General features: G+C 35.0%; 6 protein-coding genes and 1 long non-coding RNA gene across 9 annotated transcripts; 4 read left to right on the top strand and 3 right to left on the bottom strand.

Moving 5' to 3' along the window:
• Positions 1-9,176: 9,176 nt before the first annotated feature.
• LOC139430305 (uncharacterized) lies at positions 9,177-10,259 on the top strand. Of its 2 annotated transcripts, XR_011640776.1 has the most exons (3): positions 9,177-9,421; positions 9,479-9,712; positions 9,780-10,259. It is a non-coding gene; the product is annotated as an uncharacterized lncRNA (long non-coding RNA). The 2 variants fall into 2 exon arrangements; XR_011640775.1 differs by having other exon boundaries at positions 9,177-9,712.
• A 30,804-nt stretch (positions 10,260-41,063) lies between these two features.
• Positions 41,064-45,071, top strand: LOC139430113 (uncharacterized). Its single transcript, XM_071196764.1, has 2 exons — positions 41,064-41,393; positions 41,439-45,071. Exons 1-2 carry the CDS (start codon positions 41,064-41,066, stop codon positions 45,069-45,071), a joined length of 3,963 nt encoding a protein of 1,320 aa, XP_071052865.1.
• A 16,577-nt stretch (positions 45,072-61,648) lies between these two features.
• On the bottom strand, positions 61,649-89,930 carry LOC111415546 (phospholipid-transporting ATPase ABCA3-like). The gene is made up of 17 exons (XM_071196763.1): positions 89,718-89,930; positions 88,057-88,291; positions 87,747-87,977; positions 87,105-87,235; positions 86,547-87,050; positions 86,316-86,495; positions 85,834-86,040; positions 85,312-85,763; positions 73,761-74,302; positions 73,613-73,701; positions 72,318-72,691; positions 72,065-72,280; positions 67,398-67,674; positions 63,314-63,439; positions 63,050-63,262; positions 61,820-62,997; positions 61,649-61,767 (listed from the first exon to the last, which is right to left on the bottom strand). The coding sequence occupies exons 2-17, from the start codon at positions 88,278-88,280 to the stop codon at positions 61,729-61,731; spliced, it is 4,983 nt and encodes a 1,660-aa protein (XP_071052864.1). The 5' UTR covers positions 88,281-88,291; positions 89,718-89,930; the 3' UTR covers positions 61,649-61,728.
• Positions 89,931-97,116: 7,186 nt separating this feature from the next.
• LOC139430112 (uncharacterized) lies at positions 97,117-97,767 on the bottom strand. Its single transcript, XM_071196762.1, has one exon. It carries the CDS (start codon positions 97,765-97,767, stop codon positions 97,117-97,119), a length of 651 nt encoding a protein of 216 aa, XP_071052863.1.
• Positions 97,768-99,419: 1,652 nt separating this feature from the next.
• On the top strand, positions 99,420-101,258 carry LOC139430111 (uncharacterized). The gene has a single exon (XM_071196761.1). It carries the CDS (start codon positions 99,420-99,422, stop codon positions 101,256-101,258), a length of 1,839 nt encoding a protein of 612 aa, XP_071052862.1.
• A 15,269-nt stretch (positions 101,259-116,527) lies between these two features.
• LOC139430110 (uncharacterized) lies at positions 116,528-117,280 on the top strand. The gene has a single exon (XM_071196760.1). It carries the CDS (start codon positions 116,528-116,530, stop codon positions 117,278-117,280), a length of 753 nt encoding a protein of 250 aa, XP_071052861.1.
• Positions 117,281-118,594: 1,314 nt separating this feature from the next.
• Positions 118,595-139,720, bottom strand: LOC111415547 (Tetratricopeptide repeat protein 2). 2 transcript variants are annotated; one of them, XM_023047279.2, is made up of 3 exons: positions 139,487-139,720; positions 123,431-124,740; positions 118,595-119,140 (listed from the first exon to the last, which is right to left on the bottom strand). In XM_023047279.2, the coding sequence occupies exons 1-3, from the start codon at positions 139,555-139,557 to the stop codon at positions 119,028-119,030; spliced, it is 1,494 nt and encodes a 497-aa protein (XP_022903047.2). In that variant the 5' UTR covers positions 139,558-139,720; the 3' UTR covers positions 118,595-119,027. The 2 variants fall into 2 exon arrangements, with proteins under 2 accessions (XP_022903047.2, XP_022903048.2); XM_023047280.2 differs by lacking the exon at positions 139,487-139,720 and adding an exon at positions 124,813-124,965.
• Positions 139,721-144,179: the final 4,459 nt, after the last annotated feature.

The following is a 144,179-nucleotide window of genomic DNA, read 5'->3' as shown; positions in this document are numbered from 1 at the left end:
GATAATTGGGCAGCCGCGGCCTGTCGCCCGCTCGCAGATGAGTTTCGCAGATGAGTATCGCGTCAAGGTCGTACCTTTCGACGAACTCGCGAAGCTCATTCTGTTTACAGACAAGGCCGTTGGCATTCCAATAAGCCAACTCAAGCGAATGAGGTACTCTCGGTCTTCGATGAGTCATCATAAGAGTTTCATCATCTCGGACATGATTTGGAGGCACAACTTAACTCGTGCGTCCCTATCGGATGACCTCGCTCATCATCGCCAGTATGTTGACGAGGGGGTCGGTTGGGGATTCAACCGCCGCCTGTTCCGCAACATTGACCGGTGATGGTGTTTCAGCCACCGCGATCGACCCGCTTTTACGAAGCCTCCTATTGCGACGCCTCCTCTGCGACCTCGACAGCTTCGGAGGGTCGTCGGTCGCCTTTTGCTTCGGCTCGTTGAGCTTAGCTTTGGGCGCCGCGACCTCTTTCCGAACTACCTTGGTAGCTGGAGCGTTCGCTTTGGGGGCGACGTTAGCGTTGCCTTTGGGCTTTTTCGTCTGACTACTAACCGCTTTCACGGGTTTCGCCGCGACTACTGGAGCCTTTTTATCCCCCTTTTGCGCCTGAGTAGGTGCTTTCGGGAGAACGGTCGCTTTGACCTTTGGGGCTGCCGCCGGCGCCCTCGTTTCCGCCGCCTTCGGGTGTTTTGGGCACCCTTTGTAGTTGGCGGTATGAGGGCCACCGCAAAGGACGCACTTGGCGGGCGCATCCTTTGCTTTGGAGCAGGAAGCCGTCGAGTGATCACCGGCGCACTTAACGCAACGAGGTGCACCATTGCACATTCGTTGGGAGTGGCCGTAACGCTGACAGCGATGACACTGACCAACTTCCGTCTTCTTTTTAGCGCTCTCGACGGTAATGGTTAATCCCTTTACCGTCTTGAGGTCGAAAATCCTCTTGGCGTCCGCGGTCTTTTTCAAGACGCACAGAACCAGGGGAATTGGCCTCCGTTCAGAGCCCTGGCGCAACCGCTTCACGGTTTCAGGCCAGAATCCCTGTTTTCTCAGGTCGGCAGCAATGCTGTCCTCCCCAATACTGGTAGGGACGCCTCTAAAGACAACCTTTAACGGCTTATCATCGGGGAGGGCAAATGTATGGTACTGGTGTTTACCAGCCATCAACATTTTCACCAGAGCGCGGTAGGCTTCCACGGTGGGGAGCTCTATCTTGATTCCTTGCGGAACCGCTCTGGCTTTCGAAAAGGCGATCCTAAGTCTCGCCATCTCCGCCGAAATCGAATCCCAGTTCTCCTTAGCGTGAAGGATTACCGGGGGGATCCGCTTGGAAACTGGTTCCATGCGGGGACGCACCGCCTCCGAAGATTCTTCCTCCAAGTCGCTGCTCGCCTTCCTTTTCCCTGCGGATTTGGATGGGTCGACTGCTACATCGACGTCCATTTCACCCGTTGGGACGGAAGTCAGCGCCTCAGCGAAGGACCTCGGTAGTGTGGTGGTCGCCGCCTCCACGAAGGAGGCGTTGCGGCCTGCCGCGCTGGTCGTCGCCTCCACGGGGGAGACCGTACGGCCTGACGTTTTGGTCGCCGCCTTCAACGAGGAAGGCAGACGGCCTGATTTTTTGGCTGCCGCCTCCGCGAGGGAGGCGGAACTGACCGGACGTGGCAGTTTTGTCGCCGCCTTCAACGTGGAAGGCGGGCGGCATGACGTTTTGGCTGCCGCCTCCGCGAGGGAGGCGGAACTGACCAAGCGTGAAGATTTGGTCGCCGCCTTCAACGAGGAAGGCAGACGGCCTGATTTTTTGGCTGCCGCCTCCGCGAGGGAGGCGGAACTGACCGGACGTGGCAGCTTTGTCGCCGCCTTCAACGTGGAAGGCGGGCGGCATGACGTTTTGGCTGCCGCCTCCGCGAGGGAGGCGGAACTGACCAAGCGTGAAGATTTGGTCGCCGCCTTCAACGGGGAAGGCGGACGACTTGGCGATTCGGTTGCCACCTCCATGGGGGAGGCGGAACTTACCGAGCGTGGAGGTTTCGTCGCCGCCTCCAGCGGGGAAGGCGGACGGCTGGAAAGAACAGGAACCAACTTCCCGTTGTTGTCAACGATGTGTGTGTCGACCAAGCTTGCTAGCAAGCTAAAGTCTTCACACGATACGGATGTGCCTTTTCCAAATTTAAAAGGCATTTCTGCCGATTAAAAATGAGGCAACAACTCACTTTCCCTTGCAGGAACAAACCCTAAAAAGGGCGCTCTTAGTTTCGAAAGAAACTTACCTACTCCGGATTACGCTTTGACGAGGTCACCCAAGTAGAATATGAACCTTCCCCCTTCCTTTGCTTTCGCAGCAGGTCGGACGAATTCTTCAACTTCTCTTCAGGCGATGTTGCACTCCTCAAGGCACTACACGGACTCATTTTTTTCCGCTGATGTAAACCCGGCCGCCTTAAATAGACGCCCTTGGGTAAAACCCTATCAACCGGGCGTTGTGGTTGGTTGGCGACCGTCCGATCCGTAGGTAGGGTTGACGACCAATGGCCAAGCAGATCGAACGGCGCTCAATTCGTACTTGGTGACAACAGGATGTCCACAATGATAAAATGTGGTTAACCGTGGAAAAAAACAACTACCATTGACTATATATATATGACGTCCATGCTATGCACACACATTAGTTACCATCATGACATTCAGACGTACGGCAGTTGTAGATATTCAAGGTGTTCAAGTCGATTCAGAATTTGAAGCCAGAGAAGTCACTCTCATAGATTTAGACACATCCCACACGTTACATTTACATCTTCAGTCAAGCAAACCATTCCGAGCGCTGAACGAAAAGGACCAGAAGTCTTGTAGATATTTAGAACGGCATCATCATCCATTGGGTTTTAACGATGGCTGGATCAGTCAAGGTATGGGTTTGAAGCTGCTTAATGATACCATTTCAAATTATGATCTCATCTATGTGAAGGGGAACCAGAAGGCACATTTTTTGAAAAATCGTCCATGCCATCCAAATCGATGTTGTAGGAATTTAAAGATTATCGACCTATCGCTAGAAAAATGTAATGTAGCCGAAGAGATTAAATTAAATGTTTCGTTAGATGTGTGTTGGTGTCATAACGGGTTCCCAGCCGTATGTTCGCAAAACAACGCATTAATATTAAAAAATTATATAAACCAATCGAAATTTATGCTGTAAACCAATCAAAATGTATTGTACTATAAAAAATAAATATATATATTTTGTAAACTATTGAACTTTCATTCATTCAGTCCTTAACATACAACAAGTTAAGATGTACCCCCATATTAATTTTAAATCTATTTACCTGTTGATATATATATTGAAATATATATCTGGAATGTTAAACGACGATACTGATGATATTTATAACCTTCGTGTTAAGTATGGACATATTTCGGCGGTGGACTTTGACGAACAACCCAATTTACATTTAGATCGTCAGGAAATGTTAGCTGAAGGTCTATCTCACTTTCAAAATTACTATCATCTCCCTATAACAGGGGAGGCTGATAATGATACATTAAAGCTACTGTTAAAACCCCGATGTGGTAATTTGGATGTTTATACAAATTTAAACTATAAACATATAACGCGTAAGTGGAACTTTACTAAAATTAAATGGGGTTTGTTCCAACCATATCATCTACAGTCCGTAGAGCTATTTAGAAAGGCGTTTAACGTTTGGTCTGAGCATATAAATTTACAGTTTCAAAAAACTTATCGAGATATTAACATTTTAATCGGGTTCTGAAGTGTGAATCATACACTTATCCAAAATCCTAGGATAAATTGCCCCGCTAAATTTGATTGTAAAGGAGGTGTGCTAGCTCACGCAGAGTATCCGAGTATACATAAAGTTAAAGTTGAAATTCATATAGACATAGACGAGAATTGGAATTTCACTAATAATAACGAAAATGAAGTCAATTTATTACCTGTTATTATACATGAAATTGGTCACTCTTTAGGATTAGATCATAATAATCGAAATGATTCCGTAATGTATGCATATTATGGTGGAGTTGAAACCTTAAGTCAGCATGACATTGATAATATACAGAGAATCTATGGACGTAAATCACTTGATAAACCTAGTATCTCTACAACAACCTCAATTCCCACTACAAATAGAACTCAAACTTCGACTACAACAAGAACAACAACAGTAAGGCCATCACCATCAACAACAACAATAAGGTCAACATCAGTCTCAACTGTAAACGTCTCCCATATATGTGATGTGGATGAAAAGTTCACAGCATTTTTAATTTACGATAAAATAGTCTACGTTTTCTTTAAGCAGTGGGTTTGGTTAATTGATCTAAAGACTAAAAAACCGATTCAATCCGAAGCTGTAAACATTTTAGATTGGATACACCCCTTGAGAGGGGTTTTAGACAATAGCGACTATGACTATGTAGTGTCAGTAGATTCAAATGGCCTATTCACATTTATTATCAAAAATGAAATATATATAATTGAATTTAAGAGTTTAACTGTAAGGTATAAATATAGATTTTCTGAAACGGAATTAGGTTTAACTGATGTAAGTAAAATTAGAGGTGTGGTTACCAGTAATTACGGTTTGACATACATTTTTTTCGATAAACATTACATCATCCAGGTAGATGAGTACTTTTACAGAAGAAAAAAGATTATAATGTCTGCAGATGAATTCTTTCCGGGAATTCTAAACAACTTCAGTGGTGTATATAAAACGTCTGATGGTTTATTAAATTTCTTTGTTGGGGATATAATTATCCGTTACAATGAATATTTAAAAGAGGTTGTGAGTAGTTCGGAAAAGAACCTATCTTTATTGGGTATATCTTGTCCCTATAAATCTTTAATTGATCAACTCAAATATATATTGTCTACAATAATTTCATCAAATATCACAATTCCAGCGGAAAATTAAATATGTTATGTATCAAATGTGATTTAATCTATGTAACGACAAACTTATTTGGGTTCTATGTAAATAAAAATTTTTCCACTTGTTTATACATTTGTGGTTTTTTGTTTTTTGAAGTAGAATTAATTATCTTGTCCAACTGTCATCCGTTTGTGGTTTTTTGTTTTCTTTTGAAACTACTATCTGTTTTTCACCGCAATTATCTACAACTTGTTTTATTATTTAAAGACAATAGATATATAAAGGATGTTCTGGTTACCGAAAAGTTAATAGCATTTGTTCGTGATCGCGTAGACACCGTGTTATTTTTTATTTCCGAAAGTGAAAAGAAAAAACTCTAAACATGTTTATTTGTGAGTTCTGTCAAGTGTCTTTTACGGCGAAACATAATCTTGACAGGCATATGCGAGGTAAACATGGTCAAACTAATTTCGATTGTACCGTGTGTGGAGGAAAATTTTCAAGACGAGATAACTTGAACGTACATCTGAAACGATCTCATGGGTTATCTATGAAACGTAAAGCACCACCACCACCATTACCATCAACCATCGAACATCGATCAAATCTAGAGATGGAAGTTCCCGGTACATCTACTAAACATCAATCAAATTTGGAGATGGTAGTACCAACACCATTAACATCCCCACCACCACCACTAGGTAATAAACGTCATCGATATTCAGCACGTCTAGAGTCCATGATCGAAAACGATGGAAGGGTATGTCAAGTTTGTGGCGATTTACTACCATCACTTATCTCGCTTGAATGCCATCTTAGAACTGAGCATGTTGAAATAATCGATGATAATGTTAAAAAATTTAAGTCTTGCTATAAAAATAGGGTAGTTTGCTATAGAATTGATGGAGCTCAACCTGATGATGATATACCGTCATATCTATTGAAATGTTGTGAAACAGTTAATCGACTGATTGAACAACATCTCAATAGGAATGGTTCGGTAAAAGCTCAGATTGAGTTATTAGCAAATTATATTAAGTCCGGATTTGATGATGATGACGGGAATGAGGAAATTATTATGTCGGAGAAAAATTTTAATACAAAATTTAGAATTATCACTGCCGCCACTGTGTTGAATGAGGTTTATGATGAGATGACTCGGGATATTCTAACTCAAAGCGAAGAGTTTCAGGAGCGTGGGTCGGGGTGGGCTTTCCACTCTATATCTCACCTGCTCCTGAACATCAATAAATTTGAGCCCATACCCGGGTCATCATATATTCGTTTACCTCATGATATCGAAAAGAAAAAGGCATGCATCAATATTATGAATTATGAAGACGATGCATGTCTAGCGTGGTGTTTGATGGCAGCTCTTTATCCCGCAAAACTTCATCAAGACCGGACTTCAAGCTACCCTCACTATAGTGAAACACTTAATTTACAAGGTATTAGATTCCCCATTACTTTTAAAGACATTGTTAAAGTGGAAAAGTTAAATAATTTAAGCATTAATGTGTATGAGTTAGTTAGGAATTCGAATAAGTATACGGTGGAAGGACCAATTTATTTTACCAAACAAAGACGCGAAATTCATATAAATTTACTCTATTTATATGAAACCGGCGGGAAAAGTCATTTTGTATTAATTAAGAACCTATCCAGGCTTATATCACGTCAGTTTTCACGCCATGAGCATTCTATACACCTTTGTGATGGATGTTTAACCCGATTTCCATCTGCTGAAAAATTAATTACACATCAGAATCGCGATTGTAATCATATAAAAACAATTGTTCCCACGATAAATTTAAAATCAAAACCTAATTATTTTGGCTTACACACTCCCGAAAATATTTTATCATTTAATAACTATAAATTCACACAGATGGTCCCGTTCGTTATATATGCAGACTTCGAATCGATTCTACAACCCATCGATTTTTGTGAGCCCAATTCATCTAAATCTTTTACCGAAAAAGTTGAGATGCATCAACCCTATAGTTTCGCTTATTATATCGTTTCCACGATTGATAGTAGTTTTAATAAATTTGAAACGTATACAGGACTTGATGCATCTCACGTTTTTATCACAAAATTAATCGATGATGTTAAATCTATTTATAATAAATACTTGAAAACCGTAAAACCAATGATACCTTTAACAACCGATGAGCAACGCAATTTCGATTCAGCTGAAAATTGTTATATTTGTCAAAATCCTTTCACATCTGACCAGGTTAAGGTACGCGATCATTGTCATATTGGTGGTAAATACCGGGGACCCGCCCATGCAAATTGCAATCTAAATTTCAAACTTCCAAATTCTATTCCAATATTCTTTCATAATTTTAGCGGTTATGATTGCCATTTATTTATTAAAGAAATGGCTGATGCTGATGAATATGGACTTGATGTATTGCCGAACAATAAAGAAAAATATATCAGTTTCAGTAAAAGAGTGTTTGTCGATAAATTAATCAATGAAGATAAAACTGTTGAAAATATTTTGTTAAAATTAAGATTTGTTGATTCGTTTAGATTTATGGCATCTTCATTAGACTCTTTAGCCGGTAACCTCGAAATAAATGACTTTATCAATATACGTAAATTCTTTCCACACCCGGAACATTTTAAATTGTTAACGAAAAAGGGTGTATTTCCATACAATTATATAGCCTCTTTCGACAAACTAAATGATACATCACTACCATCTAAAAGCATGTTTTACAACAAATTAAATTTAGAAGACATAAGCGATGAGCAATATTCGCACGCTCAATGTGTGTGGAAAGAATTTAATTGTCAAAATTTGAAACAATATTCCGACTTGTATTTAAAGACAGATGTTCTTTTATTGACTGATGTATTTGAAAAATTCAGGCAAGTTTGTTTTAAAACTTACGATTTAGATCCCGCGCATTATTATACGGCACCGGGGCTATCTTGGGATGCCATGTTAAAATTCACCAAAATTAAATTAGAATTATTGACGGATATAGATCAAGTTCATTTTATTAAGAAAGGTGTCCGTGGAGGTATTTCTCAATGCTCCCTACGGTACGCTAAAGCTAATAATAAATATATGGATAATTATAACCCCAATTTACCATCATCGCATTTAATGTATTGGGACGCGAATAATTTGTATGGATGGGCGATGTCGCAATATTTACCGGTTTCCAGTTTCAAGTGGTTAGATGATACCCAAATTCTAAATTTTAATTTTAATAATATATCCGATACTTCAGATTACGGTTACATTTTAGATGTAGATATCGAATATCCCGAGTATTTGCATGATACGCATAATGATTTAGCTTTTTTATGTGAAAATATTTTACCACCTAACGGTAGATGTGAAAGCGATAAAAGATTGATTCCAAATTTATTTAATAAAACAAATTATGTTGTGCATTATAGAAATTTAAAGCAGGCCGTTGCTAACGGTCTTAAAGTTTCTAAAATTAATAGAGTTTTATCGTTCAGACAGTCTATCTGGTTGAAATCTTACATCGATAAGAATACAGCATTACGCCAATCCGCTAATAATTCTTTTGAAAAAGATTTTTTCAAGTTAATGAATAATGCGGTTTTTGGTAAAACCATGGAAAATGTAGATAAGCGAGTCGATGTAAGATTAGTGACCAGTTGGGATGATGTTCATACTAGCGAAATCTCCGGTCGTCCTCGTTTAGGAGCTCGGAGTTTAATTGCGAAATTAAATTTTAAAAGCATAAGCATATTCACAGAAACGTTTTCGGCAATTCAAATGGATCGTCTCCATGTCGTTTACGATAAACCTCTATATGTTGGTTTTACGGTTTTAGAATTGTCTAAATTGTTAATGTATAATTTTTATTATGATTTCTTAAAACCAAAGTACGGTGAATCTATTCGCTTATGTTACATGGATACCGATAGCTTCACCGTACTAATTGATTCCGATGATGTTTATAGAGACGTGAAATTGAATTTAGATAAATTTGACACATCGAACTACAGTCCTGATAATCAGTTTGACATACCGTTACATAATAAAGCTGTTTTGGGTAAAATGAAAGACGAGAATTGCGGAAACATAATGGTTGAATTTATCGGTTTGAGGTCTAAAGTGTATGCGAATAGGGTCGCTGATGGTCGGGTTACAAAGAAATCTAAAGATGTTAAGAAAGCTATTGTTAAACATAACATATCTTTTCAAAATTATTTAGATTGTTTAAATTCAAAATCGGTTTTATTTAAAAAACAAACGTTATTTAGAAGGTTCAATCATAACATATTTACAGCATTACAAAATAAATTGGTTCTATCACCAAATGATTCCAAGCGATATATTTGTAATAATGGAATTAATACATTCGCTTGGGGTCATTATAGTATTAATGACGATAGTACATAGTTTAATTTTAAGTTAATTTATTCGTATTTATTGTAATTTATTGAAAAGTTCTCGATGGTTTAATTGTTTATTCGCTTTACTTTCTGTTTACATCACACTTTAGCTATGGTTCAAATCTCATTGGTAAGTATGTTAATTTACACCATCGAGATTTTTTTTATTGTTTTAATTCAATTGCAGGATTTTAAAGTCTATATACCTAAACGTTATGAAAATGAGATTTTAAAGGACGATACGTTTGCAATTTTAAAATCTTCAATCAATTCTTTGTGAATTTAAGACTAAAAAAAGAATTCATGTATTTGAGCTTTACGGGATGTTGCCCATCGAAATCATATTGAGATTGTGGAGAACATGGTTTACCAACCATTGGGATGTGTTGGGAACACTTAGGATCGATTTATTTTTTATACTGTGAGTAATTTCTATTGTTTCTCGAATTTTCCTTTTGAAATTTTGTTTTTTTTAATTTTATCAACAGTTGTTATTGGAAATTTGTTTATCTAGAGAGATGTTATTGCGTCTAACCACATTATTTTTTTTTGCGGTTACATTATCTCTACCGCCTGGTGCGAAATTTATTCATTCCGAACTTACACTCCAAACTGTTCACTTGAAGTTTATACACCGCTTATTGAAAAGATGGAACATCTAAATCGTTTAGGACAGTCTGAATTTTTACCTAAGAAAAAAGTGAGTGATTTACATTTACATACACCGTATCCAATTGTAGCAGCTAAACGTATTCCAAGCCGAGCTTGGCCTATGGTAATTGTTGAACTGGAAGCTAGATTTATTGTGTTTCTACCTAAACGTATTGCTGAAGTGATTTCCGATGCTGAAATTGTTGAACTACGTGAAATGTGTTTGGTATATCTTGGAGAACTTGAACTTAACAAGACATGTACTGTGCAAAAGATTGAATTTATAAAGAAGAAGAATATTGGTTCAAATGATGAAATTCCATCGGCATCTATTTCTTAAATGTAGTCATTTCAAGTTAATCACAGATTACATTATATATTGGTTTTTTTATATATTATGCTAATATAATTTATTGTTAATTTGAAATGTAATGATTTTTTTTTTATTTTTAATCCTATATTCCCACCACCACCACCATTTAATTTTTCAGCTCAAGTTACGCTAATTTACAGTTAAATTCTCAATCATAGCTAGCGTCATTATATTTAAATTTTTCTGTTTAATTTTATAAAAAATTCCTAAATCTAGTACTTACACCACTCAATCATAGGTGGCGCCATTGTATTTAAATTTTTCTATTTAATTTTCTAAAAATCCCTAGATCTCTAGTTACTTTTAATACCAACCTAATTTTTTTCCCCCCAAACTTTGGTTGGTATCCCCCCCTATAAATAATACATTGAGGCGTGACGTCACCGCAGGATTGGCAGGATTAACTTCCGGTCTAGAACCGGCATTCTTACACTACTGAAACCAAAAGTGATAGAAAGTTCAAACATGGCTCAGAACGGCGTATAACGTCATAATATCACGTTTTGGGCACATTTTGTTTTTTATCTCCAACATGCTCCAACATGTCATTTGGCGCCTGAATATCACAAATATGGTCAGCAGAATTATCGGAACCAAAAGTGATAGAAAGTTCAAACATGGCTCAGAACGGCGTATAACGTCATAATATCACGTTTTGGACACATTTTGTTTTTTATCTCCAACATGCTCCAACATGTCATTTGGCGCCTGAATATCACATATATGATGAGCAGAATTATCGGAACCAAAAGTGATAGAAAGTTCAAACATGGCTCAGAACGGCGTATAACGTCATAATATCACGTTTTGGGCACATTTTGTATTTATCTCCAACATGCTCTAACATATCATTTGGCGCCTGAATATCACATATATGGTCGATAGAATTATCGGATCCAAAAGTGATAGAAAGTTCAAACATGGCTCAGAACGGCGTATAACGTCATAATATCACGTTTTGGGCACATTTTGTTTTTATCTCCAACATGGTCCAACATGTCATTTGGCGCCTGAATATCACAAATATGATCAACAGAATTATCGGAACCAAAAGTGATAGGAAGTTCAAACATGGCTCAGAACGGCGTATAACGTCATAATATCACGTTTTGGGCACATTTTGTTTTTTATCTCCAATATGCTCCAACATGTCATTTGGTGCCTGAATATCACATATATGGTCGATAGAATTATCGGATCCAAAAGTGATAGAAAGTTCAAACATGGCTCAGAACGGCGTATAACGTCATAATATCACATTTTGGGCACATTTTGTTTTTTATCTCCAACATGCTCCAACATGTCATTTGGCCCCTGAATATCACATATATGCTCGACAGAATTATCGGAACCAAAAGTGATAGAAAGTTCAAACAAGGCTCAGAACGGCGTATAACGTCATAATATCATGTTTTGGGCACATTTTGTTTTTTATCTCCAACATGCTCCAACATGTCATTTGGCGCCTGAATATCACAAATATGATCAACAGAATTATCGGAACCAAAAGTGATAGGAAGTTTAAACATGGCTCAGAACGGCGTATAACGTCATAATATCACGTTTTGGGCACATTTTGTTTTTTATCTCCAACATGCTCCAATATGACGTTTGGCCCCTGAATATCACATATATGGTCGACAGAATTATCGGACCCAAAAGTGATAGAAAGTTCAAACATGGCTCATAACGGAGTATAACGTCATAATATCACGTTTTGGGCACATTTTGTTTTTATCTCCAACATGCTCTAACATGTCATTTGGCGCCTGAATATCACAAATATGGTCAGCAGAATTATCGGAACCAAAAGTGATAGAAAGTTCAAACATGGCTCAGAACGGCGTATAACGTCATAATATCACGTTTTGCGCACATTTTGTTTTTTATCTCCAACTTGCTCCAACATGTCATTTGGCGCCTGAATATCACAAATATGGTCGGCAGAATTATCGGAACCAAAAGTGATAGAAAGTTCAAACATGGCTCAGAACGGCGTATAACGTCATAATATCACGTTTTGGGCACATTTTGTTTTTTATCTCCAACATGCTCCAACATGTCATTTGGCGCCTGAATATCACAAATATGGTCAGCAGAATTATCGGAACCAAAAGTGATAGAAAGTTCAAACATGGCTCAGAACGGCGTATAACGTCATAATATCACGTTTTGCGCACATTTTGTTTTTTATCTCCAACTTGCTCCAACATGTCATTTGGCGCCTGAATATCACAAATATGGTCGGCAGAATTATCGGAACCAAAAGTGATAGAAAGTTCAAACATGGCTCAGAACGGCGTATAACGTCATAATATCACGTTTTGGGCACATTTTGTTTTTTATCTCCAACATGCTCCAACATGTCATTTGGCGCCTGAATATCACAAATATGGTCAGCAGAATTATCGGAACCAAAAGTGATAGAAAGTTCAAACATGGCTCAGAACGGCGTATAACGTCATCATATCACGTTTTGGGCACATTTTGTTTTTTATCTCCAACATGCTCCAGCATGTCATTTGGCGCCTGAATATCACAAATATGGTCGGCAGAATTATCGGAACTAAAAGTGATAGAAAGTTCAAACATAGCTGAGAACGGCGTATAACGTCATAATATTACGTTTTGGGTACATCTTGTTTTTTATCTCCAACATGCTCCAATATGACATTTCGCCCCTGAATATCACATATATGGTCGACAGAATTATCGGAGCCAAACGTGATAGGAAGTTCAAACATGGTTCAGAACGGCGTATAACGTCATAATATCATGTTTTGGGCACATTTGGTTTTTATCTGCAACATGCTCCAACATGTCATTTGGCGCCTGAATATCACAAATATGGTCAGCAGAATTATCGGAACCAAAAGTGATTGGAAGTTCAAACATGTCTCAGAACGGCGTATAACGTCATAATATCACGTTTTGGGCACATTTTGTTTTTTATCTCCAACATGCTCCAACATGTCATTTGGCGCCTGAATATCACAAATATGATCTACAGAATTATCGGAGCCAAAAGTGATAGGAAGTTCAAACATGGTTCAGAACGGCGTATAACGTCATAATATCATGTTTTGGGCACATTTGGTTTTTATCTGCAACATGCTCCAACATGTCATTTGGCGCCTGAATATCACAAATATGGTCAGCAGAATTATCGGAACCAAAAGTGATTGGAAGTTCAAACATGTCTCAGAACGGCGTATAACGTCATAATATCACGTTTTGGGCACATTTTGTTTTTTATCTCCAACATGCTCCAACATGTCATTTGGCGCCTGAATATCACAAATATGGTCGGCAGAATTATCGGAACCAAAAGTGATAGAAAGTTCAAACATGGCTCAGAACGGCGTATAACGTCATAATATCACGTTTTGGGCACATTTTGTTTTTTATCTCCAACATGCTCCAACATGTCATTTGGCGCCTGAATATCACATATATGATGGGCAGAATTATCGGAACCAAAAGTGATAGAAAGTTCAAACATGGCTCAGAACGGCGTATAACGTCATAATATCACGTTTTGGGCACATTTTGTTTTTTATCTCCAACATACTCCAATACGACATTTGGCCCCTGAATATCATATACCGGGTGTCCCTCAAAAGTGGCTCACCCCCATATTTCTCTTTATTATTGGTAATATAAGAAAACCATTTGGAATGCATAGTTAGGTCGCTAAAACGGATTATTACGACATGAAATCATTCTTGTTGTACTTCCGTTTATACCGGATATGAGTACTAAATTCGCTATTTTTTTAAATCTATATTTTTTTTTTCTTCAGTTGGGTTGATAGTATAATTTCACACAACTTTTACTTAAAAAAATTTTCACGATCGCTTATAATTTTTGAAAAAAAAATATTAAATATTTTCGTTATTTTATAACGTTTTAGTACCTTCGGAAAATGTATTACAACTTTTGACGCATAGTAGCTAGGTTAATATTATAAACTACGTTATGTCCCTCTTGATTTGCTATTTCTCGAGCAGTGATCACTGCTATGCTTTCGTCAGTGGTCCTTTTTTAATAATGGTGTAAATTAACAGTTGTATTAAATTAGTTTTAAAAGAAAAAGGCGATCAAACAATTAAGTTTAATTCAATTATTTTTCATTTTTTATTTTTTTCTTTATTTTTTGTTCTTTTACACTAAATGTTCTGTAGCTGATAGTTACTTACAATGTCCATTGTACATTATAATTTGGATTGTTTACTTTATTTTGGTTAAAACCTCTCAGATCACCTGACCTCACACCTTTAGATTCTTTTTATGGGGCAAAATCAAAAATGAGCTGTATAATACACCAGTAAGGTCTCGTGAGGTACTTATTAGAAAATAAATCGAGTTAGAAATTGTATTACCTAAATATCTCCGCAGGAGTAACGTCGGGTCGTTAGATCGACAATACGCAAGATACAATTATGTCAAAATCGAGGCGGGAGCATTTTGAAAATTTAGAAAATTAGGTTTTTTGAACTTACAATTGAATTAAATTTAATTGTTGGAAAGCGTTTTTCTTTTAAAACTAATCTAATACAACTGTTAATTTACACCATTATTAAAAAAGAACCACTAACTAAAGCATAGCAGTGATCACTGCTCGAGGAATAGCAAATCAAGAGGGACATAACATAGTTCGTACTATTAACCTAGCTACTATGTGTCAAAAGTTGTAATACATTTTCCGAAGATACTAAAACGTTAAAAAATAACGAAAATAATTTTTTTTTTTTCAAAAATTATAAGCGATTGTGAAAATCTTTTCAAGTAAAAGTTATGTGAAATTATACTGTCTACCCAACTGAAGAAAAGAAAATTATAGATTTAAAAAAATAGCGAAATTAGTACTCACATCCGGTGTAACCGGAAGTACAAAAAGAATGATTTCATGTCGTAATAATCCGTTTTAGCGACCTAACTATGCATTCCAAATGGTTTTCTTATATCACTAATAATAAAAAAAATATGGGGGTGAGCCACTTTTGAGGGACACCCGGTATATGATGGGCAGAATTATCGGAACCAAAAGTGATAGAAAGTTCAAACATGGCTCAGAACGGCGTATGACGTCATAATATCACGTTTTGGGCACATTTTGTTTTTTATCTCCAACATGCTCCAACATGTCATTTGGCGCCTGAATATCACAAATATGGTCGGCAGAATTATCGGAACCAAAAGTGATAGAAAGTTCAAACATGGCTCATAACGGAGTATAACGTCATAATATCACGTTTTGGACACATTTTGTTTTTTATCTCCAACATGGTCCAAAATGTCATTTGGCGCCTGAATAACACAAATATGGTCAACAGAATTATCGGAACCAAAAGTGATAGAAAGTTCAAACATGGCTCAGAACGGCGTATAACATCATAATATCACGTTTTGGGCACATTTTGTTTTTTATCTCCAACATGCTCCAACATGTCATTTGGCGCCTGAATATCACAAATATGGTCGGCAGAATTATCGGAACCAAAAGTGATAGAAAGTTCAAACATGGCTCAGAACGGCGTATAACGTCATAATATCACGTTTTGGGCACATTTTGTTTTTTATCTCCAACATGCTCCAACATGTCATTTGGCGCCTGAATATCACAAATATGGTCGGCAGAATTATCGGAACCAAAAGTGATAGAAAGTTCAAACATGGCTCAGAACGGCGTATAACATCATAATATCACGTTTTGGGCACATTTTGTTTTTTATCTCCAGCATGCTCCAACATGTCATTTGGAGCCTGAATATCACAAATATGGTCGGCAAAATTATCGGAACCAAAAGTGATAGAAAGTTCAAACGTGGCTCAGAACGGCGTATAACGTCATAATATCACGTTTTGGGCACATTTTGTTTTTTATCTCCAATATGCTCCAACATGTCATTTGGCGCCTGAATATCACAAATATGGTCAACAGAATTATCGGAATCAAAAGTGATAGAAAGTTCAAACATGGCTCAAAACGGCGTATAGCGTCATAATATCACGTTTTAGGCACATTTTGTTTTTTATCTCCAATATGCTCCAATATGACATTTGGCCAATGAATATCACATATATGGTCGACAGAATTATCGGACCCAAAAGTGATAGAAAGTTCAAACATGGCTCAGAACGGCGTATAACGTCATAATATCACGTTTTGGGCACATTTTGTTTTTTATCTCCAACATGCTCCAACATGTCATTTGGAGCCTGAATATCACAAATATGGTCGGCAAAATTATCGGAACCAAAAGTGATAGAAAGTTCAAACGTGGCTCAGAACGGCGTATAACGTCATAATATCACGTTTTGGGCACATTTTGTTTTTTATCTCCAATATGCTCCAACATGTCATTTGGCGCCTGAATATCACATATATGGTCGACAGAATTATCGGTTCCAAAAGTGATAGAAAGTTCAAACATGGCTCAGAACGGCGTATAACGTCATAATATCACGTTTTGGGAACATTTTGTTTTTTATCTCCAACTTGCTCCAATACGACATTTGGCCACTGAATATCATATATATGATGGGCAGAATTATCGGAACCAAAAGTGATAGAAAGTTCAAACATGGCTCAGAACGGCGTATGACGTCATAATATCACGTTTTGGGCACATTTTGTTTTTTATCTCCAACATGCTCTAACATGTTATTTGGCGCCTGAATATCACATATATGGTCGATAGAATCATCGGAACCAAAAGTGATAGAAAGTTCAAACATGGCTCATAACGGAGTATAACGTCATAATATCACGTTTTGGACACATTTTGTTTTTTATCTCCAACATGGTCCAAAATGTCATTTGGCGCCTGAATAACACAAATATGGTCAACAGAATTATCGGAACCAAAAGTGATAGAAAGTTCAAACATGGCTCAGAACGGCGTATAACATCATAATATCACGTTTTGGGCACATTTTGTTTTTTATCTCCAGCATGCTCCAACATGTCATTTGGAGCCTGAATATCACAAATATGGTCGGCAAAATTATCGGAACCAAAAGTGATAGAAAGTTCAAACGTGGCTCAGAACGGCGTATAACGTCATAATATCACGTTTTGGGCACATTTTGTTTTTTATCTCCAATATGCTCCAACATGTCATTTGGCGCCTGAATATCACAAATATGGTCAACAGAATTATCGGAATCAAAAGTGATAGAAAGTTCAAACATGGCTCAAAACGGCGTATAGCGTCATAATATCACGTTTTAGGCACATTTTGTTTTTTATCTCCAATATGCTCCAATATGACATTTGGCCCCTGAATATCACATATATGGTCGACAGAATTATCGGACCCAAAAGTGATAGAAAGTTCAAACATGGCTCAGAACGGCGTATAACGTCATAATATCACGTTTTGGGCACATTTTGTTTTTTATCACCAACATGCTCCAACATGTCATTTGGCGCCTGAATATCACAAATATGGTCGGCAGAATTATCGGAACCAAAAGTGATAGAAAGTTCAAACATGGCTCAGAACGGCGTATAACGTCATAATATCACGTTTTGGGCACATTTTGTTTTTTATCTCCAACATGCTCCAACATGTCATTTGGCGCCTGAATATCACATATATGATGGGCAGAATTATCGGAACCAAAAGTGATAGAAAGTTCAAACATGGCTCAGAACGGCGTATAACGTCATAATATCACGTTTTGGGCACATTTTGTTTTTTATCTCCAACATACTCCAATACGACATTTGGGCCCTGAATATCACATATATGATGGGCAGAATTATCGGAACCAAAAGTGATAGAAAGTTCAAACATGGCTCAGAACGGCGTATGACGTCATAATATCATGTTTTGGGCACATTTTGTTTTTTATCTCCAACATGCTCTAACATGTTATTTGGCGCCTGAATATCACATATATGGTCGATAGAATTATCGAAACCAAAAGTGATAGAAAGTTCAAACATGGCTCATAACGGAGTATAACGTCATAATATCACGTTTTGGACACATTTTGTTTTTTATCTCCAACATGCTCCAAAATGTCATTTGGCGCCTGAATAACACAAATATGGTCAACAGAATTATCGGAACCAAAAGTGATAGAAAGTTCAAACATGGCTCAGAACGGCGTATAACGTCAAAATATCACGTTTTGGGCACATTTTGCTTTTTATCTCCAACATGCTCCAACATGTCATTTGGCCCCTGAATATCATATATATGGTCGACAGAATTATCGGAACCAAAAGTGATAGAAAGTCCAAACATGGCTCAGAACGGCGTATAACGTCATAATATCACGTTTTGGGCACATTTTGTTTTTTATCTCCAACATGCTCCAACGTGTCATTTGGAGCCTGAATATCACAAATATGGTCGGCAAAATTATCGGAACCAAAAGTGATAGAAAGTTCAAACGTGGCTCAGAACGGCGTATAACGTCATAATATCACGTTTTGGGCACATTTTGTTTTTTATCTCCAACATGCTCCAACATGTCATTTGGCCCCTGAATATCACATATATGGTCGACAGAATTATCGGAACCAAAAGTGATAGAAAGTCCAAACATGGCTCAGAACGGCGTATAACGTCATAATATCACGTTTTGGGCACATTTTGTTTTTTATCTCCAACATGCTCCAACATGTCATTTGGCGCCTGAATATCACATATATGGTCGACAGAATTATCGGAACCAAAAGTGATAGAAAGTTCAAACATGGCTCAGAACGGCGTATAACATCATAATATCACGTTTTGGGCACATTTTGTTTTTTATCTCCAACATGCTCCAACATGTCATTTGGAGCCTGAATATCACAAATATGGTCGGCAAAATTATCGGAACCAAAAGTGATAGAAAGTTCAAACGTGGCTCAGAACGGCGTATAACGTCATAATATCACGTTTTGGGCACATTTTGTTTTTTATCTCCAATATGCTCCAACATGTCATTTGGCGCCTGAATATCACAAATATGGTCAACAGAATTATCGGAACCAAAAGTGATAGAAAGTTCAAACATGGCTCAAAACGGCGTATAACGTCATAATATCACGTTTTAGGCACATTTTGTTTTTTATCTCCAATATGCTCCAATATGACATTTGGCCCCTGAATATCACATATATGGTCGACAGAATTATCGGACCCAAAAGTGATAGAAAGTTCAAACATGGCTCAGAACGGCGTATAACGTCATAATATCACGTTTTGGGCACATTTTGTTTTTTATCTCCAACATGCTCCAACATGTCATTTGGCGCCTGAATATCACAAATATGGTCGGCAGAATTATCGGAACCAAAAGTGATAGAAAGTTCAAACATGGCTCAGAACGGCGTATAACGTCATAATATCCCGTTTTGGGCACAGTTTGTTTTTTATCTCCAACATGCTCCAACATGTCATTTGGAGCCTGAATATCACAAATATGGTCGGCAAAATTATCGGAACCAAAAGTGATAGAAAGTTCAAACGTGGCTCAGAACGGCGTATAACGTCATAATATCACGTTTTGGGCACATTTTGGTTTTTACCTCCAATATGCTCCAACATGTCATTTGGCGCCTGAATATCACAAATATGGTCAACAGAATTATCGGAACCAAAAGTGATAGAAAGTTCAAACATGGCTCAAAACGGCGTATAACGTCATAATATCACGTTTTAGGCACATTTTGTTTTTTATCTCCAATATGCTCCAATATGACATTTGGCCCCTGAATATCACATATATGGTCGACAGAATTATCGGACCCAAAAGTGATAGAAAGTTCAAACGTGGCTCAGAACGGCGTATAACGTCATAATATCACGTTTTGGGCACATTTTGTTTTTTATCTCCAATATGCTCCAACATGTCATTTGGCGCCTGAATATCACATAAATGGTCGACAGAATTATCGGTTCCAAAAGTGATAGAAAGTTCAAACATGGCTCAGAACGGCGTATAACGTCATAATATCACGTTTTGGGCACATTTTGTTTTTTATCTCCAATATGCTCCAACATGTCATTTGGCGCCTGAATATCACAAATATGGTCAACAGAATTATCGGAACCAAAAGTGATAGAAAGTTCAAACATGGCTCAAAACGGCGTATAACGTCATAATATCACGTTTTAGGCACATTTTGTTTTTTATCTCCAATATGCTCCAATATGACATTTGGCCCCTGAATATCACATATATGGTCGACAGAATTATCGGACCCAAAAGTGATAGAAAGTTCAAACATGGCTCAGAACGGCGTATAACGTCATAATATCACGTTTTGGGCACATTTTGTTTTTTATCTCCAACATGCTCCAACATGTCATTTGGCGCCTGAATATCACAAATATGGTCGGCAGAATTATCGGAACCAAAAGTGATAGAAAGTTCAAACATGGCTCAGAACGGCGTATAACGTCATAATATCACGTTTTGGGCACATTTTGTTTTTTATCTCCAACATGCTCCAACATGTCATTTGGAGCCTGAATATCACAAATATGGTCGGCAAAATTATCGGAACCAAAAGTGATAGAAAGTTCAAACATGGCTCAGAACGGCGTATAACGTCATAATATCACGTTTTGGGAACATTTTGTTTTTTATCTCCAACTTGCTCCAATACGACATTTGGCCACTGTATATCATATATATGATGGGCAGAATTATCGGAACCAAAAGAGATAGAAAGTTCAAACATGGCTCAGAACGGCGTATGACGTCATAATATCACGTTTTGGGCACATTTTGTTTTTTATCTCCAACATGCTCTAACATGTTATTTGGCGCCTGAATATCACATATATGGTCGATAGAATCATCGGAACCAAAAGTGATAGAAAGTTCAAACATGGCTCATAACGGAGTATAACGTCATAATATCACGTTTTGGACACATTTTGTTTTTTATCTCCAACATGGTCCAAAATGTCATTTGGCGCCTGAATAACACAAATATGGTCAACAGAATTATCTGAACCAAAAGTGATAGAAAGTTCAAACATGGCTCAGAACGGCGTATAACATCATAATATCACGTTTTGGGCACATTTTGTTTTTTATCTCCAGCATGCTCCAACATGTCATTTGGAGCCTGAATATCACAAATATGGTCGGCAAAATTATCGGAACCAAAAGTGATAGAAAGTTCAAACATGGCTCAAAACGGCGTATAGCGTCATAATATCACGTTTTAGGCACATTTTGTTTTTTATCTCCAATATGCTCCAATATGACATTTGGCCCCTGAATATCACAAATATGGTCGGCAGAATTATCGGAACCAAAAGTGATAGAAAGTTCAAACATGGCTCAGAACGGCGTATAACGTCATAATATCACGTTTTGGGCACATTTTGTTTTTTATCTCCAACATGCTCCAACATGTCATTTGGCGCCTGAATATCACATATATGATGGGCAGAATTATCGGAACCAAAAGTGATAGAAAGTTCAAACATGGCTCAGAACGGCGTATAACGTCATAATATCACGTTTTGGGCACATTTTGTTTTTTATCTCCAACATACTCCAATACGACATTTGGGCCCTGAATATCACATATATGATGGGCAGAATTATCGGAACCAAAAGTGATAGAAAGTTCAAACATGGCTCAGAACGGCGTATGACGTCATAATATCAGGTTTTGGGCACATTTTGTTTTTTATCTCCAACATGCTCTAACATGTTATTTGGCGCCTGAATATCACATATATGGTCGATAGAATTATCGAAACCAAAAGTGATAGAAAGTTCAAACATGGCTCATAACGGAGTATAACGTCATAATATCACGTTTTGGACACATTTTGTTTTTTATCTCCAACATGCTCCAAAATGTCATTTGGCGCCTGAATAACACAAATATGGTCAACAGAATTATCGGAACCAAAAGTGATAGAAAGTTCAAACATGGCTCAGAACGGCGTATAACGTCAAAATATCACGTTTTGGGCACATTTTGTTTTTTATCTCCAACATGCTCCAACATGTCATTTGGCCCCTGAATATCATATATATGGTCGACAGAATTATAGGAACCAAAAGTGATAGAAAGTCCAAACATGGCTCAGAACGGCGTATAACGTCATAATATCACGTTTTGGGCACATTTTGTTTTTTATCTCCAACATACTCCAATACGACATTTGGGCCCTGAATATCACATATATGATGGGCAGAATTATCGGAACCAAAAGTGATAGAAAGTTCAAACATGGCTCAGAACGGGGTATAACGTCATAATATCACGTTTTGGGCACATTTTGTTTTTTATCTCCAACATGCTCCAACATGTCATTTGGCGCCTGAATATCACATATATGATGGGCAGAATTATCGGAACCAAAAGTGATAGAAAGTTCAAACATGGCTCAGAACGGCGTATGACGTCATAATATCATGTTTTGGGCACATTTTGTTTTTTATCTCCAACATGCTCTAACATGTTATTTGGCGCCTGAATATCACATATATGGTCAACAGAATTATCGGAACCAAAAGTGATAGAAAGTTCAAACATGGCTCAGAACGGCGTATAACGTCATAATATCACGTTTTGGGCACATTTTGTTTTTTATCTCCAACATGCTCCAACATGTCATTTGGCCCCTGAATATCACATATATGGTCGACAGAATTATCGGAATCAAAAGTGATAGAAAGTCCAAACATGGCTCAGAACGGCGTATAACGTCATAATATCACGTTTTGGGCACATTTTGTTTTTTATCTCCAACATGCTCCAACGTGTCATTTGGAGCCTGAATATCACAAATATGGTCGGCAAAATTATCGGAACCAAATGTGATAGAAAGTTCAAACGTGGCTCAGAACGGCGTATAACGTCATAATATCACGTTTTGGGCACATTTTGTTTTTTATCTCCAATATGCTCCAACATGTCATTTGGCGCCTGAATATCACATATATGGTCGACAGAATTATCGGTTCCAAAAATGATAGAAAGTTCAAACATGTCTCAGAACGGCGTATAACGTCATAATATCACGTTTTGGGAACATTTTGTTTTTTATCTCCAACTTGCTCCAACATGTCATTTGGCGCCTGAATATCACAAATATGGTCAACAGAATTATCGGAATCAAAAGTGATAGAAAGTTCAAACATGGCTCAAAACGGCGTATAACGTCATAATATCACGTTTTAGGCACATTTTGTTTTTTATCTCCAATATGCTCCAATATGACATTTGGCCCCTGAATATCACATATATGGTCGACAGAATTATCGGACCCAAAAGTGATAGAAAGTTCAAACATGGCTCAGAACGGCGTATAACGTCATAATATCACGTTTTGCGCACATTTTGTTTTTTATCTCCAACTTGCTCCAACATGTCATTTGGCGCCTGAATATCACAAATATGGTCAGCAGAATTATCGGAACCAAAAGTGATAGAAAGTTCAAACATGGCTCAGAACGGCGTATAACGTCATAATATCACGATTTGGGCACATTTTGTTTTTTATCTCCAACATGCTCCAACATGTCATTTGGCCCCTGAATATCACATATATGGTCGACAGAATTATCGGAACCAAAAGTGATAGAAAGTCCAAACATGGCTCAGAACGGCGTATAACGTCATAATATCACGTTTTGGGCACATTTTGTTTTTTATCTCCAACATGCTCCAACATGTCATTTGGCGCCTGAATATCACATATATGGTCGGCAGAATTATCGGAACCAAAAGTGATAGAAAGTTCAAACATGGCTCAGAACGGGGTATAACGTCATAATATCACGTTTTGGGCACATTTTGTTTTTTATCTCCAACATGCTCCAACATGTCATTTGGCGCCTGAATATCACATATATGATGGGCAGAATTATCGGAACCAAAAGTGATAGAAAGTTCAAACATGGCTCAGAACGGCGTATGACGTCATAATATCATGTTTTGGGCACATTTTGTTTTTTATCTCCAACATGCTCTAACATGTTATTTGGCGCCTGAATATCACATATATGGTCAACAGAATTATCGGAACCAAAAGTGATAGAAAGTTCAAACATGGCTCAGAACGGCGTATAACGTCATAATATCACGTTTTGGGCACATTTTGTTTTTTATCTCCAACATGCTCCAACATGTCATTTGGCCCCTGAATATCACATATATGGTCGACAGAATTATCGGAATCAAAAGTGATAGAAAGTCCAAACATGGCTCAGAACGGCGTATAACGTCATAATATCACGTTTTGGGCACATTTTGTTTTTTATCTCCAACATGCTCCAACGTGTCATTTGGAGCCTGAATATCACAAATATGGTCGGCAAAATTATCGGAACCAAATGTGATAGAAAGTTCAAACGTGGCTCAGAACGGCGTATAACGTCATAATATCACGTTTTGGGCACATTTTGTTTTTTATCTCCAATATGCTCCAACATGTCATTTGGCGCCTGAATATCACATATATGGTCGACAGAATTATCGGTTCCAAAAATGATAGAAAGTTCAAACATGTCTCAGAACGGCGTATAACGTCATAATATCACGTTTTGGGAACATTTTGTTTTTTATCTCCAACTTGCTCCAACATGTCATTTGGCGCCTGAATATCACAAATATGGTCAACAGAATTATCGGAATCAAAAGTGATAGAAAGTTCAAACATGGCTCAAAACGGCGTATAACGTCATAATATCACGTTTTAGGCACATTTTGTTTTTTATCTCCAATATGCTCCAATATGACATTTGGCCCCTGAATATCACATATATGGTCGACAGAATTATCGGACCCAAAAGTGATAGAAAGTTCAAACATGGCTCAGAACGGCGTATAACGTCATAATATCACGTTTTGCGCACATTTTGTTTTTTATCTCCAACTTGCTCCAACATGTCATTTGGCGCCTGAATATCACAAATATGGTCAGCAGAATTATCGGAACCAAAAGTGATAGAAAGTTCAAACATGGCTCAGAACGGCGTATAACGTCATAATATCACGATTTGGGCACATTTTGTTTTTTATCTCCAACATGCTCCAACATGTCATTTGGCCCCTGAATATCACATATATGGTCGACAGAATTATCGGAACCAAAAGTGATAGAAAGTCCAAACATGGCTCAGAACGGCGTATAACGTCATAATATCACGTTTTGGGCACATTTTGTTTTTTATCTCCAACATGCTCCAACATGTCATTTGGCGCCTGAATATCACATATATGGTCGACAGAATTATCGGAACCAAAAGTGATAGAAAGTTCAAACATGGCTCAGAACGGCGTATAACATCATAATATCACGTTTTGGGCACATTTTGTTTTTTATCTCCAACATGCTCCAACGTGTCATTTGGAGCCTGAATATCACAAATATGGTCGGCAAAATTATCGGAACCAAATGTGATAGAAAGTTCAAACGTGGCTCAGAACGGCGTATAACGTCATAATATCACGTTTTGGGCACATTTTGTTTTTTATCTCCAATATGCTCCAACATGTCATTTGGCGCCTGAATATCACAAATATGGTCGGCAAAATTATCGGAACCAAATGTGATAGAAAGTTCAAACGTGGCTCAGAACGGCGTATAACGTCATAATATCACGTTTTGGGCACATTTTGTTTTTTATCTCCAATATGCTCCAACATGTCATTTGGCGCCTGAATATCACAAATATGGTCAACAGAATTATCGGAACCAAAAGTGATAGAAAGTTCAAACATGGCTCAAAACGGCGTATAACGTCATAATATCACGTTTTAGGCACATTTTGTTTTTTATCTCCAATATGGTCCAATATGACATTTGGCCCCTGAATATCACATATATGGTCGACAGAATTATGGGACCCAAAAGTGATAGAAAGTTCAAACATGGCTCAGAACGGCGTATAACGTCATAATATCACGTTTTGGGCACATTTTGTTTTTTATCTCCAACATGCTCCAACATGTCATTTGGCGCCTGAATATCACAAATATGGTCGGCAGAATTATCGGAACCAAAAGTGATAGAAAGTTCAAACATGGCTCAGAACGGCGTATAACGTCATAATATCACGTTTTGGGCACATTTTGTTTTTTATCTCCAACATGCTCCAACATGTCATTTGGCGCCTGAATATCACATATATGATGGGCAGAATTATCGGAACCAAAAGTGATAGAAAGTTCAAACATGGCTCAGAACGGCGTATAACGTCATAATATCACGTTTTGGGCACATTTTGTTTTTTATCTCCAACATACTCCAATACGACATTTGGGCCCTGAATATCACATATATGATGGGCAGAATTATCGGAACCAAAAGTGATAGAAAGTTCAAACATGGCTCAGAACGGCGTATGACGTCATAATATCTTGTTTTGGGCACATTTTGTTTTTTATCTCCAACATGCTCTAACATGTTATTTGGCGCCTGAATATCACATATATGGTCGATAGAATTATCGAAACCAAAAGTGATAGAAAGTTCAAACATGGCTCATAACGGAGTACAACGTCATAATATCACGTTTTGGACACATTTTGTTTTTTATCTCCAACATGCTCCAAAATGTCATTTGGCGCCTGAATAACACAAATATGGTCAACAGAATTATCGGAACCAAAAGTGATAGAAAGTTCAAACATGGCTCAGAACGGCGTATAACGTCATAATATCACGTTTTGGGCACATTTTGTTTTTTATCTCCAACATGCTCCAACATGTCATTTGGCCCCTGAATATCACATATATGGTCGACAGAATTATCGGAACCAAAAGTGATAGAAAGTCCAAACATGGCTCAGAACGGCGTATAACGTCATAATATCACGTTTTGGGCACATTTTGTTTTTTATCTCCAACATGCTCCAACGTGTCATTTGGAGCCTGAATATCACAAATATGGTCGGCAAAATTATCGGAACCAAAAGTGATAGAAAGTTCAAACGTGGCTCAGAACGGCGTATAACGTCATAATATCACGTTTTGGGCACATTTTGTTTTTTATCTCCAATATGCTCCAACATGTCATTTGGCGCCTGAATATCACATATATGGTCGACAGAATTATCGGTTCCAAAAATGATAGAAAGTTCAAACATGGCTCAGAACGGCGTATAACGTCATAATATCACGTTTTGGGAACATTTTGTTTTTTATCTCCAACTTGCTCCAACATGTCATTTGGCGCCTGAATATCACAAATATGGTCGACAGAATTATCGGAACCAAAAGTGATAGAAAGTTCAAACATGGCTCAGAACGGCGTATAACGTCATAATATCACGTTTTGGGCACATTTTGTTTTTTATCTCCAACATGCTCCAACATGTCATTTGGCGCCTGAGTAGATAATAAACGCCGGTTCTGGAGCGGAAGTCAATCCCCATCCCCCTAATCCCCCATGACGTCACTTCCGGTGTCATCCCACTTCCGGTGTCACCCCACTTCCGGTATCTTGTCACTTCCGGTATCTTGTCACTTCCGGTGTCATCTTCAACCCCATGTTAGTGCCCTATTGGCCCCTTCAACCCCCATCCCCCCTTCAACCCCCATCCCCCCTCCAACCCCATGTGAGTGCCCTATTGGCCCCTTCAACCCCCATCCCCCCTTCAACCCCATGTGAGTGCCCTAATGGACCCTTCAACCCCATGTTAGTGCCCTATTGGCCCCTTCAACGACGACGACGATGACGTCGACGATCGTATGCTTATTAGCGGAAGCTAATCCCCCGCGGAGCGATGACTAAATTGAAATAATACTCACCTTAAAATAGGTTATTTATTATTATTATTGATTGATTGATTGACTGATTGATGGTAGGAGGAGGAGGAAGAGAAAATCACAAAAAATTAAAGTTAATACATATATTAAAAATTTAAATTTAAATTAAACATGCCCAAAATGATAAACATATACAGACAGCGCTTGTGATAACATCGATCAAAGTGCAGAGAATTTCGGCGACAAAAGATAGTAAACTATTTAAACATTTACAAATTGTGTAGCAGTTTAATTACAAAAGTATAAATTTCAATCGTTCGGTAGCAGGTGTATATCCTTCATAGATTAATCCAAGCTTAATCGAATCGAGTGCTCTTGTCCGTGTATGATATCTTTCCAAATGCGCTCAGCGTAAAGGGGCGGCAAATATACCCTAACGTGCTCCAATTCTGCCAGAAGGTCTTGATACGAATCTGGGTCTTGCGTGAAACGTATCACCCGATACACCCTATTCTTCTCTAACGACGAAATTGGAACTTTAGGTTTGTTCGCGCTTATACTTAAGGCGTTTAAACCTTGTATCGCAACAATCAAATCGCGTTGGGACATATCGTAACGCTAGACGTCGACTGAAATATAAAACGGTAGCGATATATAATATATATTTGGGGGGGGAGATAAAAATTACATAAGCGCCATCTATATTACAATAGGTCGCACATAAATTTCAGATAACGCTCAATGGGAGACGACGTCGACGATCGTATGCTTATCAGCGGAAGTTAATCCCCCGCGGAGCGATGACTTAAAATATGTTCTTTATTATTATTATTATTGATTGAGGGTAGGAGGAGGAAGAGAAAATCGCAAAAAATTAAAGTTAATACATATATTGAAAATTTAAATTTCAATTAAACATAATTAACGGATAAGATTAGTCAGTACCGTTCACGACATCGGTCGCTAAATTGTAATAGAAACCGCCTTGGTTACGTTCATGAAGGGGGGTCCGTGATGTCCCATGATATCGTCTGCTGACGGGTGTGGACACTTCCGGAACAGTATGGGCCACCACCAAATTTTCAGCGACGTCCGCTACCGGAGAAGGAATCGTATAAATTTTCTGATCGAATCGGATTAAATTCACAGGATTCTGTTTCCCAAAATCCCTCTTTCCGAGATATACTAAAGACATCCTATCGAGGGACCGTAACTCTTCATCAGTTATAGCTTCGGCAATTCTCAACGGTAAATATACCGCAAAACCATCTTCCAACTCAACAATAACGGAGGGCCATTTGTTCAAAACCCAAAAGATTTAGACGAGACATCTTATCAGTATGAACGGCTACCTCGGACTACATTTAAATTACGGTAGGGGTAGTAATTACCCTAAGCCAAAAAGATGCGCGCGCATCAGTGAATCCACCAATTAGAAAATCTAAAAACCGCAAAATACCCTTGAAGCAAGGGAGTAGCTCCCTCATTATTGCATAATCCCTATCGCTGTCGTAAATCAAATTAGATTGATGTAAATTATAAAGATTTAATTTAAAATAAATAAAATAATTTAACGTAATTATCACTAGAATAAAAATCTCGCAACCGTTAAATGGGGTTAATGTGGTTAGATAAAGATTACGAATTCTCGACTTTTCGCTTAAATACAATAGTTTTAAATTAAGGAGTTTAGTATCATTTAACTTGTTTTACGTTAACATATACTACAATGGCTTTGATCAACGCACCTTCACTGAAAGATTTGGCTCAAGCGAAAATCAATTTAAACATATCGAATCGTCTACATGTACTATCACTCAAAGAATACTTGCCGTGGAAAGTAGTGTTAGACTTATGGAACACGTGGTTCCAGGATAATTGGTTCGAGCTTGGAACGCATAAAAAATGTTCCGATGATGTGGACGTGAGGTGCATTACAATGGAGGTGTCTAATTATAAACTGAATCATAAGTTACAATGCGCCATCTTTAGAAATGTTGAAATTTTCAGGTAAATTAGAAATTAAAATATAGTCTTTAAAGATAATTGAGATGTTAATAATAATACTTTAGTGATGAAATTTTCAATCAAATAAATGGGGATGGAGTAGTATACAAGAGCATATTTTTCGGTCAAACTAAACACGGGCGTGTATGCGGCCATTGTTGGGATATGTTCGATTTGGAGCTTAGATTTGGTTCTTTACGAAATAAAGAAGGATTTCAACTCAAACCACAAAACAGCAGAATTCGGGGGTTTCAAATTGTAAATAAAAGTGAATCCATTCTTGGGGGGTTTCAAATTATAAATAAGAGTGAATTCATTGAGCTAGTGGAAAGCGAGAAAATGTGGTGCGCGTTCTGCTTGAAGAAACCAAATTTTAAAGTAAGTTTAAGAGTAGAATGTTCCGAAGTTGTATACCAATTTTTAATGATAGAAGTAGCTCGCTATTAAATCAATAGAAAAGGATATTGTAATAGTGTATAAAAATATCATTAAGAGCACGTTTTACTGGAAATAGACTAATTTCAAATTAAATTTAAAGTTTTAAATAATGTAGGTATATTATTTTTAAAAAAAGCTTGTAAGTTAAATATAAAAGATAAGTTAGTTTATTATAAATAAGGTATACTTTTTTAAATAAATAATTTTTTATAATTTAAGAAATTATTGTTTGATATTTTTAAATAATCCAAACGCATTGAGGAATTAATATTAAATAACTCTTTAAAGATATATGTATGGGGGATGGGGATTTGATAAAGAAAACAAATTAAATTCAGGTCAGCGCATTTTAATCTAAATAAATTAAAAAATGAAAGTTAATATAAATATAATAACAATTTAAAATGAATAAACTCACTCTCTAATTTATATAATATGGAGACATAAGTCCCCATATCTCGGTAAAAGAGACCTGATCCGAGGGGCGTGAAACCCCTTGGGCATTTATATCGAGGCACCAGCCTCGATATAAAAATTGATAACGGCACCCTCTAAATTTAAAGATATAAATTAAAATAATGAAATTAAACCTCTGTATTGAGACTTACTTTTAAATGGGGAGGCAGGAGCCTCCCCGCCAAATCCTCAACAATTATTTTCACTGAAAAAATATGAATTTTAAACTCAAAACTTAAACTAAACTTTAACAATTTAGAGCTCACCTCTTTGATTATACATGGTGAAAGAAAATGCGGTAAAACGGTATTGCATAAGACTTTATACCCTTTACAATATACCCTTCAAGTGTGTGGTTTCCTAAGGAAACAACTTGAGTGCAACGTTCTTATGCTGCAAACCCTTATCAAATGTGGTTTCTTAAGGAAAAAGAAACTCGAGTAAAATTCCATAAAATAGACGTTTAAAAAATTAAATTTTATTTAAAAAAATAATTCACATCGATATAAAAAATTTTTATGATATATCTTTATTTGATATCCAAGAATTATGGGATGAATCGAATCCTAACCATTTTACGTACAACTTATCCTTCTTCCTCTTCAACACCTTTTCAACGAGGTAAACGTTGGGTTGAGCGGTCCTTTGAAGTTCGAATTCGTAAAAAGCGCCTTTAATCGGCTGGCCACGCACATCCTCCAATAAATATGAAATTGGATTTGTGATATTCACTTTAACGATTTTAAACAATTCGGCGGTCCAGTTGGGCAGATATCCTTTATCAAACATATGTTTATATTTACTGATACGAACAGCGTCTCCAACTCTAAACATTCCTCTGCCGGCAATTTTAATATGATTGTACACTGTATCGAGAAGTTTATTCTCTACCGATTTCGAATTTATTTCAGACGGTTTCATTTTCGTAGTCGAATGTTTCGTACTGTTATATCGAGATGTTATATCCTCCAATAGGTGCACCCATTTATGATTTCCATATAGACTGAAGTACTTGTAGATTCTTTGTTTAACGGTTCGAATTACACGTTCAGCCATCGACGCTTTCATAACGCTATACGATGAAAAATGATTAATTTTAAAATCCGACATCAACCGTTTAAATTGACTGTTGTAGAACTCTTTGCCCTGATCGGTTTGTAGATTTCGAGGCGCGCGACCGTCGTCTGTGAGAATTGAGCGTAGCGCTGCGGTGACGTCCGTAGAATTTTTACTTTTTAACGGACGCGTCCAAAGAAAGTTGGAGAAACAGTCTATAACCACTAATATATATTTATATCCGGAATTCAATCTGGCAAACTCAATCATTTCAATTAGATCCGCCTGCCATAGATCATCGATCCCCTTCAGGATGGTTCTTCGTCTAGCGAAAATACGTCTAGCGGGGCGATGGAGCTCCTCCACAATGACACGTTTCGCATCTGACACCTTCTCCATTGTGACAATTAAGGTTTGAGACCAACCTTTTTCTCTAATATATCAAGTCGGGAAAATATAGCGGAATCCATGAGGTTAACTCGCGACTTTTGCGCACCGATCGACTGTCGTATATTCGATATGAGCGTATCAATCACCGATAGACGATTTGTAATGCGATTTAGATTCAAAGGTATATCGGTGTTTACCGTTTTAATTAGCGATGCGATCTGTCCGGTCTTAGATGGGTCTAATAAATTCGATACATCTTCGATATTCGATTTGTTAAGCTTTACTTGATTTAATAAATTAGTGAATTCCGTTTTAATTGCGTCCCCCAACTTTGTTAATCGATCGGAAAGTTGAGTTAAATCACCAGAGACGTCCGAGTAATTTCGATTAATAACATCTGTGAACTTTGTCGCCGTATCAGTTAATTCGTTGGAAATTTCGGTAATTTTTACGTCGCTAACATCAATTTTAGCATGCAGATTTTTAATATCGGATACCCAATGCGATTTTAAATTTAAAATCTGATCCTCGATCGCTTCGATTGAAGGCTTTAAATTTCCGGAAACTTGAAGATCAATATATTTCTTGCTGGCATCAATTTCATCACGTAGGGTTTCAATCACCGACGTAACTTGTCTGGATTTATCTCGCAAATCCTCAACCACCGATTTTAAATTGGAATGATAATCCCTACTGGTTCGCAATCTCTTAATTATTGAATCGAACATACGTTTATACTCCGTATCGTTTGTCTTAAACATCTCATCTACATACACTTTTATAACGCAATCGTTTTCTAACGATGGACTTTGTACATTACTAAGTTTACGTCCCTGCATATCATAATCCCCAGATGAGGTTAACGGTAATCCAACCGCCCGCTGAGACGTTCCGGCTTCATCAATTATTCTACCCCATGAAGATGCGTGCAACGTACGTCCGAATTTATCGATACTGATAATAGCACCAACACCACCTCCAAACATGTCCGTAGTAAATTATTTGATAACGTTGATTTCTTTAAGCTCCTCCACAATATACGCAATCTCGTTTCTATGCGAATTGTTTCCGGCCGCATACGATGCATGCAACAATCGCAATCGATCAACCAATTCGTTAACATCATCCCAGTATTTATACTGAATCCGATTGGAATTAACCTCTAGACCTGACCCTGCGGTTTCACCCGCGTTGCTAAATAGCGGTTTAATTATTTTAATATATTTTTCAGAACGATTACTCGCTATGGGACCGGTATAGTTCTGTTTATGAGCTCCCGTATACGTTAAAATCTCTTTATACTTGCGAAGATCCTCTTCCGTAAAATTTTTAGGTGCTTTCAATTGTATGAGCTCGTATAAACCCGAGCTGGTTGGAATATTTAATTTACCACCGTCTAGTGATATGTGAGCGTCGGTAAATTCGACAGGTTTTGAACCAATCTTCCATCCATCTGTTTTAGAATCGTACCTTATACCCATTCTGAGATCAATTGAATCCCGTTTGCCGTACATATAATATAAATTTCTAATTCCGACGGGTAGCCTTCCAATTTTGCCCTCTAATTTTGCATCGGGTTTCGTCAACGTTGACGTTGAAGGGGATTTTGATACATCAGCTCCCAAATTTTCAATCATTTGCGAACCCTTGGGAATTACGGTCGGACTTTTAACCTCAAATTTATCAACATCTTCATCACTAAACTTTATCTCTTTAATTTCACCCTTAACTGTTTTCTGTTGAGTCTTTCGATGCAATTTTATCGATACCTTTACGTCATCCAATTTTTTCGATATATCCTTCAAAGTATCGCTTAACGGTCGGTGGAGTTTAGCTATAAGCGCGTCATCGCGTTCCTGGCCTAGTCTAATCGCCAGGCGTTTACGCTTTATCGCATTCGTGATGTTTACTATAGCTCTATCACGTTCGGCGTTTGACCGCTTGCCTACTTTATTTTGTTTACTACTATAAGTGGCCATCGATGATAATGGTGATGATGACCTCACACAAACGCATGTAAAATAGCAATGCGTCTTTTCAATCTGGGTAGATGTATTTATCCATGCCTATACGATATCTACCATCCTTAATTTCAAAGTCTTTCATTATAATTAATGGGTTATATTTACCGTCGTTCCAACAGCGTCTACACATCTCTTTAAATTCTTCAAACCTCATATCGGTATTTACATGTTCGTCGTATACATGTTTCAAATTCACCTCATCCTGCTTGAAAAGCACTAACACGTTAGCGTTATCCCGAATTAGATGTTTAGGTATACGCGTATAGGTCTGTGTAAGGTAGAAAGAGTCTACGTTTCTATGTCTACCCATAGAAAAATACGCTCGAATTTTCTAATGCTTATCGCACGCCACATCATCGAATATAAAAATTGAATTCTCCTTAGCTTCATTCGGATCCACTACGGCGTCATTATCGCTGAATCGATAGAATCGAATTTCCGGAAGTCGATTCAAAACTAAACTTAAAAGTTCATATTTCGGTTGCCCCAGTGACTTTGAGTAAATGTAGATATTTTCGAATGTCAGACCATTTTCATCAAATATTAGATTCAAAATTAAATTTGTCTTCCCACAGCCAGAAGGTCCGCAGACAATTGCGCGTAAACTGTTGGGTATTAAATCGCTATGTCTACGCTTCGTCTCCGTTGCTGATACCAGTCGATCGAGATCAGTCAATGGCATAGTTAGAGAAGGGTGTTTCACTACACGCATGTTGTCAAAAATTGACTGAGACTCTAACGTACCTGCACGCATATATAAAGGGCCCGGTTATGTTTGAAATCGCATCACTTGAGAGTAATGCTCGCTCAAGGTAACACATCAACAGTAGCTTCAATTCGAGGTGGAGGAATTTTAAATTCAATTATCAACAAACTCCCCGTAGAGTTACACATTCCCGGATATCAATTTTGCGGGCCCGGAACAAAGTTGGATAAACGCTTGGCACGAGGTGAAAAAGGCATAAATCCGCTAGATCGCGCCTGTAGAGAACACGATATAGCCTATAGGGATAATAAAACATTAGATCAACGTCACGAGGCCGATAGGCGTTTAGAGGATACCGCTTGGGACAGGGTGAAGGCGAAAGACTCATCACTTGGTGAAAAGACTGCGGCGTGGTTAGTTACAAACGCTATGAAAGCGAAACGTAAATTAGGCATGGGGCATAAGCGTAAAGGTGGTAAAAGCCGGCGAAAACGTCGAGGTGGATCATTGAAGTCGAAAAGTGGCGGTAAACAGGTGACCTTTCAAAAGGGGATAGTTAAGCGTATAGCAAATGATTTACCGAAAAACACCGATAGTTTACGAGAAGCGGCGCGATTGGCGTTGAAAGGTGCTCGCATAGCCGTAAAGTCTGTAGGCGGAAAGCGAAAAGTTAATATTCCACGAACAATCCCAATTCCAGTTAAACGAGGAGGAATATTACCACTTTTACCTGCGATATTCGCCGGACTGTCAGCTCTCAGCGCACTATCCGGAGGCGCGGCCGGAGTCTATAGAGTAGTAAAGAAAACTCAAGAGGCGAAGGATAAAATGAAAGAAGCTGAGCGGCACAATAAAGCAATGGAGTACATTGCGATCGGAAAGACGGGGAGTGGTATTTACATTAAAAGGTATAAAAAGGGATTGGGTATATATTTAACGAAGAAGAAGACTCAAAAAAACTTTTAAGGCTGCTACCCAAGAGACCTCTAACCAACTTTGATATACTACGTTACGCTAAATCTCTAAATATCCCAAAATTTCGCGGCGTCTATATGCGAAACGCATTACCAAAAGGGGACCCTAAAACGGACGAAGCGGCGGTGGTGAATTTAGATGTACAAAGCGGAGATGGAACGCATTGGGTAGCCTATAGAAAATCCGGTAATAGAGTGTTCTATTTTGATAGTTATGGGGATATCAAACCCCCCAAAGAACTTTTAAAGTACTTTAAAGACACTCAAATTATATACAACCACGATAATTATCAAAAGGACAATCAGTACAATTGCGAGCATTTATGTATAAAATTCCTACTTCAAACAGGAAACGGGTCATATGTATAACGATGTCGCAGAAGTTCACACTGGTTGGTACGAAGAGCGAAATTTCTGAGGAATACTTTCCACCTATACAATTGGATCCCAACTTTAACTATTCATTGCGACTGATTGGTCTGTACACATATAACAGCATACCCAACATTGAAGAGGGAGTTAACGATAAATTCCACTTTACAATAGTAAATCCCATCAATAAACAGCAGCAGGGGCCTAAGAATACTTCAAAAGAGGTAATCGGAATTCCTACGGGCGTATACGAAATTTCAGATATTGAAAAATATTTGCAAAAGGAGATTCTACGGTTGGTCGGATTGGATAAGATAGATAGACCTGAGACCCTATTGTCCCTCAAGGCTAATAACAATACGTTACAGTGCGAGATTAGCAGCGACTACTTGGAGATTGATTTCACAGAATCCGATTCGATTGCTTCGATTTTAGGATTCTCCCAACGTACACTGAAACCCGAACAATCACACAGATCCGATCTTCCTGTAAATATAATACGCGTGACGTCCATTCGCGTGGAGTGTAATATAATTTCTGGATCATATTACAACAATAAGCAGTCACATACGCTATTCGAATTTGCACCGGCGGTAGATCCTGGCTTCAGTATAAATATAGAGCCTAGGAACCCAATATATTTTGCAGTCGACACCGATCGACCGATAACGAACATTACCCTTAGACTCCTGGATCAGCGCGGTAGATTGGTAAACTTTCGAGGAGAAGAAATCGTAATTAGGTTAGAGTTGAAACGTATTGCATTATAATGGGATTTATGTTTGAAACGCCTGGTGGTGATGGTGAAACCTATCGCCCACCACCATCACAGCCTACCTTGAAAAAGGGTAAAGGGTATAAATGTAAACGTAAGAGAACGTCTAGATCAGTCTGCAGAAAGACTTCGTTGCGACCTGACAACGTTCGTTTCCTTCAAGATTTGGCCTGTTACATCAACTACTAACAGGGGTAGACCGCAATATGTCATAGTGGCATTCCAAACCAATCGAAAGGATCAGCCGAAATCTGATTGTACGCTGTTTGACCACTTGAACATTATAGATCTTAAAGTCTATTTAAATTCATATTCCTACCCATTCGAGTCTATGAATTTGGATTTTACGAAGGAAAACTACGTTGAACTATATAAAATGTATACGGAATTTCAATCATACATTTGGGAATCTAACCGAAAACAACCGACAATGGATTTCAACAGTTTCAAGAAAAGACCTCTATTCGTAATTGATACGACAAAGAATAATGATGAGGAGGCAGCGCCATCTGCATCATGTGAAGTGCGGCTTGAAATTCAGAGTGATAAAGATTTTCCCGCCAACACGAAGGCATACTGTATCCTAATACAGGAATCTATGTATACCTATAAGCCGCTGAGTGGGGAGGTCTCAATCGTTATTAATTGAATCAATTTCGATTGCGCATCATAGTCAGAGTTATGGAGTTGCGTAGAGCGGTAGTTGATATTCAGGGGTTCTATACAGACTCTGAATTCATAGTTAAAGAATTCACACTTCTGGACCTTATCACCGACTATGCCGTACATCTCCACTTCAAGGCTGACAGACCCTTTCGATGCTTATCGGTTCAAGATCAACGATCCGCCAAGTATTTAGAGCGAAATCACCATAAACTATCGTATATTGGAGGATGGATGGATCTGTCGATGGGGTTAAATTTACTGGATGATATACTGTCGTTCTATGATGAGGTGTATGTGAAGGGTAGCCAGAAGAGGGAGTTTTTGGAAAGCAGACCCTATTATCGGTTCCGATGTCATCGGAATTTGACGGCCAGGGATATTGCCTCGGAGTTTTCTGAGAAGGCGGTTGAAGAAGATACTAAATTGACGGCAACTTCCAATCCATGCTGGTTCCACAACAATGCTCCCGCAGTTTGCTCGCAAAATAACGCCATAATTTTAAAGAATTTTTTATGTAATTTGCATAGACGTGTTATATAAGAAGTTGTTAAATTTTTTTTTTAATACATATATTAACTTTTATTTATTGTATTTATTTTTGAATCCTTCATGCATTCAGTGTCTGACCTCCATCACGCAAACATGTACATTGCGAGAGTTATTTTAGTATATACGCTCTGGGCGCTTCCAATACGAATTTTAATGGAAGATTTGATGTACGATAGGGATATGGAAATCTATAAATATCTCAAAGCATTTGGATATTTAAATGGGAATGTGAGCGGTTTACATCATCATCATCAGATGGGATATACAACAACAATGACGGAAGGGCTACGTAAATTGCAGGAATATTTTCACCTGCCAGTATCGGGTGAAGTTGATTTTAAAACTGTGGATTTTATTGGTAAACCAAGATGTGGGAATAAAGACTTGGAAGACATATCAGTAGACGCTAAACGTACGATACATCGAAAGTGGGGGATCCCAATAGTTAAATGGGCCATCTATAATAAATATCCAGATGGCTTTCCCAATATCGTTGAAAGGGCATTTGCAGTTTGGGCTAAGCATATAGATTTAAAGTTTCAGAGCTCGTTTACCGACGTCAACATTCTAATCGGGTTTAAAGGTTACAACCATACGTGCATAAGGAACGTTGGATCAATGTGTGGTAGTACATTCAAAAATGGAATTTTAGCTCACGCATACTATCCTTATATTAATGGACGTAATGTTGAAATCCACATAAATTCAGATTTAGAGTTTGATTTATCCAACTCTACAGTAGATGGGAAATATAACCTATTTTTGGTAATGGTGCATGAAATTGGACATTCCTTAGGTTTAATGCATCGAGTTGAACTCGATTCCATCATGCATCCCAACTATGGTAACATGAGAATTGAGGATTTCAAGTTGAATAGCAGAGATATTGTGGCAATTCAAGCTATATATGGTAGACCCAAATTGTATACATCATCGACTGTTTCAAGTCACGTTACATCATCATATAGGACCACGACGAGTCGGTCTACGACAAATCCTGCCGTTCAACCCTCACCCTTTAGAGACGTTTGTGATGTGGATTCAAAGTTTTCCGGTTTTTTGATTCACTATCAAACCATGTACGTGTTTCACAAACAATGGGTTTGGTTAATAGATTTAAAGTCTAAACGACCTAAACAACCCAATCCTATAGACATAAATGATTGGCTGCCGACTTTGAGGAATGTTTTTCGTACTGTAGACTATAGTTATAAAGTGTCTATCTCGCCTATAGGTGACCTTATACTTATAATGGAAAATGCAATATACAGAATTGATTTTAAGAGTATGAATGTGCGGTCTATGTGGCCGTTCACTTCGACCGAGTTAGGGTTTAATAATTTTACTCGAGTTAACGGGATAGTTACAAGCAATTACGATTTACCTTACATATTTTTCGATGATATGTACGCAATTCAAGTGGATTTTAATTACTTTAGAAAGGAGAGAGTTATAGTTTCGATTGGTGAACTTTTTCCGGGAATCCCAACTTCTTTCAATGGGATTTACAAAGGTTCCGACGGCATATTTAATTTCTTTGTTGGCGATCGAATCCTCCAATACGATGAATATTTAAAGGAGGTTGTAGGCACCTCTGACAAGAGTCTATCGATATTAGGGATAACTTGCCGCTATATATCAATTTTTTTAGATCAATTGAAATCTCTCCTCTCAACAATCATTTCAACCAATCTCTCAATTCCCATAAATTATTGAGATGGTGGGGGGAGGGGGTAATTAATTATATTCACCCGTCGCGTGCATTTAAATTCAGTTCTCCATTGGAAATGGATATCGAGGGAGGAGTGAGCGACGTCTGTGAAGAGATGGGCTTGGATTATTGGAATTCAATCGGCGCGCAGTGGAAACGGTATCGTGAATTGATAAAAAAGGAGACTAAATTTATCGGGGAAACGCAATTTTCAACCGAATCTTTCAGCATTAAAGTTGGAATTAGCGTCGCTAGAGGGGGTACAACCTGTGTAAAGTTCGTAGTTAGAACATGTAAAGGTTTGGAATCCCAGTCGCATCAAATTACGTTTTCACGTCAAGATTGGGAACATCTAATATCTACCCTTAAACTGATACGTTTCAATGTAGAAGTTTCCTCGCAGACGCTACCATTAGCCGAAGGTAACCTAAAGGTCGAATTTGACGATGATGATGATTACCTGTATCTAACGTATGTGATTGAGGATTCCGAAAGTGGTGTATTCATACCGATTTTACTTCATTCAACGGATATCGATAAGATTTTCGCAATGGAGAAGCTAATTACCTATATAATGAACCTTTTGGATAGCCTAAATTTTATGGAATACATTAAATCTCTACAGCTTGTTGACGACGACGACGACGATGATATGTATAACACGACGTCCATTGAAGAATTCTGTTTAAATAATTTATCGGAAATTAATTTTTATGTGATGGAATACTTGGAAATAATAAACTCCACTACAACAGTTTCTATTTGATCACCTGATCACCGCGTAATATTGTCCGCCGCGCCTATCGGATCACGTGATCACCTCGTGATAGTGTCGACCGACCGTCATAACTCTAATCACACGTCTAGCTGCTTATCAGTTCAGCGTTAGCGGTCATCGCGTACATTTATTCAATTTCGTAATAAAATGTTTCTTTGCAAAGTGTGTAACGGTGCGTTTACCTTAAAACACAATCTTACCCGACATATACGTTTGAAACACGGTGATGTGCGGGAATCGAACTTTAAATGCAGTATCTGCGAAAAAAGTTATTCAAGATCCGACAAATTGAAACACCATCAAAGAAGCGTACATGGACCAGATGTTCCACGTTATGTTGCGCCGCCGCCGCCGCCGCCGCCACCACTACCACCATCTTTACAAAGTACATCGGCCGGTCCGGTTGAACAGACATCATTGCGTCATCCGCCTAAACAACAACCCTCCAACCCTTCATCAAGTACGTCAGCGGAGCCTGTTTGACATGTGTCATCAACATCATCACGTCCTTCACCTAAGCAGCGGCAACCCTCCAACTTATGTCCAATTTGCGGTGTTGACTTTATATCTACCACTCACCTACGGACTCATCTAAGATTGGAACATGCGACCCCGGTCGAAGGTGAAGATAACGTCGATAGATTGGAATCATGTTTTAAAGGTAGAGTTTGCACCTATAGAGTCGCAGACGTGTTGGTCGATGATGATATACCATCGTTCCTAACAAGATCAGAAGGAGCTGTTAAACGAATGATTGAGGTTAGTTTAGATCGCTGTGGTCCCTCTATAAAGGTTCAGATTGAGTTTTTTGCGAATTATGTTAAAGCCGCGTATGATGAAAATGGGGATGAAGACGTATTAATGTCCGAGAAAAATTTTAATTGTAAATTTCAAGTTGTTTCGGTGGGTACGGATTTGCATGAGGTGTATGTTGGGATGTGTAGGGAAATTTTAGCTCAAAGCGAAGAATTTCAAGAACGCGACTCTGGGTGGGCCTTCTTCTCCGTATCTCACCTCCTGCTTAATATTAATAAATTTGAACCTATACCCGGAGCATCGTATATACGTTTACCACAGGTAATTGCTGAAAAACATGCGTGCGTAAATATTAAAAACTATACGGACGATGCTTGTTTAGCGTGGTGTTTGACGGCGGCTCTTCATCCTGCAAATCATAGTCACGATCGAACTACAAGCTACCCTCATTATAGTCAAGTACTTAATTTGCGCGGGATTACATTTCCCATTACATTAAAAGATATAATTAATGTAGAAAAATTAAATAATTTAAGTATTAATGTTTACGAATTGATAAGTAGTAGTAGTAGTAGTAGTAGTGGTAAATACACGGTGGAAGGGCCAATTTATTTTACCAAACAAAGACGCGATATTCATATAAATTTGCTTTATCTATACGTAAACGGGAAGGGACATTTCGTTTTAATTAAAAATCTTTCAAGACTAATATCGAGTCAAGTCACGCGCCGCGAACATTCTATACACCTTTGTGATGGATGTTTAACGCGGTTTTCATCCGCAGGCAAGTTACTCACACATCAGACTTATGATTGTAATCATGTGATGACCGTTTTACCTACAACCGATTTAAAATCTAAACCAAACAATTATAAATTCACTCAGATGGCACCATTTGTCATCTACGCCGACTTTAAATCGCTTTTAAAACCGATCGATTATTGTAAGCAGAGTAGCGCTAAATCTTTTACGGAAAAAATTGAGGAACATCAACCTTACAGTTTTGCTTATTACATTGTTTCCAATATTGATAGCAGTTTAAATAAATTTGAAACGTATACGGGGCCGGATGCGCCTAAAATTTTTATCTCTAAATTAATTGATGATGTTAAATTACTTTACAGCAAATACTTTAAAACTATAAAACCAATGATACCTTTAACGGCCGATGAGCAACGGCATTTCGATTCGGCCGAAAATTGTATTATTTGTCAAAATCCTTTTACTTCAAACCAGGTTAAGGTTCGTGATCATTGTCATATTAGCGGCAAATACCGAGGTCCCACCCATTCAAATTGTAATCTAAATTTCAAACTTCAAAATTTTATTCCGATATTTTTTCATAACTTTAGTGGGTATGATTGTCATTTATTTATTAAAGAAATGGCTGATGCAGACAAAGATGGACTTGATGTGTTACCTAATAATAAAGAGAGATACATTAGTTTTAGTAAAAGAGTGTTGGTTGATAAGGTAATTAGCGAAGACAAATCTGTTGAAAATGTTTTCTTTAAATTAAGATTTGTTGATTCATTTCGGTTCATGGCATCTTCATTAGATTCTTTAGCAGGTAACCTTAATGAGTTTGATTTTATTCACGTGCGTAAATTTTACCCACACAATGATTATTTTAAATTGTTGACCAAAAAGGGAATCTTTCCCTACACCTTTATGTCATCATTTGATAGGCTTAATGCCACATCCTTACCCCCTAAAGAGGCATTTTTTAATAATTTAAATTTAGAGGGAATATCTGATGAGCAATATACCCATGCCCAAACTGTTTGGAAGAAATTTAATTGTCATACTTTTAAGGATTATTCCGATTTATACTTAAAGACCGATGTTCTTCTATTAGCTGATGTATTTGAGAAATTTAGACGAGTATGTTTCAAAACGTACGGTTTAGATCCCGCGCATTATTATACGGCACCGGGGTTATCTTGGGATGCTATGCTAAAATTTACGAAAATTAAATTGGAATTGTTGACGGATATTGATCAAGTTCATTTCGTTAAAAAAGGTATCCGTGGGGGCATTTCACAATGCTCTCTACGTCATGCTAAAGCAAACAATAAATATATGGAAAATTATGATGCTAATTCACCTTCAAAATTTTTAATGTATTGGGACGCTAATAATTTGTATGGGTGGGCAATGTCTCAATTTATCCCCGTTTCCGACTTTAAATGGATGACTGAAAACGAAATTCAAAATTTAGATTTTAATAATACAGCCGATGATTACGATTTCGGATATATTTTAGACGCGGATATTGCGTATCCCGAACACTTGCACAACCTGCATAATGATCTACCTTTCTTAGCCGAAAATTTAATCTCCCCTAACTGTAAATGTGAGAGCGATAAACGATTAATTCCAAATTTATTTGATAAGACAAATTATGTAATTCATTACAGAAATTTAAAACAAGCCGTTGCACACGGATTAATTATAAGTAAAGTAAATAGAGTTTTATCGTTTAAACAATCCCCTTGGTTAAAGTCATATATAGATAAAAATACAGAGTTACGCCAATCGGCTAAAAATGATTTTGAAAAGGATTTTTTTAAATTAATGAACAACGCAGTTTTCGGTAAAACCATGGAAAATGTTGATAAGCGAGTCGACGTCCGCTTAGTAACCAGTTGGGACGATATCAGGTTTGGCGAAACCGGAGGTCGACCTAGACTTGGAGCTCGGAGTTTAATCGCTAAATTAAATTTTAAAAGTGTTAAAGTATTCACAGAAACGTTTTCGGCAATTCAAATGAAGCGTCTTCATATCGTTTACGATAAACCTCTATACGTTGGTTTTACAGTTTTAGAACTCTCAAAATTATTAATGTACGATTTTTATTATGATTTTTTAAAACCTAAATACGGCGAGGACGTTCAGTTGTGTTACATGGATACCGACAGTTTCACCGTACTAATTAAGTCTGACGATGTGTATAACGATGTTAAATTAAATTTAGATAAATTTGATACATCTAACTACTGTCCCGATAATCGGTTTGACATCCCCTTGCAAAATAAAGCGGTTTTAGGTAAGATGAAGGATGAAAATTGCGGAAACATAATGGTCGAATTTATTGGCTTAAGATCGAAGGTGTACGCAAATCGGGTTGCTGATGGGCGGGTTACTAAAAAATCTAAAGGTATTAGGAAAGCTGTGGTTAAACAAAAGCTTTCATTTCAAAATTATTTCGACTGTTTACATTCAAATTCCATCGTGTCTAGAAAACAGTTATTATTTAGAAGTTTTAACCACACGGTTTTTACCGTTTTACAAAACAAATTGGCCCTTTCCCCACATGATTCAAAGCGATGTATCGATGCTGATGGCATTAAAACATTGGCTTGGGGTCATTTTACAACTATTTCCAATAACGTTTAAATATATTTAAGTAGGTTAAGTAGAAAATAGTATCATTTTATTCGAGTATGTTTAATTGAAATTTAAATTTTTAATATATGTATTAACTTTAATTTTTTGTGATTTTCTCTTCCTCCTCCTCCTACCATCAATCAGTCAATCAATCAATCAATAATAATAATAAATAACCTATTTTAAGGTGAGTATTATTTCAATTCAGTCATCGCTCCGCGGGGGATTAGCTTCCGCTGATAAGCATACGATCGTCGACGTCATCGTCGTCGTCGCCGTCGTCGTTGTCGTCATCGCTCCGCGGGGGATTAACTTCCGCTGATAAACGTATGAGCGCCGTCGTCATCTCTACTTGAACGTTATTTAAACGCTTTTAACTCATTTCCTTCGGTAGCCTAGCGGGCAGGACGCCCGACTCTCAACCCCGCTCAGACAGCCCGGGTTCGATCCTGAGCGTTGGCAAAAAAAAAAAAAAAAATTTTAACCGACCATTAGGGCGCTAGAGCGTTATCCCCTATCGTAGGGGGAGGCTTGGGGTTGAAGCGGGGTAGTAGGAAGCCATTAGGGCGCTAGCATGGGGTTGAAGGGGACCAATAGGGCACTAATAGGGGGTGATGGGGTTGATGGGGTGAAGGAGGCCAATAGGGCACTAACATGGGGTTGAAGGGTCCATTAGGGCATTAACATGGGGTTGAAGGGGCCAATAGGGCACTAACATGGGGTTGAAGATGACACCGGAAGTGACAAGATACCGGAAGTGACGTCATGGGGGATTAGGGGGATGGGGATTGACTTCCGCTCCAGAACCGGCGTTTATTATCTACTCGCCTGAATATCACATATATGATAGGCAGAATTATCGGAACCAAAAGTGATAGAAAGTTCAAACATGGCTCCGAACGGCGTATAACGTCATCATATCACGTTTTGGGCACATTTTGTTTTTTATCTCCAACATGCTCCAACATGTCATTTGGCGCCTGAATATCACATATATGATGGGCAGAATTATCGGAACCAAAAGTGATAGAAAGCTCAAACATGGCTCAGAACGGCGTATAACGTTATAATATCACGTTTTGCGCACATTTTGTTTTTATCTCCAACATGCTCTAACATGTCATTTGGCGCCTGAATATCACATATATGGTCGATAGAATTATCGGAACCAAAAGTGATAGAAAGTTCAAACATGGCTCAGAACGGCGTATAACGTCATAATATCACGTTTTGGGCACATTTTGTTTTTTATCTCCAACATGCTCCAACATGTCATTTGGCGCCTGAATATCACAACTATGGTCAGGAGAATTATCGAAACCAAAAGTGATAGAAAGTTCAAACATGGCTCAGAACGGCGTATAACGTCATAATATCACGTTTTGGGCACATTTTGTTTTTTATCTCCAACATGCTCCAACATATCATTTGGCGCCTGAATATCACAAATATGGTCAGCAGAATTATCGGAACCAAAAGTGATAGAAAGTTCAAACATGGCTCAGAACGGCGTATAACGTCATAATATCACGTTTTGGGCATATTTTGTTTTTTATCTCCAACATGTCATTTGGCGCCTGAATATCACATATATGATGGGCAGAATTATCGGAACCAAAAGTGATAGAAAGTTCAAACATGGCTCAGAACGGCGTGTAACGTCATAATATCACGTTTTGGGCACATTTTGTTTTTATCTCCAACATGCTCTAACATATCATTTGGCGCCTGAATATCACATATATGGTCGATAGAATTATCGGATCCAAAAGTGATAGAAAGTTCAAACATGGCTCAGAACGGCGTATAACGTCATAATATCACGTTTTGGGCACATTTTGTTTTTATGTCCAACATGCTCTAACATGTCATTTGGCGCCTGAATATCACATATATGATGGGCAGAATTATCGGAACCAAAAGTGATAGAAAGTTCAAACATGGCTCAGAACGGCGTGTAACGTCATAATATCACGTTTTGGGCACATTTTGTTTTTATCTCCAACATGCTCTAACATGTCATTTGGCGCCTGAATATCACATATATGGTCGATAGAATTATCGGATCCAAAAGTGATAGAAAGTTCAAACATGGCTCAGAACGGCGTATAACGTCATAATATCACGTTTTGGGCACATTTTGTTTTTTATCTCCAACATGCTCCAACATGTCATGTGGCGCCTGAATAACACAAATATGGTCAACAGAATTATCGGAACCAATAGTGATAGAAAGTTCAAACATGGCTCAAAACGGCGTATAACGTCATAATATCACGTTTTGGGCACATTTTGTTTTTTATCTCCAACATGCTCCAACATGTCATTTGGCGCCTGAATATCACAAATATGATCAACAGAATTATCGGAACCAAAAGTGATAGGAAGTTCAAACATGGCTCAGAACGGCGTATAACGTCATAATATCACGTTTTGGGCACATTTTGTTTTTTATCTCCAACATGCTCCAACATGTCATTTGGAACCTGAATATCACAAATATGGTCGGCAAAATTATCGGAACCAAAAGTGATAGAAAGTTCAAACGTGGCTCAGAACGACGTATAACGTCATAATATCACGTTTTGGGCACATTTTGTTTTTTATCTCCAACATGCTCCAACATGTCATTTGGCGCCTGAATATCACATATATGATGGGCAGAATTATTGGAACCAAAAGTGATAGAAAGTTCAAACATGGCTCAGAACGGCGTATAACGTCATAATATCACGTTTTGGGCACATTTTGTTTTTTATCTCCAACATGCTCCAATATGACATTTGGCGCCTGAATATCACATATATGGTTGACAGAATTATCGGAACCAAAAGTGATAGAAAGTTCAAACATGTCTCAAAACGGCGTATAACGTCATAATATCACATTTTGAGCACATTTTGTTTTTTATCTCCAACATGCTCCAATATGACATTTGGCGCCAGAATATCACATATAAGAGTAATATACAAACGTGATATTAGAAACATAAATTTTGATCAGTTCTATACGGATTTAAAAAGATTGCCACTACATTTACTTTACTATATGAACGATATTAACAATGATCTTATTAACAGTGATTAACAGTGATCTTCTTGAATGACTCTTTACTTTCCCTTTTTGATGCGCATGCACCAATAAAAGTGTGGAAAATTTCTAAGGTTCGTCCTGCGTGGCTAACGGACAATCTCCGTCTGCTAATATCGCTTAGGGATGAGGCCAACGAGAGATATAGGCGTACGCGGGTCTGCTCATTGGGACTATTATAAGTCACTGAGGAACTTCACATCTCGTGCAGTTTTGTCCGAGAAGAGAGCTTATTTCAAGTATGTTTCTCAGTTGAGTGATGGTAGAGAGAGATGGCGTGTACTTAATGACATGAAAATCCGTAAGAGCAAGAGCATGAACATACCGGATCATTTGAAAAATGTTGAGGACATTAATAATTACTTTATTCACAGTATATCAGAAATTGTGGATGATTTCGCCCCTTCTAGTGACGCTGCTCTTGATATATTATATGACATGAATATCAGTGATAATAACTCTAGGTTTAAGTTTAGTGTCGTTGAGCCAGTCGTGTTAGTCAATGTTATTAAATCGATGAAATCTGCTTCAACAGGAACTGATAAAATTAGTCCTGAGATTGTAAAACTTTGTTGTCCCTATACAGCGTGTCCCGTATCTTCCGCATCAGAGCATTATACGGTTGTAGAATACATTATTCTGAAGCGATCTTTCTAATAAAATTTTTTCGAAATGTTTATAATAACCGCACGGGAACTGTTTAACGACGACCAATAACGGACAACTTTGATTCATCGAAAACGTTTATTTCTCTTTCCATGACGAATTTATTGGTGAGTACACGTGGGAAACGAGTTATCATCGGCGTAGCGGACCGGCCGAGGGTGGCACCGATTACCTGAGTCTGATTTGCGATCTGCTGATTGGACGAAAAACAGTTCCTTTAAACAGTTCCCGTGCGGTTATTATAAACATTTCGAAAAAATTTTATTAGAAAGATCGCTTCAGAATAATGTATCCTACAACCGTATAATGCTCTGATGCGGAAGATACGGGACACGCTGTATAGTACCTTTTATTACACATATTATAAATTCCTGCATTCTGGAAAGTGTATTTCCTGATTGCTGGAAGGAAGCCTTAATTAAGCCTATACCTAAATGTAGTGACCCAAAAGCTTTGAAGGACCTGAGACCCATTAGTATTCTGCCAATGTTATCAAAGGTTCTTGAAAGAGTACTGAAAGTTCAATTAACGGAATTTATTACGGATACTGACTTGTTGGTTAAACTGATTGGTTAAAGTTTACATTCAGGGATCTGAGGTGCCGATTGTGAGTGAGGCAAGGAGTCTTGGTTTGATTGTAGATAACAGTTTTAGATACCATAGTCAAGTTAATAACTACATCAAGAAAGCGTATCACTCGTTAAGGCTTGTATATCCCCATAGAAGCTATTTACATATCATGTTGAAAAAAACTTTATGTGACTCCTTGGTTCTTTCTCAGTTTAACTATATAATTCCCTTATATCATCCGGCTGTGTGCTCATATGACTCGGGGAGGATTCAGAGAGTTCAGAATAGCTGTCTTCGTTTTATTTATGGAATCCGGAAGTTCGATCACATTTCCCACTGGCTTATTGAATCAGGCTGGTTGTCGATGCGCTCAAGAAGAGAACTTCATACTCTAACTTATTACCATAAATTGATTACTACTAAAACCCCTATATATTTGTACAATAAGATTTTTTTCAGGTGCGATATTCACAATCGTGAAACTAGATTTAGGTGCTGCACAGACCCGCCTCGACACAGAACGTCACTTTTCCAAAGATCTTTTTCTTTTCATATATATAAGTCATACGGGAGCATTGGTGACGAGTTGAGGAATCTCAGTGTTAATTGTTTTAAAAAACATTTGAGGGCACGGTTACTTGGAGAGCAGGTGACTACTATTTCTGGCAGAGACCGGTGAGTTACAGTTTTGCTGCGAATATTTCTTTACTTTATTTAAGATATTGTTTTCTTTCTTTTTTTTTATTTTTGTAGAGTTAATGATTATGATGTATTTCATATCTCTCTAATAATTGTCAAGGCTTGGATTGAAAATCAGTTGGTATACAACTGAATCTTTGCCTCGTGATTGCACTATTTCTTTTTCTCTTGTTATTTTATATATTATTATATTCTAGAACCTCCTCCTCGAACCTGCGTTCTAGGAGGAGGTTCTTGAATCGGCAATTTTTTTGGGGGTCAGAGGAAGTTCGATGAGGAGAGGAGGTTCTTGAATCGGCGATTCTTTTAGGGGTCGGAGGAGATTCGATGAGGAGAGGAGGAGGTCATTAACTTGAGAAGGTCATGTTATTTTGACGAAATTATAAAAGTTTATTTTTATTTATGAAGGTCATGTTATTTTGACGAAATTATTAAAAATTTATCAACCTGTTTACCTAGATGAAAACAATTACTATGTTTATCCTTCGACGCTTCTCAATGAACTGTTAATGTCTTCGATATACCTCTTAATTTATTATACACAAAGGTATACGGTTTTGAGACATGTAGGTATACAAATAAGTGAGTCATGACTTACCTGCGAGATATTTTTTTTTAATTTATTATGTAAAGGTATACGGGTATTTAAAAATATGCGAGGAGGTTCTTCAATCGGCAATTTTTTTGGGGAGATAGGTAAGGTGCCCTAGGTAGTACCGGCGATGGTGCTGCCGCTATTGCAAGAACTATAAACAACGCTAAAACAGCTAGAGAGCAATTAGATGAAGAACGAAGACATAACAAGGCTATGGAAGCAAAGGTCATAGGTAGCGGATTTTATATAAAACCATATAAGAAAGGTTGCGGTTTGTTTATTGAAGGAAAGAGGAATAATTTTGCCGGAACAGGTTACTTCAATAAACTCTATAAGAAAGGTTGCGGTGTTGTAACCACTAGTTCAAAAAACTAGTTCGAATACCTCGTCATGCGTTAACTAACGTCGAGTTGGAAAAGTTTGCGAAAGTACTAAAAATTCCACATTTCCGGGTGTTAAGAAAATACACAAAAAAAATGTTAAGAAAATATTAGAAACGCAAACGGGAAAATTTGAAACACTTATAAATGTCAATTAAAGTTCGAGTGAAAAACTGTCAAATAAAGAAAATGAAATATAAACGTCTTACAGTTCTTGTAGAATCTTTTAGTGGTTTCAAACAGAAAATAAAAGTCGAAACACTTTTAACGAACATCTATTTGAAATAACACGGAAATACTTTAAGCACAGAAAATTGACGCGTGGTCTCTTGCACGTGAACGTCAACTCTTATAGAAAAAACAACTGAATAACAAAACTTAAAAAATACGGAACGGCCGACTAATTAAATTATAATTAAAGAAAATAACAGAAACTATTAACTTTTAAACACCGGGGTATATTTATGAGAGACAATCTCCCGAGTAAGATTAAAAAGAAGGAAAGAGGTATCGTTAACTTGGACAACTTGAAAGGACGAGGAACGCATTAGGTCGCCTATAAGAAAGACGACAAGGACATATACTATTTCGACAGTTACGGTGATTTAAGACCGCCATCAGAAATCGAATAATATTTGCTGTCAGACGGTAGGGGTGGTAGAATAAAGTATAATTACTGTCGATATCAAAGAGAAATAGATCAAAATTGCGGACAGTTGTGTCTGCAGTTTCTAAGTAATAAAAGGACTTATTAGAGTGTAGAGACGTTTAGTTTCAGAAGTAATGGAGAAAGAAGCAATACACGCGACATATACATTTACGTTGACTGGAAAGTCATCCGAATTGACTTGTAATTTTAATCCTCCGATCTATTTGAACGGATTTGATAGTTACGAGTTGGCTCTTTTGAATTTCGAAACGTTTAATAGTTTAGCAAACGTTGATAAAAGCAGCAACGTAATCCAATACGAAGATAAGACAGGACATTTTAAAAACATTATAATAGTACCTGTTGGAACGTACGATATTGATGATATTGCCGAGTTCGTGAATGAACAGCTAGAGATAAGACACGCTAAAGGAGTCGTAATAAGGATTAAGGGGAATAATAACACACAACATTCTTTAATAAAAAGTACCCGTCGAATTAATTTTGCATGCGATAATTCTATAGGGCCGTTACTTGGCTTCAAGCCTCAAATATTACCTAGAGATACGGAAGTGGAATCCGATTTCGTAGTAAACATAAATAAAACGAACGCCTTACAAATTTATTGTAATTTAGTGACGGGATCGTATAATAACGGAGTTCCCGTGCATGTTTTATATCATTTTTTTCCCAAACGTTCCGGCAGGTTTTAAAATAATCGAATCACCACAACTGCCTATTTATTTACCGGTTTTACCGAACGTGATTAGTAGCTTAACAGTACGTATACTTGATCAGGACGGAAACTTGGTAGACTTCAGAGAAGAAGAAATAACAGTGAGAGTTCACCTGAGATCGATAAATTGAATTATTTAAATTGAAATATTTAAATTTGACTAACGTTATGACAGTGTTATATCAAAACAAAAGAATGCGGTGGTCAAGAAGAGACAGAGCGAGAAAATTGTTTAATGGAGAAAACTATAAAGCGCGCGTCATCAGTCAACGTAGCGGCAGTAGAAGACGATCCATTCATCGATTATCACCAGTCAATCGAAGGTATTTAGTTCAGTTAGGATACGAAGTGTTAAAGTAATGGATATTTTAAAAGTAACCGATAAGATAAAAACACATCACTCTATCGTAAGTTATGAATTCCATTCGCATCAACCGTTTGGATCGACCACATTCGATAACAATGACGAAATTAGAATTTCAATTCCGGAAATAGATAATTATACTTTACCGAGCGAGAGTTATCTATACGTCGAGGGTAACGTTCGTAAGTTAGCCGCGGACGGAAGTATAACAAAAGATGCCAGCGCAACGGGGCAATTGGTTAACAATCCCGTTGCATTTATGTTTAGCGATATTCGATATCTTATTAACTTATTAAGTACATGTTGATGGTGTGCGCAACGTCGGTATAAGCTCATGCATGAAGGGTTATTTCTCATCTACACAGAACGAGGTGGTGAAATTAGAGAACGCCGATTGGCACATAAAACCTTGGAAAGATGACGTAGCGGGTGTTTCAAAGGCTTTAGACAAAAATGGAAATTTCGGTCTTAGCGTTCCGCTGAAAACGTTGCTAGGATTCGCAGAAGATTTCAGAAAGATCATGATGAACGTTCGACAGGAACTTGTGCTAATTCGCGGACACGATGATACCGACGTCATCTTTCAACCGGCAGCCGCTCCGAACGACGAAAAATTGAAATTGATCATTAATAAAATTATATGGAGAGTTCCTCACGTGGCGGTTGGATTACGCGAACAGTTGGCATTAACAAAACTATCGGAAAGAAACGTAGACATTCACGTTTCTAGATAATAAAATTAGTGTTCTCTCTTATTTGTTTCTTAAGGTAACTTGATCCGATTAAGATATACGAATTTTTAACATTTTCTTTTATAATTCGAGAATGGATGGAGATATCGAGATTCGGTTTTCGCTAATATTTAGCAAATTTTATGATGATTAACGATCTGTGAAGTAAATAGTACCGTTCCATTTAACTTTTTTTCAAAAATCACAAAAATATGTAACCGCTGCAGATAACGCCCTCTAGCTTATTTGTTTTAAACCAAGCGGTCTTTCTGAAAATATCTTTTAAAAGAGCATGAAATGCTCTTTCAAACAAGACCAAAAATATTTAAATCGGTTGAATGGTCCAGGAGATATTAAAATGTAAACATTTGAAAACGCATTGGCCTCCCTTTCCCTTATTATGACAGATATGAAAAATATTGCAAAACAAAAGCGATGCGGTATTATCCAAGCTACTAAATGATGTTGTCAAAGTTATAGCTCATCGTCTAACTTTCTGAGATAGCGGGAATTTTATGTTTCTCTATGGCAGTTACGCCCCCTAGCGGTCGAATTACGAACTTCAAAACAATTTCCAGCTATTTCTCTTGCCCACTTTGCTTATAAGGATTTTGTTCCCAAACCTCTAGGCCTTACCGTTATTGAGATACAGCCGCTCCGTACGCTTAACGGGACACCCTGTACAAAAGAACCCGCTAATTTAGAATCAGCGATGGCTATAGTTTTAGAAAGACAAAATTGGCTTTACTTATGTAAACAAAAAACCCATTTAAATATAAATAATTCACCAAAATTAAAACCAGTACCTCCAGGTAAAAATTTATTTTCAGAAAAATCAAAAGAAAATTCAAAAGTAGTTTATAAACCAATATATTTAACTAACCCAAATCAAAATTTTAAAAGTAATAATTTTAATATACCGCGAAATCCATACCATAATTGGAATATGCCAGCTCCATTACAAAAACCACAATTTAAAACTGTTAATAATCCTTTTTCAATTTCACAACACAAAACAATTACCTAATAACAGTACTTATTTTCAAAATCAAAATTTATTTAAACAAAATCAAAATTTATTCAAACAAAATCAAAATAATAACGTACAACCTATGGAAGTAGATAGATCATTCAGTTCAATTCGTATACCAGCTAAAAGACCCAGACAAGACCTTCATAATTTAAATATAAATGATGAAAATGTAATTTATAATGAGAATGAGAGAAACTATTACATACAAATAATACCCTCAGAAGAAGAAGAAACTATTCCTTTTGAACAATTAGGACACGATTCTAATACACCCGAAATCGAAGAAATCGCGAATGAGGATTTTTGCGAAACAGCCTCGGAAACTCAAAATTAAAAATTATAAACATCAATAATATTCAAGACAATACTAGACTACCATATATAATATTACCAGAATTAGACAATACCAAAATTTTAATAGATAGTGGAGCATCCGTATCAACAATATCTAATAAGCTAGTGGAAAATTATTTTAAAAATTACATATTTTTTGAACCATATTTAATAAGAACAATGCATGGCATTACTAAAAATAATTATAAAATCGAAATTCCAAGTTTACAAACATTTAACGATCCAGATCATACATATGTATTTAACATAATAGATGTATCTGAAAAATATGATGGCATAATCGGAAATGATATTTTAGAAATGTTAAATGCAAATTTGAACTATAAAAATAAATTATTAGAAACACCGTATGCATCCATACCATTTTATACAAATAACCCGACATTAGGATTACAATCAAGATCAAGACAAATATTTAAAATACCTATTCAAAATAACAAAGGAGAGTTCGTTATAAATCATAAAGAAACTATGAAAGGTGTAGAAATACCCAATTCGATAATCACCGTAAATCAAAACGAAGCCTTAGTTGAAATTGCAAACTTTAATGAGTATCCTATTAAAATAAACATAGAGCCTATAGAAGTTGAAAATATTAATGAATATAATCAAAATCAAGAAAATATAATAACATCAAAATTATCGTCGAAAGATATTAAAATTATTCAAATGAATACAATTAAGGAAAAATTAAGAATAGATCATCTAAATAAAGAAGAGAAAAACATGATTAAAAATTTAGTTTATAAATACCACGAAATCATACATAATGATGACATACCCCTTACATTTCATTCAAAAATAAAACATGAAGTAAATTTGAATAATAATGTCCCAGTATATCAGAAACCGTATAGAAAGCCGTATAACCAAAAGATGGAAATAAATAAGCAAATCAATAAAATGTTAGATCAAGATATAATAAGAGAAAGCTCATCACCATGGTCATCCCCAATTTCGTTAGTACCGAAAAAGCTAGATACTTCAGGAATACAGAAATATCGATTAGTAATTGACTATCGAAGACTTAACGAGAAAACTATCAAAGACAAATATCCGTTACCAAACATCAACGATATATTAGACAAACTAGGCAGAGCAAATTACTTCACCAGTTTAGATTTAGCATCGGGATATCATCAGATAGAAATGAAAGAACAGGATAAGGAAAAGACAGCTTTCATAACAGATCAAGGACTATTTGAATTTAACAGAATGCCATTTGGATTATGTAATGCACCATCGACATTCCAAAGGACAATGGACAACATCTTAAGAGGATTAACCGACGACATATGTCATGTATATCTAGATGACATCATAATATTTTCAACATCCTTACAAGAACACAAGGATAGATTGGAAAAAGTATTTCAAAGATTAAAAGAAAATGGAATGAAAATATCACTTAATAAATGTGAATTTCTACGCAAAGAATTAAAATACCTAGGACATCTAATTACCAACGAAGGAGTAAACCCAGATCCATCTAAAATAGAAGCTATAAAGAAGTATCCTATACCAAAGACGAAAACAGAAATTAAATCATTCACAGGATTGATAGGATATTACAGAAAATTTATAAAGAATTACGCGAAAATCATCAAACCAATGACTAAATATTTAGCGAAGGATCAACAAATTAAAATCGACGATGAATATAAACAATGCTTTCAAAAATGTAAAACCCTTCCATGTAATGATCCAATATTGAAATACCCAAACTTCAAAGAACCATTTATCATAACGACAGATGCAATCAACTTTGCAATTGGAGCTATATTAAGTCAAGGAAAAATAGGGAGCGATAAACCAATAGCATATGCTTCAAGAACATTATCCAAAACAGAAACAAGATATTCAACTGTAGAAAAAGAACTACTGGCAGTAGTTTACGTATGCAAACAATTTCGACCGTACATTTATGGAACAAAATTTACATTAGTAACAGATCATAAACCATTATTATGGATACATAATCTGAAAGATAACAACCTAAAATTACAACGATGGAAAATCTACCTACAAGAGTATGATTATGAAATCATCTATAAAAAGGGAAAGTTAAACTCAAATGCAGATGCATTAAGCAGAATAGAAATAAATGCGATACAAGAAGATCAATTGTCAACAGAAGTGCAAATAGATCCCGAAGAAACAAATGAAGAAGATTTACAAAGCTTAAATAGCAACCAAATATCAGAACACGAAGATTCAATAAAGATAACAGAAGAACCAATTGACGTAAAATCACATCAATTCTTTTTTTATTACCACAATTTACCAACAGCAATGGATATAACATTGGGAAATAAGAAAATATATAAATGCCATTTAAATAAGGAAAATGCATATAATGATTTATTTCAAACATTAAAAGATTACGGAACAGAGAAAACTTTTTACATATATTGTAATGACGAAATTTATAAATTAGCATGCAGAGTATTCTTAGATAAATTTATAAAAAAGGGTATGAATGGATGGAGATATCGAGATTCGGTTTTCACTAATATTTAGCAAATTTTATGGTGATTAACGATCTGTGAAGTAAATAGTACCGTTCCATTTAACTTTTTTTCAAAAATCACAAAAATATGTAACCGCTGCAGATAACGCCCTCCAGCTTATTTGTTTTAAACCAAGCGGTCTTTCTGAAAATATCTTTTAAAAGAGCATGAAATGCTCTTTCAAACAAGACCAAAAATATTTAAATCGGTTGAATGGTCCAGGAGATATTAAAATGTAAACATTTGAAAACGCATTGGCCTCCCTTTCCCTTATTATGACAGATATGAAAAATATTGCAAAACAAAAGCGATGCGGTATTATCCAAGCTACTAAATGATGTTGTCAAAGTTATAGCTCATCGTCTAACTTTCTGAGTATCTTTTCATCGTATGAAACTAATACGATGTTTAAAAAGAGTAGAAGTTATAAAAGATCACGAAAAACAGATAGAAATAATACAAAAATGCCATGATGGTAAACAAAATCACCGCGGAATAATCGAAACAATTAATGAAATAAAAAGAAACTACTCGTGGAAAAATTTACAACAAATGACAAGTAAATACATAGGAATTTGTGAAATATGTCAGAAAACAAAATATGAACGACACCCAATTAAAACACCACTATTACTAACAGAAACACCAGCAAAACCAATGCAAATTATGCATATAGATTTATTCAAAATTGATAATGCAATGTTTCTCACTATAATAGATAACTTTTCAAAATACGCACAAGCATATTATATTAGAGACAAAAATGCTATAACAATTGCGGATAATATGATAGATTATTTTGGAAAATTCGGAATACCAAATAAAGTAATATGTGACAACGGTACAGAATTTAAGAATAAAGTAATACAAGAGTTAATGAAATTATATAAAATAGATGTTCATTTTACAACAATCGGACATCATGAAGGAAACTCACCCGTAGAAAGACTACATTCAACCCTAATAGAACACATAAGAATAATTAAATTAATGAAACCCGAAATTTTAATTCAAACAGCTATGAATAGAGCAATATTAGCCTATAATTCGAGCATAAACCCAATAACTAAACATACACCATTTGAAATATTATTCGGTAGAACAAATAATACAGATCCAATCAACATAGCTTATGAACAAAAATATTACGAAGATTATATAGAAAATCATAAAAATTTAACAAAAATATTATACGAGAACGTAAATGAAAAACAAAGAATAATTAAGGAAAAAGTAATTAATAAAAGAAACGAAAAATTACAAGCACCAAAAATCACTTTAGGAACTGAAGTTTATTGGAAAACACAACAAAAGGGTAGAAAATCAGATAAAACGTATCAAGGCCCATACATAATTAATGAAATGCTAGAAAACAATCGAGTAAAACTAAAACCGTGCCCAAATACAAAATTAAAAGAAAAGACGGCACATATAAATGAACTAAAAATTCGAAATATTCCAGGTTCTTCATCACAGAATGCAGAACAGAGCTAAAAGAAATAACGGAATCAATAGGAATACTACCGATACGACTAGGTGTAGCATATAATAGTAAATTATATTTTGAAATAATGACCCAATTAGATCTAAATAATATAATGAAATTATATAACAATTATAAGAAATCATATTATAATACTTTAAGTGAAAATAATAACTTTACTGAAACAGAATTGTTAAAGGAATTAGATAATGAAATTTCTTATAAAATCAATGCTTTAAATTTAAAAACCAGACATAAAAGAGGATTAATAAATCTATTAGGAAACGCTATAAAGTTTGTCACAGGAAATCTAGATCAAACTGATGCTGAACATTATGACCAAATAATTACTAAAATCGGTGATTCACAAAATCATATTTCAAACAATTATATGAATACTATCAGATATCTGAATGAAACAACCTATAAAATTAATAATAACTTTATGCAAATAAGTCAAGAAATCAATAATTTAAATAAAAGAAAATCAAAACAAGATAAATTACATGCTCAAATATCATATTTACATGAATTTAACGTAAAATTAAGTGATTTAATTGAAATCATAAATTTGGCAAAAAGAAATATTTTACATTCACTATTAATACCGCCAGAAAAATTAATTGAAGAAATGAAAAATATTAATTTCGAAAATAATCATAAATTTCCTTTTGAAGTATTAATTGAAAATGAGTATTTAATTGAAAGTATGTTAAACGTAAAAGCATACCAAAAACGAAACGTTTACGTTTTTATCATTCAGGTACCTATAATTGATAATAATGAGTATCAATATTATGAATTGTATCCATTACCAACACTGATTAATGATACATATGTTCAAATCGAACCAGAATTACGATTTATAGCCGCTAATGACGATACGTACATTTTAATGAACGAACCATGTAAAAGTTTAAAACAAAACGAATTCTTATGTTTCAATCAAATTAATCGATACAATAAAGAAAATTGTGAATTAAATATTGTAACACATGGTAGTATAAAATATTGCAAATTATATGAAGTAAATATCAAATCCATTAATATACTAGAACATCCAGATATAACAATTCTAATTTTAAAAGAAAATGTAGAAATTAAGGAAACATGTGGAAAATTAACTAGAATCCTAAAATTAAAAGGTACATATCAAATTGTAAACAATAATAAATATCAGTATAACATTAACGGAACCGTAATACAAAATTATTTTAAGATTAACAAAAATTTAAAAAATGTTGTGACCAAAATAAAATTTGAAAACATTAAAATTGAAAAACATCCTCAAATAATGTTAAAAAATATTACTGGTATAATAGAAAATAATATACCATATTTAAATTTAAACGCAAACAAAAATAATGTATTAATTTACGTAACAATAATAATGATTGTAATTGTTATAATATGCGTCATTTATAAGTCTATTATCTACACAGAAGATATCTACGTTATAAAACAACAAGAAAAGAAGACATCCAGGAGAATGTCCAATTTAGAGAGGGAGGAGTTATGTGTCACCATATCTAAGAAGAACTATGAATCATCCTAGAATCCCCAGAAACTTGCATAAAAAGCCCTTATTCAGCATAAATCTTCTCAAAATAGTATAAAAGGCCACAAAAATCTTAATAATTAATTCATTTCACTCGACGTCGTTATAGTGTTAGTTTGAACTTTGTAATTAATTCTAAAATAAAAATAACTTAATTTTTTAAAGAGTTTTTAAAAATAAAACTTCTAACTTCAAAAACAAAAGTTATATATTTTTAAACTCCGTATACCTTTGCATAATAAATTAAAAAAAATATATATCTCGCAGGTAGATCATGACTCACTTACTAGTATCAAGTTAATTGACCTCCTCCTCGAACGTATCCCCCAAAAAAATTTGCCGATTTAAGAACCTCCTCGCATATTTTAAAGCCCCGTATACCTTTACATAATAAAATAAAAAATTATCCCGCAGGTAGGTCATGACCCACTTATTTGTATACCTACATGTCTCAAAACCGTATACCTTTTTGTGTATAATAAGTTAAAAGATATATCGAAGACATGTTCTAACAGTTCATTGAGAAACGTCGAAGGATAAACATAGTCATTGTTTTCATCTAGGTAAACAGGTTTACATATAAAGATAAATTTTTAATAACTTTCTCAAAATAACATGACCTAAATAAATAAATAAAGATAAATTTTTAATAATTTCGTCAAAATAACATGACCTTCTCAAGTTAATTAACCTCCTCCTCACCTCATCGAATCTCCTCCGACCCCTAAAAGAATCGTCTATTCAAGAACCTCCTCTCCTCATCGAACCTCCTCTGACCCCCAAAAAATTTGCCGATTCAAGAACCTCTTCCTAGAACGCAGATTCGAGGAGGAGGTTCTAGAATCGGCGAATCTATACTACTCACGCGAATTCATTACCCAAAAATTATAAAAAAACTTGCTTTCAAAACGCGCGATAACAAAATTTCAAAAACTACTCCGTTCCCCTATAATTGAAAAGAAGAAATAATAAAAATGTAAATAAAAATGAAAATATAATAAGGAAAAGGTTTAGGAATTGTGGGATAAGGATTTCGTGTTTCCAAACTCGTTTGCTGAAAGCAAAAAAAGCAAAGCAAAACGATTAATAAAGTATTAAAAAAACAAAAAAAAATGTATATAATTTTTGACTTCCTAACAAATACACATATCACAACAAAAAGGAAAACTGGACGTTACAATTTTTTTTAAAATATATTTATCTTCTTTTTGTTACATTTTTTATGAGAATTTGAATCATTTCGCAACATTACTCTTGACGTTGGAATTTCGTGAAAGATAAAAACACCTAAAAAATATTAATTAATTTAGACGTTGAATAAAAATAAAAAACAACGTACTTGTTCTAAACTCGATTGACCTAAAGTGTAGTCCGAAATATTCAATGATTCCTTTGCTTTCTCCATTTTTCCAAACATTTCCGACCACTTTAAACCTTTCGTATCAGGGATGTAATAAGTCATTAACTCTTGATGACTTTCACTTAAAACGGCCGAAGGAAAATTGCTCTTTACAAACTCCCCCACCCGCCGCATTTCTGTCTCTTTGAGCTCAACTGTCGCATCGGTCTTTTGAACCTTTATAATTAAAGTGTAACCTTGCGAAAATTTATTCTTTAAATGTTGACTGGTACCAAGACATTTAAACGATCCGTTTACCATAATGGCCAATCTTGTGCATAAAGCTTCACACTCTTCCATGCTATGTGTGGTTAATATTAAGCAATTTCCACCATCTCGGGTACGACATAGTGCGTTCCAGACGTTGCGTCTTGTTGCAGGATCCATACCAGTGGTTGGTTCGTCCAAAAATACAATCGGAGGATTTCCTATCAAAGCAATGGCCGCGCTTAATTTTCTTTTATTACCACCGCTATATTCTCGGATTTGCTTATTGAGGTGTTTATAAAAATCGTAGTCTTTAGCTAAGTTTTCTATAACATTTTTGCTGTCTTTAAAGGTGATTCCTCTCAATAAACAGTATATAATAAGAGTTTGCTTGCCCGTGAAATTTTCTAATAAAGCATCAAATTGGGGACAGTACCCAATATGTTTCTGAACCTTTTTCATATTGATTTTAACGTTTTCCCCATAAATCCAAGCATCTCCGTGAGTTATTGGAATATCACCGGTCATCATTTTAAACGTAGTTGTTTTACCAGCACCGTTAACTCCGAGTAACCCAAAACATTCACCTCCTTTAATACCCAAACACAGCTGGTTAACAACAAAAATCCGTCCGTAGCATTTTGAAACATCTTTTAAAACAACGCTGTAATCCTGCTTATCAATCTCCCCATTTCTTACTTTTCTCCTTTCTTCTAAAACATCAGCGTCCTCTGCCTCATCAGACTGAAGAATTCGTGTCCAACTTTTATTCACCTTACTTGATAATTTTTGAAATAATTTATATTCAATTAACATCAATATAAAAATTAGAACAATTGCTGTTATTGATAAGTAAGTAAGGTGCCTTCCAATTCCTTTTTTATCCCATCCCAAATAGTGTTCGTCATTATCTATTTTTAAATAATTAATATATGTATATGAAGTACAAGAAGAAAAACAAACCACAACACATATTCGGAGCAATACTACAACTCAAACCTTTCTTCATCTCATCCCATCGAGTACAAACTGCATTAATGGAATATTTGCTATGCATATCATTAATACCACTTATAATACCGTAAGTAGGTAGAAAAAGTAAAATCCAATGCAAATTTTGAACTTTCTCCTCATAATGCATCATCACCATCTGCATAATCAATGCTGCGAGATAACCTATATTCCGGATAATATATTAAAAATTCAAAATCTTTCTCATTTTTTTACCCGTCAATAAGTAAAGGAAAACTGCATAACTATATCCCACTGAAGAAGTGTTAAATAGTAACGACAACAAATAAGTTAGCGGTAGCACCGCCAAACCAAAACATATTAAAAGTAAAAACAGTCTCCCTAAAATTAAAACGTTAACCCTAGGATGCATAAACCGGCGAGGTTTTAGTTACTCATAATTTTCTTAAAATAATTACACGTCTTTATTCAATACACACTTGATTCAAAAACATTCAAGTGTAATAAGCAATCGAAAAAGAAAATCGTTTCCATTAGCACCCCGCATTTGCATAAACCGGGCCTCCGAAGCCCGTGTACTACTAGTTACTATAGAACAAGTTTCAACTTGGTTATTATATTGGTTACAACTTCAAGGTTGAGGGTTATTATAATTTAGCGCAGCAGTGTCTGCGCGGAATTGTGCGTGTCTGTGCAAGTTAAAACGTGCATTACTGTTGGATGTATAAAAGTAGGTGCAGGTGTTTTTCATTCAGTTGGAATAGAAGTTGGATTGAGTGAACTTGTGAGATACATATGATAATGGCGTCAAAAAGGAATGTGAAAAGCGTGAGATTTGGTGACCCCGGTTATGAAGAAATATTGGTGCAGTATTATTGGCAGCTGAATGTGATGATCTGCCTTCCGAAGAAGATAATGTGTCAGAAACAGAAAATGATGACACAGAAGATAGAAATTTCGAATTGGTTCCTGACGAGTATTCTAGATCCAGTTCTGATCATAGTGACGATAATTCAGAGGATGATGTTGATGATATTGGTAAGCCTTCAACGAGCGGTTACATTGCTCCAAGTGGTCTGGTATGGAGTTTAGAACCTCCAGCAAGAAATAAAATGTAACCACACAACATTATTCGCGTGCGCCAGGACTAGCAAGGAAACATATGGCTGCAACATCAAAAGAAGCGTTTCAGTTATTTGTGTCTCCAGTTATTGTACAAGAAATTGTGAACTGTACTAATTTAGAGCGCAAACGTATTTATGGATCAAAAGGAAAACCGTGGAAAGATGTAACTGTTGATGAATTTCTTGCATTCTGTGGTTTACTTATTCATGCGGGAGTTGACAGAAGCTGGGATGTTCCTGCGAGAGAATTATTTTGTGATGAATTTGCCGATCCTGTTCGTCAGATTTGACGACAAGAGAACCCGGAATGCGCGTTTGGAAACCGATAAGTTAACAATAGTGTCCTACATTTGGGATTTATTCATTCAGCAATGCAAAACCTGCGTCATACCTGATACTAATGTAACTATTGATGAACAACTCGTTGGATTTAGAGGTAGATGCACATTCGTTCAATATATGCCAAGTAAACCGGCAAAATATGGACTTAAAATATTTTGGATGTGTGAATCTACGTCTGGTTGTTACAAGTTTAACTTGTAATTGAGTATAGAGTTATAGTTTTTGGTTTTCTTCAAATTTTGGTTAGAATTCGTCACGTCATCTGTTGTTCGTTGTTGAGTATTCTTTTGATAAAGATCTCTACCCTATCTTTACCACCACTAATGGTTCGGTTAGTACGCGTGCGTCGATACATTTATGTTAAGCGTAATTTCAATTTCCGCTCTCTTCTGTCGTTACACCTGTTGCTGTATAGACGTGTTTTGATCTAACCCTATTGACACCTTAGTTTGGCCACATTGTGAGTTGAGCGAAAATTTTGTATAACTTCAGCTCGTGGTTCGTTTATTTCCGGATATATTAAGGCCGATTACTTATTCGATCGTTGATCGAACCGATATTTTCGGATTTGAGAGTTAACTTCACGCTTCGTCCATAACAACTTTTAGTAAGGTTTTTTTGTTTATTTAGCACGCGAGTCTAATGTTCGTATATTTTATTCTCTAGACTTCTTGTGACAGAAGAAGGGGTTACCGCGAGATTTCGTAAGGACTTTTTTTTTCCTTTGGATATCATTTCTTAATTAGTCCCTTCGTTGGATTTTCTGGTTGACCTTGAATGTCCTGTATCAAAGGTCGCCTTGCGTCGTGGTTCGAAGAACAATCTGGTACAGTCAGCTGATGTCGCTACCCTAACCTAACCTTTTAATTGGTTTTCTACAACGGACTACCTTTCATCGTGAGATAAGTGTTCCTTTTAAGTGGTTCTATTTCGATAATTTTCTTTTTTTATAAATATCAATTATTAATATCATTTTTTTATATAAGTATCAACTATTAATATCAATTTTTTTTATATGAATATCAGTTATCAATATTATTATTAATATACACCATCTGAATTATTGAAATAACTAATGATAATGAGTTTGTGTTAAATATTCAAATTAAATATCAGAGAGAGATAATCGTAACTAAGTCTGTTAATTTTTGAGGTTATTTAATTTTATTTGTGATCTTGACTCGCAAGATTTTGGTTGTTTTTGTGGACCAATAGAGTCCCTGATTGAAGTCAAAGATAGCTATCTATGTCTTACGTTCACTCTTAAATATCATTCATTTTAAACTTTGAAATTTATTAATATCATTATCTTTATTTTTTTTGCGAGAATAGAAGTAAGACACTCTTTACCCATGTTCATAACCCTCACGTTACTTGAAGTTAAGTTTTAATCAACGTTCGATTTAATTTTTCTCTCTCTATTTGAGATATTGTGTCTCAAAAGGAGTTACATAAATTTTATTATAATTTTGAATGTATTTTTTTTTTCTTTGAACTGGTTTATTATATTGAATTATCACCATATTCTTTTTTTGTATTATTGCAGTAGTTCTCCACATGGTTCTCCCCATTTTCTCCCCATTTCAATTGCTCGTTGCTCATATTACCTGTTTAAATATTTTATATTTCCAAGTTCAACATATTAGATTTACTATTTTAGAAGTGAAAAGGATAGAGCTTGGAGGCGCCCTTTTACTATCAATACTTATTGTTTTCTCACTCTTTTTGGATTGTTCCCCCACGACCCAATCTATAAGACTGAGCTATCGAGTCTTAGCTTCTAATTTTGTCACACCGAAGGTTTTCGGCGCGTGACAAATTTTTGGCTGTTGGTCGCCAGCCCGGAAAACCTCCACATAAAAACCTGGGGCATGAAGTAGTACAAACTCTTGTGCGTGGCATTCATAATTCTGGTCGCAATCTCACGATAGACAATTTCTTCACCGCTAGCAACTTATCTGTTGGATAAAAATATTATCCATTATCCATTAAATATTATCCATTATATAATGACTGTTGTGGGTACACTACGTCAGAATAAGCGTGACATTCAGAAAGAAATGAAAGCCTCAAAAGATCGTCTACTCTTCATTGTTTTGTTTTCAAAATAATGTATCCATGGTAAGTTACGCACGTAAAAAGAACAAATGCGTAATTTTACTAAGCACCATGCACCACGACGCATCTATCAATAACGACGCTATGAGGAAGCCTGAAATCATCTCTAATTATAATAAAACAAAGGGCGGTGTTGACATCATGGATCAAATTGTGTCGACATACACGTGCAAGAGACAAAGTAAACGATGGTCCATGACATTTTTCTTCAACATCATTGATGTTGCAGCACTCAATGCATATATAGTCTTTACGAAGGAACATCCAACTACAACATAGGAGTGAAGCACAAACGCAGAATGTTTTTGAAAGATTTAGCGAAGGAACTAGTGATACCACATATGCAGAGAAGATCTACTAACCCTAACCTACGGCGTACTGAATTAAGAGAAAAAGATGCTCAGTATGTCCCGCAAGTATTGATCCTAAAAGCACAATGATATGTATTACTTGTAAAAATAATATCTGTAATGAGCATAGTATTAGAATGTGCACTAAATGCTTCTCCAATCCCTAAAAACAATAAACAATAATGTTTTTTAACAATAATGTTCACTTTCATATTTAACCTCACGTTTGTAACGTACATATGTATAATTAAATAAAGTTTTACATCAATAACATTGTTTCTGTTCTGACCACACGTGATTTTATATAACGGGTCTCAGAAGCCCGGATTATGTAAATGACGATATTTTATTGGTTAAGTATCCTAGGGTTAAAAATGTTACAAAATCATTTTTTATATCACATACCTAATTCTTTAAATGTAGCATACCCGGGTTCTTGTAAATATGCCAACACTCCAATCAAACAGATACAAGCAAACAAAAACGTTAAAAGGTCCCAGACGTACGCTGTTGCCCAATATATGATTATACTTGTACCACAAACAAATTGGAGATGTTTAAATTTTGAAACACGTTCTCTTATGTAGAAAAATATGTAAAATGGTATTGATAAAGCCAAACTGAAGCCAAGAATATAAGCCAACTGGGAGCCGATTGAATTTACACTACGCAACCGTTCACTCTAGAAAGATAACGAAAAATAACTAAAAGTAAGGAAAAAAAAGTTGAAATCATTTTCACAAATAGGTACTACAAGAAAAATTATGATAAAATGATAAAAGTTAACTAGACTTTAGTCCTTTTCTGACCAAGATGCAGTAAATAATCTTGGTCAGAAACGAATTCAGGAGGGGTTACCGAAGTTGGAGTACTGCTTATAATCGACATTTTTCAGCTAGATGGGTCATATTTGTCACTAATAACCGGCAATAAGATATTGGAAGAAGCGTTGAAGAAACCAAAGAAGAGGCTGGTAAAACGGAACAAAAAGACAAAATAACACACGGAAGTTTCTATTTTTAATTTTATTTCTATTACGACCGGCCATGGAAGCCTACGGACGATATCATGAGCGAACTTAACGCTATCGGAATATAGCTAAAAACAAACTGTCGAAATAAGTTAAGTATTACGTTGGCCAAACTGGACGTAACATCACTAATAATTTTATATTTCTAGGACAGTATAAAAATGTCATAAATACGACATTGTTAATAACAGTGCTCAATAATATTTGGATTATCTTTGCGTTAATTAATATGATGACAGAGAAGTCCGAATAGTGACATAACTCAGTTTTCGTAAAAATATTACTTGGATCACTTCTGTTCTTATCTAGCCAATTGGAGCTCAAAAGAAAACCAACATTCCTTCACGCTATAATTGGGGTTCAAAAGAAAACGACATTCCTTCACACTGTAATTGGGGTTTTAAAAGAAAACTACATCTCCTAAGATTCCTTCACGCTATAATTGGGGTTTCAAAAGAACACTGACCTATCTTAACATTTCTTCACGCTATAATTGGGGTTCCAAAGAAAACGACATTCCTTCACGCTATAATTGTTTGTATTAAAAAAAATAAAGTTACTAATAAAATATAGAAAATAAAACATGAGAAAAATATTCTACCTATGCCACTACATAACGGCAGTCCTGGATGGAAAACGAAAATTCTCTGGTTCAAGCAGATATTTGCATGTTCACAGATGGAAAAACGCCGGAAGAGGTTGGGGCAGGAGTATACTACCAGACACCTCGAATTAAGCAAGCTTACAGTCTAGGTAAGTACTGTACAGGGTCTGTCACGACGAGGTACAAAACTGAAACTTACAGTTGTTGTGATATCGGACAGGTTTTGTTGAATCAGTGAACCCAATCTGTAATATAATAATAGTTTTAAAAAACTAAAAAAATATGGAATAATCTGACCATCCTAATTTTGTAAAAATCACAAGTTTCACCTTTCTCTTTAAACTTATAATTTTAAACTAAAGCAATCTGTGCAAACATTCTCAACACGATTTCTAAATGGTGTGTACGGGCAAATGCTAAACTATGAAATATACTGTCGAATCCGCAAGTATTTTGAACAATATATTTTTTATTGTAATAGATATTAATGAAACTTACTTATGAACTTATGAAAGAATTACTAACTGAAACTTCCAAAAATTTTTATTTTTAAAAAGTAAAGTGTTCTTTATAGAGTTGTTCTAGTGAAAATATTAGCTGTTCCAGATTGCTTAGGTATAATAAGTACCTAGAACAACAAGAACAATTTAGAGCAACAAAAAATATGTGATTTTGCAAAATTAATGTCCGTGTTAAACGTAAAACACATCTACAACAATTTGAATCGGAAAAGTTTGAGTTATTTTAGATTGTTCTATGTTTTTTAATTCTTATTGTGTAATATAAAACCGCTGACACAAGAATTACTGACTGAAACTTCCAAAAACTTTAATTTTCAAAGAGTAAAGTGTAGACAGTTGTTCTTTCCCTGTTGTTCCCTTTAGACAGTTGTTCTAGTAAAAATAATAGCTGTTCCAGATTGCATTAGCTATAATAAGTATATATTTGTAATATGGAATTGATAATAGAACAACTATGGTCACAGCAATCAACTAGACATTTCGGCGGCCAAACCTATTTTTAGTTATAACTTCGTAATGCTGTATCCCATAATTTTGATTTTCTAGAACAATAACTAGAACAACTAGAATAACCCAGAACAACAAAGAAAATCTGATTTTTCCAAAAATGGGGGGCTAGCCAAAAAACCCGTTTTTTCGGTTTTCTCGCGGAGTTCTTATTTTTTCGATTTGCCGCTTTGGAACAATGTAGAACAACTCTAGAACAATCTAGAACAACAATAAAAAATTTAAAAATCAAAAAATGGGGGGCTAACTTCCCGCACTCGAAAAGAGTTGGGTTTCGAGATAGGGAAATTCGCAAATTTGCAAATTCGAAATTGCAAATTTCTGACCACCTGTATAACTTTTAAAACAAATTTTTAAAGATTATGTAAGCTATGGGTCATCTCTGTGCAAGCCCTGAGAATGTTTGGCCTGACTCGAATATAATTTCGAAAAATTATTTTTATTGTCAAGGGTTTACCACTAAAAAATGGTGCACTCTACACATATGGTAACTTATAAGTACGAAGGCTTTCACGGCCGATGTTAATTAAACTAAAACTAGAAAAGTTCAAGTTCGAAGTGTTTCTGAAAAAGGTTGCAACATGGCATCCGGAACGTCAAAGATTTTTTCAAAAAACTAGTGATAATGCTAGTGTTAATACTAGTTTTAGTTTAATATGGTAACTTGTATCAAATTACATACAGGGTGCCCATTATGTATGGAATATGGTATATATCTCGGTAAATGTTGGCTTTATAAAAAAACATTTTATACAAAAGTTGTTTAATATTTTATTTGCCATAATAAGACTGCATTCAATTGTTTTTAGTTCAAAAAACAAATGAGTAACGAATAACACTTAAATTTTTTTAAATGGCAATGTACCCTTTCTTTAGGCTCATTTGATAGAGATTACTTTTCTCTTTACGATGACGGAAAATTTTTGTAGCCTTATATCAGAAAATTTTTGAAATAAATGTAAACATTTTTTATTAATAAAAATTAATCAATGACATTAATCTAGATATCCGAGATCGTCAAATACCTCGAATTATTACCGTAAATTAAATTTACATACAAAATGAAACAAATAAACGAAAAATTAGTGTACATTTCCAATACTTGGAGGTACTACGAGGTATTTGACGATCTCGGATATCTAGATTAATGTTATTAGTTAAAATTTCTTAATAAACAATTTTTACATTTCTTTCAAAAATTTTCTGATATAAGGGTACTAAAATTTTACGTCATATAATAAATAAAATATTAAACAATTTGCACCTCGGATAAAGCCTGTATACAAATTTTCATAAAAATAGTGCTAGTAGTTTACCATATACATATAGACTCAGCTTGTGGTGACAGACCCTGTACTGTATTCCAGGTGGAAGTATTGATATGGGTGCTAAAATCCTAAAAGATTTTTCTCAGACAGTCACGCCGCTCTCCAGGCGCTGCACAGCGTGGGAACGGTGTCGGCTCTGGTTAATGACTCCTGGATCCCAGGTCCCTCTGGGGTTGCTGGCAGTCAAGCGGCATTTGAGCTAGCACGAGAGGGCAGCGCTAAAGCGTTTGTGAGGCCAGAACCAGCAGTTGGTCTATCCTTTGCGATGGCCAAACAGGATTGAACTGTGGGCTGAAGAGAGACTTCGCCTACTGTGGACCAGTTCTCCTAGAATGAGACATCGCCACTGTCAAACCCGCGAAAATTTTATGACTTGTTCGTAGCAGCAATAAAGTTTTAATGAGTGACTTTACTGGGCACTGCCGATTAAAAACACACCTCAACTTGATGAGTCTAGCCGACGATGTTGAATGCTACTATGTACTATGCGACTATGTGTGGAGGACGAGGAGACGGTTGAGCATGTTTTATGGCACTACGCTGCTGTTAATCGTATCAGATTCTCGATTTTTGGGTCGCAGTTTATTTCCCCAAAGGATCTCAATGACGTTTCACCGAGCAAGGTATTAATGTTCGTTAAGAGCATTGGACTGCACGATGAAATTTGATAACGTTATATATCGGGGTACAATAGATCCTTAGGGTCGCGGTGCAAGGTTGGTTGGTCCGCCTACCCGATATGTAATTTATGAAATACCCTACATTCTTCGTAAAAAGTTGCCCCTACAATGTTTTAATTGTAGCTCTATCTTTGGTAGTAATTGAGATATTCGCGTTTGTAAATGGAGATTCAAACAACGACCTAATTCTCTTGCAAATAGATGAAAAATCTCATGAAATAGAGCTACACTAGAATCATTCGAATCTAGTTTCTAGTCTTTGAACAAACAAAGGTCTTCTGCAAACAATGTCGGGTTTTTTGCACAGAGCCATAAATTATTGGTAAAATCCTTCTAATTTTCCTTGTAATATTATAATAAATTTAAAAAAAAATCCAGATCAGTTTACATAGTTTAAATTACCTGAGTTAAAGGATTATATGGAATAGGATGATTACTGATCCTAATATTGTATTTATCCGAATTCATAACGTCCTGTAAAATTGAGTTCACAATGTATTGTAAAGCAAGTGGAGGTGAATGATATGGCTGATTATTAAAAAGGACTATAATTTTATCACCCTGAAAAATGGCTCCTATGATATACTGCACTCTTATGGTTGTAATTATCGTCTCCCCCTAAAATTTTAATTTAAATACCTTCTAACCAAATATTAATAGTATAACTCGCCAGTTTTAATAAGTTTGCATTGAAATTTTCTTCGCCCCAATCTAGTATGTGTCGGCCCTCTTTCTCCAAAATATTTTTATATCTTTTGTAAAAGGGGTCATTTATATCCTTAGTAGCAACAGGAGTTGTAGAATTATCATACGCATCTAATGATAAGTCTAATCTTGCTGGATGTAGATAGCTAGCCTTACTTACCGTTGTTACAATATAAATTACGAAGGGAGCTAACAGAATAAAATATTGAAGTATAAACATAAACCAAGCTCTACATGTTGCGTAAAATTTCTTCATTATCATAGCTCTCGTTTGATTTATTTTTAATCGAAACCCAGTTACCATGTGTATATCACTTACATCCCCTAAAAATTAAAATGTTAATTAACCTTTCGACAGGCGCGTCTATTTTTACTACGCGTAGTGTACAATGTACACACATGAAAATTTCTTCTTTTGGGGAAAATTTACATCTTATTGCAGGAAAAAAAAACAATACAGAGAATACACGACACGTTATATGTTATGTGTTTACACTATAGAGTATAAAATAATGGACAACTAATAAATCAGTTATGAGTCAGAGCCTGAATGCACTTCGCAATTCGTGCAAATTATCATTGTTTTTAAGTGTTTTTTACATATGAATTGAAATTTTCACACTCAACAAATTTTCAACCGTATCCCTCAAAAGACAAGTTAACTCTAAAGTAATACCTACTAAAGAAAAGTTTATTTATCCGGAAATTACGTCATTCTACCCCCTAAACACAATTGTGTGTACTTTGTACACAAGCGCGCCTGCCGGAAGGCTAATAATATAAAAATATTATGGTTGTATATGTAATTAAAATGCACATAATCGAAACTCATAGATATATGTTGGCTAGACAACATTAAGTGTATCACCGAGAAATCCCTACAAATAACATTGAGTAAAGCTGAAGACCGATTCAGGTGAAAAGAAATTTTTGAGATCGAAATATGAAGAGACCAACTTAGCGAGGGAATGAGATAATGTAATTGAAAAGGGCTTATATTTTGTATCTGAAGAGTATGTTAATTGTTTCTTTTTTTCGTACGACACGCTTGAGTGACTTGCGGAGTGAACAATTGAATCACAAATAGCATCCACGATCTAAGCTTTGATAAAATTTTGCGCATCATAGCTTTTAACTGAAAACCAGTAGCACGGTTAGTATTTATGTTAGCTAAAAGTGATTATAAAATAAGTGGGGTTTCGTTAATATTTTTCGTTAAGATAATATTAATTAAAATTTAGTTACCGGTGGTATTCGAGGTCTGTTTCATTTCATCAGTATCGTCATTAATATTTTCGGTTGTATCTTCTTGAAGTTTATGCTCGATACCAGTTCTGTAAAATATTAAATATATAATTTAATATGATCCTTTTTCTTAATTTGTGGGGTTTACTTCATAAATACTTCTTCCATCGATGTTAATGATACACCAAACGTAACAATTCCAAGTTTATCGGCTTGATTTTCGAAGTCGCGTAACATTCCTTGAAAGACTGAGGAGTATTCTTTAGGTAAAAGATACGTTAATTCTGACCCAACATCGGTTTCTACTTTAGTAGTTGGAATGTATTTTTTTAGAAGTTTGGTCACCGCGTTTACATCGCATTTTGGCTTCTTTTCCATCACCAGATAATAACCAGCACCGTATTTTTTTTTGAGAAAGAAGCTTGTTCCGCAGCATTGTAATTGACCACCTGCCATGATTGCAATTCTATCACCCAATACGTCAGCTTCGTCCATAAAATGTGTACTTAATAAAATAGTTCTTTCGCTTTTTTGTTGATGCAAGAGATCCCACACGGATCTTCTGGCAGCTGGATCCATACCAGCTGTTGGTTCATCGAACACACACACCTTTGAGTTACCACATAATGCAATTCCAACACACAGTTTTCTTTTCATTCCTCCAGATAACGTTTTTGATTTTGCATTAGTCTGTGGTAAATATATTAAAAATAATCGTAATAATAATAAAACAGATTTTTTACTTGAATTAAACTAGAACTAACACTAGCTGTGCGTCTCTCAAGACGGCTAAACCCGAATATTTCTAGTTCTAGGTGGGTGTCCCAATTTCGTTGTCCGCATAGACTATCTCCGAAACTAAAAGAGATAGAAAGAAAGTAGCCTAGATGTCATCATCTCGTTTTTCGAAAAACTACTAATGCCGAAAACTCCAAACAGCTATCGTCTATTGTTCTCGCCCTGTCGGCAAAAACTGAATATGACTCATTTATTATCAAAGATGAAGTATTATAAATAAAACATTATATGGGCTTTTTACGAAAAATTCAGTGGCGTAGGTAGAATTTTTTTCCCATCTTTCATTTTCGAGATTTTAGAAGTAACTTTATTTTTTTAAATGGAAACCATAGTTGGCTATGACCTAAAATAATTTGTTATTTTCTTCTGATAACAAATATTTATAGTTTGTTGGGTATATTTCTTATAGTTATGGACTAATTAACAAAAATTCTTTTTATTCTATCTAGATCAAATGTATGTATTCACCAAGCCGCCCACCCGTCCTTCGGAGGGGACGTTAAGCCGTCGGTCCCCGCAACCAGTCGTACACCTCTGGTTGTCGTTATCACCCATGTGTGTAAGGGGTTTGAACACATGGCTGAACGCGCGTTAGCGCTCATGAAGCTACACCTCGTGAGAGCGTACCCGGGCCAAGGTTGATGAGCAGCTTTGCTCCACCTTGGTACGGAGGGGCCAGCGAGTGAGTGGCATCGTTGAGCGGCACCTGACAGGGGCGAACCCGCACTGGGCCTGTGCCATAGCACGCCCGGTGAGGGGGGTCGGTCAGGAAGCGGAATCAGCCAGAAATCGAGTTAAGCTCACGTTTAACATCTCAGACCTCTTAGAGGAGGATGTACAAGGGGCCCGTTGGGGCCTAGGTGCCGCGTATAGTATACGCACTCCCCGTAACATACATACATGTATGTATTTAAAACTTAATGTTGCTATGGTGATAACCATACATAAAGTGAAATTCCCCTAACTCGAACTTCTATATCTCGAATGATCCTCTTAGGCCCGGTGTATTCATCTCCAAGTAAAGTGTCTGTTAGTGTTACTTGACAGAATAAGACTTACTTGTCAAAATAATTGTATATTCACCTCCTGGTAAAGTGAATCTGTCCGTTAATGGTAGCTACCAGAGGGTTAATTTACTTGTGGCAAATTCTTATCAGTAAAGATTTATACATCAGATTAAATTAAATCTGACGTATAAACAAATAGGTTGTCGTGTTGGTTTTGGTCGATTTGTTTGGTTTTTTAAAATAAAATGTAAGAAGACATTATTGACGATATTCTTATAGAAGAAGAAATCAATATTATTGAAAATATTGAACGGGAGCGTCGTCAATATAATACTCGAAATAGATTTGAACATTCTAATAATTTCACCGCTATGATTTATGTAGAATTTTTTAATCATTTTCGCTTCAATAATAATAACTAATAAAATAATATCTAATTATCTTCTGGAGTTCGTTGTAATCTGGATTTAGCTCAACAAATTGTAGTAGCGACAGACTATCCTTCACAATATTACCTCACATAAAGATGAAATACCTAACCAAGATGAAGATTACGATGTTGAGAATATTGAAATTAACGAAAATGTAGAAAATAGTTCTCGTAGACCATTTCTTGAATATTTTAAAATTTATAGTTTACTATTTTACCATCTAATTTTTAATTATAAAAAAAAATGTCAAATATTTTTCTTCCTTGTCTCTGAATGATAGGTTAGGGTTAGAAAAATGTAAACATTTTTGAAAATTTAAGTTTTTTTTTAAGTATATGTTGTTATCTGTCCTTGTCGTACGCACGCTTTGACCATATACGTTTGTTTCACTCGGGAGACGTTATATTGTACTATTTGTTTTGAAAACGTTGATTTTCAAAAGTAACTACTTGGAAGAATAAATATTGTGAATACCGGGTGCCCCATCGGTTGTGGTATCGGCTTTTTTGACGTCTAAACTTCAAGAAAGAAACTCCAAATTCGATATGTTTTAAACCATCCGATTCGAGGTAGAGAAACACATTTAAACACATTTGAAGCCTAGTCAAACGCTTGAGCTTACGAAAATTATTCAACTTAGGCTCGGTATATTCATCTGCCAGTAAACTATTAAGTAACTACTTGTCGGTTATATTTACTGGTAAGATTAATTCAAAGTCGGGTATACAGGGTGTCCCATCGGTTGTGGTATTGGCTTTTTTGACGTCTACATTTGAAGATAGGAACTCCAAATTCGATATGTATTAAGCTACCCTACTTGGCCAGGTGGTGATCATGTCAAATAAATTTTTTATTGCACGGTTTGCGAATAATTTGCAAAAATGTTAAAAATGACGACATTTATGGTTTTATTTTTTAACGATTCTTATGTCATATGATGTGGGAGTCATAGTAAAGTAAATTCATGATTCAAATGGCAGTTAAATTTATGGTACCGTAAACGGAGACTTATTGCCGGTTGGGTAATAAAGCAATCGTCCAGCTTAATTTTGAGCCGGTTATTAATTTTAAACTTATTTTATAACGAATATAGGTTTTTAACTTAATATTAAGGTATCTAAATCAATTTAATAAAATCTTATTAAAAAATTATAAAATGTGTTTGTCAGTTCAACATAAAAATTTTTCAGAAATTCTTAGAAACAGATTAAAGAGGTTGGAATAACATTATATAATTTTTATGCCAAGACATTGTTTATAAATTGTAACAAATGCGTGAAGAAAATAATTAAGACAAAAATGACGTTTCGGGGAATTATTATTTTCTTTCCCTACCTGCAAAGGTGTAATTTTGCCATTCTTTTATTTCGTTGGTTCAGTTTACGTGTGATTTTATTAGAGTTGATATTGAAGTTGTGCAAACCACTCAGTGTGCAAAATACGTTTCCGAATAACGAAAAAATTGACATGATTTTAATTTACGGCGAGGCAAGGCTCAACGCTTGCTTCACAGATTTATTCGGAAAGATTTCCGGATAGTCACACCTAATCCAAGAACATTTCAAAGGCTTGTGGATGGTGTTAGGGAAACTGGCTCCCTTAAAAAAAACGTGCTAATCCTCTAACTAATCCTCGTGGAAAACGATCCATAGGTAAGTGTTCGAGAGATAAGTCGTCAATATGGAGTTACGAGGACGTCGGTTCAAAGAGTGTTGACATCTATTCATAGATCACCCATATCATATCGACCTGCAGCAAGAGTTACACGGCGATGACTCCTTTCATCCAGAAAGTTTCTGTGTATGGGCTTTAGAACAAATGCATATAAATGAGAACTTCTTTCAAAATATATTGTTTACCGATGAAGCAAGTTTTAAATCATGCGAAAATGTCAAAAAGCGGAACGTGCACTATTGGGCGCCAACCAATCCACATTGGATACGACAAGAAAAAAATCAAAATCGTTGGGCACTGAACGTGTGGGGAGACATTATAAATAACCATTTAATAGGGCCTCATTTTTTTGAAGGAATTTGTCAGGAGAAATGTACGCTAACTTTATCCAAAATGAATTAGACAATTGCTTAGAAGACATTCCGTTAATAAACATTGTGGGTAATGATTTGTGGATGCAGCAGGATGGTGCTCCAACCCATTACTCCAGAAATGCGACAAATTCTGCCCACCAAATTCTTCCCATTTCCCGAAAGATGATTTCCATCTTCTAATGTTTTCAATAAAGAGATTATATTAAAATTTTAATCGACAGCACCAAGTAGATAATGTCCAAAATTCATTTAGATACCGATCACTACACACCTGGTCTATTGGTTTAGTACCCAACCGGCAATAAACGAGCGGCTCCTAGTAAGGGTAGTAGCCTCGGTCGACGGTGCCATAAATTTAACTGTCATTTCATTTTTTTTAATTTTTGTTCTAAATAATGAATAAATCGCATTTTATCGTCCACATCATATGATATAAGAATCGTTAAAAAATAAAAACATATATTTTGTCATTTTTAACATTTTTGCAAATTATTCGCAAACCGTGCAATTTATTTGACATGATCACCACCTGGCCAAGTAGGGTAGCTTAATACATATCGAATTTGGAGTTCCTATCTTCAAATTTAGACGTCAAAAAAGCCAATACCACAACCGATGGGACACCTGTATACCCGACTTTGAATTAATCTTACCAGTAAATATAACCAACAAGTAGTTACTTAATAGTTTACTGGCAGATGAATATACCGAGCCTAAGTTGAATAATTTTCGTAAGCTCAAGCGTTTGACTAGGCTTCAAATGTGTTTAAATGTGTTTCTCTACCTCGAATTTTCCATAACTCGAAGTTTTATTCCACTCCCTTAGTGATTCGAGTTAGGGGAATTTCACTGTATTATGATGGAAAATAATGCATCTAATAATTGCCAAAGTTTGTATTTAAAAATTCGATAACAACTCTGGCATTATGTGCTGGTGCTCCGTCATGTTGAGTATCTAAGTATAACAAAACTGAATCAAACTTTACAATACATTTCGAATATTATGAAAAATGTAACATGATGGAATGCTACATGTTATCAGATAAGAATGCGACGTTAGCCGCGATATTATATTTCACAAGGAAAGAAGACAACCGCACGGAAGAACCTTCAGCCAGTTAGCAGAAAATTTAACGAATTTTTGATCCTTCACAAAACCACGTGCAAAAACATACCAAAATGACCTGCAGGGGTATGAAGTCAATGTGTCTGCTTCAGTTGCGATAAATCCATCAACATGTGACAGAGAAATTGAACAAGAGGTCTGACCCAAAAGCCGCTTCTCCCGAATATTAAAGAAAAATAAGTATAAAGCATACAAAGCGCGGGTAACTCTTCATTTACGTGCCGGAGATGCCAATCTAAGATTAGAATTTTGTCGATGATATTTAGAAAAATTAAATAATCTGCTATTTGTTCTCAAGGAAAATTAAGGTTCAGTGTATGGTGTGCCCTTTTAAATAATAGAATTTTGGCATATAGTACCTACCATGAAATCTTAAACTCAGGTAGATACCTCAATATATTAAGGCAGCACATTGAGCCTTATGTTACAATTTGCCATTAAATATGTCTCAAATGATATATTTTCAACATGACGGAGCATCAGTACATAATGTCAGAGTTGTTAGTGAATTTTTAAATCCAATCTTTGGCAATAATTGGAAACATTGTTTTCCATCATGGTATGGTTATTCAATAACTATAAGAAATATACCCAACAAACTATATATATGTGGGAATGGAATCGGGCAGTGTCGACTGTCGTCGGTTAAGGAGTGGACGAGAGATAGGCCTGTGAGTCAGTGTGAGTCAGTCGGTCGCAGCTAAGAGAAGAAGACGTTTGTGAATCGAAATATAAGAAATATCAGAGACCATAACTGTTGAAATGTATAAAACATGTTCATAGTTACAAAAGACATTACCTGGTTTTGTTTTGTTTTTATTCTTTTTTAATAACATTATAATTACAGTTATTGAGTGCGTGTTTTTTTATTTATTTCCCCAGCAGTCCTACAATTTGGGGGCTCAACCGCGATCGGTAATCGAAATACGTGAAAATAAGCGAACATTAATAAATAAGTTGAAACAGAACTATAGTGCTGGAAAATAGACGAGGGCTGTGAAGACGGGAATATACAAGATTCGGCGACGGCGATATCTGACGCCAGTAAGACGTAAACAACACCTGGAAGACCACTGGCGGCGCGGCTCGACAAGGACGAAAACTAAGTTGCATGTTTATTTACGAAAATTAAATTGCGAGAGGTTTCTGTATAAAAACTGCTTCGAAAATGAATACTTTGGGAAGCATTTTGCCGATCGAGCAGAACATTACAAAAGCCTCAACGAAGGCGATAAAAGCGTGTCATAAATTGATATTTGGGAACGATGGTGACCGTAATAATCGCAAGAGATTACGAGAATTTAGCGGATTTAATTTTGACGACGAAGGCGCTATGAAAGGGAAAATCGATCTTGCAAAGAACACTCTCACGCTGGGTGAACTAAATTCGATCTGTCAGGTTCTGAAAATCGATAACGACGCGAACGATAAAGAAGAATTAATCGGGATGCTCTGTAATAAGCTAACAAATCTGAAACTTTTGAAATGCGGAAGCGGCGCAACAAACGACGACGATGAAAGAGTACCGCTAACACAGAAAGACGACAAGAGTGAAGAGGCCGAAGATTTAGTAAATAACGACGAAGAAGAGCATGAAAGTGATGACGACGTGGCAGATTTTTCAGCCAGTCGAAATAGCGGCAAAACAAACCAGAAGAAGACTGTACCAAAGTTCGTTTTGACGTTCAAAGACGTGGAAGACACCGTAAGTGCTTTTGACGGAAGTGACACTTGTTCGGTGGACAAATGGATGACGGAATTTGAAGAGACCGCCACATTGATGGGTTGGAATGACGTGGAGATGCTAATTTATGCGAAAAGACTATTAAAAGGCGAAGCTCTGTTATTTATAAAGTCGGAAAAAGGAATCTCAAATTGGAACTCCTTTAAGACTAAACTTCAGGGAGAATTTAGGAAAACAATTAACACAGCAGCGTTACACAAAATGTTATCGGCTAGAAAAAGGAAGAAAGAAGAGACTCTACAACAGTATTTATTGAAAATGAGAGAAATAGCAGCACAAGGAAGTATCGAAGAGGACGCTCTCATGGAATACGTAATTGACGGCATCGTAGATGACGAAATCAATAAAGCGATCCTATACGGAACACATTCCTTAAAAGAATTTAAAGAGAAATTGAAGCTTTACGAGAAAATGAAAGGTAAACAGACAAAGGGAAATGATGATGGAAATTATAAGAGCAGCAAACAGAGGAAGCAGGATAACAAAAGAGAAGAGCGGTGTTTTAACTGTGGAAAGATAGGGCACGTTTCCCAGAACTGCCGCAATAGAGAAAGAGGTATGAAATGTTTCTCATGTAATGGATTCGGACATATTGCCAGAGACTGCAAGAATGGAACAAAGAGGACAGGTGAGAAACAAGAAGAGACAAAAAGGTCGTATGTAATTCATGAAACCAAACAACAATTACCAGGATATAAACAAATCAGATTAAACGACCACGTAATTCAAGCATTCATTGACACTGGAAGCGATTTAAATTTGTTAAAGGCCAGTAGTTATATCAGAATAGGAGCGCCTAAATTCCAAGAAAATACTATAACACTAAAAGGAATAGGAGACAACTCAGTCAAAACCTTGGGAAGATTCAATGGTCGAATTGTTGTGGATGAATGCGATTTTAGAACAGCTATACATATAGTACCTGACGACGCGATACCCATGGAATTAATTGTTGGAAAACCTATTTTGGAAAATGTTACATTGATGATTAACTCGGACGAAATCGAAGTGAGCAGTCGAGGAACACCGGTCGAAACCCAAAAGCACTCAGAGGAAAATGACATACTTCTCATAGATGTACAAGACTCTTTAGATGTAGGAGCACAAGCATATTACGAAGATGTAGCGAATATGATTGCAAAATATAAGCCGAAAGAAGTCATTACACCACCGTCAGACATACAGGTAAAGATTATCCTTCAAGACGACATACCGGTGTACCAGCCTCCAAGAAGATTATCAATTCCAGAGAAATACGAAGTCGAAAAACAGATCGAGGTATGGCTCAACACTGGTAAAATAAGACCAAGCACTTCAGATTATGCTAGTCCGATTGTCTTAGTCAAGAAAAAAGACGGAAGTACTCGAATTTGCATTGACTTCAGAAAGCTAAACCGAAAGATTATTAAAGACCGCTATCCACTTCCCGTGATCGAAGACGTTATTGACCAACTAACAGGATCAAGAATATTTACGACTTTGGACCTGAAAAATGGATTTTTTCACGTACCAGTCGCAGAAGATAGTATAAAATATACCTCGTTCGTAACTCCGAGTGGACAGTTTGAATTCTTGCGCATGCCGTTTGGGTTATGTAATTCGCCAGCAGTATTTCAACGATATGTCAATAATGTTTTCAGGGAGTTAATGAGAAAGGGAATAGTTATTATGTACATGGATGACATTATAATACCAGCGGAAGATGTCGAAGAAGCAATAAAAAGACTAGAAGAAGTTCTGGAAACAGCAAAGAAGTTTGGATTAGATTTCAAGTGGCAGAAATGTCAGTTTTTAAAGACTAAAGTGGAATATCTAGGACACGAAATAGAAAACGGAAGAGTGAAGCCTAACAAGCAGAAAGTAGCAGCCGTTGTAAATTTTCCAAAACCAGCTACAATGAAAAAGGTTCAGAGTTTCCTGGGATTGGCAGGCTATTTCCGCAAGTACATCAAAGACTACGCTTTGATTGCGAAACCACTAAGTGATCTTCTGAAAGGAAAAAAGAAATTTTCATTTGGACCGGAAGAGGAAGTTGCATTTAGAAAACTAAAGGAGATTTTAAGTACAGAACCAATATTGAAAATCTTTGATCATAACAAGGAAACTGAACTGCATGTAGACGCAAGCCAAGACGGATTCGGGGCAGTGTTATTGCAAAAGTGTCAAGAAGACGGAAGATTATATCCTGTTTACTACTGGAGTAGAAAGACAAATGATACCCAGAAGAAATATCACAGCTATGAATTGGAGGTGCTGGCTGTCATAGAAGCTTTAAAGAGGTTCCGTGTGTATCTGCTGGGCATACACTTCAAAATCTTAACTGATTGTGCAGCATTTGCAGCTACAATGAACAAAAAAGACCTGTGCACCAGAGTCGCTAGATGGGCTTTATTGCTCGAAGAGTTTAACTATACCATTCAACATAGGCCAGGAAATCAAATGAAGCATTGTGACGCACTGAGTCGGAACCCAATAACAATGATAATACAAACAGAATTTCTAGAGCGATTGAAAAGGGCTCAACTACAGGACGAACATCTTAAGGCAATTACGAAAATATTGGAAACTCAACCTTATGGGGATTATGAACTAAAAAATGGCATCTTGTATAAGAACAAAAATGGATGTGAACTACTAGTTGTCCCTACGATAATGCAACACCAAGTAATACGAAGTGCACATGACAATGGTCATTTCGCAGTGAAGAAAACAAAAGACTTGATCGAACGAGAATATTATATCGACAACCTAGAGGAGAAGATTCGAAAGTTAATTATGAACTGTGTACCATGTATACTTACCGAGAGGAAGATGGGTAAACAAGAAGGATACTTGAATTCAATAGAAAAGGGCGATACTCCATTGCAGACCTATCATATAGACCATTTAGGTCCTATGACAAAGACAGGAAAAGGATATCAATATTTATTTGTAGTCATTGATTCTTTTACAAAATTCGTTTGGATACACCCAACAAAAACGACAGCAACAAAAGAAGTTCTTGAAAAACTAGAAAAGCAGAAAGAAATTTTTGGAAGTCCCAGGATGATTATTTCGGACAGAGGAGCTGCGTTTACCTCAAGGGATTTCAAAGACTATTGTGTTGACGAGAAAATAAAACATGTGAAAATCACAACTGGCGTACCACGAGGAAATGGACAGGTTGAGAGAGTCAATAGAGTAATCATACCAACGTTAACCAAATTATGCATCGAACAACCTGAAAATTGGTTTCGACATGTTAGAAAGTTGCAAGAGATCCTCAATAGTACATATCACCGGAGTATTGGTCGAACCCCATTTGAATTACTTTTTGGAGTAGAAATGAAAAGAAAAGACCAAATAAAGTTGAAAGAGATGGTAGAAGAAGAAATCATAAACTCATTTGTGAAAGAGAGAGAACACATGCAAATACAAGCGAAAGAGCAAATGAAAAAAGTTCAAGATGAAAATATGAAAACCTATAATAAGAAACGAAAACTAGCAAGGAACTATGAAGAAGGAGAATGGGTGGCCATCAAGAGGACACAATTCCAGAATACGTCAAAGTTACTGCCAAAGTTCCTAGGTCCTTATCGTGTCGTTAAGAAGATAGGTCCAGACCGGTATGAAGTAGACAAGATTGGAGATCATGCAGGACCACGGAAGACTACTACGAGTGTAGACAACATGAAACCTTGGGTCAGTATCAATCCGGATGAAGACGCATTTGGAGAAAATGACAGTCCAGATGAAGATACATTCGAGTCGAATGTCAGTCAGGATGGACGAGATGTGGGAATGGAATCGGGCAGTGTCGACTGTCGTCGGTTAAGGAGTGGACGAGAGATAGGCCTGTGAGTCAGTGTGAGTCAGTCGGTCGCAGCTAAGAGAAGAAGACGTTTGTGAATCGAAATATAAGAAATATCAGAGACCATAACTGTTGAAATGTATAAAACATGTTCATAGTTACAAAAGACATTACCTGGTTTTGTTTTGTTTTTATTCTTTTTTAATAACATTATAATTACAGTTATTGAGTGCGTGTTTTTTTATTTATTTCCCCAGCAGTCCTACATATATTTGTTATCAGAAGAAAATAAGAAATTATTTTAGGTCATAGCCAACTATGGTTTCCATTTAAAAAAATAAAGTTACTTCTAAAATCTCGAAAATAAAAGATGGGAAAAAAATTCGCCCTACGCCACTTTTTTCGTAAAATGTTGCCCATATAATGTTTTATTTATAATACTCCATCTTTGATAATAAGTGAGTTATTCGCGATTGTCGTTTTCGCAAAATCTTCAGTTTTTGCCGATAGGGCGAAAACATAAGACGATAGTTGTTTGGAGTTTTCGGCATTAGCATTTTCTCGAAAAGCGAGATCATGACATGTAAGCTACTTTTTTTCTATCGCTTTTAGATTCGGAGATAGCCTATGTGGACAACGAAATGTGTACACAATGTACTTTTTGTTCTAGTGATAGTGCTAGTGTTGGTTCTAGTCATAGTTCAATTAACACCGGCCGTGGAAACCTTCGTACTCATAATCATACTGTTCTTTACCTTCGCAGTTAATTCCAAAAGATTAATATACTTTTTAATTTCATTTTCGACTTCTTGCTTATTCACTATTCCTTTCGCCTTAAGGAAGAAATAAAAATGTTCTCTCACAGTTAACTCATTAAAAAAAATATTCTTTTGCGGACAATATCCCATACTTTCACGAATATTATTCATATTAGTTCTTATATCATGACCGTTTATTACCGCAGTACCAGAAGTTGGAGTTATCATCCCGGTTAACATCGACAAAGCTGTTGTTTTTCCAGCACCGTTATGACCAACTAAAATCGTAATTTGATTTTCATACATATTCAGAGATAAATCGCTGATCGCCACGTTATTATTTTTATACACCTTTCTTAAATGTTTAATTTTAACGCCGGGTTTTAAATTAATCGGTTCATTTTCGTAAGTATCCGTTCCATCTATTCTATCCGCTTGATCTTCATGATCTTTAAAATAAGAAAATTATATAATAAAATGTGGATTAAATTGAATAATTAGGTAAAAGAAAAAAGATACCTGCGTAAGTTTGACCACAGCAATAAGAAGCTGTACACGGATAATACCAACGTTGACCTACCCCATATTCTCCAGGAAAAACTGATTCGACATAGACAGCAATTAAAAAGTAGATTATTGTATCTATTATCAACATAATAATAACATGACCTAATGTTAATGAATCATTTGCACTAACTGCACAGAAAAGAGAATTCCATTGTAATCCTACAAAAAAAAGCTTATACATATTGAACTAAAACTAGAACTAACAATAGCTCTTTCACTACAACTAACACTAGTACTAGAACTAGAAACATTCGGGTTTAGCCGCGAGTCCCTTAAGACATCTAAACGCGAATATTTCTAGCTCTACGTCTAGTGTTAGCTTTAGTGATTATCACTAACACTAGTATTATACTAGTCTTAGTTCTATTTTTAGTTCAATTGGCACCGGCCTTCGTACTTTTATAATCACAATAAGTATATTTGTTTTTCTTTACCTGTTCCTAATCCTTCAAAGATTCTAAATAATAGAATACCGTAACCTAATGCGCTGCCACATCCAAGCATAGCTATAAGTTTTATAAATAAATTCGAAATATCGAAGTACATTTCAACCAAATAGTATGGTGCTAAAGTTAATAAGTAGACCGTTGAAGCAAGAGCAGTTGCAGTAGTAGCTAAAAATGATTTATTATTAAAAACTAGTATTAGATAATTTCATTTCTAACCTTTTTTACAAAAAACACTCATTAAAAAACAGAATGCTATAAGAGAGCAAATAAAACATAAGAGCAACACAAACAGTACTGATGCATCGCTGAATGTAATGACGCTAAAACCAGAATCGCTTCTCCAAGAAACCTTCCATATTACCACTATTAAAGCAATAGAAATAATAAGTAAGATAAGCATGTTGAAGGACCATGCCATCCAATGTAACCAATTTGGTAATCCCATGATTTTCATTGCTTCCTTTACCTGTGTTTCTTTTTCAGTAGTAAGTACAGTCACCATATGACTACAAACATTCGCGAAAGCCAGAACAATAAAAATAATACAGATCCCTTTTATACTTTCGAACATTGGATCGTGGATCCACGCAGGGTGTGGATACCTTTGCATAAAAATTGTTGGAAGATTACGATCGCTGACTTTTTCTCGTTTCATGTGCGTGCTAATAATTTCCATAGAAATGTCGTGTTGTAAGCTTAAAAAACCTTCGAAGTAGTAATCTACCAAAATAACAAAGGAGAATTAACTTTTAAATATAACATCATTTTTCTTACTCGGTATTGCACCAAAGTTATTTGCAAAGTCTCTGGGCCCAGGCATTTTGTGTTGCGAAAATGTTAAATGTGTGAACCATTCGTTTGTGTTTGTAGCGTTACTTCCGTTGGTTCGTAATTCTCCTGGAAATCTATAGAAACCTAATTACTTTCTTATACCATATCATTGTACTAACTTCATTTTAAAAGCACCGTTAAAAAGTAATATCTCGATAACTAATGGAGATATCATAATGAAATAACAAACATTTTAAAGCTAATTTAACAGAGCTTTAGTGTGCTGCAAATAATTTCTTAGTTATCATATAAAAATCGATGATTATTTAAATTAAATTATTGAAAATTATGATTTTTTAACCTCAATTCTGCATCTTTATTTATTTAAAAAAATCATATCTCAAAAACGAACTGAGCTATGATGAAATAACAAACGATTTATTGGCAATTTAATAGAGATTAAATGTGCCGTAAATAATAAAAAAAGTGGGTGTCTCATCGTCAGCGGTTCTCAATATTTTCACATTTAATACAATTTTCGTATTAGTATTTATAAATTAATTATTAATTTCATTACGTGTTATACCCCGTCGATTGAGAATCGATGGTTTCAAAGGTTTTTTTTAAATACTTATGTTTATTCACCTTATAATAATTTCCATTTTTTCCGTAATAACATCCTTTCCATTTAGCAGGTCATCAAACTGAACAGCTGCAAATACAACTGGTCTATACAGTTCTAATGTTCGTTCTAATTCACCGGAGTTATCAACGCACAATTGAGACAGTGGGGAATATTTCTTACCGATAGCAGTCATAATACTATTTAATTCGCCATTTCCACATGGTGACCAGAAAATAGAGAAAATAGAAGCACTTCAATAAAAATAAATTGGTATTGGTTTTCGTTAAATCAAAGTAACCAATTAACTAGATATATATTGAAGTTCCTTACCTTATCTTTTCTGGTGCATTAACCGGGAGAATTATAACTGGCGAGAACTCCGTAAATTCTATCGCATCATGTTTTACTGGAATAATAAGTACTCGTAGCAATATTACGAAAGCAGCGAATAGAATGGGACTTAAGATATCGCAAAGTGTGTCCTTCGGTTCTCTCCATTGTAAGAGACTATTCTTCCAAAAAAGTAAAAGAAATTTCTGCAAATATCTACCCATTTTTTAAATACCTATATAAATGGAAATATTATTACTATAAATGAAGTTTTAATTCAGCAAAATGTATAACCCAATTTATACAGGATGTTAATGAACGACGTGTAGATATTTCAGGGGGCGGTAGTACTCGATAAAATAAGACAAAAGTGCTAATAGACATGTTGTCAAATGTTTCTCCGGTGTTTTTTTGAATAATTATCTAAAATTTATACTTCGAACCAGTTTCTGAAGAAGGTTGCAACATGGCATCCGAAACGTCAAACCTTTTCTTAAAAAACGCACGGCAAAACCCGAAAGTAGTGTTAGTTCTAGTTTTAGTTCTAATTTTAGTTCAATTATCTCAAATTTGGTTTCAAATGGGCACACCTAATGGTGTGGCTGACGAATTCGTCATTTTATTGTAGAGATTTATAAACATTAGGTATATACCAAATTTGAAATAATTACTCAAAACACAGCAGAGAAAAACGTAAAATTAAAAAAAATTGACACTTTATCACCCTGCCTACAGCGTATTAAAACATAGTACCACCATAAACATAATCACTTTTGCTTAACTATGTACAGAGTGGTTCAAATTCGATGTACGAATAGGCTAACTCGGAAACTATAAGAGTTAGAAAAAAAGTAGCTTACATGTCATGATCTCGTTTTTCGAGAAACTGCTAATGCCGGAAACCTCATAGCGCTATTGTCTTTTGTTTTTCCGCTAGAGGCCAAAATTGAAAATATCGTAAAACCAGCAAGTGCAATTATCTTGGTTATTATTATAGGTGGAGTATTATAACTAAGACATTATATGGACACTTTTTTACAGAGAATTTGATGACGTAGTCAAAAAAATTTTTTCGGTTTTAGATTTTGAGATATTATCACAATTTTCGTTTTTTTAATGGAAACAACCACTGATTATTCGCTTATTAAATTCGTTATTTGTTTCTGATTACAAAAATATAGGGTTTGACAGGTCTATTTCTTATTGTTTTAGAATAAAGCTAAAAATAAACTTTTCTTTTAGTGTTGGCGAAGAAATTAAATTTACAGTTTCTTGCAAATTATGGTACTATAACTAAAACATATATAAATTAAATAGTTCAACAAATATATTTGTTTCAAATATCAGAAATATGCTTTTTAATTTTTAGTTATAGTACCGTAATTTACAGGAAACTGTAAATTTAATAAATAATAAGTCCTAGGAAAGTTTCCCGATTAAAATCTAAACCACGCTGTATGTATACCTATATCTAAACTTTAAAATAAAACAGTAATTATTTGAAATAATCACAATAATTATCTATCTTCCATTCCCCTGTATACTTAATTTTATGAGCAGCTGTATTTTAGGAGCCACCGCCTTTTTAAAGATCGGATTTACAAAAATTTTAAATATTTTAATAATAAAATTAGAAGAAAATTTAATAAAATTTTACCTACCACAATTCGATAACAATTCTTTAGCACTAAGACAAATTTAGGGAAAAAGATAGTTCACCACTCAACGGATTTAAATTTCCTTCTTCTGCCAGACAAACCAATAGTTTAGTGTTTACTCATATATATAATAATTTCCGATTTTCAACAATGCACACTACTTACACATATATTAAATTAATATAATCGTATAACAAATTTAGTTTAGAGATCTTTTGTAATTTTTAAATTTTAAATAATTTGACAGTTCTAATATATGTCATTAATTTTACGACTTTATATGCCTAGAAGAAACTATGTGTAGCGTTACCGTCACAGAACCCACCTGATTTTCTAACAACGCCAAAAATATGAATTTAAAATTAGGTGGGTTCTGTGACGGTAACGCTATAGATACTCCCCTGCGCAAAATATTTAACCGGCGGAAAGGAATAAATAAAAATACAACATGGAATTAATCGAGTACATATTATTCTGCAAAGGAAACTTTTAATAATTTCTGTGATGCAGAATGTTTCGATAAATTATTAATGCAGTTATTTAAAACGAACGCCGGTTTTAAACTATCAACGTTAACAATGTATTCTTGATTGTTTCTAAAAATAACATAATTTTTTGAATATCTTTTAACAATTTTAAAAGGTCCTTCACTATGTACAAATCTAACTAGAAGGGTTGAAAGCAAAATATCTATAGATATTATAAACGTACAAACGACATCAAGCAAATAAAAAAATATTAGCATAAAATATAGGTATACAATAAACAACGACAGCAAGTGATAAACAAGTGATACAGAAACAAGTAAAAATAGTAATATAAATCATTAGAAAGGAGCTTTACAATCTATACTTCTGCAAAATACCCAGTTTTAAGATAAAAATTACCATTGAATTTGTCCTTGCATTAGTAATAGTATTAAATATTACATTTTGGGAAGTTTTCTTGAAAACACAAATTTGGGAGTTACACCTATGTGACTCTAAACCCTCGACTAGTTCAAATTCATGCTAGAAACTTGATCATTACAACTTATTTTTAAAAATTCACCTACTTACTTTGTTCTTCACTCAGATTTTTAGGCAGTTGTCCCGATTAAAGCAAGTCGGTCGTGATACTGTTTCAGCTACAATTTTCTCGATTCAACGGTAAACATTCTCGAACAATCTTTTTGCTCGCTAAAGCTTGCAAAAAAAACTTTCGTTCTCGAATGCAAGAGTCATTTCGTTATCTTGTATCAAAAATAACTATTTTAACTAAATAATTTCTGTTTTCTTTCGCAGTATTTTATAAATCGATTATTATGCTGACAAAAATGTGACATAAAACAGGGCATATTTCTAGAATAATTTCAAACATGTACAAAATACAACTTTTTCTGGACATCAGAACAAATAGCGATCTTAAAGAGAGTTGCTATTCATCATCTGCACAGATGCAATATTTGCTGCCAGCTAAACGATTTAGAAGTGGGAATTAGAATAAATGGTGTTAACGTGATCAATCTTCGTCACGCAGGGAATACGAGTATGAGCGACTTGTAGAAACTAATTGCAAGACTTAACTAACCAACTGCAAGACTACAACGCACGATCACTGTTGCCAGATCTACCGCTAAAGCGGTATTTCTACCGTTTTCATATTACAAATACCGCCCTACCGTTTTAACAACCAAATCTACCTTTTTTTTATATTTTTGTCATACAGTTTAATGTTTATTTTATTTTTATTCACTTTAGTAAATTGTATTATATTTTTGATGAGTAAATTTATTTGAAAACAAATGAAGGAAGTTTTTTCAAATACTGCCCTCTGTTAGTATTTAAAAGTATCTTTACATTCGGTAGTTCACTTGCTGGTACGGATTCTGTAAAGTCGGTAATTCTAGTTGGCGCTACGAGCGCTACATTTTTAATTAATGAAAATGGGTACTTTACCGAAGTGGCGACTTTACCGTTTTGTAAAAATCCCCACTGTCGCTAGTTCAATTAAATTCTAAAATGGGTACTTTACCCAACTGGCGAGGTATAAAAGAAAATCGAAGAGAATTATGAGTCATTTATATTTAAACCACGATCAGAAGAAAATCACAAAGCGTTTAGTGTTTTTAAGTGTTCTTTGATTTGAATCCGATTTAACAAGTGGTAAGTGAATTGAAGTACACTATAAAAACGAAAAAGAACCAAATCATTAACATTTTTGGAAATATAGTACGGTGCATAATGGCAGAAGCAGGACATTCAAGAACATTGCGTCGGTCCAGTAGTTCTGAAGAAACACGAGACAATTCTGATGGGGCTCAAACACCTGTCAAAAAATTAAAATACCATCAAACCTACAGTTGCAGATGGGAAGATGAACCAGACTTAAAGGGGTGGCTGCAGGCAAGCAAAAAGGTTTTTTTTTAGGCATTAACTTGGTTTATATTTCATACCATTTTTTGTAGGGATCCTATTTTGCCTATTGCATTACTTGTGAACTGGATATCAGCATCAAAGCTGGAAAGCTACAACTTCGCCGACACGCAGAAAGAGAAAAGCACAAGCAAGCTTGTCGAGGGAAACTCAAGCAGAGATCCTTAAGAGATATGATGTCTGGCGAACTCGACACTCAAGTAAAAGATGCTGAATTAAAATTGGCGGCCTTTGTGGTTGAACATAATTTGCCCTTGGTATTAATGGATCATATCCCCGACTTGCTACGATCGGTATGTCCTGACTCAAAAATTGCTGCAGGTATCAAATCTGCGCGCACTAAAACAACAAATATAATAAAAAAATGTCATTGGCGCCTATTCATCCCAAACATTAACTCAGTTATTAAAAAATAATAAATTTAGTTTAATTATCAATGAAACAGACAGAACAACAATGAAATATTTATGCTTGGTTGTAAGATTAATGTTTGATAATAATATTCAAGATTGCTTTTTAACCCTTCTTCCAGTAGAAAATGCTCAAGCAGAAGTTTTATTTGAACAAATTATTTCTTTTTTTACTCAAAATAACATTCCCTATACGTCAAATCTCATTGGCTTTGCTGCGGATGGGGCTTCCAATATGATGGGGCGGCATAATTCAGTAATAAATTTAACTGATATATGCACATACCATAAAATTTTGCACCCGTGTCAGACTCGTTGGCTATTTCTTATAAGTGTGGTTGACCGAATCCTCGAACAATATGACGCGATAGTTCTCTTTTTCACCGATGTATCATACCATCATAAGGATGATATTCAGTCCGATAATATTTTAACTCATTTAAAAAACCCAGTCTACAAATTATACTTGCAATTTTTGCAGTTTGTTTTACCATTATTTGTAAACTTAAACAGGCAGATGCAATCTGAAAGTCTTCAAATAAGCAATATATATACCTCAGTGACATTGGTAGTAAAAACAATGATGGATTATTACATAAAACCTGAAATTCTACAAAGCAACGAAGTTTTTAACGTAGATTTTCAAAATCTCAGGAATATGTTACCTTTGGAAAAAATGTATTTTGGGGTTGCAATTAATTTAACAATCATCTTAAAACAAATTGCCTGGCGTTTTATATTGAAGGAGTAAAACAAATATTGCAGCGTTTCCCTTTAAAAGACAATTTATAAAAGAGTTATCTTTTTTGAATCCTCAGTCTGTCCGTCAAACACAGTTTAATACTATTGCCCCTATAGCATCAAAATGGCCAAATTTAGTCGAGGAGAAAAACCTACAAATAATTGATAATGAATGGAGGCTTTTAAAAAACATAGATGTATAAAAACCGATTTATATTTGAATATAAATTATTGTTTAAAAACAAAAATATGAATTAAAAAAAAAATAACTCTATTAAACTTCAGGCTTACGATTTTTACAACTTAAATGTGGCCCACTCTGTTTTTAACAACTCAAGCCAATAGATGGCGCTGATGAACGAATTCTACCGCCATCTACCGCTATTTAAGGCAAAATTCTACCGCTGTGAGAAAAATTTATCTGGCAACACTGCGCACGATATGGATTTCAAATAAACACCTCGAATGCAACGCTAATGATCTTCTCAAAGACGCGAAGAAGAAAAATATACTTCATTGGCATTCAAGTTTATGTAGTGCTTGGATATTTCTTGTTCTACAGTAACAATATTTATTTCGAATTTTGTTTGTTGTATTGCAATATACAGGTATTTCAGGTTTTTGTAGCAGGACTTTAACAGTCGATAGATCTTTTAAAATTAACAACAAAACTTCATATAAACATAGATCGACAAACGCTTTGTTTTGGAGATACAGGGTGTTCAAATTAAATTTTTAAATTGATTTATATTTAATATTACACGTATATTTCAACCGATTCTTTTCAAATTTGGTATACGGAGGTTTCTTGGCATGAGAAAGACGATTATGGAGTCCGTTTTACTATAGTCGGCAGAGAGCGCTCTGTAACGTATTCTTTACGGATTAAAATAACAATAACTTTTCTGACAGTATACTTTTTGCGTTTTGAATAAAAAGTCTTATTCTGTGTACTTTTTAAGCAAAAAGGGTACTCTTATCAAAATGCGCTAAAGTTTATCGTTTTCAAGATAATCCACTTTTTATTATTCGATTCAGACCAATTTTTTTAGAGGATTGTTAAAGATAGGTATAATAATGTTTACCATTGAAACAACGTAGGTAAATTAACTAATGTTTTAGTTTATTGTATCAAGTGTCAAATCACAAGTAGTTGTTGACCAGTGTAAAATTCAATTTTCTTGTTTATTAACGTGCCAAATTCATTACTCTTTTTCCTAATCGTGTTAAATTGTCTCTTTTTTTTAAATTTTTGGTTTGCTGACTAAAAACTTTACAAAATGCCGTTTATTTCTCCTAACCAAGAGTTAGCGGATATTCATTTTGTATATGGGTTTGCAAACGGAAATTCAGGAGAAGTAACCCTAGAGTATATGAGAAGATATCGAAATAGAAGACATCCGCATCCTTCTGTGTTTGTGAAAGTGTATAGACAAATGATTTAACAAGGGCTAAATAATGACGAGTAGATCGTAATAATGACAATATTAGAGTGCAAAGAAACTTTAGAAGAAGAATTTTGCGTGAATTCGACAGAGACCCCACTACGAGTGTTAGAAGAGTTGTGAATGCCTCACGAATTCAGGGGATAAGGGGTCGAAATCCCCGAAATACGTAAAAAATTCATATCTTTTTTAGAAAATCTTGTGTCACCATTAAACTTGGCTCAAAAACTAAAAAAAAGCATTTGGTATAGCATATCCAAGGGATTTGCAAAAGTTCATGGGATAAGGGGTTGAAAACACCCTTTTAATACGTAAAAAATTCATATCTTTTGTAGGAAACTTGGTGTCACCATTAAACTCGGCTTAAAACCTATAAAAGAGCGTTTGGAATAGCACTTTCAAGGGATTTGCAAAAATTCAGGGGATAAGGGGTTGAAACCACCCTTTTAATACATAAAAAAATTCTCCACCTAGGATTGAGTGGTGTAAGTAGGAGTGAGTTATGCACACTCTGGTGTGTGGTGGATAAATAAAACACAAATTTAATAAATAAAAATTAATATATTTATTTTAAACACCATTTTTTTTCTTCAATTTTTTAACATCAATCCTAATATACCGTATGTCCCCGGATCGAGTTACAAAGAGGAAAAAGAATTTTGTTGCTGATTTTTCACACTTATCTCAGCATAAATAATACGTCGGATATGTTCAAACTGTTATTTATTATTTAATTATTAAGGTTAGAGAAGCTTATACTTGATGTACACTATTGTAACTATAAATCACCACATGTTAGTGACGATTTTGATAACACCTCCTGATGAATCACTACTTTATTTTTTGTTGATTGGTTGCTGTAGTAAGGGAAACAGCAGAAACGACAATTTGATTCTCGAGCTCGTCGTGTGCTTTTTAAATAATTTCTTATAAAATGTAGGTAATTCATTTAAATTGAGTGTCCCAAAAAACTTCATGTATTATTCTTAAAGAAAAGTAACTTCTTTACTCTTCGCGTTTCTAGAAAATTCGCGATTCGTAAAGAAAAAGTATACTTTCTTTACTTATAATACAAATAACTATTATTCAATTAGCCATATTTTAATTTGATTTGTCTGTATATTTTTTACTAACATAAGTTGTAACTTTTATTTTATTTTATTGGTTTCTATGGTTACATATCGTAAATTGATCTTGAAAAATGTTTAATTTAGGAAAACTATAATTTTTACATAAAAATGGGAATAGTTCGTGCGATTTAGTGGTTTGAACATATCCGACGCATTATTTGTGCTGAGATAAGTTTGAAAAATCAGTAATAAATTTTTTTTTCCTCTTTGTAACTTGATCCGGGGACATACTGTATTTAAACATATTAAAGACACTGAACCTCTGATGATCGAAGATGCATCTTTCATCGGTGTAGTTGTTGTAAGTTGATCTTGTTTTGCGGAGGTTCCTCCTCCTTTCTTAGGATTTTTAACTTTAAAACTTACTTTAGCATCTTTAGGATCTTCCTCCATAGGTTAACTGTCTTCAACCGAAGTAGTTGATAATGAAAATGATTTTATTTCGAATATCAGATGCTAATGTAGTACACAGGAAAAAATATACAGTAAAAATCAATTCTAAAACATGGTTCAGATCGGTCCAATTTATTTAGAATTATTTTTTTGCACTATATAGTGTAGGTAAATAGATTAAAAATTTACACTAAATAGTGAGAAGATGGTGTTTATTAAATAGTGTAAAATCGTTACTCTATAACAGTGTTTTATATGTAATCTAACTAGATGTTGTCGTGACTCTAATTAGATACATTTCTAATCTAATCAGTGTAAATTATTAAAAATTTGCTCTAATTTTACTCTATTAATTGACAAAATATTACTAAATATTGTGTATCTTCCACTTATTAGTGTTAATTTTTAATAGGAAGTGGAGTATTTTTAGGGAAGTTTTACGTTTGTAATAAAAATCAAAATTATAAAATATTTGTTTTTATTTTTACTTGTAATATATTGTTATAACTTAAATTTAAAAAAATTAAATTCTGTTTACATACATATATAACATATACCGATTGGTAACTTTAATTTTAGGAGATACACCCAACACGGACGTACGTATAAGTATACTTGTGTGTGTGCATATGCGCGCGGAGTATGTTTGTGGGAGGGGAATCGCAAGAGTAGTGGATCGGAGAGCAGTCAGTCGTTTGACATCGTTCAATGATAAGAAATATTATAAAAATAATAACTAATATAATAAATGAAATTCAAATAAGACAAAGCAAATTCTTAATTCTAAAAATAAAAACAATTCGTAAGTAACTGAAATAAACTTTGTAAAACAACAAATAAAACAAAAAACTATAAAAATAAAATATTTTTTATATTAGGTGTTCAAATAAACCACCATTCTGTGCTAAACAATAGCCCAATCTATCGTAAAAAGTTCGCCTTACATTCGCTAGTATATCGGGACTAATATCCTGTATACAATTGCGAATTTTTGTTTGTAAGTCATCCAGATTGGTTGTCCTTTCTTCATCAAAACCATAAATTTTCGATTTTAAATATCTCCATAGAAAAAAATCATTGGGGGCTAAATCTGGTGATCTAGGCGGCCAAGTTAACGTTCCGCAAATAGATATTACACGATTTGGAAATTGTGCGTTAAGATACTCTTTAACTTGCCGGCTGTTGTGAGCCGGGCAACCATCTTGTTGGAACCAGATACTTCCAAATTGAACATTGTCTAATTGTTGAAGCGATGGGATTACGTCATTTTGCAAAATGTTTAAATACTTATGACCATTTGAATTTCCTTCTATGAAAAAAGGACCGATAATATGGTCACCTACTAAGCCAGCCCAAACATTTAATTTTTGGGGATATTGTGTACGAGCCGCATAAACTTTGTGTTCATTGTCACGACTCCAATATCGAGCAACGCTGGGATTATGCCGACCATGCAAAGGAAATGTAGATTCATCGGTAAATAAAATGTTTTTTATAAAATCAACATTTCCGTTGGCCATTTCCATCATAGTAAAGCAAAATTCCGCCCTTGTAATATTATCGTTCTCGCAGAGTTCCTAACTTTTTTGTACCTTGTACGACCTGTACCCGTGTTTCTTTAATGTTTTTAGGACGGCAACATGGCTGATAGCAAACGTCTCCGCAACTTGTCTGCTTGACTGATTTTTATTGCGTTCAACATCAGCACATATCATCGTATCACGTAACTCATCTCTTTTACCCCTTCGTAATTTGTGTTTCTGTGGAGACACACATCCATGTCGCTCAAAGTTTTTAATGATATTTGAAATTGTTCCGCGACTAGGAATTGATCTGTTTTCATAGGCCACAGGAAACAAATTAATTATTTGGGCTACAGAATTGCCACCATAAAACCATTTTATAATCTGTACCTTTTCCGCTACAGTAAACAACATCTTAGTTTTTTTTTGCTAGGGTTAACTGCAAAGCGATGCGACCAACTTCGCCTCTCAACAATCTATGAACGATTCAATTTGTGCATTACCCCTACGCTTGTTTATCCCCCACTTAACGACACCGAATATACACACACACGTATACTTATACGTACGTCCGTGTTGGGTGTATCTCCTAAAATTAAAGTTACCAATCGGTATAATACTTAATTCATTTTAAAGTTTCCACCGAGTCACCATCAAAACTGCATCTAATTAGTCTTCTATAAGTTTCCTATATGTATAGTTGCACCAAGTTGCACATACTTACCAATCTTCACAAGGAACTTGTATGTAAAATCTTCCGGAAGTTCCACTAATTTCACATCAAGAATGTTTTATTTTGGCAAACATAATTAAAATAAAAATAATCGTTCTTTCTTTCTATATCGCGTAAATCAGGTCTCGAGACGCTATTGAGTTCCGACTCGTTTAGTAGATGAGCGTTAAATTTTAGCTGTATCACACCACATGTTGATCACGTGGTACCGACGAGTAATCCCGAGCAAAATAGTGCGGTGCCTACGAAGTACCCGAAGGAAAAGTACACGTCTAGTGTAAAATTTAATGTTTTATATATTACATAACTTCACTAACATAAGTAAAAAGAACTCTTCTTTAGAGAACTGTAAAAACTACTCTATTAAGTGAATAATATATGAACTCTATATTAATATTAAATATAGTGTACATTAGAGTTATTTTTACCATGTGATATTACAATTTTTACTCTAATTCTTTTTATCAACCACTCTAAAATTTTTACACCACACGATTTTTTCTTCTTCTTTTTTTAAGAAGAGGAAGACCGTTGTACTTGAAATTGTACTAAACATTTTTGTAGCAAGAGAAGAACAAAGAGGGAAGAAGTTTTAGATTTATCGATCGGTTTCGTGCGAGTAATGCAACATCTGTCTTTACGACTTAGCGTCGCCGAAGCCCGGTTCTACTCTAAAACGCTATAGGACGGTTGCAAGAGTGAAATTTGGTTTAGTTTATTCTTAATCTTTGACGAACTCGTTTCGTGTGAGATAATTCGGACGAACCCGCGTAAAGAAACAATTATACAAAATTATTGCTTTTGTAGCCATTTGTTTAATAATAAAGACTTATTTCATTCTTTTTTTTAAACAAGTAATGTAATAAGTGGCGCCCAACGTGGGGCCCGAATTTCACGTGAAAGTTTGAGTTTTGTGATGCCTCCAAAGAAAAGAACTGACGCCAACCCGGATTCCGACGTGGAAGAATCAAAGACAACTGCTACGATGTCTACCAATGAATTCGCAGCGTTGCTGGAAGCAGTACAACGTTCGCAACTCGAATTTAACCGTCAATTGCTGGAACAATTTACGCCGCGTACAGTTTCGCCCGCCGCGCCTAGTCCTGCACCGTCGGGTAGTTTCGCGAGATGTTCCGCGCGTTTTGATGGCAGTAATCAGAACAATGATGCAGTTGAAGCATTCGTGGACGCCGTACAGATATATAAAGAGTGCACAGACGTTTCTGATGATCACGCTTTACGCGGATTGCCTCTTTTATTGACGGGAGAAGCCGCGATATGGTGGCAAGGTGTAAAAAGCTCTGTGACGAATTGGAATGACGCGATTAAACAACTGCGCGCGATGTACGGAATCACAAAGCCCGCGTACAAACTTTTTCGGGATTTGTTTAATAACGAACAGGGTGATGTCAAGTGCGATGTTTTTTTGTGCCGCGCTAGATCTATTATCGCAAAAATGCCGTACAAAATACCGGAAGAAATGATGTTAGACATGGTTTACGGGTTATTAAACAAAAAGATTCGTAAACATGTTTCTCGCGAGTGCGTAAATACATTCGACGAACTCATCCAAAAAGCCCGCGACGGCGAGACACTTATCCTCGAATACCGCGACGACGTAAGTAGCACAAGCAGTGCGCAGAAACCAGGAAGTGCCGTGACTGAACAGAAACCGAATAGAAACAGACCACGCTGCTCGTATTGCAAACGGTTCGGACACCTTAAAGATGAGTGTCGTGATTTGGCCAACAAGAACAAAGAAAGTGATAAAAGCCATGCTAATCCAAAACCAAGTGACTCCGTCGAAAGGAACGTCCTTCGCTGTTACGGATGCTGTAAAGAAGGCGTTATCCGCGCAAAATGTCCCATCTGCAAAGAAAATGCTAACAAGAACGTCAACGTTGCGTCATTAGGAAATTTGTCCTTTTATCAAATTTCGGCGAATGAGGACGACGATCGCAGACCGTTACTGCTAATTACAGTAGGCAACCAGAAGGGAGTAGGTTTTGTAGATACTGGAGCACAAATCAGTGTGGCTGGTTGGAAATTCTATGAAGTGTTGAAGGAAGCGAATTATAAATTCACCCCTAAGAAAATCAGTTTCACTCTGGCCGACGGAAAAGCTAAGACTGAAGAAGTATTGGAAACCGAAGTCGAGGTTAACATTGAAAGTCGTACGGTACGACAAAGATTTATCGTGTTGCCAAATGCCAAAGCAAATAGAACGCTTTTAGGAGCGGATTTCCTTTCCTTGGCAGGGATTGTGTTGGACATACCACATGGCGAGTGGTGGTTCCGCGATGTACCGGAAGTAAAATACCAGTTTTTCTTGAAACTCAATAAAGACAATGAGAAAACCACAACTACTGCAAACATTGCAATTGAAGCTATCGATCGAACTGAAGCAGAAGCTGTTCCTTGTGGGCTTCGACAGGATGAAGCAACGAGACTTACGGAAGAAGAACGAGAATGTCTGAGTCAACTTTTGTTGGAATTCGATGACATCTTTGGACAAGGGGGAGAACCAACTCCTTTCGCAGAACACCGTATCGAAACGAGTGACTGTGCACCGACCGCCGTTCCACCATACCGAATGTCCCCACAGAACAAAGAAATTCTGCGCCATGAGTTGGAAAAGATGTTATCCGATCATATTATCGAAGAATGTGAATCACCGTGGGCTGCACCGGTGGTACTTGTGCCAAAAAAGGACGGTTCCCGTAGAGTGTGGATAGATTATCGAAAACTAAACTGAGTGACAATCAGTGATAGTTACCCGTTGCCGCGAATCGAGGACCTCTTACATTTAGCACGTGAAACATTATACATGACGACACTAGATCTAAGGTCTGGTTACTGGCAAGTGCGTGTGCGAGAACAAGATCGTGACAAAACCGCGTTTGTGACACCGTTCGGAACTTATCGGTTTAACAGAATGCCGTTCGGTCTGAAGAATGCCGGCGCGACATTTCAGAGATTGATAGATCGTTTTCGTGCGGGCCTAAAGAACATCACCGTGTTGTGCTACCTTGATGACATTATAGTGGTTTCGAAAAGTTTCAAAGAACACTTAAACCATTTACGAGCCGTTTTCGAGAGGCTACGGAAGTTTTCACTGCACGCGAATCGGAAAAAGTGTGTATTGGCATGTGAAGAAGTTAAATTCCTTGGACATGTACTGACGAGCAGTGGCATCAAGACGGATCCAGAGAAGGCATCCGCGATTACAGATATGCCCCCGCCGACTAACCTGAAACATTTGAGAACCTTCCTTCAAACTTGTTCCTGGTACAGAAGGTTCATCAAAAATTTTTCCGCAACTGCTAAACCATTGACTGGTCTTACGAAGAAAAACACTAGATGGGAATGGGGTGACGCTCAACGAAAAGCTTTCCAAGAGCTAAAAACATTATTAACGTCAGCACCAATCTTAAGACAGGCAGATGAAAGTGATTATTTCATCATACGCACCGACGCCAGCGCATACGCCCTCGGAGCAGTATTATTGCAAGGTGAAGCAGAAGACGAAAGACCAGTGGAGTACGCCAGCCGTTTATTAACGACGTCAGAGAAGAATTATTCTACAACGGAGCGTGAAGCTCTGGCTTTAGTATGGGCTGTGACTAAATTTAGAGGATACATAGAGGGTTCGAAGGTTGTGGTAGCGACAGATCATCAGCCTCTACGTTGGTTAATGTCGTTGAAATCACCCAGTGGAAGATTGGCAAGATGGGCGTTGGTATTGCAATCATATGACATAAGAATTGTATACATACCCGGAAAATCTAACGCCGTAGCTGACACATTATCGAGACCCCCCTGTGAAACCGACACCAACGATGTGTGTCTTTGTTACGTAGAAGTTGAACTACCGAGAGAGAAGGCATCCGAAATACGCAGAAAACAAGTTGATGATCCTGATGTGCTTAAGATCATCAATGCATTTAAAAAGGTCAGTCCTGATTTGCCAAATTGGACTAGTCGAGGTTATACGATGGTGGACGGAGTGTTATATAGGTTCGTACCTGAATCCGATACCGATGAACCGCAACTGGTGGTGCCAGCGAGCGAGAGAAAGCTTATCCTATACGAAAATCACGACGCACCAACTGCTGGTCATTATGGTGTAGACAAAACGTTCCAGAAAATAGCGTCCCGGTACTATTGGTCTGGCATGAGAAGACATATAAGTGATTACATTTCGAGCTGCCTGGCCTGTCAGCGATATAAACCAAGTAACTTGAAGCCCGCTGGTTTATTAAGAACTCCTGTGGTGTCGCAAAGATTCGAAGTGATATCCGTTGATTTGTTTGGTCCATTGCCTACAACGACGAGTAATCACCGTTGGATCCTGATTATTGAAGACGTAGCTTCAAGGTGGGTGGAGCTGTTCCCAATTGTTGAGGCCACTGCCGAGTGCTGCGCTAAAATACTTGTTGACGAAATCGTTCTAAGATACAGAACCCCTCGGAAAATGTTGTCAGATAATGGAGTCCAATTCGTTAGTTCAGTGATGCAAAAGATGGCATACTGTTTGGGTATAACGCAGACATTTACTCCGTTATATCACCCCGAGTCCAATCCCGTCGAAAGGAAAAACAGAGATATGAAAACACAACTAGCGATACTAGTTGGCGAGGACCATTGCGATTGGGTAGATAGACTTCCCAGTATACGCTTCGCTATGAATACGGCTAACAGTTTATCAACAGGAAAGACTCCAGCTTATATAACGTTTGGAAGAGAGCTTCGATCTCCTGGCGATATAACACGAGATCTGCGAGCGATTGTGGAAGCAGAAAATTATGTGCCCCAGATAACTCCGCAATTATTCAAGTTAGCAGATACGTTGTTCGACGCTAGAGATAAAATAGAACAACGACAAGATCATGCCAAAAGGTATGCTGATATTAAACGCAGAGAGTCTCCCGTTTATAAAGAGGGTGATTTGGTAATGGTGACGACACATCTCCTCAGCAATGCCAAGATGGGGAGAAGCGGCAAGTTTGAACCTAGACGAGACGGTCCATATAAAATCCTACGGGCGCATTCCTCAGCGAGCTACGACCTAGTTAGTGCTAGTGACCCTAATTCCATTGTGGGATGTTACCATGTCAAGGATCTGGTCCCGTTTAGGGGGAGACAGGGTGTCGAAGATGTGCCGGACCCTGAGCGTCCAAAAAGAAGAAGAGGGCGACCCAAGAAGAATGCTGGTCCACCAACGAGGGCGTAAAATGGTGAACCAGAGGGGGAGCCTGTAGCAAGAGAAGAACAAAGAGGGAAGAAGTTTTAGATTTATCGATCGGTTTCGTGCGAGTAATGCAACATCTGTCTTTACGACTTAGCGTCGCCGAAGCCCGGTTCTACTCTAAAACGCTATAGGACGGTTGCAAGAGTGAAATTTGGTTTAGTTTATTCTTAATCTTTGACGAACTCGTTTCGTGTGAGATAATTCGGACGAACCCGCGTAAAGAAACAATTATACAAAATTATTGCTTTTGTAGCCATTTGTTTATTAATAAAGACTTATTTCATTCTTTTTTTTAAACAAGTAATGTAATATTTTCTTTTATATCATGATTTACAAACTAGACGAATCAGCGGTTAAAAACGGACTGAATCAGGTATTTCGAGTGCGGCGGTGATTGACGCGTTAACGAATCGCAGGAAATATGCGGTAGGAAATGTGCGAAGATTAGATAAGAGGAATAATACATTTAATAAAAAAAATAATATATTTAATGAATAAAATAAATTTACCTGACGGACTGTTATATTTTTAAAATTTTAATTTGCTGAGCGCTTAAAGGCGTGCCTCACGTTGCTTGAATGCGCGTGCGCAGGAAATTACGAATAAATTTTATTCAAATGTAGTAGTATTGTTGGTTACCTAGCTCATGAGGCGCCACCTAGCGGAGTAACGATGGCTAGAGTTGTTGGTTGCCTAGCTCGTGTGACGTCACCTAGCGGTGGACAGTGGAACGCACATCTGTTGAGCGATAAATAGCGCGCTTATAGCTATGGGCATTCTGGACCAAAATCCCATAAGATTTAACACTGGGGTCCAAAACTATTTACTTTTTATCCCCACCACTACCTCCTTTCGAGGTTCTGGCCACGCCCACATTTTAACTTCAACCAATCAGAGCATTCTCCAAAAACCTTCTTTTGGCGGGAAATTTGAATGAAACTATCTAGATCGACAGGCTCAATGCAAATAGTAAAATATAAATATACAGGCTGTATCTGAATGACTGCAACAAACTTCAAGGGGTGATTCTTTAGTGAATTTTAAGGGTACTTTGATATATGAACCATGGGCGACTTCGGCTCCCCTAAGGAGCTACACCCCTCCAAAAATGGCGGAAAATTTTGGTTTAATTTTTTTTTCTTGAAAACCATAAACGCTAGGAAAATGAAATTTAGGGAATATGTTTAACTCATAATAGGGCACGTTTTGATGCTATTTGTACTTTCAACCTACCCTTCTAAACTACTAAACGTAACCACCCCCGTTCAATTTATGCTTAGATTTTTTTTATGAAGATGATAAATACATTGGAAAAGTTTCAGTTAGATAGATAAAACTATTCTAAAACTTTTTGTCTCTCTGATGTTCTTCTAAAAATTAATAATTTCTGAGAAAAAAAATAATTAAGCAAACACTAACTGTTAAGCTGTAGGGTTGTTAATCGAAAGTTGGAATGAATTTTTAATGAAAAAATCTTAGTAGACTTTGCAATCTTTGCCAGAAATATTTTCGACGTTTAAATATCAGTGGTTTTTTTACTTTATTATTGTTTTATTTAAAATTTTGAAACGTCGAGTGAACGAGCGTAAATGCGATAGAACTTTATTCAAAAATTAATTTGAAAAACAATAATAATAGTAAGAAAAACTGACATTTAAACGTCAAAAATATTTCTGGCAAAGATTGCAAAGCCTACTAAGATTTTTTCATTCAAAATTCATTCCAACTTTTGATCGACAACCCCGTTGTTTAACGGGCAGTGTTTGCTTTACTATATTTTTTCTCAAAAATTAGTCGTTTTTGGTAAAATTTCAGAGAGACAAAAAAGTTTTAGAATACTTTCATCTATCTATGTAAAATATTTCTAATGTATTTATCATCTGCATAACAAAAATTTTAGCAAAAATGCAAAGGGGTGGTTACGTTTAGTAGTTTAGACATGCCCTCTTATGAGTTAAACATATTCCCCAAATTTCATTTTCCTAGCGTTTATGGTTTTTGAGAAAAAAAAATTAAACCAAAATTTTCTGCCATTTTTGGAGGGGTGTAGCTCCTTAGGGGAGCCGAAGTGACCCATGGTTCATATATTAAAGTACCCTTAAAATTCACTAAAGAATCACCCCTTGAAATTTGTTGCAGTCATTCAGATACAGCCTGTATACAGATGTCCCAATTTCGATATCCGCATAGGCTATCTCCGAAACTAAAAGAGATAGAAAAAAAGTAGCTTACATGTCATAATCTCGTTTTTCGAGAAAATGTTAATGCCGAAAACTCCGAACAGCTATCGTCTTTTGTTTTCGCCCTATCGGCAAAAACTGAAAATTCTGCGAAAACGACAATCGCGAATATTTCACTTATTATCAAAGATGGAGTATTATAAATAAAACATTATATGGGCAACTTTTTACGAAGAATTCAGTGGCGTAGCTAGAATTTTTGTCTCAACTTTTATTTTCGAGATTTTAGACGTAACTTTATTTTTTTAAATGGAAACCATAGTTGGCTATGACCTAAAATAATTTGTTATTTTCCTCTGATAACCAATATATATAGTTTGTGGGGTAAATTTTATTTAAAATGGATGTATTGTACATCAATGGATTCAGGAAAAAATTCTCTATCCAATGACGTGAAGAAAAATATAAGCAGCAATTTGAAAAACAAAAGTTTATAATCGGTTGAAATTGAAGATGGCGTTGGAAAAAATTTATTTGTAGCATGATTTATAGTATTTATAAAACCATTTCATTTGATATCTGTTTCATGAAAATGGGAATGTAAATAACAGAGTTACAGCTTGTTGTTTCAGGTTTTTGTAGCAGGATTTTAACAGTCGATAGGTCTTTTAAAATTAACACAAAAACTTCATATAAACATAGGTCGACAAACGCTTTGTTTTGAAGATACAGGTTGTTTAAGTTAAATTTTTTAATTAATTTTGATTCAATATTACACGTGTATTTCAACCGATTCTATTCAAATTTGGTATACAGAGGCTTTTTGGCATGAGAAAAACGATTATGGAGTCCGTTTTACTATAGCCGGTATCAACCAAGGTCCGTTGAGTATTGGTTATAAGCAGAGCCACGACGTTGTCGGGCAACTCATTGGCGGCTCGTCGATTTACGGTAGAGACTCGGGCCCCATGGACCACATCACGCCACATATAGTATACCACGCCACTGGTTGCCAGCATTCAACCAGTATCGTTACGTTGCGGCACATCGATATGCTCGATAGAAGCATGTTACTACTACGCTATAACCCGTTTGCTGCTCTATACAGATGGTGACATCAACAGCCCGAAACATCACGGCTGTGGTTATAAGGTTATCCAACTCGAACAAGTTGACGTTGGCGGGGTGAGGTGGGAAACGTGACGTCATTGGAAGAAAAATATAACATAATATCCTTGTTTATAGATATACATAGTTATTCAACCGATGTTAGTTTGTGTTCATGATAGCCAGATGACAGGGTAATTTATGTGTCGCCATTCATAAAAATTTAAATTTTACTATACGCGCCTTAACGTATTCTACGAAAAACGTAAAATAAGTTGCATATATTTTAGTATTTCTTGCATAGAAAAAAATCGATAATGTGTCCTTCGAGAATAATACCGAATTGTTGGAGACTATTCGTCGGTAGGTACCGAATTGTAGACGCCAAATTTTTTGAAGTAGGTGTATGAACAGGTTTTAAGTTTGTTTAAAAGACTATATTTTATATACCGAGTAAGGCATTCAAATTGAGACTACTAATAACTCATAAAACATCAATTTTATCAAAAAAGTTTGAAATAAAACTTTCATCGTATAAAGGGGGAAAGTATTCTGAACGATTTTTATTGTATATTAGAAGCGCCATCAATATTTTTCAATTGTTAAGGTCACCGTTCAATGGTCATTTTTATATGGGCCCATATAGGCCTATAGAGGTTACTTTCTAACACATTTATGACTTTCTGCCAAATTATTACAGAAAAGTAAATACACAGGATTGAAGTACACATATTGTAGTAGTGAATGACATAATTTATTTTATAAAATAGTTGTTATATTAACAATAATAAATTACTAAACTTTGTCATAAAAAGGGTGTAATAAAAACTGACTTTTATGACAAATTAAGCACTTAAACGAGGTGACAATGCTTCATTCACTAGATGTGTAATATAAGAAGAGATTCCGTGACAATACAAGTATAATAGATTTGTTGTTATCTCAGGATTGTGTTTTATCTAAAAATGTGCAATATTCACGTAATTATTGAAATATGTAAAGGAATCTACTGAACAACCTAACTTTGGTATTTTGGCAACCGTCTTATAGATGGCGATATTTAAAGAATAAAATATTGCTTTATTATTTTAACTTTGAACAGTTTCGTGATGTATTGAATGTTAATAGATTTTATTTTCCCATCATAATTAATAAAACATTTAATCAAAATTAAATTAGTCAAGCAGTTTTATACACGTGTGTCTTCTATGAGTTTATTGAAAAGAATGAATAATTTTATATAATAACAAATTTTTGTTGCCAAGATATAGTTTTAAAAAAACAAGGTCCCTAAATCTTTTTGTTTGACGAAGGAAAAATATATGGTGGCATCTTGGATTTAGGAAATGGATTTTGTAGATATGACACTACAAATACTCCCCCTTCCAAGAAGAAATAAGGTTAACAATGAAATGTAAATCAAGTAGTTATAAATATTTCGATTTTGAAAACGTATTCTTAAAGAGTTATTTGGAATTGAATTTTGATTAGAAGCAATTTCAAGTTTATCGTTAGCCATAAATGCTGGTGGTAATCGATCAAATATTAACTGATCTACTAGTCTACAAGAAAAAATTCATAAAATATACATTTGACGCCACTGTATTTTTCTTATGTAGTTTGGTCCCCTAAACCCAAGGACAGTAGAATCTAACAGGACTGCTACATCCATTGTATTTTTGTAGTCCACTACGGGTTGGTTGCCCGCACTATACGTCACACTATTTGCCACGCCTGGTAACTGTCTGTGTTTTTAGAGGTTATATGATAAACATTAATACGTGTAAAAACCAAGGACAGTAGAATCTAACAGGACTGCTACATCCATTGTATTTTTGTAGTCCACTACGGATTGGTTGCCCGCACTCTACGTCACACTATTTGCCACGCCTGGTAACTGTCTGTGTTTTTAGAGGTTATATGATAGACATTAATACGTCTAAAAACATAAAACTTCAAAAATAATATGAATAAGTCTAGGATATAACCTCTAAAAACACAGCAAACGCATAGACCATAACAACAGCTGGGCGTGGAAAATGATGTGACGTAGTTTGCGGGCAGGTTGTCACAACAATGGATGTAGCAGTCCTGTTAGATTCTACTGTCCTTGTGTAAAAACATAAAACTTCAAAAATAATACGAATATGTCTACGATATAACCTCTAAAACCACAGAAAACGCATAGAGCTGGGCGTGGCAAATGGTATGACGTAGTTTGCGGGCAGGTTGTCACAACAATAGATGTAGCAGTCCTGTTAGATTCTACTGTCCTTGCCCTAAACCCAAAAATCACATTTAAAATTTTTTCTATGGATACGTTTTGGAGCTATGATCTTTTTAGTGGTTAGTTAACTATTTGCAGGATATCTCGAGTTAGATATAACAGATCAGGTTGTGCTATTCATCAAATTAAAGACTATTGTGTAGCCAATAAATGGTATTAATACTTATTCCAATCGGTTCGGTAGTTTTAAAACAATGGCCCATAATATGTGAAAAAGGGATATTTTTTGGACAAAATGTGAACCAAAAATTCATTCAATATCCGTGGGGAGTCGCAAAAAATTCTTTTTCACCTTCTACGTAAAGTTTGCTCTTTTTAGAAGACAACAAGGTACGCAGGATGAGAATCGGTGGAAAAATTACCAAAAATTATGATCTTCTATATGTGAGAGCACAGCTCGGATACCTTGAGAAATATAATTCCGCAGCTAACGTCGCATTCTTATCTGATAACATATAGCATTCCATCATGTTACATTTTTCATAATTTTCGAAATTCATTGTAAAGTTTTATTCAGTTTTGTTATACATTCCAGCACATAATACCAGATTTGTTAGCGAATTTTTAAATACAAACTTTGGTAATTATCTGATACATTATTTTCCATCATAGTATGTATGGTTATCACTATAGCAACATTAACTTTTAAATACATACATTAGTTTCAGATAGAACAAAAAGAATTTTTGTTAATTATTCAATAACTATAAGAAATATACCCAGCAAACTATATATATTTGTTATCAGAGGAAAATGACAATTTATTTTAGCTCATACCCAACTATGGTTTCCATTTACAAAAAGAAAGTTCACTGAATTCTTCGTAAAAAGTTGCCCATATAATGTTTTATTTATAATACTCCATCTTTGATAATAAGTGATATATTCGTGATTGTCGTTTTTGCAAAATTTTCAATTTTTGCCGATAGGGCGAAAACAAAAGACGATAGCTGTTCGCAGTTTTCGGCATTAGCATTTTCTCGAAAAACGAGATTACGACATGTAAGCTACTTCTTTTCTATCTCTTTTAGTTTTGGAGATAGCCTATGCGTACAACGAAATTGGGACACCCTGTACAGGAAAAAGCTGTGCTCTTACATATAGAAGATCATAATTTTTAGTAATTTCTCCATAGTCCATCATCCTGCGTACCTTTTTGTCTTCTTAAAAGAGCAAACTTTACGGAGTCTTCAAGGATATCGAATGAATGTTTGGTTAACATTTCGTCTAAAAAAATCCCTTTTCACATTGTTTTAAAACTACCAAACCGATTGGAATAAGTATTAATGCCATTTATTGGCTATACAATACTCTTTAGTTTGATGAATAGCACGACCAGCTCAGTCATCTCTAACTCGAGATTTGCTGCAAATAATCAAATTACCCCTAAAAAAAATCATATCTCCAAATGGTATCCATAGAAAAAACTTTAAATGTGATGTTTGGGTTTAGGGAACCAAACTACATAAGAAAAATACAGTGGCGTCAAATGTACATTTTATGTTTTTTTTTGTAGACTAGTTAAAATAATAAAGTTTTTTTGAAAGCGTTTAATAACTTTAAAAGGGCCTTCAAACCTCAAGATTTTGTGTATCTTGGATTTTAGTTTTCTGGCAAGGTATGCAAGTTTTACACCATGATTTTACTTGCTTGGTTAAATGTGGCCAAAAGAAACGATTTTTGATATTATTTAAGGTGGTTTTGAAACCTAAATGTGTTAGAAAATGAAATTTGTCGAAAATGATATTTCGGAATTTCATAGGTATATATATATATAATCTAGGACGTGTAAAAGAATTCTCGTACCAAAGATCTAAGTTAGAGGTGGATGATCTAATCTTAGATAAATGGAAAGTTTTGTTTAAATTTAGATTTTGTTTTTGAAGTAGAAATTTTAGTTCTTTATCTAAATTTTGTGCGTTTCCTATTATTGTCTCCGAGGGATAGTCAGAAGTTAAGGTATTGATGTCAACTCTTGATAATGCATCCGGGACTGTGTTGAATTTGCCTTTGATATATAATATCTCGGAGGTAAATTCAACTATATAGTTGATATATCGAGTTTGTTTTGGGGTTTTTTCAATGTTTGAAAACAATGCGTTTATTAGAGGTAGAATGTTTAACTGCTAGATATATAGCTAGCAGTTCTCTATCGAATGTGGAATATTTCATTTGACCATTGGTCATCTTTTTAGAGAAGAAAGCCGCTGGTGGAAAGTTAGGCCAGTAAGAACTTCATTGATAAATCTCTCAAATATTTGTGCGGCATTTCGCAAACCAAAAGGCATTCGAACACCAAAAAAACACGAAAAAAACACCAAATAATATCGAGAATAGGAATCGCGTAAGACTACACCGGAATATATTCTCCAACGAATAAAATCATTCAACGGTAGGATGACTAATTGTAAGCTGATATAAAAAAGCGTCGCTATGAATAACTGAATTTAACTGAATTGAGCTCAGGACGACCTCTTTTAACAAACAGCGGAACTATACAAATTTTTTTTGCACTTTTGCGAACATCACATGATTGAACGGCGACCTTAAGTATGCTTTTCAATGGGTACATGTTTTTTGATAAGCATGGCTTTTCGAAGAAAAGGCCAATTGAAAAATTACCTATAATCCTGCACAATATATTAACTGCTTAGTAATTCATTTCACGTAACCAATAAGAATTTTCTAGTAATCAATAAAGCATATGTGTATCCAATGACAAAATGAAATTGGCTTTTGGATATCATTCTCCCGAAGCTCTTGATGCAAAGAGCGTACGGGTGAAATTTATGGCAATGTAAAACAGCTTAAACATTGAATTTCTTGTACCGCCTTTTTCTCTATTGAAGACCTTACACAAGATAGGATGTTTCTGTCTAGAAATCTTTGTTCGAATAAATTTTGGGCATCATTAATATCTCTGACTGCTCCATAAACAAAAATCATTTTAGTTTTTTCAGCAATCGTGTCCCTTTCTATGCATAATTAAAATAAGCAATAAAGTTACTATTTTATAACATAAGTAATTTGTAATTTGCAATTATAAGTAGTTAGCAGGATTTGTTATGTTTTTTGTTATACATAATAAAGTCACCTTAAAAAAGTTCATTAATATACAGGCTGATTCTAAATTAATGCAAAAGATTTCAAGGAGTGATTTTTCAGCAAAAATTAAAGAGAGTCTTTCATATAAGTTTTTGTTCAAAACCCCTTCCCCACCGAGTTACAGTACTCTAAAGTTAGGGGAAAAAATTGTTTTTATTTAATATATCCACTATGGAGGAATTTAGAAGATTGAAATTTGGCAGGTAACTGTTGTTAATAAAATGACACTTTTTGACGATTTTTATAAGCCGAAAATGTTATTACAAGAGGCTGAAAAAATCAACCCCGTATTACTTTGCATTTTGCCGTTTGTAGTTCTACTACAATCTACAATTTAAATCGAAAATGTTAGAAAAGTTAAGCAACTTAATATACAAAAAATGTGTAACGAAAAAAAAAAAGAGACGCCGAGTTTACTGTTAAAGTTCTTTTTAATAAATTAATGTAAAAACATTCTAGTAAGAATAAAGGGTTTAGTTCGAACGCCAAACTTTCATTTAGAAGCAAAGTCTCATCAGGTTATGGGCCCAGATTACGGCAGCTCATACGGAAAATAACCCAAAACGGAAAAATATATTTTGAGGTTAGCTAGAAGTAAATTTGGCGGGAAAAGAACATGGATCTAGAAAAAGGAAGGCATCCGTTGTTCGATGGAACAAATTTCGATAATTGGAAATTTCGGGTAATGGTTTTATTGGAAGAAAAAGAATGTATAAACAATTTAAAGGAAATGCCCGCAGAGTATAAGGTTGGAATTAATGATACAGTAAATGAAAAGACGAGAAAAGAAAAGGAAATTGAAAAATGGATAGAAAATGTAAGTCATTAATCACTCAATTAGTAGCTGATAGTCATCTCGAGTACATAAAAGACAAAAATGCGGCACATGAGATGTGGAAATCGTTAAACTTAATTTTGAACAGAAAGGAATAGCTAATCAGTTATTGTTAAGAAAAGAATTACTAACTATGAAGCTTGATCCCGCATGTAAAACCATGGAACTTAAGTCTACGGGAGCCACGTTAGAAGAATTGAATATTGTATGTCATCTTCTACTTACGATGCCAGTGGATTATGGTGTGGTGGTTATAGCGTTAGAAACACTCTCTCCGGAGAACCTTAGCTTGAGTTTTGTCAAACCTCGTTTGAAAGATGAAGAAAACAAGCGGAGATCTACAGAACAAAATGGTAAAATGGAAACGCAACCAGTTGCATTTGCGACACCAGCAAATAAAAACAAATTTAAGTCAAATGAAATTAAGAAAAGCTTTTCATACAAATGTCATCATTGTGGCAAAGTCGGACACAAAAAGATTGATTGTTGGAAATTAAAGAATGAACGAATAACAAAGGCAGCAAATGTTGCGGACGCTGAAGAAGTGGAATATAGTTTTTCGGCACACACTGATGGAATGAATCTAAACTGGTGTCTGCATTCGGGAGCATCAGAACATTTGATTAAAGGAGAAAAGAATTTAAAGAACATAAGAAACCTAAAGAAAGATGTAAAGGTGTGTCAAAAGACATTGCGCGGCAGCAACGCGCGGCGTTCGTCGGACACAATTCTGCCGCGCGCCAGTTTGGACGTATTCAAATAACGTGTGCGCGGCAGTGCTACGCGGCATATGCGCGGCACGCCGCGCGCTATTACCGCGCGCGAATGCCGCGCAATGTCTGGACACACCTTAAGAATCAAAGTAGCCAAGACAGGTGAGGAATTGATATCTAAAAGAATGGGCGATTTAAACGTAATATCAATGGTAAGTGATCAAAAACATAAAATAACTATCAAAGATTGTTTGATCGTACCGGGGTTGGATATTAACTTATTATCAGTACGTAAATTAGAAATGAGTAATTTTACTGTAGTATTTGAAAAAGGAACAGGAAAAGTTATTAAAAATAATAAAATAGTTGCTATGGCAACCAGAATGAATAAGTTGTATGAACTTGATTTTATAAGTAAAAAGAATATGGTTTATTAACGATGCTGAATGAATCTGAAGTTGAACTGTGGCACAGAAGGTTGGGACATATTAGCAATTCAAATTTAGAGAAATTGAACAAGATGGTAAATGGATTGAATTGTAAACCGAATGCAAAACTAAGTTTCTGTGAGACATGCGTAAAAGGTAAACAAACGAAACTGCCTCATAAACAAGAAAGGTATAGAGCAAAAAGACCGTTTCAATTGATTCACAGTGATTTATTTGGTCCAATAAAAGAGTCACACGATAATAAGAAATATGTATTAAGATTTCTAGATGATTTCACTCACTTTACTGTAGCGTATGCATTGAAAGCTAAAAGTGAAACGTTTAATTATTTCAAGAAGTATGAGTCAATGGCTAAAGCGCATTTTAATTCTTCAATTAGCCGTTTTCGTTGTGACAATGGTCGAGAATACATATCAAATGAAATGAAAGAACATTTTGAAAAGCAAGGTATTCAGTTTGAATTTACGGTAAGGTATACACCGGAACAGAATGGTGTTGCAGAGCGGATGAACCGCACAATTATAGAAAAAGCGAGATGTATGTTGCTGGATACTGATGTAGTGTAATAATAACAAATTGTTAAGTAGGTTAAGATAGTTAATAGTAAGCACTAAATGACGCACGTTAGGTATTGTGTAGCGGCGGTCATCGCTCGAAAAGAGAGTACGCTCAAGGTACTGAAACGTGACACGTCGTGTAACTTAAATGTTGTCAATAAATGCAGTAATTAAGACAAGCTAATATGCGTTTATTCTAACCCGGAGATCCCATCATTTTACACCATCATCACCAACCTTTACACTGATTTGGAAAAGGGTTTTTGGACTGAAGCGGTTCGCTCAGCAGTTTATTTGATAAATAGATCGCCTACAACTGCATTAGAAAAGGTTGTACCATCTGAATTGTGGTATGGACATAAGCCAAATCTAGACAAACTTAAGGTATTTGGTTGCACTGGTTATTTAAAAATCCCATCTGAATTAGTAGAGAGTAAATTTGCAAGTAAATCCCGGAAAGTATTTATGATAGGTTACTGTCCAAATAGATATCGGTTATATTGTCCGAGTAACAAGAAAATAAATACTGGAAGAGATGTAATATTCAATGAATTTAAATACAATTTTGATTCACAAAAATTAATTGTAAATGTTGACAAAGATGAAGTAAGTTCAGATGATGGCGAACAGGAAAGAATAATAGAAGAAAATATAGAACAGAAGATCGCAATAAAAGAGAACACCGAAACAGAAACGGAAGAAATTACAAGAGAGGAAAAACGAAAAGAAGCACGCCAAAGGAGAAGACCTAAATATCTAGATAACTATGCAGTGTACGCATTGAATGCTGAAACATTTGTACATGAAGCTCCACAAGATTGTGAAGAGATCGAAAATAGAGAAGATAAGAAACATTGGTTGGAAGCTGTTGATGAAGAGTTAAAATCTTTAAAAACAAATAATACATGGACGTTACAAGAATTACCAGATAATAAGAGAGCAATTGAAAGTAAATGGGTATTTAAAGTAAAGAAGAATGAAAAGGATGAACCAGTAAGACGCAAGGCTAGACTCGTTATCGAGGTATGTTCTCAACGGAAGGGATATGATTACAATGAAACATATGCGCCTGTTGCACGTTTGACAACCGTTAGAACATTATTGTCAATAATTAGTACTCATAATCTGTTTGCATACCAATTGGATGTGAGAAATGCGTTTCTGCATGGCGATTTGGAAGAAGAAATTTATATGAAATTCCACAAGGAATAACTGAAAATTCGAATATGGTATATAAACTTAACAAGACGTTGTATGGGTTAAAGCAGGCACCGAGAGCCTGGAATGAGAAGTTTAATAATTTTATAGTGACACAGGGATTTAAAAGATCTCAAAACGATTTCTGTTTGTACACAAACTTAAAAGAAAAGAAGAATTGCTGATCACAAGAACGATTTTATACAACAAACAATAAAAAATTTGAAAGACAATTTCCAAATGACAGATTTGGGAAAATTAAACTTCTTCTTGGGAATAAAAATACAAGAAACAACGAGAGGGTTGTTCGTCTTATTCAAGGTCACTTTTAAGAAAATTTAATATGGAAGAGTGCAAACCATCAAAAACGCCAATTGACGCAAAATTGTATGATGAAAATACTGAAGGTACGTGTATTGTGGATGAAAAGCCTTATAGGCAATTGATTGGCTATCTGATGTATTTAATGCTAACAACAAGACCTGACTTGAGTGTAGCGGTAAATTATTATAGCCGCTACCAAAGTAATGCAACTGAAGAACAATGGCGAGGATTGAAACGAATACTTCGATACATAAAGGGAACATTGGATTATGGATTGTTTTACGAACGATCAAGTAAAAAGGAAGTGTTGGTTTCATATGCAGATGCCAATTGGGCGACTGATAGGGATAGAAAGTCAACGAGTGGATATATAATTGAAGTTTATGGAGCAGTGGTTCACTGGACAACTAGAAAACAAACGTCGGTGGCTTTGTCGTCGACAGAAGCCGAATATGTGGCCCTGGCTACGGCTGCCACTGAACTTATTTGGTTGAAAGAATTGTTAGACGACATGGGGGTTAAGATTGAGATTCCTGTTGTAATGTTTGAAGATAATCAGTCTGTTATCTACTTGTTGGACAAATGGGAGCATAAGCGATTGAAGCATGTTGATGTTAAGTACAATTTTGTGCGGGATTTGTGTATGAATGGGATTGTTGATGTAAAGTATGTTCCAACAGATAATCAAAAGGCGGACATTATGACAAAAGGACTGAGTCACGGTAAATTTGTAGAATTCCGAACGTCTTTAAATATTGTAAATTCTTTTTGAATATATAAGTTGTGGGGGGTGTTAGAAAAGTTAGGCAACTTAATATACAAAAAATGTGTAACGAAAAAAAAAGAGACGTCGAGTTTACTGTTAAAGTTCTTTTTAATAAATTAATGTAAAAACATTCTAGTAAGAATAAAGTGTTTAGTTCGAACGCCAAACTTTCATTTAGAAGCAAAGTCTCATCAGAAAATAATTATTTGATTTTTTTTTAATTTTAACAGAAAAAAGCCCTAATTGATTTATTCAATTAGCAAGGCAATTTTTGGTTCTCTGTTATAAAAAAAGGACAGATATTTTTTTAAATATTTAGATGTAATGTGTAATGTAATTAAATATTTTGTATGTTAAACAATTTCGTGTTCAATCACATAAATTCTTGATCACATAAAAATTGTTCTTTTATTCTGAGTATGCAACTTCTACTACAAGTTGGATTTCCAATTGTATTCAATGAATCAGTGACGTCATTCTGCGGGGTAATAATCGATACTACAGAGGCATAGAGAATTAGGTAACCTTATGTTCTATAGACCTTGGGTAAAGTCTGGTAAGTTTATCAGTCATAATGGCAGTTAATAAAAATAAATCGAAGAAAAGAATTCTAATTCCCACAGAAAATTGAGAAAAAATAATAAATTCAAAAGAATAATCGAATCGTTCGATGAAAATAAAGAAATAAATTCTAAAATGAACTTTAAATAAAATAAAGGATAAATCAAAAAAGATTTAATTCAAACTCTTTTAGTTAGTATGTAAATGAGAAAATAAATGTTCAAAATAAAACAAAACAAGACTTTTATTCTAGTTCTTCGCCAAAACATAATAATAGATTTGTTAGAAATGTGCTACCATTATTTATTTACGAGTAAACTTTGGTCGAAATTAAGAATAATAAAGGACTAGGATAAAATAAACACATTTTAAATGTAAGATATATTTAATAAACCAAATAAAAAAAAAATACATTTTTTTATCTGCGCCTATTATTTAAATAAGTTCTTTTTTGATGAAATAATAGATGAAAAAAATGAACAATTACCACAAATAAAAAATTGGGTCAGTCTCAAACTTAAATGATTATAAACTTCTATCAACTTAAACGGTGAAGAAAGTAAGAAATGGCAGAGATATATCTGAAGCCCAGGTATCACACGTTTTCAACAAGAATTTGAAAACAAAAAAAAATTGAAAAGAAATGTTATCCAATATGAGTGTTGTCTTTTTTTCTGTTGCATCTACAATTCATTACTCAAAAAACACAAAATTTTCACTGTTGATACCGAACAAATTTTTAAAAATTTTTCAAAACGATCTAACTACAAGTTCTTTATTACACAACATATTTTTTAACAAAGATCCTGTAATCAATACGAACCTTTTTTTCAATTGAAAAAGATTAAATTTACAACTTGCATTATTAATAATTTTTTTGTTAAGATCCATCCGTTTGGAACTACAACCTACGACGTGAACTGCCATATTATATACAATTACACCAGTATTGCATTTGATAAACAGGACAGGAGGTACATTTGTGCTTATTTACCGATATATAAATAAATATTAAATTAGATTTTATTACACAAGTGGTTAACCAGGGATAATAACTGCTGTTATTTGTTTTTTATTTTTCTCTTTGAATCAACGATTGCGTGCTATGGTTTGTATTTATTTTTTTTTATATCCTGGTGTCGGGTTGATTATTGCGGATGTCGCGGGAAGCTCTATTTAATTCTAAAATAATTTAACCAAATTGGAATGAAAATCCAGGGAAAGCGCCACCTTGGAAACTGTATTCGCCACCGTGTCCGCCTCCGCCACTGAAGAATGTTTGGAATACTTGGCTGGGATCAAAATCTAAACAAAAATAATATAATGTAACAATAATTATTAACATATACAGAATAAATTTGTGTTGATTTTTAACAATATTGACTAACAGATATGCCAAGATAATTATCCTCTTATTTCTAGATTTATACTTTAGACAATTATGAGCAGCCTCAAGTATATTAATTAAATCCATGTTTAATGTATAACTTTTATAAAACATATTCTTTGAACTAACTGTTTAAATGTACGAATGATACTTGAGAATGATCTTTTTGAATTAGGTACATTTCAAGTCTTTTGTGGCGTTGATACTAGGAATCAACAATTCATGTTAATGTTACTCAAAAACGTGTAGTGAAACTTTGAAACTAAAGTTTCAAGAAATTATCTCTTAACACACAACGAATTGAGGATAAAGCAAAACCTATTTTAAACACAGATCTCAATAAAAATCGTGTTTCAAAGAAACATAGGGACAATATCCAGCTGCTTCCATTGCATAATAACAAACCGGACCTAACAGGGCAAATCAGACCAGAAGAAATATTGGATTCTTAACATCTGCCAACATAGAATCGAAACATAATGTCGAGTTAGAAAAAATTACAATCAGAAGACTATTATGAAAAACACACTGACGGAACTCTTGTTATGTTAAAACAGCGGAATTCCGAGAGCACAGTTTTTAATTCAGGTGGACATTCCTTAGTGGTCATCTTAGAAACCTGAAAAGAATTCTCCACTTTAGTCATTACATTTTTATACAGCAAGTCTCTACATTAAGTAGTTTCCGAAATACAGTACTATGCACGCTTATTTGGCCTGTATACAGCGTGTCCCGTATCTTCCGCATCAGAGCATTATACGGTTGTAGAATACATTATTCTGAAGCGATCTTTCTAATAAAATTTTTTCGAAATGTTTATAATAACCGCACGGGAACTGTTTAACGACGACCAATAACGGACAACTTTGATTCATCGAAAAAGTTTATTTCTCTTTCCATGACGAATTTATTGGTGAGTACACGTGGGAAACGAATTTTCATCGGCGTAGCGGACCGGCCGAGGGTGGCACCGATTACCTGAGTCTGATTTGCGATCTGCTGATTGGACGAAAAACAGTTCCTTTAAACAGTTCCCGTGCGGTTATTATAAACATTTCGAAAAAATTTTATTAGAAAGATCGCTTCAGAATAATGTATCCTACAACCGTATAATGCTCTGATGCGGAAGATACGGGACACGCTGTATATAAATCGCATATTTAATTTTGTTCCGAGTTAACTTTTTAATCTGAGATTTAAAAAAATTATTCGCGATAATCATGCAATTAACATTAAAAACATTAAATTTGAAGATTGTTTCATTACATTTTCTAGTTAAAATCGGTTGGTCCAAAGCTAGTTCCATTTTTAAAAACTGTCGAGATTTATTTCGTGATTTACATCCCTTTTGGTCAACCTAGCATTACAGCGACAACTTTAAAATGTTTACCCATTATAAGTTTGATGATCTTCGTTGTTCATTACACCACCACTTTAGAGCAAAGGTAAATGTAAATCGTATGGAATCAATTCGATAAAAATTTGGGAATATTTTTTCAGAAAAAAGGCCTATTATATTTTTTGAGATAAAATTGAAATGTACAGATGTCCCAAAATTGAAATACCATGCCTAAGTTCACATTTTTAAATAGGAATCGCCATTTTTTGTTACATTTATGGATTTTACGTAAAATTCTGACATTCTGATATTCAGCAGTCTTCGAAAAAAATAGCAGTTAAAAGATACTGTTACTATTTTATTTCGAGGAAAAGACAACATGGCTTTATATAACATTATAATTAATAAGGAACAATAATTTTCTACTTAATTAAATGTTGAAACTGAAAGCCTTCTTGTGTCTGGATGAATTCATGCTGGATCCTAATAATTGTTTCTTGACTAATGTCAAAACATTCTCTTCTAATTCTAATTTTTAAATCATCAAGCGATTCATGCTTAGTTTCGTACACAAGATTTTTGAGATTCTTTTACTTTGATAGCAGCATTCAAACGTCTAAAATCGATAGAAAAACGGTAAAAATTCTGTTTCTTAGGAGAATACGAATAGACCATGCGCTGGACAAAGGCTCTATAACATCCTAAACTATCATATCATTAAACTTTCATCACGAAGAGTGTTCTCAAGTTTTACAAGTACGTTAAGTAAGGACTTACTTATAAAAAATCTAATAAATAAAACACAAAAATTAAATTAAATAAAAATAAAACAACAAAACCGTTACAAGAAGTTCGAAAACGGCAAAGTAACCTATTGGCGTAGTTAACATCAGAATGTTAACTAACGATAGAATCTGATATCTTAAGGACTATATCAACCTTTATGTGGAACGAAAAATTTATATAATGCCAATAAATTTGGCATAATTACCCACAAGACGTTTTCATTAGGAAATAAAAGATACTAATCTCTAAAGGATCTACAGGGTGTACAAAAAGTATGGAATAATGGTTCTACAGCCTAAACTTCAACTTATATTAAAAAAATTACTATTTTCCGCATATCTTGGCGTAGAAATGAAGTAAAAATCTTGACGGCAGTCTGAGTTACGACATGGTGAGTGTGTTTTTTAAATGGAACACCCTGTATATTTTAAGGTTTTTGGATTCCTTTTGACAAGGTGTTGCAAAATGCCATAAGGTTTTAATGCTTTAATCTGCATAGTTTTCGAGATATTGAAACTTTTATTTAGCCTTTGACGTCACAGAGGTGGGCGAAGCTTATACCACAGTTGCTAAGATAAAACGCCATAAAAATGTCATCTAAAATGTCACTTAGTTTATTTTATTTTAACACTAATAGACAACCTAAGTCTTGACGTCATAGAGATGGGCGGAGCTTATACCGACTCCAAACATTTTCGTTGCTAATAGACAACCTAAGCCTTGACGTCACAGAGATGGGCGGAGCTTATACTGACTCCACACATTTTCGTTGCTAACGGTAAATCACCATATGCAATTTTCAATTAGTGTTAAAATAAAATAAATTAAGTGATGACATTTTTTGGTGATTTATCGTTAGCAACGAAGATGTTTGGAGTCAGTATAGGCTTCGCCCATCTCTGTGACGTCAAGGCTTAGGTTGTCTATTCCATAATGACGCCATAACTTGGTTGTCGCTACATCAAATCTTTTTAAATAAAAGTTACAATATGTCGAAAACTATGCAGTTTAAAGCATTAAAACCTTATGGCACCTTGCAACACCTTGTCAAAAGGAATCCAAAAACCTTAAAATATACAGGGTGTTCTATTTAAAACACACACATTTTTATTTTATTTTATTTCTACGCCAAGATATGCGGAAAATAGTTTCAAGTAACTTTTATTTAAAACTTTTTTAATATAAGTTGAAGTTTAGGCTGTTGAACCATTATTCCATACTTTTTGTACACCTGTATATTGACACTATTAATGATGCCCGCGAAAAAATATCAAAAAAATAGTAACTCCCTGGAGAGATTTTACAACACCCATAGAACGATAGCTTCATTAATCATCGCAGGTGATTTGATCGCAGGTATAATTGGAGTATTATACCACGAGTCCCAAAAGAAAATAATAGCATAACTAGCGAACCAGGAATCTAGCACTAATCGTCTAAACCCTTGGTTCACTCCAAGGGTGGAGGAGTTAATGTACTTCCAATTAAAAGCTATATACTATTTAATTAAAAACGAAATCATGTTGAAACTGAAGTAATTCATTTATAAAATAAAATCACTAATTGTAAGTCTAACTTGAATATAAAGAAAATATTTTTTAATTTATCTGAGGATGATCATAATTGACCAAAATTAGTACTAACTACCTACATAAGAATAAACATAGACTTAAGAGTGAAATAATGTTTATGTACATTGTATTATGTTTCAGAATAAAAGATATACTTAATACTTATTTGTACCAAACGAATATTAATAATTTATGTTGTCACAAAAAAAATCTTTCAATTTCATTTAGTGATTGGATTTCTATAATTTATATTATTACTATTGACACTTCTAAAACACTGTGTATGTTAAAACGTACTTGTAAAACTCATTGATAGTATTAATTTTTTATTGTCATAAAACATTTAAATAACTCAACCCATCCCAAAAACTCAAATTAAAAACATATCGTTTATAAAAATTTACTGTCGACCCTATAAATAATACATTGTGACATTACATATTTTTAACGCGATTCCCAAAAATATTCGACACGCTTTTTTTACCGTTTTTTTAGATCATTTCTAAACTTACCGGGCATTCCATCAAAACCGTCCTCCAAATCCTGACCGCTATCGTACCTCGCCTTCTTTTTCGAATCCGACAAAATCCCGTAAGCTTCGCCCAGTTCCTTAAATTTCTTCTCCTGTTCTTTTTTCTCCGCATCGGAAGCGTTCGCGTGTCGATCCGGATGATGAACCAAAGCTCTCTTACGATACGCTTTCTTTATTTCATCTTCGGTCGCGTTACGTTCCACCCCCAATATCTTATAATAATCTTTGCGTTTCGATTTTTTTAACGCTAACTTTGCGTCGTTCAGTAATCGTTTATGTTCTCTGTTTTTATCCATTTTACAAGCTTTCTCATAGTCTTTAACGGCCTCTTCGTATTCACCTAAATCCATGTAACATTTAGCTCGTCGAAGAAGTGCTTTTAAATAATTATCATCCAATTTTAACGCTGAGGTACAGTCGGAAACGGCATCGGCTAATTTATTTAATTTTGAGTAAACTGTTGCTCTATTGAAATAAAGTTTTGCGTTTGTTTTCTTATTAAATGGATCCACTTTTAAAGCTTCGGTATATAAATTAAGAGCATCTTGGAATCGACAATTTTTAAACGCATCGTTTCCTTCGTCTTTTTTCTTCTTGAGCAATTTCGCGCGTTTATAAAGATCCATAGCTTTTTTATGATCAGGGGCCAATCGTAAAACTTGCATAAAATGTTGACAAGCGCTGTCGATGTTATCTTCGTAAAACATACACATTCCGCGGACGTAAATCGCATCAGCATTTCCCTTATCAATGTGTAAAATTCCGTTAACCAATTCTTGAGCTTCTTCGTATCGCCCTAAATAAGCCAGACATTCTCCTTTAGTCGTTTTATATTTGCAACAATTGGGTGCTTGGCTCAAACAACGATCCATACAATAAACAACAGTACGAAAATCTTGTTTATTGTAAGCTTTGAGAGCGTCAGCTTCGAACTTTTTTAATGTTTCTAAACTGGCCAATTCGTTTTTAATCGTAGCATTATTATCTGGTTCCATAATTTTAATATGTTTTACTGCTTGATCGGCAGTCATTACATCCCCTAAAGCAATTCCGCATTTTAATATACGAATGTAACCTTTCACGAAAGCCGAATCTAGCTGCACTGATTTTCGAGCGTCTTCCAATGCGTCGTGGTAACGATTCAACATCATATAACAAGCGGATCGATTGCCATAATATGCTGGTATATCCGGACATAGCTCAATTGCTTCTGTGTACAATGGCAGTGCCTGACGATACTGTTTTAATTTGTACTGTTGGTTACCACTTTCTTTCTTCAATTCAGCAAGTCTAAAACAACAAAAGAAGGAATGTTAAAAAATGTAATGGTAAAAGTATTATTTTAATTAATTTTGAACGTACGATTCAATGAAACCGTTTACGCCATTATCGGTTCTATTGTTGGGTTGAGTACAAGGCAGGAGAGAAGACATTTGTGGATCTGGACGGTTGGGAACAAGATAATTTTTACCGTTTTGACATATGATTTTGATATTGACAGTTTAAGATAAATTCAAAGTTTTTTGTTTTTATCAATGTTTATAGTAAATAAGAAAAAATGATTTGATAAATATAAATTAACCCTTATCATCGGGTGACCTGTAGACGGACCCTAAATATATACTTATCTTGAAAAGGAATAAAAAGATTTGCTTCTTGATAACTTCAATTTCTTTCATTTTTATAGCAATTTAGTATAAAATTTCCTAAATGTTGATCGGTTAACATTTAGAAAATATTTTTGTTATGTAAAGTACAAATGCAAGAACCACATTGAACACCGTCTGAGTGATTTAGGACCACTTTTACCACCTCTAGTTAAAGTGGTTGTTAACTTTAACTAATGGTTAGCGCAAAAATCGCCTTTTACCACCATATTTACCTTATTGATAACACTAACTAATAGTTATTTTCGGTATACCCGTAACTATCGGTTGGGGGGTCGGGTTAAATATTTACCTCATTGATAAACTAGACCACGTCCGCTATCAAACTGATGAATTTATTAAAAGATTTCGATTATCAAAGGAATGTGTGTTTTCACCACATTTTAGCACAAATTGATAATGACATCAAACCACGAACGAGGAGGTATTATATATGTATAGTACCTAGTTTTTATCAATAGAAGAATTAATAATTAATTTTTGTTAGAAATTCTGCAATCCCTGTTGCTTACTTTAAGATTGTTGCTTACTTTAAGATTTTTTTGCTACAGGCAGGCAACATGTTATTGGATGTAGCTGACTTTTATGGAATCAGCGAATCATTAGCTTCAGGTCAATAATAGAAGATTAGTAGTTATCAATTATTTTCGGAACTTATAAAAATAAACTTTATTATATAAAAAATAATAAAAAAAAAACGTTATTTACAATAAATATGTACATTATTTATTATTTTTTTATATTTAGTATTTATTATTTAAATATCGTCAAGAAGTATTTAAAAAATAGATTAACTGTCTTTTTCTTTTCTCCATTTTTTTATCTCCACTTCTTTTTTCAATTTTATCACTTCTATCTCTTTCCTTCTCATTTTCTAACATTAATGTTGTTAACTCTAATCTTTTCTTTAATAACTCATTATAGTTATCGTGGACAGCTTTATAGGACACTACACCATATAAAGCAGATCAATTTTTTATAGATACATCATAGTAGGTTAGTTAGTATTTTGATTGTACTTTTATTTTTCCTTGTTGTTTGCAAAACCCAAACGTTATTTTCCACGTACTAACGTGGTTATTTTTATTCTCGAGGACATTTTTATGATCCGCCACCAAGTCAAGTAAAAGTGTTATTTCTTCAGGTTTAAAATTTGCCTCCCGAATACGCTTTTCGGCCTAATTTGCGGTTTTTATTTTTTCGTGGTCGTTAATTGCCACTAACAGAACTGACAGGTTTATGAGAATTACTCGCGAATTACCGACCATTACCGACGGACAAAGGAGATAGAAACCTGTAATACCTCTTTTACACGTAGTCACCAACAGTCATTATAATTGTAGTACTATTAAAACAAGCTATAATAATATTCCCCTAGATTTTTACGTTAACTACTAGATAGCCTATCCATTAGTTAGATCGAAATGGTAAAAGTCGTTTCGCAGTTAACTAATAGATAAACGTTATCCGATAGTAAGACTAACGACCAGTTTAACTAGAGGTGGTAAAAGCGGGCCTTAGTTAGCTAGTTAAACATAATAAATTGTTGACAATAGTGAAACTGTTTATTGGGAATAATTCAAGAATAGCATTTTGTCCTAAAAATCGTAATATACCGATATTTCTCAAAACCCATTTATGGAATAAGTTAGATGGATTTTTTTGATCGTATATTTCCCAAAACTGCAAGATTGTAAATTGAAAACATCATAGTAAACAATTCATCACAATCCGGGAACAGGAAACCTATGTACCAAGTCTCCTGCTCGGATGAATGAACATTGGGGACATAATTCAGCTAGAACTACTACAAGAAAGAAGTGGAAAAGAAAGGCCTACTCTCGAAGCATAAATTTGCATTGAGGGAGCGTAGAGGAGAATTACAGAAAGCTGCAAATCACGCTAACACATTGTTTGGCAAAGATGATCGACGCCAAGCTGCAGGGAAACATAAAAAGAACAAACCAAACGATGGATTTACAACACAGACAAATACAATCATCATCTGTGGGGCTACAGCATAATTTTTGAGCCTTGGCCTCCTCTAGGAATTTCTAGAGGTTTCATAACAGTGTTTTTCCGACGTAGAAAAAAAACCGAAGTATCTATTTGGGATGAGAGACAATAGAGGAAGTGTATCAGCTGCGCATCCCAATCTATGTTCTTGCCTATCTTCTCTGCTATATAATACAGCATATATCCTTCCACAACATTATCCTTTTACAGCATTAGCAAAGTAATATAGGAATATTGGAAAAACTGAAAACAAATTTCGCGGCTGAATATGCCAAAACTAAATCAATACTTAATACTTTGAATATAAATATTGAAGAATTGAAGAAAACTTCGATGGAGATTCCGAAACTTACGGGAGAAAGAGGGAAAATAAGTTACAAACTAAAATAAGGATCCGTATTACCAAACTTAATGTTTCCTAAGAAGTCGCAAATCGTGAAGAAATTGATATGGTTCAAAAACAGAACTCTGTTTTCAGCAAGGAATGGTCCTTACTATGTCAGGAACGCAAATATGTTGAAAGCAAGGGACAAGAATGAGTTGTGTGGCACTCTCCCCATTACTTTGTAGGAAACGTACTGGCTTAAACTGATGCCGAAAATTATACATATTTAATTCTTGTTTCAATCCTTCCAACATTCCATCAGTATTGCTTTCCGTCATTATTGAATAAACACAAATTTGTCATATGCGCATTATCGCAATTAAAGAAAAAATCGCAAGGGAAATATTAGGCACCAAAACTACACACTATTAAACAGCGCAAGAGACAAATACCAAAAGGCGCGGTTAAGAAATACTTGTACCAGAACGATTTGAGTAACTCATAAAAGAAGTGCAGTACTCGAATAGCAACATTTTGTTCCACTGCGCCTACGTTTCTGAAATTTTGTTTGTATGTGATGAACATGTCCCATCTTTCCCCTAAAATATTTTCAAGATGGTCACCAATTCCGGTCCTCTGGAAATAGAACAAAGTAGTTGTTGAACCAATTTATAACAGGCTAGCCGTCATTCTTTTTTGTAACTAAAATAATATTGCTCATAGAACTTTCCTAAACCAAAAATTTAACACAATATTACCTTTTTAGCTATAAAAAATAACCAATACAAATTATCCTCAAAATTTCAATCTAACACAACTATTTAAGTTGAAGTACATAACGAGATTAAAAAAATGTGATCATAAAACTCGGGTATTTCCCTCGGGTAATAGACCAAGTTACTAACACATACACCGATCGACTTTTGATTTGATGACTGTATTCCCCATTTATAGTTTATTACTGTATACAAAAGTTTCTGTAAGACACTGTCAAAATTAGAACTAAAATCTTTTTTTTTATTCGTTTTAGAACAAAAGGCTTTTGTAAAAAAGTGTATTTATTGTTAGAAGAGAAACTGACGAGGACAAAATAAAGAGAGCAAACGCTAAATTGATTATAACCATTAAAAAATTCCTCTATTTACATATTAAAAAAAAAACTAATCTCCATTCGAATCAAAACCAGGAAAACTAGGTGATTTGCATCATATGCATCATTTGCATGCTCGCGGAATATTCCGCGCATGCTGATGGAAGCTTTTACGCTGTGCGGAATATTCCGCGCTTTGATGCAACTAACATTAGGTTAATGGTACAATGGAAGAAACAATTTGATCTTCTATGTAACACTTATAAATTGGGTGATATTACAGCAAAAATTGTGTTTGACCCAATAGAATAAATTTAAGAAAAAATTTCGGGTCAAACAAGTGGCAGCAAAAGGCATATGTTTATTACCACGATAAAGTAATGAAAGGAAATCAAGCTCAAGTCCCAGAAGAAGAATTAATAAATTATTTAATTTAATTCCCTATAAAACAGAAAACCAAGTACGCAAAGTTTAGTTTAGGGTTGCAGATTTAGTGGGTTTAAGAAAATTACTTTAAGAAAAAACATATTCAACCGCGTATTCAGGATTTATGGAATGAAAGATGAAAAAGACATGCAGTTCTTTGTCGGAGACGGTGTTATTGGTTTATTTTTCGGAACTGGCACAACAACAAAAGGCATCAACAGTGTGATCGAATTATTCAATGATTAAAAGTATGTTACAATCCAATAATAACGTAGCCATTTCAAAATATTTTAAACTAATTACGCTTCTCAAACCAAATGGAAAAGGTTACACGCCCAAGAAAGCAGCGATTTTTACGAATACCCAAATTAGTGACTTTTTAAATAATGCTCGCGATGAAGTTTATGTAATGGCCAACGCTGTTGTTGTATTTGGGATTGCAGGAGCTTGTCGAATTTGTAAAATCAGCCAGGTAACATTAGATGATATTGAAGATTCAGGAACGTTATTAAATGTGAAACTTAATCAAATAAAGAATGATGTAAACAGGAGATTTATAGTTACTGAAGAATATATTAAATTTTACCGAATGTACGTAGCCCTTCGTCCAGCAGCAACAAAAGATGGAATGGAAAATGTATTAATCAGGTTGTGGGTAAAAATCAGTTTTATAAGGTACCTCAAACAGTAGCTAAATTTATTCAACATAAAAATGTTAACTCATATACAGGTCATTCATTTCGAAGGTCGTCTGCTACACTTTTAGTTAAATCTGGGGGAGACTTGATGACACTAAAGAAACATGGCTGTTGAAAGTTATCAACGGTCGCTGAAGGGTGTGTTGTCGGTAGCAAACAGGGCAGGAATAGCTAATGAAGTGTTTAGAACGTATGACAGTGCAGAAATAACACCCGATTTGCGACTAGGTACATCAACAGCAGTTGTGTCCATCGCAAAAAAAATATAATTTCAATACCAGAAAATTCGACTATATTACCAAATAGTTCAAGGAAAATGTCATTCATGACATGAATGTAACTTTTGTATAATAAAATATTCAAAAATTAAATATCTTTAACTATAACTTTTACTTATGTGTATATACAGGATGGTTCCGATTTTAGTCGGGAAACTTTACTAGAAGATAATACTTGCCAAAATAACATAAGTTTTTATATTAACGAAGGATAGCAAACCTTTGTTTTCGAGCTATGACCTTTGATTTTTTTTATAAGAACTTTTTAACGCAATGGAATACTAATATAAGAAAATATCAGTTTTGGAGCTCATTCTTTAACAAGTTCAGTGCGCACAAAGTTGGTGAAAACTGTACTGGAACATTTCACATTCCTTGAAGTTAATAATTTTCGTGTAAAAAAATAAAATATCGTGCCATGTACCGCTATGTGCCACCATGTTTAACTAAAATTATTGTAATAGTTAGCTCTGGGTTTTATTTACGTTGAATCCTCATAATTGTTGATGATTATTAATAATGTTTGACTGTTATTAAGCAAGAGTATTAATTTTTTAATAATGTTTATTATTGTTTAAGACAACGTAATTTGTTCAGACAGACATTCACGTCATATATGGTTTTTGTTATGAAAATCACAATTAACTTATGTTATTTTGTCAGTACAAGATCGTAGTAAGTGCACAACTTCCATAGCTATAAACTTCCAACTTCCAGTTATAAAGAAAAAAATTTTTAATCATAACAGGGCTTTGCCTTACACTGTAGCATACTTTTTTTGCGAAAAAACTAAAGAGACAAAAAAGAAACTTAAGGTGTGCTTAAATATATGGTATTAACCAGTAGTAAATACATACAAAATTTCAAATTCTACGGTTTACTTATAGGCTTGTTTTTTTCTGATATTATTCTCTAAATAACCCGGAGTAATTCCCATTGATGACCAAGTCAAGAGTGTAGGCGTTCGTAGAAAATACGTCAACAAATACCTTGTTGCGCAGTATAGCACATAAGCGAGAAAGCTTATTCTGTGTATAAAATGGAAAATCCCCATGTTTTAAATTCGATACGAGATTATTGCTACCAAATTAATATCGTTGTTTGAAAAATCGGGATATAGGTGTATAAAAACGTTACAATAGGATGTCTTTTAACCAAATTAATCACCTTGAGAGTCAGTACGCAGGCAATGAATCATAACATTTTTTTACTCATGCGGATATTAAAAAAAAATTGAGGAACAAAAATCTAACAATAGAATAAAATTGATTTGGCATTATGTACGAAGTCGAAAATGATTTTACGGGATTAAAAAAAACCTTGAAACTTGTAAGAAAGGCTTATTATAACGCTTTAACAAACAAAACGTTCTATTTCTCTTTATGTTAGCCTCTTTTTAATAGACTTTATTTTAATTTGCTGTAAATCACAAACTTTACGGATAATAAAATTCTAACTGTCAATTATTCCTCACGCATTTCGTTAATCGAATCACTATTGTTACAAGTCATTCGAAATTTATTTTTAGATACTACACCGTTATATGTTAGTTTCATTCATGAATACATTTTAAAAAATGGATTTGCAAGTTTTTCTTTCTTTTGTTACAGATGGTATTTTAAATGAATATGCAATAAATTGGTGTACATTGCAGACACATCAATCGTTGTGGAAATACAAAAGATCATACGTGGGCGAACATGAAAAAATCTTGACCTTTACATTTACCAATGACAATTTATGTTCTCAAATTGCTTGAAAATATACATATGCAAGTTGCGAAATGAATTTGTAAAGGAAAATTTATGAATGTCAACTATTTTTTTAGTGCTCTAAATTTAATAGTTGATTAGATAAGCAAGCTAATGCGTTTTAATAAATATCTTGATAAGTCTAGCTCGCATTGTTATTAACACTTTTTGACTTAGGTCGTTACGGCGTACAAATTAGTTATTGCCAATTTATCCATTTTATTTGATTAACACCCACTTTTACCACCTCTTGATAAATTTAATCGATAGATAATTACCACGGTTACAACGGTTTTAAGCGCTCTCATTGGCTAAGAGCGCCAATTTATCTATCGGATAAATTTATCAAGAAGTGGTAAAAATGGGCCTAACTATTTGATACCTACCGATAAGCTAATAAAGCAAAACCTACAATAACGGTATAACACTCGTTTCATTATATCAAATCTTTGTACTGACTATCAGATTACAATAATTTTATTGCGTTATTAAATTTCGTTGTTTGCAAATGTGATTAAAAATATGAATGAATTTACTAAAGCAAATTCTCTGAATTTTTAGCTGTAGATTTAGTTGCACTAATAACAGTATTTTTTAATGCAGGATTGAATTTGAGGCAGACATAATAAATATACTAAAACATACTTTATTACACCTTCGACGATTTATGTTGCCTAAATATATGCGGATGAGAAATTATTGGTTTGGCATTGTTAGAGATAATATTTGGAGGAAGTAACAAAACAAGCATCAAACCAAATATAATATCGGGTTGATTTAATTATACTATTTTCGTTACGTACGAACACGTGTCCAAATCAAATGAAAAGAAAAATTGTTTCGAGATCCATAATAGAAAGCGATGACGCAAATAAAACTTATACAAAGGTAAGAACACACATAACAGAAAGTGCAAATGAAGCACTTAGAACCCAAAAAGTTAACATAAATGGAAGGAAAAATGATTCACCATGGGTAACTGAAGAAGTGAAGGTATTATCGAAGGAAAAGAAATATGTTTACTTAAGCTATAGAAGTGTAAGCACAATGAATATAAAAAATGTAAGGAAGTCAGAAATAGAGTGAACACAGCAATAAAAAAACTTGGGTCATATTGGAAGAAATTCTCTAAAGAAATAGAACATGATTTATAAAAGAACAAGAAGGAAAGAAGACAAGACAGCAGACAAGAAGGAAACAGAGCACCATCGGGAATGAAATAAAAATGACCCTGGTCCTGATAACTACAGGACTATAATTACTACATACTATGTGCAAACTACTAACAAAAATCATAAACAGCAAAATATCAGACATTGATCCACTCTAGATGGGATATACTTACAAGGAGACATCGCAGTTGACTCTTCACCAATTTTGATGAATTTTTTTATGGTGAATCTATATTGAATATAAGTAAGTTCCCCCAGAGCTTTTGATCGAATGGCCCTTCTAAAGGGATTTATTAATTTTTTAGTTACGATTTTTGAGAGTTGTTGTTATAAGCTATAAAGCGACGCCGTTTTACATATCTCTCCGTAGTGCAGTGAATGAATGCCGCGCTCCTCCGCAGGAAGCCCAGGATCGGGATTCGGAGTTTCAATTTTTTTTTGTTTTAATTTTTTATTGTAATACTCCTAATCTATTGTTTTATTTATATCAATATATACGTAATTATATTTATATATAATTGTAATATAAGTTTACGTCCTGTTATATCCTTTGAAACAGAAAACACGTGTTATGAGGTTTTATTAAAAGGAATTATTAAAAAATTCCAAATAGTGATAATAATAAAGTAATTAAAAAATTACAATTATATATAAATATAATTACGTATATATTGATATAAATAAAATAATAGAGTAGGAGTATTACAATAAATAATTAAAACAAAAAAAAAATTGAAACTCCGAATCCCGATCCTGGGCTTCCTGCACAGGAGCGCGGCATTCATCCACTGCACTACGGACAGATACGTAAGACGGCTTCGCTTTATAGCTTATAACAAGAACTCTCAAAAATCGTAACTTTAAAAAATTAATAAGTCCCTTTAGAAGGGCCATTCGATCGAAAGCTGTGGGGGAACTTACTTATATTCAATATAGATTCACCATAAAAAAATTCATCAAAATTGGTGAAGAGTCAACTGCGATGTCTCCTTGTTTGTACAATTAATTGAAAAGTCGATAGAGTACAACAAACGCTAGTAAATCTAAAGAGCGTTTGACAAAGTGCGACTGTCATGTCTCAAGATTTACAATTTTACAAGAACATGACACTGGCCTTAACAAATAATGAACAACGAAGAGAAACACATGTACTAACAAGAATCCGCTAGAGAGGCAGTCGCTATAACCAAATATTACATTTTTAGGCCAGACTGTGTAATAATAAATAAGACTGTGAATTGGGCCTTGACTTGTAGCCCGGATAGTAGAGGTTTGGGAAAAAATCCTTATCGGCAATGTGAGCAAGAGAAATATTTGGAAATTATTTTGTAGTTCGTTATCCGACCGCTAGGGGACGTAACTACCATAAACATAAAATACCCACTATTTCGGAAAGTTAGATGATGAGCTATAGCTTTGATCATAAACAACATCATTTGATAGCTTGGATAATACCGCATAGCGGACGCCAATGCATTTTTAAATGTTTACATTTTAATATCTCCTGGATTTTAATACTTTTGTTTTTGTTTGAAAGAGAATTTTATTCTTTTAAAAGATAATTTTAATAATACCGTTTAGTTTAAAACAAATAAGCCAGAGGGCGTTATCTGCAGCGATTACATATTTCTGTAATTTTTCGAAAAAATTTTAAATGGAACGATACTGAAGGTACTTCACAGAAATCCGTTCTGGAATTATAGAAGAAAATGTAAAAAATTCAAGTGCCTTTAATCGAATCCAGTTATCTTATTGAGAAAAACAAATCACATAACCATGGTAATTTAAACATGTCATTTACTAACGTAGAAGCGTATGATATGTTAGGGATTTATTTTCACTGTTTCGAATATGATACAATGACATGGCAAGAATTGTAATGCAATTACCACAAAAAAAAGATATTTTTCTCGAGAAGTGTTTTTAAGATTAGCTAAGCGATTAAGGGAAACTGGCAACGTGTAGCCCATTCAGACACCTCTATAAGGTGATCTATTCGTAGATCACATTGGTGCGCAATGCGATCCCACATCATCCAGGAATCCCGAAAACAATTGTCCACAAGATTCCGCAAGAGAATATGCATCCCTAATACATTGTTTTACATCAGGCCTTAACAGATATCGATTATGATAACAGATTAAACTATTATCATTGGCTGTTAAATATCATTCGGGCAAATCCAAACTTTTTATCACAAATACTATGGACGCATGAAGTATGTATCTTTCAATAATGCAGGTGGTGTAAATTTGCGCAATATGCGTTATTCGTTCCTGCAAAGGTAGAGGTGCAGGAGAATCGCGTTATTAGAATAGGAAGTCTATTTCCCTATGCGTCACTTTCGCCGAATCTGACTTGTTCAGATTTTTTATCTATGGGGTAGACTAAAAGACTTGGTTTTTCAAAAAATTCCATTAGAAATGTGTCCAGGACCGAAACTTAAGCGGCGGCTTTTTCTACCGAAACTGGATTAATTAAATGCATCGAGATTAAAGGAAAACATTTCCAGCATTCATTGTTCGTCGTCATTGTTGATGTTTCGTTGATCCATTGGCCTTTAAACACACCTCAAAAATAGTTTTGAACCGGTCCTAAGCTTGGAAGTAATAACATTTTTGTACTCTGTGATTTGTTTGCTAAGGTAACATGATTTTAAAATTTTCTTCTATAATTCAAGAATGGATGGCGATATCGAGATGCGATCTTCGGCAGAAACATTCCACCCCGTGCGTATTGTGAAATAATTAGCCAAGGCTGGAGAGCTTTGGAGAGAGAAAAATTTGGCGACAACGGGTGATAATGGGTACGTTCAGCAGGTGTCAACAGTTGAATTAAATCAGTCAGCTAGTTGTATGAGCTTTAATACAGCGGAACGAAATCGGCTGAACAAGCAATTGAGAATTAGCGGTTCTGCATAACCTAAAACTATGGGCAACAATATTTTTGAAAATTTTGTGTTATTACAAGAGATAGTGGATGATGATCTTGATTTTAAGGCTCATGTCATTTTATACAGTTCTGTCAGTTTTCAAAATTAAAGGGGAGAAACAAAAAATGTTAATCCTAACCTACAATTTCACAACCGCTGACAAACTAAGCGCAGATTACTTACGTTGAGATATTTACTAAACTGCTGCGTAACAGCGCTTACTTAGCGTATCGTTCAGCTGCGACTGCTAATATAGCAACTTAACAGTTGACACCGGCTGAACGTGCCCAATAATATAATCAACGTTTAAGCTGCTGTTCTAATCCAATAATTAAATAATAATTCTAGTCCACATATTTCTTCTCTTGCTATTTCTTGAAGCTATACGGTATCCCAACGCAGCACTCTTAGAATTTTATTTTTAAGTGAAGCTCATTTGTTTTGTTATGTTTGTTTAAAGTGTTATTTGACATTTTATCCATAAATACACGATAAATAGCAAAATGTTTGAAATAAAAGTCGTTATTTTGTCATGGAAGTTAAGTAATCATAGCAACATTGATATCTCTGGCTGCTTGTCCAGAAACGATCGTATGTGTTTTAATGCTTAATGAAACGTAACGAATTAATTTATTACTAAGGGAAATTTTGACAGATACATATGAGTACTGAAACAACTACAACCTGTTATGGCCGCCTTAATTTTTCCAAACCTCAAAGCTTGCACTAAAAAAGCCGCACAATTTTTATTATGCGTAATATTCATTAAGTAAAAAGAAATTTCAAATAAAAGTTATTTATTTTGTCATAAAATAGCATAGTGATGGAAAAGTATACAGGTGCCCATTATGTATGGAATATAGCATATATCTTGGTAGGTATCAACTTTATAAAGAAACATTTTATACAAAAGCTGTTTAATATTTTATTTGCTTTCTTATTTATAATAAGACTGCATTCAATTGTTTTTAATTCAGAAAACAAATGAGTAACGAATGATTCTTAAATTTTTTTAAATGGCAATGTATTCTTTCGTTAGGCTCACTTGATAGAGATTACTTTTTTCTTTACGATGGCGTAAAATTTTTGTACCATTACATTAGAAAATTTTTGAGAGAAATGTAAAAATTGTTTATTAATAAAAATGAATCAATAACATTAATCTAGATATCCGAAATCGTCAAGTATCTCGACATATTACCGTAAATTAAATTTACACACAAAATAAAACAAATAAACGAAAAATTAGTGTACATCTCCAATAATTCGAGGTACTTGACGATCTTGGATATCTAGGTTAATGTTATTAGTTAAATTTTCTTAATAAACAATTACCTTTTTTTTCAAAACTTTTCTGATATAAGGGTACTAAAATTTTACGTCATCGTAAAGAGAAAAGAAATCCCTATCAAATAACCCTAACGAAAGGGTACATTACCATTTAAACAACTTCAAGTGTTATTCGTTGCTCATTTATTTTCTGAAATAAAAACAATTGAATGCTGTCTTATTATGGCAAATAAAATATTAAACAACTTATGTATAAAATGTTTTTTTATAAAGTTGATACCTACCAAGATACATACTATATTCCATACATAATGGGCAGCCTGTATGTATCCATTAAAAAAACTGACTTAACAAAACCTATACAAAATATTTTCCCCCAACATATAAGGAATTTTAATTGAAACTTTTTTTATACAGTTTGCGGTTTATGAGTTATAAGGTCGTCTCAATTTAAATGCCTCACCTGGTATAACAGCATATTATCAAATTTTGATTTTCTCAAGTAATGTTGATTTTCCGACTCCATTTGAACGAATACTTGCAGTGTGCAATTTCAGATAATAACCACATTAAATAATATAGTGCAATAAAATTACCAATCATATAGGTGAGTACACTATGAGGTTGTTTGACTCATGATAAAAAAATTGTAATGCCAATTTAGAATATTTAATTGCAAAGCTTTCTTCATTTCGGTAGCCCTAATTCTTTCAATGGCTTAAAAACTGGTTATTTTACAAGCATTTGAGCAGCTTCGCAAAACAACAGCACTTTTTGAAAAGCATGACATTAACTTTGAAAGAATTTAATGTAAATCTAGCGTATGCTTATGGCTGTTATAAAGAAATTTGCAAAGAGAAGAATATTGCAACTCAAACAACTCTCCAAGCTATTTCCATACAAAATCTTATTCATATCATCAATATTTCCTATGTCATCGCTAAGTTCTCTACATCTTTTAATATGTATTTTAAATGGAATGTTGGATTACCCTTGATTATTAAGACTGATTAATATTTTGATTACTATAAATACAGGTAAAGTATTTATAAATATTATTTCAGCATTAGCTGTTTCTTGAAAAACGAAATCATGACATGTAACTTACTTTTTTTCTATCGCTTTTAATTTTGGACAATGAATTTGGGACACCATGTACATACTCTTTTATTTTACGTATATGTGTTGCTGGTCCTGAACCAATTAAGTATGTAATAAGTATGACTAATAAGTGTAATAAACAACCTAATAAAAATTATTTTTGTAATAAACCGGTATCATATTGAAGATCCTTGACCAGGTTCTCCTGTTTAATTCAATAACTCGGTGTAATTAGAAAACAAGTTTTTAAGAAGATTCAATTAACATCATTTATCTGTTTTTTAAATTTTAAGATAAAAATACATTGCTGTATTATAAAAATTTATTCACTTTACAATCTCTACATACCCTCTTTATGAATATAGCGATTAAAAAATCTTTTATTTGGAGAAGACAGCAACCTTTACATACACAAAAGAACATCACATGTGGGCGACAATGGAAAATGAGAATATTGACCTTTACATTAACCAATAAGATCTCACATTACCTGAATCTTCCAACACATTGTAAAGTCATATTTCTAAACACTAAAAAAATAAAAATTTTTATTACAAAGACATTTTCTTTTCATAACCTTATTAATAGTTTAAAAATCATTTCCTAATAATAAATATTTTAGTAAACCTACCAGGCGAACATAAATATTATTGCAAGGTCTATATTATCTGATTAAAAAACCTTGAAATAAAGAGATTAGAATAATCAAAGTACTCCAAACAACGTTTTTACAAACGTCGAAATTATTTCTTTTAAAATGAAATGTAGTGAAGTTATTTGCGAGAAAACTTGTGTTTTTAAAGGCATATACAAAAGAATTACACGTGGACGACATTGCAAAACGAGAATATTGACCTTAACAATCAATGACACCTCACGTTATCTGGATTTTACATGTTCTTAATTTCAAGAATTGACACTATTATATTATAATAATATTACTAAACATCTCAAAAAGAACGTCTAATCTTGCATCATTTAAACAGGTATTAATTGAATCGGTTTCGTTTCACAACCTTTTCAATCGCGTAAATTCTTAGAACGATACTTGAAAAAAAAAAAACTAACTGAAAAATTCAATATTAACGTAACTACAACATAAATCGACTTAATTAAATTATGTATCTCGGTTGACATGTTTAAAACTTTAATTTTAAAGCTCCAAACAAACCCTAAATACAACGGTACATAAAGCATGTATTCTAGAACTTTCTAAGACGTAATTTACCTACCTTGTTTAAAAATGAAATCGGTTTATGTAAAACGTTTTTAAAATTATATTTTACTTACTCTTCTGGATTGGCGATTATTTCATCTTTATTGGTACAATCCATTCTTAAATCGTCAAGCACATCTGCCATTTTCACTTCGAACGAAGAGACTGGTCTCGGATAATAAAATGCACGCGAAACGTCAAGTCGGTGTGGAGAAAAAAGCGGTCGATTGTGAGAGGGCGCACGCGCTAATTGTCATTTGAATTTAGCCGCTAAAATGTCACGAAATCGATTATGTCATTTTCATTTCAAAATGAAAATTTTGATGCATACAGTTTTGATTCAACAAAAAATTAGCAAAAGACGTTAGAAACAAATGTTATTTATTAATCTTTCAATACACGCACGCGGACTATCAGTTCATGCCATTTAAATTTCTAATTGCGCACTATCGCCATCTTTTGTTGACTAGCCGTTTCAACTGACTATATTTAAATGGATATAAATATTCGACATTGTTGACAGGCAATAATAACAATTCTAATAAATAATAAGGAATAATTCACGAATAACAGGGTCACCTAAAAATCGACGATTTTTTGGGATAAATAGATCTACGTTTTTGCATAAATTTTTAGTTTGCTGCATTAGGGTTCTCTTTTATGCACATTGTTATTTTTTCTTGATAGTTATAGCACTATCTGCTTGTTGATCCTCCGGCGTAGTTTTAATTTTAGGAAATATTTCTAAATAATTTTATAACCATAAAAATGACAAGCAGCAAAGACTTTTCTGCGGAAGCTGAGACAATTTATACGGATAACTTATCCGGAAGTGATGCTGAGTTTGAGAACCTGGATGAGGAAAGTGAAGTTTCAAGTGATGACAGTGAATGTTTTTCTCTCAGGAAAAATATATGTCGTTGAAGTTAGCAACGGATTCAGAAACGAAATTCACATTTTTACAGCGGACCAAACAAATAGTGTACTCTATCTATAATTTCGTATTTATTAGTGATAATAACCAAAAAAACATCAAAATTAGCATTAAAGAGAGTAAAATAGATAACCCCTCTAAAACTTTCAAGTAAAATTCATTATTATTAAATAAAAATCACCCTTTCATTATGTGAAAGTCCAATTTGCATTGAAAAAGCTTGATGATCCATTAAGTCAACCCCAAATATCAAAATCACTATTTCGAATAACATATCTAAGCACCACCCGGAAATTCAGGGGATAAAGGGTCGAAATCACCCCCGAAATACGTAAAAAATTCATAACTTTCTTGAAAAATTTTGTGACACCACCAAACTCAGTCCAAAGATCGAAAATAAGGTTTCGAATAACATATCCGCGAGATTCGCGGAAATTCAGGGGATAAGGGGTCGAAATCACCCCCGAAATACGTAAAAAATTCATAACTTTCTTGAAAAATTTTGTGACACCACCAAACTCAGTCCAAAGATCGAAAATAAGGTTTCGAATAACATATCCGCGAGATTCGCGGAAATTCAGGGGATAAGGGGTCGAAATCACCCCCGAAATACGTAAAAAATTCATAACTTTCTTGAAAAATTTTGTGACACCACCAAACTCAGTCCAAAGATCGAAAATAAGGTTTCGAATAACATATCCGCGAGATTCGCCGAAATTCAGGGGATAAGGGGTCGAAATCACCCCCGAAATACGTAAAAAATTCATAACTTTCTTGAAAAATTTTGTGACACCACCAAACTCAGTCCAAAGATCGAAAATAAGGTTTCGAATAACATATCCGCGAGATTCGCGGAAATTCAGGGGATAAGGGGTCGAAATCACCCCCGAAATACGTAAAAAATTCATAACTTTCTTGAAAAATTTTGTGACACCACCAAACTCAGTCCAAAGATCGAAAATAAGGTTTCGAATAACATATCCGCGAGATTCGCGGAAATTCAGGGGATAAGGGGTCGAAATCACCCCCGAAATACGTAAAAAATTCATAACTTTCTTGAAAAATTTTGTGACACCACCAAACTCAGCCCAGAGATCGAATTCCAATAACATATATTATCTATGAGACGCGCGGAAATTATGTTGATAAAGGGTGTATAATAATAATTGTATATATAAATAATTATTGTACTTAAAACTGAATTTGGTCTAATGTGTAGTGATCTGGATAAACATGATCCCTATCCGTAATATCATAAAGCGTTTTATATTGCTCAAAGAAGCTTGCTTCATCGTTCATTCCGTAATATTTACGTATAATTTTTAAATTCAGAAATCCCAGAAGAACATATTTTACAAATGTCTTGTCTGGTATATTGGTTGTTGACATTATCTTTCTACATATATAGACTGCCGCACTAAATGATATAAACGGAGTTGACATATCCCATTTCAAATGGTACTCTGGTTTATTAACAGAGCGGTACCGCTCACAAAAATCGTTTGTGTCCCTCGTATTGTATATTTCTTGTAATTCGTTTTTGTAATGAATCACAAAATATTTTAGAGACATATTATCCAACGCAACATTTTTAATTGTACTTGATGTGTTGAATAAACCTGGTTTATAGTGTTGACATAATGGGCAACTATAAACAAAGTTGCGAAGTTTAATGGTATCTATAGAAATTAGATTAGATATGTTCGAGCAACGATCTATATGTAACCATCTGTTACATAAGTTGCAGCCTACATAGTTTTCCTGTGATCCTATACCACATTTAAAACATTTATCATACATAACGTCAGATGACAGTAATAAAACATTTTGTAAAGAAATTCTGAAAAGGTCAGGATTAAAATTACTTTGTAATAATGATGTTGACAAATATTGCAGTGTTTCATTTTTTTGCAAAACCATCATATACCATATAACATAGACTCCACAATTGATTGAATCTTCAGTCTCTTGGGTAGGATATGCTATTGTTGTTAGTTTCCACTTCCTAGCATTTAGTTTGTCTTCGTGTAGGTATAGACGGTCTCTAGTGGAAAATAGTCTTTTAACCTTTTTTACAATTTCCTCGTGTGATATACGATAATATTTACCAGGATTCAAAATACAAATAAAGTTAGTAGTCAAATCTAATATAATTAATATCCAGTGATTGTTGTTACAATTGTGGGGCAACAGAATAAAACGGACTCCTTTAAGTGATTTTGTAAAAGGTAAAAATTTAGACAGATTCTTTATCTGATCTGAAAGCAAAATTTGGACGGATATTGTGTCGATGTAATAAATGTCTTCGCGGTCTTTAAAAAAAGTAAATGCCAGAGAATCTATGCAATAATCTGCAACCCATGAACCCATGGGTTGCAGATTATTACAACCCCCGTTTTCGGTTGATATTAACGTTCTAAAGTCAGAGCTACTTAATGAAATCGTTTGTCCATTATATGAATATTGTCCCAAGATAAAATCAGTTTGGAAAGCTGCGGACATATAAAAATCATGATCAAAGAACAGACCATTTGAAAGGGCTCGTTGATCTGGCTGATCAAGGATACCGTTCAAAGAACAATACTGTATATCTCCCTCATCAACTTGTTCTGGTTGTGGTTGGTTTGACTTTAACCCCCTCTCATAACATTTTTCTGGTTGGGTTGGCTGGGTCCCCCTTATGATCTCCTCTTCAACCTTTTCTGGTTGTACGACTAAATTCATTTCCACTTCATCATCTATTTTGTTATTTTCATCATTTACATTAATTTTGTCCGTTAAGTAAACATTATGAAAATACCGTTTTCGTTTTTTTGATTTTGTCCACGTTTCTTGAGCATCCGGGTTATCAATTTCATGTCGTGCATCTGATTTTGTTGAGGTTATTTTTTTCCTCTTCGGCTTTTTACCAATTTCTAAATCTATAGCTTTTATGTTACTTATAATTCGTGAATTAAGCAGGTTTACAAATCGCCCTACTTTCAAATTGGTTTTGTTTTCTAGTATTTCTTACTTGACAATTTTAAACCATGTTTCCACAAGTGAATTACTGTAACGATCACTTTCAAGTATGTTGGACCACATTGGAGCGAAAGGCATTACATAATTCAATAAATACGTAAAAAATTCCTCGTGTTTGTAAGGGTTGCGTTCCGTTGCTGAGCTTACACTTTCATCTAACTCTTTTAAAACCTTGTCATAAACTCTAAAAAAACAAATAAAAAAAGGAGAGCTAGTATATTCTCCTCTCACAACTTCTTCATCTATGTCGACGTCCAATTCACATGAAATATCTTGCCTTGTAGATAACAAATGATTGTAGGTTTCATAGTCACTAGACGATAGGTGTGCTATTGCATTTTTGACGTTGTTATTATATGACGATGTTAATAAGAGAAAAGCGACATTTTCAAATCGAATAATTAACTCTTCCAAGGATCTACATTGAACTAATACTGCTATTGCATTAACAATTCCATCCCTTATATTCGGTTTTTTCTTAGTACGAGAAAGTCTGTTGCAAATCATTTTAACGAAATGTCCACAACATAGTTTTAATTTTATTAAACTAAAAAATCGATGGTCGTCCTTATTTGTAACATATTTATAACAAATTTGGAGGTAAGTATATAAAGTGACATCGTTTAACCCTTGACAAATAGCCATCACAAGCGAAAAACTCCAATCTGTTACAACAACGTTAAAGATCGGCCATGTTTTCTTGCATTTCGTACGTATAAAATGTTTAAAATGCAAAATAAAAGCCATTATTGTTGCCGAATCATGATGTGAAGATATTAATTCAGCGATAGGTACCACAATGTCGTTTACTT

The sequence above is a fragment of the Onthophagus taurus genome, chromosome 6, assembly GCF_036711975.1.
Source record: "Onthophagus taurus isolate NC chromosome 6, IU_Otau_3.0, whole genome shotgun sequence".
Classification (NCBI taxonomy): Eukaryota; Metazoa; Arthropoda; class Insecta; order Coleoptera; family Scarabaeidae; genus Onthophagus; species Onthophagus taurus.
The sequence above is the reverse complement of the archived record's forward strand: the minus strand, read 5'-3'. Positions and strand labels throughout refer to the sequence as shown.

What these genes read in the sequence shown, in the direction of transcription:
- LOC139430110 (XM_071196760.1), top strand. Translation starts at nt 116,528, where the DNA reads ATGGAAGAGTGCAAACCATCAAAAACGCCAATTGACGCAAAATTGTAT.
- LOC139430113 (XM_071196764.1), top strand. Translation starts at nt 41,064, where the DNA reads ATGTTTCTTTGCAAAGTGTGTAACGGTGCGTTTACCTTAAAACACAAT. An exon ending in CAAGTACGTCAGCGGAGCCT is followed by an intron (nt 41,394 to 41,438) that starts GTTTGACATGTG and finishes TCACCTAAGCAG; the next exon opens with CGGCAACCCTCCAACTTATG.
- LOC111415546 (XM_071196763.1), bottom strand. Translation starts at nt 88,280, where the DNA reads ATGGGTAGATATTTGCAGAAATTTCTTTTACTTTTTTGGAAGAATAGT. An exon ending in AATGCACCAGAAAAGATAAG is followed by an intron (nt 87,978 to 88,056) that starts GTAAGGAACTTC and finishes TTTTTATTGAAG; the next exon opens with TGCTTCTATTTTCTCTATTT. An exon ending in GAGTGTTTTTTGTAAAAAAG is followed by an intron (nt 86,496 to 86,546) that starts GTTAGAAATGAA and finishes AATCATTTTTAG; the next exon opens with CTACTACTGCAACTGCTCTT.
- LOC139430111 (XM_071196761.1), top strand. Translation starts at nt 99,420, where the DNA reads ATGCCTCCAAAGAAAAGAACTGACGCCAACCCGGATTCCGACGTGGAA.
- LOC111415547 (XM_023047279.2), bottom strand. Translation starts at nt 139,557, where the DNA reads ATGGCAGATGTGCTTGACGATTTAAGAATGGATTGTACCAATAAAGAT. An exon ending in ATAATCGCCAATCCAGAAGA is followed by an intron (nt 124,741 to 139,486) that starts GTAAGTAAAATA and finishes TTGTTGTTTTAG; the next exon opens with ACTTGCTGAATTGAAGAAAG. An exon ending in CGGTTTTGATGGAATGCCCG is followed by an intron (nt 119,141 to 123,430) that starts GTAAGTTTAGAA and finishes ATTTTTGTTTAG; the next exon opens with ATTTTGATCCCAGCCAAGTA.
- LOC139430112 (XM_071196762.1), bottom strand. Translation starts at nt 97,767, where the DNA reads ATGGCCAACGGAAATGTTGATTTTATAAAAAACATTTTATTTACCGAT.